This window comes from Xiphias gladius, unplaced genomic scaffold (genome assembly GCF_016859285.1).
Source record: "Xiphias gladius isolate SHS-SW01 ecotype Sanya breed wild unplaced genomic scaffold, ASM1685928v1 HiC_scaffold_1479, whole genome shotgun sequence".
Taxonomy (NCBI): domain Eukaryota; kingdom Metazoa; phylum Chordata; class Actinopteri; order Istiophoriformes; family Xiphiidae; genus Xiphias; species Xiphias gladius.
The window spans coordinates 126,063-270,241 of record NW_024401809.1 but is presented as its reverse complement, the minus strand read 5'-3'; the positions used below and the strand labels follow the sequence as shown (position 1 = coordinate 270,241).

At 38.6% G+C, this 144,179-nt stretch overlaps 1 protein-coding gene across 1 annotated transcript; it reads left to right on the top strand.

Moving 5' to 3' along the window:
- The first annotated feature begins 29,973 nt into the window (after positions 1–29,973).
- Positions 29,974–136,397, top strand: LOC120787484 (voltage-gated potassium channel subunit beta-2-like). Its single transcript, XM_040123158.1, has 14 exons — positions 29,974–30,314; positions 52,642–52,685; positions 58,045–58,082; positions 64,865–64,944; positions 84,079–84,123; positions 110,215–110,259; positions 125,596–125,639; positions 125,740–125,826; positions 128,649–128,734; positions 129,098–129,218; positions 131,310–131,404; positions 132,192–132,312; positions 132,801–132,889; positions 136,308–136,397. The coding sequence occupies exons 1-14, from the start codon at positions 29,974–29,976 to the stop codon at positions 136,395–136,397; spliced, it is 1,326 nt and encodes a 441-aa protein (XP_039979092.1).
- The last annotated feature ends 7,782 nt before the right edge of the window (positions 136,398–144,179 follow it).

Genomic DNA, 144,179 nt, shown 5'->3' with positions numbered 1-144,179 from the left:
ATTTAACATGTCACTTCTGGAACGATGAAGAAACTGAGATTTGTCTTTCCGTGATGAAATAGACTGAATACATACTGAATACGCTTAAGGCCGCTGTAAGCCAAAGTGGCTTAACTTAAGGTTAAAGTTACAGAAATGTCAGATTTCACAATTGCTGGTGTGTTGTAAACATTATAGGCGCAAAGAGCATGCAGTAATCAGTGGCTGGGATACTAGTATTTAGCAGGTATATATGGATATGAATAGCCAGATTTCTTTATCTTCGATGTAAAAACATTATCCCCAATATGATCTAAACCAGGATAAGCCTCATAAACGGGATACGCATGTCCATGCAAACACACTCATTGACAATTATTAGGCATGCCATGCCAGCCACTTACTGTAGGTAGGCCTATCGTTTCAGCAACCACCATAACTGGCTGCATGCTGTGCGAATTGATAACAGGACCAATCATTTCACCTTGACGATGAATCAGAATCAGTTCATTGAACAGAGGTGCGTTGGATCAAGTTACACTGACTTAAATAACATGCATGTAAACGTTATTTCCTGTCGGATTAGTTAGTTAGTCATTTAAAGGCGATGATCTATATTAATACTATGGCCCTTTTGTTTTTCAATTTTCCAATGGTTATAATTTTTTTTGTTTTTCTTTTTCAGACCCTTATCAGCAGCGCCACTAGCAGATCGAGGGCCACAACCTGCATCTGCGTCTTCAGGTACATTAACTGCAGAGTGCAAAATGACAGAGCGTGATAGTCCTTAGACCTTGCAGCTGTTATGAGGAGTATTTACAGTTAGAATTAAACCCAGACCCTGAGGACCTAGTAGCACTTGGCAGGTAAGTGGCACTTGCAGGCGAGTGGCACTAATTTGTCAGTTGAGAGATGCTTCCTTATAGGATGATACTTGCCTTGTGTTTACGATGACAGCAAGGACAGACTATGCCCCCATTTAACTGCAGGTAAAGAAATTAGTTGTCGTCAATGACTACAATCTTAATTTTACAATGACGACATTTTTAGACAAGCTGGGAACCCACATTCTGCATTTTTGGACTCCAACTATTTAATGTAATCCCTGTGGATCTGAAGACAGAAAAGTAATTTGAGGTTTTTAATCACTGGTTTAAACTCAAGAGATAAAAGACTTTCAATCTTGTTTATGTTATCATAATACATAATATTATATGACTCCCAATGGAGTAAGAGAACTCAGTACAAAATTTCAAAACATCATATCTTCTTTCATTGTTTGTGTGTGTGTGTGTTTGTACTTTGCGTTGTTTGGTGATGTATCACATTATGATTGTTCTGATATGACGCAAATCGTATGCACGAGTAATACATTTGTATAACATACTATGTGCCATCCTGTAAATATTACGATAGCACACATTATTGTAAGTTGTATTTACAGGTCCCACATTTAGTGGTGCTTGTTTTTCATTATGATTTTTTTATTTTAAGAAGAAATCTTTGTCTCTTACATACAAAGCATATTTGTAATTTATTTTATGGTATTTACCAACACAATTTTGGTAATATTTAATGTACAGAGGCAAAATTATGAAAGTTGCGTCCTTGTCCAAATACTTATCTACCTAACTATATCACAAACATCACTAATTTAATATATATTTCTCTCTCTCTCTCTCTCTCTCTCTCTCTCTCTTTCTATATATATATATATATATATATATATATATATATATACAAAATAAAGGTTTCAGTGGTTGCCAGATTCGTGTTTCCCTTGTCACTTTGGACAAGTGAATGCTCAACACCAATTGAAAATTTTGTGCATTGTTTTGTTTTGGTTCTAGGTTGACATTTTTTCACTTAATTTATCTATTGATATTTGACTGAACATGCCAATTAAAAGCGTGCAGAGGCAACAATTATGATAGGGTATGAAACTTTATGACACAAGTGGCATGAGGTGATGCCCATTTTAAAGGTTACATTTCAAAAGTTGCTATATTTTAGACTGTAAGGTTGTCATAAATATATATTATATGTACGAATATTCCTACATAAGACGATATGCTGAATTCTTGGAAACCTACTGCATATTTTGTTTTCATTTATGAAAAAGAGGCAACATGAGAGAAGGATAATCAAAGGCAAGGTAAGTAAGAAATTAATTACTGTCAGAAATGTAGCCTTTGCAAATGTTGTAAATTGTTATTAGGTCTACATAGTTCCCAGATACAATTATTATAAAATAAACCTTTGTGCTGGTACATTTTGGGTTGATTTGAAGCTGAAATATTTAAATCACTTTCCATACTTGCATGTCGTGAATGGATCATAAAAAGGGGCTCACTGCCCACCTTTTTGTCGCAGCAGCCCTTAGGACATTTAATAGCTCTCTCTGGCATTGCAGCCCAAGATATATCCTAACGACTGGAACGTTACCTAACGTCTGTTGGTAGCTAATCACATTTTGTCTGATGTGTGCCTTTATGATTTGAAAGCCTGTGTTAATTTTGTTAATTTGAATTGATGATAAGATTATTACGTTACCGATGTAGTACTTCTTATAGTGACTTAAGTCCAACTGAGCACTAAAATTTTTTTTTTGACAGTTATTATAGGCTTACTGAGCTGCTTTTAACAGCGAAAGTAAAATTAACAGCAAAACTTTTTTTCCCACACTTACAGAACCACCTCCTGTTGTCCGTTCCTGCCAACTCGCCTGTCTACTCGCCTGCCTGTTAATCCACCTCTCTGAGTGTAAGCCTGTTTACCTATAAAAAAGGTAACTTCACTGCATCAACTTGTCTTTGTGTCTGCATTTGGGTCCAGAACAAACCAAATTGTAACAATGCAAACTTACGAAGAACAAAGGAAGGGAACCAGTGTATATATAGTCCAAAGTCAATTACTGTATGAGGTGCAAGTGCGGAGAGCTCAAGAGACTGCAGGGCTGCAGGTTGTTCTGTAAGTGAGGGTATGGGATAGAATAGTGGGATAGTGGAAACAGGTTGGAGTGCTTGACAGTGCTTGAACACAACAGTATATACATCTTTTCCTGGACTCTCTCTCCTCTCTCTCCCCTCTCTCCCCTCTCTTTCTCCCTTCTCCATTTTTCTCCTCTAAGCCCAATCAATTGAGGCAGATGGCCGCATTCCCAGAGTCCGGTTCTGTCAGAGGTTTTTTTCCTGTTAAAGGGGAGTTTTTTTTTCCTCTCTACTGTTGCTAAGTGCTTCCTCATTGTGGGAACTCTGAGAACTGTGAGGATCCCCGTGGAAACTGATTTTAATTTTGTAAGGACTCGACCTTTTTGTTATCTATAACTCATCCATTCTAATTTTCTAGTATTGAAGATTCTGATAATGTGTGTCTGTATCAAGGATGTTCAGTGGGCAAAGATTAAATAATCAATAGCTATCTTCTGAATGTTGCTATTGAAAACTTTGCATATTTGTTGGAATTACATTTTTGTAGTTTGCAGTGATTCTATGCTTGTCTGTGAAATGTTGTGTGGTTGTCATGCTTTTTGTAATTGTGTTTTCAAAACTTCATTTGCACTTGGGAAATTTAAAAGGCCTGATATAGATACCCTATCTGACAAAGACCTACAAGTGGACATTGTAAAGAAAATTTTAGTAAAATTATTGATGCAACATTTTTTGTAGTTTTAATCTTTGGATCACTTTAATTTTATTTTTTGGCATTGGGAATCGACAAGCAGCAGCGCAATCATTGACCAGGTTGTGAAACGTATCCCTGTAGGTCCTTTTGTGACTCTTTTTTGCATAATAGACGATGTAGGAATTAACTTAACATATATGCTCTTAACATGCATTCTGTTTTCCTACCTAATGTTATTGGGGTGCTATAGGTCTCAGACAAGATATTCTTCCCTAGAACTGTGGGTCATTCCCCTCCAGAGACAGGGAATCATTCCATTGTTTGGGTGGGCCGCCATTAATTTTTAATTTCAACAGTTCCATAATTTAGTTTTTATAGAATTTCCTATTGAACTCCGGACCCCCTGAACTTGACTGATGTTCCCTAGATATTTAGGGGTGGCTGTATAAAAGCTTTTGGACATGTTTGGGTGCTTATCACTCTAATACTGAAATTATTCGGTTATAAGGAAATGACCTATGTACCTCGCTAGCGATTTTTTTCTATTGTTTGTGGATAGATTGAGTGCTTGAGTTCAGCATGCACCACATTACAGCCTTATTTCTTCCTGTGTCATCCAATTTGTGATAATCTTGAGTATTGAGTGCATGACTTAAAGTGTCTAATTGCTTTGTTGTTATGTTAAAGCTCATAAGTTTAAATGGTAAATGGATGTGCAGTCCATTTACCATATATCGTGCTTTTCTAGTCTTATCGACTAAAAGCGCTTTACACTACTTGCCACATTCACCCATGCACACACACATTCATACTTCGCATTCAAACACTCTCACATACTGATGGCACAGCCATCAGGGCAATTTGGGGCTCCATCTCCTGAGCCACAGTTACCCCTAACCACATATTTAAATGTGCCCAGAGTGACGACAGATACATCCAATACTGTCATAAATTCCCCCCTTCGCCCCATAATTTCATGATGCTCATACTGTAATTGACTGGAGGAAATATTAAGTTAGCTATTGCGATTCTTCATATGTTTAAGTTGAAATATTACCATTTATACTGCTGCGAAGAGTTAAGTTCATAATTTTTCCATGTGTGGAGGAAATGTACATTGTGTGGACGTCATTATATAGTACCCTTATTTGACCAAATGGCGTCACAATTGTCCTGCATGTAACCTGGTGAATGATACATACTGTATTTGAAGTTTCTCTGAAGAGTAATATTCTCATTTGTATGTAATAACTCTAGGTTACTGTTTCTGTTGAAAATCTGCATTGATATGCTTATAGATATTTTTGAATTAATTTTGGGGGTTTTATTTGGTACATATAGACATTTATTTATTCATGCTTCACAGCATATTATGTCCTGTTGCTGTCAATATTCATTTATTTCAGACTGATGACAATACTGAGTGTGCACCAACAAATATTGCTGTAAAGTAATACAGTTCTGAGAAGAAATTATATCTCCTCTTGTGTCCTGACCAATAACACCATCCTGTTTACTGCCACAACCTAGATGAGTTAGCCCTACCTAATTATGTCACAAACAGAGCTGGATAGGACTTCAAAGCCAGATGGATCTGAGTCTATGATCCACTGATGATTAACTCAGAAAACAGTGATAATGACAGGGACCTCCTCAAGTAAAGAGAGAGTCACATAACATGCAACTTTTATTGGTAAGGTGACAATATTTTCATACTAAAATATTACCAGCTTCTTCTTTTGTAGAAACGTCTTCAGATTTTCTGGTGGCCTTTAAGGTTGGACTGTGACGTATCCTCTATAGCGGAAGCAGCAGGACTATGTTAATTGTAGAGTCTTTGTGTGTTCTGTGAGTTGCCTGTTCTGTGAGCTGCTTGTCTTCCTGTTCAGTGCATGTGTGGTTCATCATGTGTTGGTTCATCAAAGTCAATTGTTTTGTTCCCAACTAGGCAACTGAAAATGAAGTGCTGAATCTTGAGGTCACTGCGGCGGCTTTGACTCTCAACCAGTGCAGGACTCTTTGTCTGCACCTCCTACCCAAATGATGAAAAATGTGAATGCTGAGCTTAGACTAATTGACATCTTGGTATGTCAACATGTATACTGGTAATAAGAGAAGTGAGTGGTTACAGTAAAGGTCTTTGTTACACAGGACTTCTCACCTACCACAGAATAAATGTTAAAGATGGAAACATAGGAAATTACAGTAAAGGAAGCTGAAGCATAAAATAAAAAAATTTAAAAACAGCTGTTTGTTCCAGTGAGCAACTGGGATTACCAAGTATGTACAACAGAAGTGACAGCTCAATTTTATTTACATAGTACTTTACACACAACACAGTTGACAATATAATAATGAAGTCACTTATGAATATATGGAAAAAAAACATTTTTTAAGTTTGAAATGGTCAAACTTGATAGTTCTTCCAAAGGATTTGTGGAATATTAGTAAAGTTGTCCGACTTACTGTATATTTTTCCCCAGTTCTGCAAAAACTGGTTGTATTTTTGAGAGTGCTGGTGAGGTGGGCGAATGGACATCGAAAGATTTCTTTTGTTGATGCAACATTATCCCAGATGAACAATTATCTCATACATGTCAGATAACTGCCATTGAAATCAAAGTGATAACTGTTGTGTTTGATAAAGAGGATTAGGGAGGAATTTCCCTTAATGTGTTCATTAATTTTCAGTGTCTTTACATTTCATATTAAAGAAAAATACTGTATCTTTTACATTTAGGGTGCACAGAAGTTGGCATTATTACTGATAACAAAATAAATTAAATTAATGAGCAACTAAATAAACATACAAAAACCAAAAACCTTATTAATAATGACAATGAATAAGAAATTGACACAAGAGATTCTTAGCCTTTAACTACAAATTAACAGGCAACAGACACAATAACAAATGTGTAATTTGATAAATTTGGTAAATACGTTGTCAGAGTAAAACATGTAAAGATTTGGTCCCATTTAAGAAATGCTTCTGTCCTAAACAGATAGGACATCCTGGAGTCTTTTAAAGCAGAGGACATTCTAACAGATGGAGAAATAAAGGTAATAAACTACATCCTAAATTTGTCATCTAAATGGCATTCGCTAATTATACATACAGTTCAGGACCGGGAAAACTTAATATAGATCTAAATATATATCTGATATTACAGGATTTAGAAAGAAATCTGCAGAGTGGGAATATTCTCTCTGACAGGATGTATCTGTCGAAAAACAAAGGACATGATCTAGCCCTTCAAAAAAAATTACAGTGAACATTGTACTTTATTCAATGACATGAAGGTACAGACGGGTGACAAATTAATGGAAAAATCAACATAAAGTGTCTTGGTAAAGTTTTGGGCCACCAGAAAAGCTTCACCGTGCCTTTGCATAGATTCTACAAGTCTCTAGAACTCTACTAGAGAGATGGAACACCATTCTTCCCAAAGATATTCCCTCATTAGGTATTTTGATGATGGTGGTAGAGAGCATTTTTTAAGATGTTGGGCCAAAATCTCCCATAGATGTTAACTGGATTGAGATCTGGTGACTGTGAATGCCATAGCCCATGATTCCCATTATTTTCATACTCATCAAACCATTCAGTGACCACTTATGCCCTATGGATGGGGGGGTCACTGAATGGTTTGATGAGTATGAAAATGTGATTTCTGTTTCTCCACTAATTTTTCAGGTTTTTCCTTTGTCACCTGTCTGTGTGTACAGTGTTCTGTTTTTGTCTTATTTGTACACACAACTCCTGGCCTTCAAACATTTGCAATCAATGGTTTGTGACTGAAAATATCTTGAAATCATGAATTTTTAAAAATCCTATTCCATATCCAAATTCACATGTTTAACATATTGAGTAATTGTCTTTATAGACCCAAGTTTAGCTGTAATTCAGCAAACGGAACAAGGATGACTTATGATATCACACCTCATTGAGCTGCTATACTCAAAGCTAAGGTTATGTAAGCCTGGGAAGAGGAAGAAATACCACTTGCTTCATAGACCTGTCTCCTCCCATGCATTATTTCCCTGAATATGTGTAGTGTGTACATTGGCAATTGGTAAAATACCGTATCCCAAAAGAAAATCATTTTTAAGTTAACGTTAATGGTTTCAGCTGCTAATATACTGAAAAAATCTCAATTTATTGGGCTACATGTAACCTCAGAATTATGAAATTGATTCATTTAATAACTGTTTGGGGTGTACAGATTTGGATAGTGAAATACTGTAAGTTTTTGGGAGCAAGCCTTTTTTGGCAGGGGGATGTTGGTGGACAGAGAAGAAATGATATGACTTAGATACATAACTTTCAGGCAGGGGAGGGGGAAAGAAAGGGAGGAATAGATAGAGAAAATGTTGCCTTGCCAGTTCACAATTTGCCAAATTCACACAGCTTTTAAGTCTTGCATTGTTAAACTCCTCTGTCAGCATGGAATATAAAACAGTATTTTCATGTTTCTTCTATTCTGTCTTGTTACCTCAGACAGAAATAGATTATCCAGCGACTGGAAAAAATTCTGTCAGTGCCCGGAACTTCAGCTGAGAAGCAGCTATTCATTACAGAGATAATTTTGCCAGAGGTGAGCTAGTGAGGATATGGTTTTGGTTGAATTTCTTCAGTTATCAGGCCACTGTGGAACGTTCTTCCAGTTTTGGTCCAGGAGACAGACACCCTCTCTACGTTTAAGAGTAGGCTTAAAACCTTCCTTTTTGATAAATCTTATAGTTAGGGATGGCTCAGGCTTGGCTTGAACCACCCGCTAGTTATGCGCTATAGTCCTAGAATGTCCGGGGACTTCCCATGATGCACTGAGCTCCTCTCTCCTCCTCTCCATCTGTACAAATTCATATCCCATCAATGCTCATTACTAACTTGGCTTCTTCCTGCTCCTTTAGTTTTGTGCTTTCTCGTCTCACTCCTTTCTTCTCCTGTCACTTTCTGTGGGTATTTCTGCTCCTGGTGCTGCAGAGTCTGGATCTGTGACTGGTAACCAGCTACTGCCCTCATGATCGTGCTCAACACCCACTGCTTCAATTATTATGATTATCATTATTATAATTATATTTATTATTATTATTATTATTATTATTAGCCCTGTTATTATAATTACTGGTTTTATTATTAGTCTCATTATTATTATACATTCTTATGTGGTACGAGTGCTGTGCCTTGTTCTCATTCCTCCCTCTTGCACCCCCAATCTCTGTCTTTCTCGCTGTCTCTCTCGCTCTCTCTCTGTCTTTCTCTCCCAACCCAGTCAGTCGAGGCAGATGGCCAACCCACTATGAGTGGGTTCTTTTCAAGATTTCTAGCTGTTAAAAGGAGTTTTTCCTTACCACTGTTACCAACTACTTCCTCATGGGGGAATGTTGGGTCTTTGTCAATATAACTATAAAGAGTACGGTCTAGATCTGCTCTATATGAAATGTGCCTCTGTAATGATTTGGCGCTATATAAATAAATTTGAATTGAATTTAAAATTGAATTGAATTTAGATTATCTTCAGAAATAAATGTAAATTAAAACTGCAAGTAGTGTTTACTGGCTCCATGCAATTTGAGCCCATGGTGGAAGTGGTATAAATGGTTAATGCAAGTCATATGACATGGCTCTTAATTTTGCATGATCGTAGGATACAAAACCAATGAGTTAAACGTAACTTACTGTGTCCACCAGTTGCATATTAGTATCATGCATTAAGGCAGGGACGTGCAAAAACAGACCCTTACAAGGGGCTTGACCCCCTGTCTTTTGACCTTAGACTTGATATGCTTCACAATACAGCATAATCAAGGTCTTAAAGCTTTTCTGCCGACATTTGGGGTGGATCTGGTCAACCCGCTTGGGAGGAGTACATCAGTATATAAAACATGTCATTTCCTGTTGCTAGTAGTTGGCGCCATGAGTATAGTTGAATATTGCCATGTAGATTTTTTATCAAACATGTGAAGGTTTGATGGATTGGACAGTGTATATTTGAGTTACAAGAACTTCCTCTTTCATGGCTTCCTCTTTCATATCGAAATTCGCCATGCCGCCAGGTACATGCTGTTCAAAGAAAGTCAAAGTCTTTGCAATTTAGAATCACATGTCTTTAGATTGCACTGACCAAATTTGAAGTTGATCTGATCAATTCTGTAAGAGGAGTTTGTTAAAGTACAACAGTAAATGGCAAAAACTGTGCCAAAATTGCACAGTAAATTCAAAATGGCTGACTTCCTGTTGAGATTAGGGCATGGCTCCAAGCGGCTTTTTTGTAAGTTTTAGGATTTTACATAAATCTACCGAATTTCGTACATGTAGGGTAGGTGAAACATACTACGAAGGCTACTTCGTTGAAATTTTGTAGGGGGTGCTGTCAAGTCATTTTTCCAAAGCCATGTGCAAGACACATAAAATATGTAAATTGTCATCAGGTTTGACATGTGTCCAAATTTTTGTGAGTTTTTGAGCACCTTTAGCCCCTCAAAAATGTGATTAATTTGCATGCATAATAATAATTATAGTAATACTAATAGAAATTCCAATAGGGTCCTAAAACTGGTTGATGCTTGGGCCCTAATAATAAACACAGCATTTTCAATATGGTCCTTGCAGCGGTCGGTGCTCGGGTCCTAATTGACCAATTTTTTACATTCAGAATATTTAATAAAATGTCCAAAGTTACTGAACAACAACAACAAAATATTTTCATATAGTGAAATAAAAAATACAGACATAAACTTGACACAATTATTTGCACCCTTTTGATGAATTTAAATTAGTTCGTCAAACAAAAAAAAACAAATAAGACTTACCTGTGCTTAATTTTCAGTGTGCACATAACCTGAATTAAGCAATGTTTAATGGCTGTACTGCATAAAAAGGGGCTTATTGTTTCTAGTTTTTATTCACAATGGTGAAGACAACAGAGCTAGTCTGAGAGCATCATAAACGCTATTATCAAAAAAACATTACAATTCCAAACGCTACAAGGTAATTGCCAGAGATCTTGAAATCCCTGTTTCAACAGTTCGTAATATGTATCAAGAAGTTTCACAGTCATAAAACTTAAAACACTTCCAGGATTTGGTGCTAAGAGAGGAGAGAGAAGTCTGCAAAGGTTTATGGAAAAAATACCACTCAAGACATCTGAAGAGCCTCAGGCTGACCTGGAGCAACCTGGAGTGGTGGTTTCAGCCTGTACCATATGCCACAAAACTAAGCTAAGGTGGGCTCTATGAAAGAAGGCCAAGGAGGACAGCAGGATTGAAAGAAAGGCACAAAAAGGTAAGACTAATGGTTGCAAAAACTTTCATAGATAAGGCACAGTTTTTCTTGGATACTTTTTTATGGACAGATGAATCCAAAATAGAGCTCTTTGGGAATGCCGTGCATCAATTTGTTTACAAACTGTGACAAAATGAAGTCCATAAGGAAAAGAACACTATACCCACAGTGAAACAGGGAGGAGGTTATATCATGCTGTGGGGCTGCTTTGCTGTCTCTGGTACTGGAGACACTGAATTTATCAAAGGATGAAATCAGAAGATTACCATGGCACTTTAGAGTGAAATGCATTTCCCAGTGTCAGAAAAATAGGTTTGAGGCAAATGTCTTGGGTCTTTCAGCAGGACAACAAACCAAAGCACACATCCAGCAGCACAAAAGAATGGTTGAAAAGGAAAAGATTGACTGCTTTAAACTGGTCAGCAATGAGCCCTCACCTAAATCCCACTGAAAAGCTTTGAAGGGAGCTGAAATCTGCCATTGCGAAAAGAGCTTGAACGCACAGTAATGGAAAAGTGGCAGAAACTACCAGCAGACAGGTGCAAGAAGCTTCTAGATGGCTACAAGAAATGTTTAGAGGTATTTATTGTTGCCAAAGGTTCTGCAACCCAATATTAGTTAAGGGTTGCAATGGTTGTGTTTTGTTTTCATTATTTCACTATTATGCCAATTTTGTTATCATTTTCTTTTATTCAGTAACCTTGGACAATTTATTAAAATATTTAAATTTTAATACAAAATTGGTTAATATGCATTTATTTCTGAAGATATTCTGTCAAGAGACTTCATTTGTGATGGTCCAGCATGGGCATTCGTTAAACAAACAAAGGGGCATGGATACTATAGTGGATGTGATCGTTGCATTCAGAAGGGAACCTATGTGAGGAAAAAGAAAGACTTTTCCTGTAACACATGCTACCTGGAGAACAGATTAGTCATTTGCAGAGCCGCGTGATGAAAATCATCACAGATGTCAATCAAAACTTAGCATATTAAGTTTGGGCATGGTCACACAATTTGAACAATATGTATGTTGTTTGCCATGGTGTCAGAAGGAAGATGCTCAAACTTTGGATCAAAGGCGACCTAAATCAGAGACTGACCTCCCTTAAGATCAATCCAATATCAGGAAAAACTTTTAGGGATATCACATACATACCTTGTGATTTTGCACGAAGGCGGAGATGCTTACAGAATTAGACTACCGAGTTTAGGCAGTTTCTTCTGTACACTGGCCCAGTTGTACTGAAAGGAGTCCTCCGAACTCCACTTTATGTTTACCTTCTTACATAGTCTATCAGCCTCTATTTGATCTGATATTTATATCAGATTCTTGGTGCCCTGGGAAACTTCCTGAGGTGGAACTGCCCTAAGAGTAAGGAAAAAACAAATGTACACTTTGCAATTGTACAGTCCTTGTTCTGTACAGGTACATTTCAGTTTTTGTTTTCTTTTTCAATTAGATGCTGTGACTAAAAGTAGCCGGGCCACAGCATCCGAAGTGGAAGCTTCAACTAAAATGTTGCCCTGCAATGCAAGGGGATGGATTTATAATGTTGTATTCTAATGTCATTGTTCTTTTCTATGAAAGATTGTTATTCAGTATTCAATCTGCATGCTGTTTTGTACTCTATTTTTAATATATTTTTCATTTTTTCTTTGAAAAATATGACTATTAGTTTTTTTACTGCTACTTTCAACTATGCAATTACTCAGCATTTGCATTAGTATTAATGTTGTACTGCAGGTACAAAGTAGAACCAAACTAATTTTGTTATTTGTTAAGGACCCATAGAGCATGCCCATGGAGCACTGTGCCCATGTTGCCCCACACATGCCCCACATTTCACGGCAGTAGTGGGGCCCACAGTTGACTTTCCACTGCTCAATTTTCTGCCAGCAGTGGCCCCACATAGGCCCGAAAGGGCCATGTTTGCTGGGGCAGAGATGATCACTCCGACAGACCTCGGCTCTTTTTGTGGCTTTGCTGAAATGCCACTCAATAGCTCAGGCCTATAGGGATGATTAATTATTCATTTGCAAACACCCATTATTCCTGCTCATGTTCTTCCAATCTCTTCATGGGTGTTACTGATGCCTGGAATGTAGTGTAAACAGCTCAATTTTAGCTTAAAATTCATTGATCACTGGATCAATATTGTGTCAACTCTAACTGTCTAACATGAAATACTGAGCGAAGTCTGCAGAATGGAAAACTGTTAGCATTTCAGCTAACAGCAACCATGCTAGTGCTAACTGTCTTGTTGCTCTGGTAAGGTAGCATGATGCTAACTGCCAGTCATCTGTAATTATCTGTTTTACAGTTTTGAAACTAATGTAACCTGCGATGTGATGCTGCACTGGAATGAAGCTACTGAGCTTGATATATTATATTTTGTGCTTTATTTTAATCAATAAAATTGAAAATAAAACGACGATTAGCCTGTTTGCCACAACTCTGGCCATCCCTCGTGGGTCCTGTGAGCAAGGACCCAAATTTAAACATGTGAGCAAGCACCCAAATTTAAACATGTGGCACTTTGTACACCAGTGGTAGTAGTAGTAGTCCCTTCAATAAATACACAGAGAGATTGTCTGAAAAAGACACATCGCTGTTGGAACAGGCAAAATGACTGGGTTGTAGCATACTTTCTGCTGTTACAATCACAAGCTTTTAGTGCAGATGCTAGTTTTAGTGCCAAGATAAATAATTTACTTGTGAGATTATTTTCTGTCCTCTGCAGTGCAGACAGAGTTGCTGATAGGGCTCTTGTGTGCCGTGTGACCAAGTAGGAGGGAGTGGAAAGCCATATTAACTCCTCCATCTACTTATTTTAAAGCAATCCAGAACCAGCTCAGATTGGCATTACACTGAGTACAATACATACTGCCTTATCTGGCCATCACCAAGCTCTGCCATGAGCAGTGTAGTCCAGAACCCCTATATCGGCCGAACGCCAACAACTCGGGTGAGTAGCTACTAGTGGTTAGGATGGATTGATTGATTATGGGACAAAAGCATTGATGTTGCATGGATATGCTACACATGTTTGGAGTACTATATGGAAACATACATCCCATAGTGAAACAGGTAAGATCATTGTGGCCCAAGATAATTTGACATCTGGTTCGCTAATGTCTTTTTCTCTTGTTTTTGTATTTCTTAAAACACCACTGTTATTCTGTTCAGTGTTAGTTAATGTAGCAAGATGGTGTGTTCCATCATCGTCATCAGGGTGCAGAAAGATGGTCTTAAATTATTGAGTGGCTGGGGATTTTCTGGTATAGGTGCTCAAGCAGGTTAGAAAAATGCAGAGAGCATCGATTGTACTCTTAATTTATTTGGTTGCATGAGACATCATAAAAGTTATTATACAGCTGTTTTAATAATGTGTGGGTTTATGAGCATTTATTGCATTGTATCTTTGCAATAAATACCACTTCTCTTGGGCTTCTTGACCTGTACTTAGTGGATCATAATATATATGGTAGGTAATATTGGCTGCATCTCTGACCACAGCACTCCATATGTTACTCCATGATTCAGTCATATAGTTTCCTACGCAAAACTTACAGGAAAAGTGAAGGCAATATTTTTCTTACCTGATCCAGCAGTGTGTTGCATCTTTAAAGGTATTTTTGCAGTTTCACATACAGGAACATTGGAAGTCTGTCAGTGTTCAGGGTGCTGAGAGAAACATTGAGTCTTTATAGTGATATGCTAAATACTGTGCAATTGATGGTTTTTCATGAATTTGAATGGCCAGGATCATTTATATGCAATAATTACAAACATTTATACAACTTTTTGATTGTTTTAGCTTACAACAGACAGACAGCTTGAACACCAACATACAGTATGTCCAAGCAGCCACAGCAACTAATAAGTAACACTTAAGTCCTAAAAATGGGCTGTAGATGCTGCCCATGACCAGTTCATCATAGTTTATAATAATGCAGGGCAGTGAGGTAACAAACATTTCATAGAGGAGACAAGTGTATATGCTGATCTAATGGTGTGCATTCAACCCAGTATACTGGACCTGTTCGAGCCTGGTATCACAAAATGGTTTGTGAAAAATATGCCAAATTACCTTAAGTCATTTTGCATAGTATCACAATGCATTTTTTAACTTTTCACGTGTCCTAACCAAAACAGCGTTAAATGACACACAAGACTAAACACCTTTAGATGATACGAGAAAAAGCTTAAAATGTGTAGACATGACACACAAAATGGCCCAAAAAGTAATGTACTATTTATACGCCATCCCATGATATCACATAGGTTCCTATGAGACAAATGTCAATGTGTCACTGTAAGCAGAGACGCCAGTCTGCAGTGTAGTTCATACATTTCAATGATACCCTTAGTAATATACAGAACTATATTAGGATAGATCAGAGAAACACTGGACGGTGGCTGTAATTTCCATTATAGTGCACATTATGTACTCCATAACTATAGCTGACTGAACTGAACTCTTTCTAGGGCAGTGGTTTTCAAACTTTTTGCTCCCAAGGCACACTAAAGGGCAAGCAGAAATCTCAAGGCACACCTGTATTCATAGCTCTGCAAAATATGGAACTGATGAAAGGGGGAGACAGAAAAGTGTGTGTGTGTGTGTGTGTGTGTGTGTGTGTGTGTGTGTGTGTGTGTGTGTGTGTGTGTGTGTGTGTATGTACCTGAGTGAGAGTGAGGTAGAGAGAGAGCGAGAGAAAGAGGAGGGGTAGATCTGGCCTGAGAGGGAAGCATCCCTGGATGCAATCACTCTTTACAGACCAAACTATGAAAAAAAAAAAGATGCACTAAGAATGAAAACTAACTGGCATGCAAAAAGTGAATACAACCATGGTATGAATGCAGTTGTCATTGAGTTGAAAAGAAAACGTGTGGTCAGAACATGTCAGAAAACGTAAATTTGAATTTGAATTTAAATTTAAATCACAATTAAAACCTTTGCTGTTGTTAATATTTTTTTGCCTACTTACAAGCTAGTGAGGCACATGTGCCTGTCAATGCTTGCAGATTTTTTTAAATCATTGGTGGTATTGACGAGAGGGCCACTTTGCAATTCCTGTTCAATAGAGGCGTGACCTCCTGTTGCTCTTCATGTAAATCACAATTAAGAATGCCAACTCATGCAGGTAAGTAGTGGGGAAAAGAGGAAGTTGCTCAATAGCATGATGGGATATCGTTGAGTACGCTAATGCAGAAGCCAACCAAAACCAATCTAGTGAGAGCTCAGTAAATTTGAGTTTCATTGTGTGGTCCATACAGAACTCTGCACATTCCTCTCTCTCCCTCAAAATGAGCTTTTCTGTTGAGGATTCCTGATTAAATGGGTCTCAAATCCAGTTCAGTTCAATCCTAGTCCTCGATGTCGGCCACATGTAGAAAAATAGTGCTCAAACCTCTCTTTTAATGTTTGAAGATGTTCTGCAAATACAGCACACTCCCTGGTTGCGTGTTGTGTGGCTGATGCTAATGGGAACATATCCATCCAAAGCCTTGCACCACAGGGTAAGCTTGCCCAAGAGTCTTATCTGTGGATGATAGAATGTTTTAATTCCTGGCCTGAAGCTTGGCATTTAACTCATTGAGATGCCCAAATATTCCTGGAGAGTAAGCCAGCTTGGCGAGGTGGTGTGCCAAGCTCTTCTCGAAGCTCTAAAGACGGGATAGGACTCTTCCCCTTGACTGCCAATGTATCTCTATGTGGAGGAGTAGTCTTTGGTAATCAGCTCCCACCTGGGCACACAGTTGGGAGAAGAGGCGAGATTTTAGGGGCCTTGATTTAATTCAATTCACCATATGCACAGCCTGATCCAGCACCTCAGCCAACTCAGGGGGCATAGTTTTGGCAACTAATGCCTCTAAATGCAAAATACTGTGGTTTTTCATAATATTTGAGTTTTGTGCTTTCACCTTGGTAATAAATGCCCTCATTTTTCCCATCATGCATGCTGCACCATCTATGCAAAGACTGAAGCAGGTCAGACTTTTCCTTTATTAAATAGTTATCAGTTACCCAGAATATTTCTTTTCCTGATGTATGGCTTTCCATTTCTTTGCAGAAGAGTAAAGTCTTTGATAGAGTAACCATCAATATATCTGCCATTTGCTGGAAGTTGGGGAGCCCCACTTATGTCATTGGATTCGTCTATTTGTAGAAAAAATTTGCCGCTAACCGTCAGTTTCTCCGTTAAATGATGCTCTATGTCATCTGACATGTTGTCAATTCTTCTTTTGATTGTATTGTGAGACAAAGGCATTTTTGATCTGGACCTAGCATGACACTTTTTTTGCAAGCAGGGAGGATGAGTGTCTCTGCTATTGTGTGAGGTTTCTTCTGCTTTGCAATAAGCTCTGCTAGCATATAACTTCCCTCCATTGCCTTATCAGATACTTTCACACAATCCAACAAACAATCTTGCTGCTTTGGTTCAGATCCCACGCTCTTTTGAAGCAGACCATGTTTCTCTCAATGCGGAAGTGATGTTTTGTTTCAAAGTGCATCTTCAGCTGGCTTGGTACCATGTTATCGTTAGCCAACTTTACCCGACAGATGACGCACTTTGGCTGAGCGCTGTTGAAATCCCCGGTCTAGCTGAAGCCACTAGACAGGCAGCTTTTGTGATACTGTTTCTTTAGGTGGTGGATTGTCTGCACTGGGGGTTAGTTGTGGTTTGCCCTGCACAAGAAAGTGATCCATTTTACCCCTCATGGATTTTGTTATCCTCCTGGGTGTCAATCAGGGCCTTCTGCAATCTGGTAACTGCGCAAACGGACCGGGGTTCCCTTGGACAGAAGGTTTTAAAAGGATTTTTTTTTAGGGATATAGAAGTTGCCTATATATTGGAAAATGAGACTGTAGTAAGTACTGATATAGAAAATAAAAAATTCATTCACCACTTTTTAGTTAGTTGTTTATTGCTATAAAATGTATGGTTGTCACAAAATCTCATGGCACACCATTAAGGAACCATTACTCTAGCAGATGGTCAGTACCCTGACAAGTGTGGTTGCTTTGATTCAGTGGGACAATTGAAAAACTCTAACCACTCTAAAACACCCCAGTGTGCTAGTGCATGATATTAATATCCATTAATATCATGCACGAGCAGTAAAAATAAGAGTAAAACTTCTTTGCGACCACAAATACTGGTGTACTACACATGTACAGTGGGGTCCGAAAGTCTGAGAACACTTTCCTATAAAATGGTCTCAGACGTTAGGTTAACAAAAATATTGCATTAATCATTTAGAAATTACAGCCATTTTTATACATAAGTAATTGTACAATTGACTGACTAACAGTGTCATGGCCAGGTGTGGCGGGTTCCATCATTATTGATGACAAATTAAGCAGATAAAATGTCTGGGGATGATTCTGTTTTGAATTGCATTTCGCAGCGGTTCACGGGAACTCTCAATATGCGGTCCAAAGAGGTGTCAGTGCAAATGAAGGAGGCCATCATTAGGCTGAAAAAAACAAAACAAACCTATCAGCTAGATGGCAGAAACTTTAGGAGTGGGCAAATCAACAATTTGGTTCATTCTTAAAAAGAAGGAATGCGTAGAATGCGAACTATATTACCTTGTGTGATTAGTGCAAATCTTAGGTACTGAATAAATATTATTTTAATCAATTATTTATATTTGGGGTAGGGTTTGCTGCTGAATCATATATTTCATTTTATAAAAAAGCATTGTACTTAAGGTTGAGTTTGTAATATGGGACTCAGCTATAGGACTGATAGTGCGCTTGCCGGTACAGTAGGTGACGGGATACACCCTGAGTTTGTAGTCTGGCAGTAAAACTGAAGAAGAAGAAGACGGTAGATATGCGCATTACTACTTAGCGTGCACCCATCGCTGGAACAACAAGGCAACCGCAAGGTTCTCAAATACCTCATCTCATTCCACTGCACTCAAGTAAATGGGTGGATGTCGGTAAGTGTCAAAAAAATTTTTTTTACGATTTTGTCAATAGAAACTTAGATTGTTATAATAAACCGTACAGGATCAGTGCGTCACAAACAAAATAACCTTAGCAAGCACGAAGACAAGCAAGTATGAGTTATTTCTTTTCCCACCTGAGTAAACTGAGGATCCACTCCTATCCTACCTCTGATTGTCTTACCCTGATACGCTTTCCCTAACCAATCATCACTCTTCATGCCTAAACCTAGCTAACTCAACAAACGAAGGCAACGAGTACTAGCCAATCAGGGCAGTAGAAGTTAGAAATTAGTAGTAGCAGCTATACACGAGCAAATATGAATAAAAGTGCTTTGGCTTGGTCTAAACAGCCCCAGTGTAGTTTGCCCGGCCCTTTGTGACACGTCGGCAAGGCCATCTGTCTTCAGCCCCAGCTGGCTCATCGAGGCCTGTCCCTGCACCAGCTCCACCATCATAGCTAGCTGTTAGCTGAATTAGCTCATGCTGCTAGCTGCGCTGAGGTTAAACAGTTAATCTTCAAACTTATGTTACCCAAAAACACATTTACCAGGAATGCTCTTACTAAAAACAACTGTTAGTCCTACAGTGCAAGATAGGAATGTCTTCATAACTTGCTTGTAAATTGTGTAAAAATTTATTTTTTATTTTAGTTCGTCCCAGCACCAAACTTGTGCAGGTACAGTCAGTTAAATGAGATGTAGATGGACATAAGCTAGTCCAGTCACTGCTATTGCAGCTCATTTCGAATGTATTGTATTTTTACATGACCTCAAAATTTAGCTTTTGGAGATCAATCACACTGAATAGATCTGAAGACTATATAATATAGGCTACTAGACTGATCAGCCACATCATTAAAATAGGTAACTGGTTTTAATGTTGTGGTTGATCAGTGTACATAGACTTAATATAGTACATGTTACACTTAGGTTGTTATTATTTTCTTTTTATCTCTATCATTGTATTTAAACTTTAAATGTCCTTTTATTTTTACTGTTTTTATTGTATGTGGACTATATTACTGGACTAAATATGATGGCAAATAATAACAAAGATAAATAATTTCTAACACCTCAAAGGGCAGGTGTTGCCTAGCCCAAATGTTGCAACATTAATTGTTACTAAAGGTAGTCACTGTCTGTTATAGTCTAATTGACTGTTCTCGTGTATTTTTTCAGGTGTCTACTGGAAGGGGGATGCAGTGGGCAAGTAGGTTTTGCACTTTTGTTTCTCCCAAACCAGGCCAGTTATCGAAGCATTGCAGATTAAAGGCGGCTTAACTGGAACCTCCCCAATACTATGTCTTCATCAGCAGTGTATTTGCACATTCAAATCATTTAATGCCCTGAAGAGTAATTTATCCACATTTCACTCTCATATCACCAGTGGAAAAGATGATGTGCAAAACATTTAATTGTCAAGTGTGTGAGTTTACTGAGCCCTGTGGTGAAAACAGATGTTTTACACATTTATGCAAACATCTGAAATTGAAGCAAAAGTGCAGTGCCCCTATCTGGATTATGACTTTGAGACAAATGTTTATTCTGCTTTGAACAAACACAAAGTAGGAATCATGACTGGAAGTATTCTATCTGTAGTCTGCATTTAAGATAGCTGTGCAGCTCAGTGGTACTAAAGAGAGCACCTCTGTTGCAGCTGAAGATGTCACTAGGTTTGGAGGAAGAGGAGCTGACAGGTGTTGCTGTTGATGTCAATGACCTTGACTCTCAGCTTGAGCATAATTTAGCCTCACTTTTCCTGAAAATGCAGACAATACTGAACATGAACGTGCTCTGTAAGAAATCATCCAGCAAATAGGACAGATATTTTAATTGCAGAACCACTGATGTTTCCTGTGATTGTGGAGATACTCAAACGCCATTATGATGATATTCATAATGGTGTTGTTAGGGAGGTATTCAGTGCAGTGACTGACACAAATGTATTTTGTGAAACACAAATATGCTGGAGGCTCACATTTAACTTACAATAGGAGAGCATCTTTAATACCAAAATAATTTCCTGTCCTGGAACCTGTGGAGTTTGTCACTCAACAGAAGAGCACAGAGGACATTTTAGACAAGGCTGACTCCCCCAGCAGCGCTGAAGAAAGTGAATGCAGTAGCTACAGGGATGTTACTCGCTTAAGTGAAATTGCCATTTTAGCAGAAGACGAATTCAGAATCGCCCTGGGCTTGTATATTGATGATTTTGAGGTTGCAAATCCACTAGGAACATCTAAGAAGAAGCACAAGTTGTGTGCCGTATATTTGGTTCTTGCCAATCTCAACCCCAAGTACCACTCACCCTTCATGCCATACAGTTAGCTGTTTTATGTAAGGTAAACACAGTTTAAGAGATGGAGTATCATGAAGTCCTGGGTCAACTAAGTAAAAACCTAGTATCACTTGAAGAGAGTGGAGTTAACGTTGAAAAGCTGGGAACAAGCGTAAAGGGGACTGTGCTGTATGTTGCAGCAGATAACTTTTCTGCCCATGCAATGGCAGGATTTCAAGAGAGCTTTAGTGTGGAGAAAATATGCAGGTTTTGTATTGCCTAACGAGAAGAAATTCAAACGAAAAATGTCAGCTAAGGTTTTTACACACTGAGAACCAAAGATGCCAATGAAGGACAGGTTTAGGGAAGTCAAGCAGTACCCATCTAAAGTAGCACATTATGAGGTCAAAGGCGGATGTGTGCTTGGTGAAATCTTGAAATATTTTCATATTTTAGATGGATTTCATCTGGATATTCACCATTCTTTGGAGGGAGTGGTTCCATTTGAATTGTGCCTGTGCATTCAAGATCTGATAAAGAAACACATCTCTCTTGAGACACTAAATCAGGTCATCAAAGAGGCGACAGCTGTGGCCGGAGGCATTATGTTTTCAGGTTGTCTGTACCTTTGTATGTCCGTCAATCAGTCCGTCAGTCCATCTGTTTTTCCTTTTGTCCATTCCTCCGTCTGTCCCATTCTTGTGATTGCAGTATCTCAAGAACACTTTGAGGGAATTTCATCAAATTTGGCTCAAACATTTACTTTGACTCAAGGATGAACTGTTTAGATTTTGATGATCTGGGATTTGATCAAAACTCAATCTTAACTTCTGGAGAAAATAGTGGTACAATATACGAGGCTCCCACACACTGTCATTCTCCATGTCCCAAGTTTATTGTCTTGGCATTTTTTGGCAATTTAGTCATTACTTTAAAAATTGACTATTGTTATTAAATGACTACCTTGATGGAGGAAACAATCATTTGGATGTTTTTTTTTTTGTTTCTTAAGGTGTTTGCCGAGTTCTACAGATTTGCCAGTAAGAATAAGTAATTCAGTAATTCAAAATGATCACATTTTGTCCATCGTAGAATGTATATTTTACAACATCATCAGACCTCAGCTTCACTTCTCAGTTTTCAGCAAAACAAAATTGTTCCTCAAACTAAAAGACTACAGGTCTTGGGAAAAACTTCGTCAAGTCTTACATCTAGTACAACTGAACCTCAAACAAAACAGCCACAGTCCAAATGGCATAACAGCATCAGGCCAAATAGAATCAGACCAAATGGCCTCAGGTCAAACAGTATTATGACAAGCACCATCACACAAAACAGTCTCACATAAAATAGTAAAACTCCCTAAAACTGCAGTCGTTAGATACTGTAGCCTATATTCAATTCACTTCATATTAGGCTATTCACTTTGGAAACAAATGTCTTTTAAGTGGGGATGTCACAACATTAAACTGTATTTGTAATCAGCTTGCAGTTACAAACAAATTTAATGCCTCACCTGTCATAATGCATGATGTTATCATAAAATAATTTTCCATCTTTGTTCATGGTGAAAAATTTTAATTTCCTTTTCTGCCTGATGAAACATTGTGTTTAGAGGGTTATATCTCTAAATTGCAAACACATATGTATATGTATTTTTATTTTATATGATTTTGCTGAATAAATAGTTCTGTATATGCATGCAAGTTTGAGCCAAATCTGAGCTTCCCAGATTAAGTTGTATAGATATGTGTCCTATTACTATTTAGGCAAGAATTGATTTTGTACTTTGTGGGTATTTTCGGTGCACTACTTTAACCATTCATCCTGTGCAGTAAAATAATATTTCAAGCTGTAATGCCATTTGGTCGGAAGCCGTTTTGTTTGAGGTCTATTTGTGCTAGCCATCTGACCTGACAAAGTTTTTCCTGAGCTCTAAAGCCTTTTAGTGTAAAGAATACTTTCATTTTGTATGATGCCTGAGAACCGAAGCTGGGATCTGACAACGTTGTTAAAATATTCACAGTACCATTGTATAGTAGCCTAGGAAAATTGTTTCCAAACTTTAGTCAACATCAAAAAGAATTTTTATGGAAGTTTTTTTTTTTAAAATTAATTTTTATAAGGTCTTAAGTTACACTTTCTAAAAGTCCACCAAAGTCAAGGGAAATATGAAAACAAGTGTCATTTCTAACGGAGGTGTCCTACTGGGCCTGCTGGTGGCACTAGAAGGAAGGTTATAGATTCACCAAATTGCTCAGTTTCATCCTCTAGCCAAATTTCATGGCAATGTTAAAATTGATTTTTGAGATATTAGCATGCAATATTAACCATTTGGCCTGCTGGTGATTGTGCTACTGGAAAGTTTTGTCCTCTAGGCAATCGGTTCTCAGCTGATGGGTCTGGAACCACAGGTGTGTGGGAAGAAAAAAAAACAGAAAAAAGAAGCTACAGAGCATTCATTTTGAACTATCCACTGCAGCATGTAAGCAACACTAACTTCACTGATGGCAAGAAAACTACAGTTCTACACAACATGGCCCAATGCCAGTAAGACAATTAATGTATTTAACCTGTTTTTATTTATGTTACATAAAGTAAACATTTCATATCTTTTAACTTTTTCGGAAAAGCAACTAAATGTTTTATCATCCTGTTGTTAGTATTAACACAAGCCTGTTGTAACTGGGTCAGATAGCTCTGTGAGTGGCAGTGACTTGTTCATTTCTAACTATTGCCCATATGTTTTCGAAAGAGACAGTATTCTAGAGAACTGGTTTCTTTGGTGTGACTTTTAATTGTGATTCCTGCAGTCACTTTTATTACAGAAGTGTACACACTATAACTGTGGGTTATAACATCCGACCTAAATTTATTTCCATTTATTCTTTTGTTTTTGAATGCAGGCTTTGGACACAGCAGCCGACCTCTCCCAGGTGCCTGCTGACATGCCCACACAGTCTGAAGCACTTTGACTTCTATTTGGCTTAATAAACAGTACATGAGTCTGGTGTGTGAATGAGTGAGTATATGACAGGGCTAAACAATTTAACAAAACATTATTGAATATTTTATGCATTTATTTAACTGAGTTTAAAATTTTTATATTTCTTTTTATATTTTCATCTTTTTTCATATGTTTTGATAAAGGTATACTGTGACAAAATACTGTTTATAAAATTAAGTTTTGTGGTGCTGGAGAGATGCCAATATTGTATTCTTCAGAAATAAGGAAAACATGTTTGTTTTAGTACACAACGCAGCAAGAATGATCCTTCCCACAAAAATTATGAATCATTGCAATAACTTGAAAAATAAGTATGATTTTCATTTATTTATTTATTGGTTCAGTCTTAGTATGAGTGAGTGTTGGAGAGGGAGTTGAATGTATGCGAGGTAATCTGTGCCCCAAAAGCATTTCATACTCAACTGGCTCAGTAGTTTGACTGTGCTGTTACTGCACACTGCTTTCCCACAACGCAGTGTATTGCAGAAGGGAAAGGGCTACTTGGGGGGCAACAGTAAAATGAGTAGTTAATGAAAACCAAAAATAAATCAAGTTACCTATTGAGATACATGTTTTTTTGTATTTGTTCACTAGCTGTATTCATATTTGAAGTTAGAAAGGAAAGAAAAAATTCATTGGACCTACATCCTGATGCAGCTCATATATATGGAAGTTATTGCAGATTTATTCTCAAATTTACTGCCATTACACTGTTGAGTCTCTTTGTCCAGAGGTCCAGCTTTTTCTTTTTTCTTTTTGTCATTTGTGATTAGTTGTCAGTCTCAAAACAGCGGATCTCACCAAATATGAGAACGCCTGATGGAGACATCTAGGGAGAGCGAGATTAGAGATATGGACATTGGAGAATTGTGTGCTGCAGATTCATGAATTAGTATTCACCCTCATTGTTTAAGTATTTCGGTTTTAGTTTCTGGCTGCGTCTATTTGTTAACCTAAATGAATTGACACCAACTCTGAGTTCAGTCCACGAGTGTCAATACAAGAAGGACAGGCAGATCCGACCTGGACCTGACAGGCCCAACAATGCATTCAGCGATGCTAAAACACAGGGTATTTTTCAGTTGGAAGACATACAGTATGTTGCTTAGAGGCAGCCCGCTTGGGATAGAGTTGCTTCTTCTCTGCCTAACTCAGGTGGGGGGAATGAGGGGGAGATGGTGTTGGCTGCTAAGGGTCTCCGCCAGCCTCTATCTCAACTCCCCACATACAGTACCTCAGTTCACTAGTAAAAAGCTACTTAAGCATGTACACTTACTGTAACTACCCTCAAAACAGGCTTTTTCAGATACATTTTAGATGTTGCTCAGAGGCACCCCTTCTGATTTTATTCCTCTGATTTTCTGAATCACGAGAAATAAGGAGACATGCGATTTATCTGCCCATGTTTTTGGACTGCTACATGAAATAGTCTTCAGCAAGCTGACATTAAAATGCCCTGATGCTACCACTATGTGACTGGATTATTTCCATAGATGTGACAGACTCAAGATTCAAAGGATTTATTTGTGACATGCTCATTTCATGTCGGTGTTGCTGTTGTCAGTCAGTTAAGGCTTAATTCTGGGCTGCTCAGCGAACTGTTGGCTAGCCAGATATCTGGAACACTGCTCATGATGGAAAAACCCCTAAGTCCACAGTTGTCATTGTCAAGTAGCACAAAACCCAAATCAGCCAAACTAAGGCAATGTAACGACAGTTATATTGAGTTTGACTTATTGAGAGCAGCAATGGAAGACTACAATGTGTAATCTGTCTTTGGTTGCTAGCAAACAAAGCCATGAAAACAGCTAAGTTCAAGTGCCATCTAACAACACAGCACTGACATCAGGCAAGTAAATCCAAAGACTTTTACTGACGGAAGAGTGAGGAATACACCTGTCAGAAAAAAGCAAATGGTTAACCTTGGAACAGTTTCAGAAAAACCATTTGGGAAGTTTTGCAGCAAAATCTTGGAGTTTATGTGAAACCAGACATTGCAAAACTGTGTTCTGACTTGAAGTGGCTGTTGAAATTGGTGTGTCTAAAAAACTGAGTTATGGAGAAGAAGAATGTCACGGACATGATTACCCACCTGACAGATTTTCGTCATGTACAACCTGTCTGTCGATGTAGTGGAAGAGGTGGCCACGTCTCACCTCACTGCACTGAATCAGCACTTCAGCTCATACTTCTTTGATTTGAACACTTATTCTTGTGATTGGGGGTGTGATCCTTTTGCCCCAGCTGCAACAGCTTCTAGTGGCACTTAATGGCCTTACTGGTAATGCAGAGTAGCAGCAGATGCCATTAAAGTTTTGCTTTTGAGTCATCATTCTCCACACTAACTGCAATGAAGTCTAAGCACAGGGCACGTTTGCATTTGGAAAATGACATTAGATTCTGCCTGTCAACCATAACTCTGAGCAACTTGTGTAGCGACAGACAGGCACACACGTCTTACTAATTTCAGGTTGTCATTGCAAATGGCAAGAGAAAGCTGTGAAAACTGCAGTACAAAATGTTATATAGATATTTTGAAAAAGGGTTTAACAAACTAACAGTTGCTATGTAATATTTATGATGTGCTTGGTATAAAAGTTAGAAGGGGGTCCGTTGAAAAATTTCTCCCCTCTAAGGGGTTCCTGGACTGTAAAACTTTGAAAAACCCTGTATTAGAGGGGTAAGAATGTACTCATAGAACTAGAAATATATCCAGATAACTACTGTTACAGTGCTTGCTACTGTGCCAGGGACGCATTAACCCTGGGGCTACGGATATGTTGGAGGTAGGTGGGTGGGCTGAGCTTCCCAGCATGCTCTGCGGCAATGTGTTTATGGACATAAGTTTAAGTTAAATTGTGTATTAAATCCTCACAGATATTACTTGGTACACAGTTATTAGCAGGGATGGAAAGAGTAGTGGAAAATTATACTCAAGTAAAAGTACTGTACTTAGGTACTAAGTACTTAAAAGAATTTTTACTCAAGTCAAACTAAAATTACTTGTGTAAAAATGTACTCAGATAAGACAAAGTAAGTCAGTTAAAATGTACTCTTGAGTAAATGTTACTGCATTACATTTTGAAAAGGGGGAAGGGGAGTAGTAAAATTTTATATGGTGATAATAATATAAGATAAAACTCTGCATAGATAGTGACAACAATCAGTCATTTGTTGCACTCACCTCACTGACTGTCATTCTGTGAGTCTTTTGAAGTTTGAATTCCTCCACAATCTGCTCTAAATCCTACTTTTCTGCTACTTCATTCTCAATAAATAATATCAGTCCACTCAGCCTCTCTGGTCTCACTGCACTACACAGTCACAACTGCAGCAACAACAGGGAGTGTCAAAAACAGCAGAAAGGTGGTACACACCTCACTGACAGTAGATATTAACATAGAAGTCACAGCTGAAGGATCCACTGTCAGTATTTTAGCATTTGACGTTGAGAGAGACAAAGCATGCACCTTTGTAAGACAAAATGGCAGGTATGTTTGATTTGAGACACTTGCTTTGTTTGCCGGGTGATGAATTAAATCAGCAGATTCTTCTCTGCTGCAACTGCTGATTTGGCTCTTTTCACTTGTTGCCTTCTCACACGGTTTCGACTTTAAATGTAGCAAAGTAAAATACTTGAGTTAAAAAAATGCTTGAGTAAGAGTGAAATTACTGATTTTTGAAAATATTGCAAAAAGTACAAGTACACAAAAGAATGACTGTTAAAGTAACTAGAGTAAATGTAAGTCCTTACTTCCACCCCTGGTTACTGTTCTGTTTCTACAATGTTTCTAGTACTTTACAGTTTGCTGTTGTGAAAAAATGCATTTTGCACCTTCTGTACCTTCTCTCCCGTATACAAATGGCAGAGCACTTTGTATGATAGTGACAAGCCTGTTGCGATCGGGCTTTAAGCCAACCAGGCGCTTCGAGACAAAAAAAAAAAAAAAATTAAGCTCAGGTGTCTCATGAGGACCCTGGTTGGCTGGAGGCTCAGGGCTCAAGCCCTGGTAAGCCTGTGCATTAAGGAACCACTGTCTGTGCAGAAGAGAGAGAGAAAACTTTGCAGCATGCTCATTTTATGATGCAGGTAAGCAGTGTGCAAAACATCATCTGACAAGCCGGAAGTCCTGTTTCCTGTGTGATGCCTCCTAAACAGAGTAAAAAAAAAAAAAAAGGTTTAACATAAGTTATTTTTAAATCTCTTGATCAGAATCCTGCATGGGCAGTTTGCAAACCCATATCCACCTTGTACCTGCAAACCTCAGTGCCAGTCCCAATCTCAATCAATTCCAGACCTGTCCTGTAATATATTGTTTAAATTATGAATTATATTTACTTATTTTTCCACCTGCTCAGATCAACTCATTGGCAGAGGTGCATGCTCTCTGACTTTCATACTTTAATTTATTTTTTAAATCATCAGATGTGTTATGTAACTGACTTTGAGGCTTTTCTAACTAGCAAATCTCCAAATACCTATTTTAATTTTTTTGTTTAATGATATACAGACTGCTTAAGTATTTTATTTTCAATGTTGATAAAGAAGGACTGATATTTTTTATATAGATTTGTTTATATGTATTTCTTTAGAAAGATATAAACAAGGCTTTTTAATCATTCAGAAGAGGAGCAGAACCACAAAATTTAAATGTATTATCTACCCTATATTTACAGGTTCCATAACTATAAACAGGAGTGCTAGTATGCCAGCAGATGTGAAACCAGTTTACCTCAGTTTTGTGTTTACTGTCAGTGGTATTCTCTGCTGCTATTCACCTGTCAGCAAGTCAACATGCATATAGTTTTCACAGAAGAGATAAATAAAAAAATAATGAGCTTCATTTAAAAGACCCCTCAAAAATTGATTTGACTGAGAAAAATAAAACTCTGGTTGTTCTTTCAGAATTGTCCTAAGCATATGGCCATAGTGTACCTTTATTATCAGTGCTGCACACAAAAGCCAACTGTTTGATGTAACTTTCATTTTTTTCCCAATAATTCTCAAAAGGGAAGAATGAAATCAAATATAAATGCAGGATGAGGGAAAGTTAAAAGACTGTTTCCTGGAAAAATGGGAAAGAACGACTACCCTCCCTTCAGCAGAAAGAAAAAAAACATAACCCTCCTTCTCTCCTGAGGCCCCTCCCCACTTAACATTTTTGGACAGTCCCTAATCATAAGATAAACACTTCCTGAGACAGATGGAGTATCTAATGAGCATTCACCATGTGTATATACATAATTTACGATGGAAAACATTTACAGAAGGCTAATCTATTTAAAAACCATGTAAGCTGGGCTGCCTATGGTGTTTCTAATTCCAAAGCATCAATGTTACATTGATTATCTAAACCTACACTCACTATGCTATCTTTTCTTCTTATCTGGCATTTAACTGTTAACAGTGAGATTTTCAATTCTCAAAAGATCATCTTGTCTTTCAATTCTTTAATTATCCTTATGCATGCCACAATTCCATAGATGTCCACCCAGGCACCTAGTATGTGAGTATGGATCTTGCACTGTTTAAGACAGCATTTTCCTATGCATGTTTGCATATTCATCTTTTCTTCTGCACAGACAAACACCCACAAATTACTAAGTGTTTGTATTTCTGTAATGCAGACAGCAGAGACAGAGCAAAGACCATGAAAAACCTGTGATTATGTTAAAAGCCATGATGCACATGGCAGTTGGAAGGGTATAGAATAGTTGGAAGAGTGTAAGGATTGTATGAATGACTGACCAACTCAGATTGGCAGTTATAGCCATGGCTCTATCACACTCCTGTTTGGTTGTGACATGAAATTTTGTTTTGTCATCAACTTCTAGATGCCCAGGCCTGGGGGCAGTGGAGGGGTGCCACCTGGGAGTCGAGACAGCAGTGGGATTTGTCGAAGCAGTAGCATCAGCAGTGGAAGTGGTGGGTCCGGAGGCAAGATACTGTCTCTGTCATCCATGAGTGATAGTGTGCACAGTGGCCTGAGCTGTTTCTTGTCAGAGCAAGCACTGGAGCAGGAAGAACGGCAGCAGCGCAGTCACCAGTTAGCAGAGTTTCAGCGCCTAAAAGAGGTTCGTGCAGCTGCTCAACTCAAAAACCTGGAGGATTTCCTTAGGATGAACCATGTATCACTCAGGGACAGCATGTCATATTCCACTGGCATGATTTACAGGTAAGCTGAGGCCATATATATGTGTATATATGTGTGTGTGTGTGTGTGTGTATATATATATATACATATATAGAGAGAGAGAGAGAGAGGGAGAGGGCACAAGCAGTCACTGAATGATTCAATGAGTATGAAATTGATGTGAATCATATGCTGTGGCCTTCGCAGTCACCAGAACTCAACACAATTGAACACCTATAGGAGATTTTGGAGTTATGTGTACACCAAATGAGGGACTATCTTTTAGAAAAATGGTGTTATATCTCTCTAGTAGAATCAGTGCCAAGGTGCATTGAAGCTGTTCTGGCAGCCACCAGAACAGCATGGTGGCCCAACACCTTACTAAGATACTTTATGTTGGTTTTTCATTTAATTTGTCACTCGTCTTTATATGTACAGTGTATCTCTATGTTAAATATTTACATTAAAAAAATGAGGGTGAGCTGATTTCTAATACTTCTGGAAACTCTGATCCAGATGTTAAATAAAAAATGAAATAAAAAGTATATCACCTATCTTCCTGGTCAAGATGGCAAGTGTTCAGTGCACACCTGTATAGCAATGAGCTTAGCAATGCCATTTTTTTGCAGTGAAACTTTGATCGGCACATTGTTGATCATCTTTGATTTTAGCAGACATCATCTGATGCAGGAGTTTTTCATTCAACTATAACATCGTATTAATTATACTTTTGATTATGATAGGCAATTTTAATTAAATGCTGATGAGCAGTAGGAAGTAGAAAGAGAAAGAAAGAAATTTATACCCGAAACATATTAAGCCTATGCTGCCTACTTTACTCACATAGAAATAACCAGTCAACAACACAAAACCCAGGCTGCCTATAAGGCAGATAAGCTACGAACACCATGACAGGTGCTGAGAGAGAGAAAGGATAGCAAAAGCAGAAGCCCAGGCTATAGTCTACACAGGAACAGGGAGTCATGGATCACCAAAGTCAATAGGATTCATCCTCTGGGGACCATGAATGGGCTTTTCAAAATCTAATGGAAATCAGTCCAGCCATTGACCAACTGACCATCACTACCATCCCTTATGATTTGCCATTGCCCTTCAAAGCTATCTCACTTTTTCTAAAAAGTTGTTTTAGGCATGTAATGATCCTCTTCATATATCTGTTCTTCATAGTGTGTTGGATATGGGAGTTCAATGGTAGCTGTATCAATCTATGCAGCAAAATTCACACTGCCAAGCAACCCTAGTATAATCACATTATTATGCATTCCACTGCTGCTATGTTTGGCCAGCCGAGATATGTTTCAAATCATTACAGCTCATCACAGTCTAGGTTGTGTCTCCACCAAGTAGCAGGCAAGTAGAGCAAAAGAGCACTTGTTGTTTATGTCACCTCCAGGGGTTAAGGGTTAGGAGCTTACATGTTACTGTTGCTTTATGGAAATAAAGCAGGATAATAACTGTTTTAATGGAGTGATGTGCTTTGTCTTAAAGATAAATATGAACACTACTTTGGCAAGAAGGATATAAAATGTTACAACATATTGTGCACTCCATGGAGTTTAATCTAACTTGGTATAGAAACGAAAAAAGAACAACAGAGTTTACACCTTAGCCACATTTTCTTTTCCAACTATTCTAGATTTAAACCACAGTTGTTGTCCAACTCCATATATGGAGTTGTTTTTCTAGTTCCATGCTGGCTACACTGCTTGCTACTAGTTACTGCTGAGTTTTTTTGATAGTTGTGTTTCCACAAGTGTGAGTTTCAGGAGACTGACTGACTTGTTTCTTACTCACTCATTGCGGTGCTAATGCGGTCTCAGCTGTACACTTACTATTTGAACAAAGGAAAATGCTAGTCTACCTGTGTGAGTACACAAAGCAAGGCCACCAATAGAATATCCTATCAAACCACACTCCCTGTTCTGCCTACTTACCTACATTTTCCCTCTTCTCTGCATCATATGTTTTCAGAACATTTCTGTCATTCAAAGCAAACATATTTTCGCATACTGCTGGGGGTGGGACAGACTGTCTAATTTCCAATAAATGGAAATTCACCAAAGTATCCCATATATAAAGCAATTCCTCATTCGAATACCATGTAATCACAGTGAAAGCTCTGGTCAAAATCTTGTTTATTGTTATGTACCGTCCCCCAAGGCAGCTGCACAATTTTGTTGATGAGCTGGACATGCTTTTGTCTTCCATCCCTGAACATGACTGACCATGGCTGATGATTGACAAGTACAGCTGACTTTCTCTCTCTCCTGAGCCAGTTCGACCTAAAGAAGGTCTTCACCCCTCCTACTCACAAAGCTGGTTAACAGTTGAACCACAACATGACAAGGTACTGCATTAGCCAACCTCTCAGTTACCCCATTATATTTCAAGTCTGTTTGACAGCTCATTCCAGTAGAAAGGAGCATGGTACCGGAAATCAGCCTTCCCTAGTTCAGAGTTGGTATGATGACCTTTTAAAGCCAGTCTCTCCTGTGATCTGGTGTTAGGGTTATTAGCTCTAAACTCAACTGTTGTTTGATGTTGACCATGTAAATGAAGACACATGCTCAAGCCTTCTAGAACCCAGTGATTAGAATCCAACATTTTCATAAAACTCACAACGGTGTGTGTGATTGCTGTTCTTGTGTGATGTATCCAATGGCACTTTAGTCGACAGTTTCCAGTGATTTAAGGTTAGTGTCCAATGTAGACAGTATGGTGGGCTGTATAATGTTTTTTTCTGTTTTCAAATGAGAAACAAGCTCTGTCTTTGTATGAGTCCAGTTTAAATTTTAAATTTTTCAGCATACTGTCTTAAACCAAATTCCTAAGTATTTACTGTGTAATGCTGGACTATATCAATTAGATTTCCATTTAGATCATGGATAAGATAAGGAACACCAGTGGTTCGTACTCTTGTGAAATGCACACATTTTGTCTTTTTCGAGTTTATATAGCAGCAGGTGAGGTCTGCACACAGTTTCAAAACATTTATTGCATCTCACCACATTTTGCAAAAAAAGTGATAAGACACTTGAAGACAAATGTCTCAAAATTACATCTTCATCAGTATCTCAGGAATACCCAATTCCCCACCCTTTAGATAAGTCAGAGCACGGTCCCCTGTACTCCATACCTAATCACATGACCAGAAGCCCCGTTTATGTCACACACACATAGAGTGTAATGACCACTTATTTAAATGAGGAATACTATCTAGTACAAGTATAAATTACAATTCCATGACATTAGATGACATCAACCTTATCGAATGTCAGCATTAGACATATTATGACAACAGTAAGATCAAATTTAATTCACAAATTCTTGGTCAAAAAGAGCATCAGAGAGATACAAGAAGATACCAAAAATGTCAATCAAGTGAAAAACTTGTCAACCTTACCGTCCATAACATATCAAATAGAACAAAAGATCCCAGAAAACGTTGGAACAATATCTCATAAACTAATTCGACTTCCCAGGTTTCATAGTCAAAGAACAAATACAGCAACATTCTGTCCTCAGCAACACATCTAAACCCCTCCCCGGACAGGTTGATGTTGTATGTTTCATCTCCATGAAATATAGACTTTTCATCGACTGTTCTGAAGGCACTAAGATGGTCAATAATTAGAAGTTTACAGGTCTTGAGGTTAACCTATATTAACCTATATACTATAATCCTAAGGTACACATTAATGGTATACATTACAGATGCCAAAATAGAGAATTTTGTATTCTCTATGAGTGACTGATCTTGTAAATGTGTCTGTCTGTTTGGCATGGGGGCAGACTGCACATTTACGATAAGGGAAGAAACCTTTCCGGTCCGGGCAGCCCTTTGGCCTTTTCCTGAGGAATATGACAGTCAACTCTGACAATCAAGTCTTTTATGTGAGAAAAGGGAGAACTCTTTAAAAAACTCTTTAAAAAGCCGCTCTCGAACTGGATGTGTGCTGAGAACATGCCAATGTTTTTCAATTATCCTTCTCAGTTGTTTCATTAAAAGGGGAGTAGATTAGGTGGTTGCACATTTACCAATGTTTCTTGTCTTTTATGTTTCTATTTGGCTCTCTGAGACACCTTATATGAGGCCTTTTCAAACCAACGTCTTGGATACCCTCTGTCACAAAACTTTTGATAAATGATTTTAACCTCTAGTCTCCATCTTAAATTTTATAGTTGGAGTCATATTATTAAGATCCCCTGCTGCTTGCCACAGCAGAAAAAACACCATCAATATATCTCTTCCACAAGATTATGTGCTAGAGAAAGGGGTTATTGTGCTAGAAATGCATATGATCCAGCTATCCCATGATAATCTCTGCATAATCAGGGCTAAATACTGAACCCATGAAAGTCAGTTGAAGTTGTGGGTACAAATCATCACCAAGGAGAAAGAATTATGCATTAACGATCTTAGATACGAGCTCAACCAAAAGGTTTGAGGGCAGTTTAAACTCATCTCTGTGATCCAGAAAGAATTTGACTGCCCTGAAATCTAGATCATGTGGACTTCTTTTGTAAAGAAAAACTATATCCAAAGTTACCAGATGTACTGCCCTTGAGGATTCCGAAATAGGAATTTTGTTTAGATTTTTAATGAAGTCGTTTGTATCGTTTTAATAGGTGGGTAGGGCCATTACAGTTGTTCTCAAATGTATGTCCACATATTGAGAGAGTGGTTCAGTAAATCACAATAGGTCTTTCCAGAGGTTTAGTGACGGATTTGTGGACCTTAGCAAAGGTGTATATTACTGCAGTAATAGGATGATCTTTCATCATTAATTTCTGATCATCTGGCGTTATGATCTCCTTTCACACTGCATCACAAAGAAACATATCAATCTCATCTTTAAACATCCTTGTGGGATCTACACTTATTTTTCTGTACCATGCAGTCTTTGACAATTGACCATTCATTTCCTCCACATAATCATAGCGTTTCAGCATACATAGGCCCCCATACTCTTAAAAATCACTATTTATTCAACATTGTTTTCAAAATTTCCCATTCTCTTTTCCCATTATCCTGTTTGTTCCCATTTTCCACTTCTATATCTATGTCCTTGTCCACCAATTCGATGAAAGCCTCAATAGATGGCTTGTTTACTGTGGAACAGAATTTGACTTTTATTCCTAAAACAGGCCCAGATGGAGGGTTGTAAACTGAAACCATATAATTTCAGAACAAATACATATGTTTTATGGACCAAATTCAATTTAAACATCTCTACCCTGAGTCTGAAGGGCTCGATGGTGTGAGGAGGGACATATGATAAGCCCTTTGTGGAAGTGCTCTTTCTCTTCACAGGTAGTCATTAGTACATTATTACATGGGTACTCAGTACTCACGGGTCAGACCATGCACATCCTCGAACTCAGCTTTCATTTTGATCTCACCTACACACCTGTAAAGTTTCATGAGTGTATCTTGCACAGTTGTGACGCTATCATGTTGAGAAAAAAATGTCCACAGACAGACATATAAACACCTGCCAAAGATTATAATAATGATTATGTCACTATTACATCGTTATCTGTTCAATAATTTGTATCCCCTTGAAAACTGAATATTAAGCAAAAAAAAAAGGATTCAAATGTCATCCAAATAAAACCTAAGACTACGGCACTTCTGTTGAGCTTAAACATGTTTGATCATTCTCCTTTGTAAATTGGTACCTGCTAGATGATTTTGGTTTCAGTTCATCTTTGTCTACTGTGTTACACTCCACTGCTTTCAAAAATATAAATACAATAAAAAGACAAGTTATGTTCCACCCACTATGTTGTAAATGTTGATGGTTTGGGCCTGTCATTATTTGTTCAATAAATTCGCTAATTTTGCCAAGCTAGTTAGCTAACTACCTAATACTACCCTGCTAAGCTGTTGAAGCAGGTGTCCTCTTCGACATTGTTTCACTTGCCGGCCATGCTTCTGCTGCTGGAGGCTTTTCGGTCATCTCAGCCTCAGAGCTAGCAGCTTTGAATGATCCTGTCAGCTTGGGGATTTTTTTTAATAGCTGTGACTCCTACTGCACTTTCTCTCTTTGATTTTTGTTTTATTTTTCATTTATATAAGCATTATCAGCTGTTTACTTACCAGTCTAGAAGAAATGTTGCAAGTTCAACATCAAACTTTATTAATTTCTATTTCTATCACTTCTTTTCCTCTACTTAAGTTAGCATGGCAACCAGTTAGCTCCAGCCAGTCCTGTCTCCTTACACTACTTTTTGATAGTGAGTCACAGTAATGTCCAGTCTGCTCTCAGTTCAACACGAGGGGAAGAAGAAGAAGTGCTGCCTGGAGGTTGTATTTTAATCTCTTGTCTTGTAAATGCAACGAGGATCTGGCAAGCAACCACTACCACCAACCCCAACCACTCCCACGCCTCCCTCATGACAAGAAACCATTTTGGTGGCAGAGAGAACTTACATATAGCCCAAGGCTAGCTAAAGTTTTATTTGCCAGTCTGCCTAGCTCCTCACCCTTTCCCACTTTCAGTTTCATCTGTCATACTTGATGCATCATCACATTTTTTTGGTCAGAAACTTGGCTATTGCCTTTCTGTTCCATTGATTTTCTCATTCTCTCTTTAGGTCTCTTTAGGTCAGGTGGTAGCACGTGTGTTCTGCACATCTGTTTATCAAGTGTTTCGACAGCACCCTTTTCACCATTACAGCCGGGGCCAGGGTATCACATGAGAAGTTGAAATGTGTTTTCAATAAGTATTTATATGTAAATACCTATAAATTGTATTGTCAGTGATCTAAGTCATAAAGTAAATTCTCATACTTGATTCCATTTAAGGGTCAACCACAGACCTTTGCCTGACCTTTGCCTGACCTCCGGCCCCCCCGACTAGTGATTTTAGGATTTTGGACGGTAAGGACAGCTTGGATATATGTCAATAGTTGTATAGGTCAGAAGTCTCAACCCCTTTATGCAATTGAAGAACCTTAGAAGTCTTCCACACCGAAAACATTTTCCTGAAATAAAAGTAATATGCAGCAATAACAGGAGCACTGAGGTATCTATATGATCTGTAGTTCACAAGATCTCACAAGGTTTTCTTATGTGTAAGTGTTTAATTATCAATTCATTATAGAATACCTGACAATAGGTATGGATATGGTATCATGCAAAAGGTATAGATACCTTATCATGCAATGAAATGATTATTAAAAGCTTGGTTCATGTCACTTTTATTAATAATGGGCCTGTTTTCAACATTAATTACTGAAGGAAGCAGTGTGGATATGATGTTTGAAGTTCTGCCAGTTAGTGTATGTGCCAGAATCTCTTGCAATGGACCAAAATTTATTTCTGTTATGCATCTAGAGCAAGTTAAGGAGAAAAGCAGAGATTTGATTTATTTTTTATTCTAAAATGATTTATAATGTGTCTGACCATTTGTACATACTGTTCACTGTGTCCCTCCCTGAACTTCCTAAAGTTCACGTGCTGATGGTCTATGCAATATCAGACAGTCTCTGTGACCTTGTACCTGCTCAGTTCTCCAAACTAGTCACTTTCACTCTACCACCCCCTAGCACAATCTCTGCCCACTGTCTATTAGACTTTATTAGGACTTCAAGCAAATCCGGTCTGTTTCTCAAATCAGATGTTTAGGAGAGACTGTCCGCACTGTTATTTGCAAATGATCAGATCACACTTGTTTGTCAAAACATCACCAGGCTATCTGGATGGCTTGCTGTAGTAACCACGCAGGCGTCATTAATCACGTAGCAGAAACGTAGAAACATAGAAACATGGTGTACAAAGAAAATCAACCTTAAAGCGTCTGTGGTCAAGCCATTGAAGGTTTGATTACATCAAGGACACACTTCAATGGTAATATGAGTCATCAATGTTTCACAGATTACTTATGCATGAGGAAAGCTGGCAATCAGTAACAGTATCCATCATTAGCAACATTTACACATATTCATCAAGGTCATCATCATCATAGCTGTGTTGATCAAACGGGGGAATCCAATCTGGTGTTGGGAACAAATCGGTTGTGTGCTCTACTTTCATTGGTGAATGGATTTCAGAATCAATTCCCTCAGAATAGGAAATACACAACAACCTAGGATGGCAAAAGCAGTAATACGATAAGGATGACAACTCAAACTTTAGGGAGATAAGCTCTCCCTTTGCCAAACAATTTCTCAAGCCAATCATCAGCAAATTGGCTGTGGCCAGCATTTTCTGTTAGTTCATTAGCCAATGTTTCTAACCCTAGTCATAATCCTTGTGAAAAAGCCATCAGGGGCTATGTTGTTTGGAATAAAAGTAAGGCATGAATCACCAAACATAGCACAAACACCAGCTTTTTCCCTGGGAGCATGTCTAGGGCCATCCTACTTTGCCAAGCCATCTGTAAGGTTGCCTGAACTTGCGCAGTGCGTGCGTCTCAAGTATAATTTCAAAATCACTGTTGATTGTAATAGATGTAGTTGATCCAATCTGTGTTTGGACCAGCTATACAATGTGGACAAAAGAATGCAACAAATCCACCCAACTGATTATGCTGCGCCTTGATTCATTAGGGATGCCTCTAGGAACGTCAATAGAATCTATCCATACTCTGGGATCTTCCTCAAATTCTCACCTGACTCTATGTTCAGTGCCGTCTGACCGATGTCATTGGCAGCAAGGGGTAAAATAAAGTGGGGCATTACCAGCCTTACTTGGGTACACAACCCCTTCCACTGCCGCGGGATGGTAGCTCTCAGTTTCTGCCCTCCACACATTCACCATCTGTCAGTCATTGGTGAATCAAGATTATCAAAAGGTGCGGTAGGAGGTCTGACAACAAATCAGGTATGTCTGATTACAGATACTGGGCCTGTGACGAATGTGGTTGCACGGTGATTGTTCCCTACATTGAGTGATATTCCATGTGAGGGTACAATTTCCCTCAAACATTCCTACATCCCACACTACCTTTCCCTGAATAATAGCAATCTGTAAATGCCATATAAGCTGATAATTCAACATTTGTTGGAGGTAGAGTGTTTTCCCAAGGTCGGATTTAAGTGCATGACTACATAAACCGGTTTTGTTAAAGAAAGAGGTGTATTTTGAGTTTGAGTAGTACAGATAACACAAATAAGGACATTCCTTTTGGTTTTTTACGTAATCTTTACGCCTAATAATTGCTGCACAAGTTTTGGATGTTTCGTCTACCGGGTGAATGAAGAACAGATCTCAACCAACAACCTCCTTAGGTCCTTCACCACAATCCAACCGCCAGGTTTCAGGTTGTACAATTGTGCTATGGTTGTACAATTGTGCAATGGTGTTTCAGCTGGGGTTGGTAGGGCTGCTTTCACCTGCTTGTGACATTCACAAAGCACAGAGGACAGGTTTGCACAATAATGCAACATTTCATCTTCACATTGGCTGGTGCTCAGGAGTTGCTTTTTAACAGGTCAGATTCCTGTGTTGAGTGACTGTGTTTGGTCTGCCAAACAGGATCTCAAAAGGACTTAAACCATTATGTGATCGTATTCTTGCTTTCATTTGCATCAAAACAATTGGTAATGCTTTTGTCCTCGGCAGTCCTCTGTCATCACAACACTTTGCAAGTTAGTTTTTGAGGGGACCATTTTCTCTCTCAACAGCATCACCGCTGGGTGGATGATAAGCACAGTGTTGTCAATGCACAAATACTTGCAAAAGCTTCAGAGCATCACTGACAAATGGGGTACCATTATCAATCCTGATTTTACTTGGAATTCCCCATCTCGGAATAATCTCAGTAAGTAAAGCCTTAGCTACTGCTGCTGCATCCTGTTTGGCTGTTGGGAAAGCTTCAAAACATTTAGAAAACATGTCAACAATGACAAGACAATACTTTTCCCCCTTCACTAGGTGTTAACTCAGAGAAATCCATTTGTAGATGGTTCATCCGGTGGTGGGTGAGCTGCTTGGTCTGTCTGGATACCTCTACCTATATTGTTAGTAGCACAAAATTTTTTGGGAGAACTTAGAGAATCCTTTTGTGAATCAATATTTTCGAACCTCATTTAACATCCCCCCTTTTGACACATGGTCTTTCCCATGTGTCTTAGCATAGTGATGAAAAGATATTTAGATAAACAGTTTTTCATGTTTGGTCCAAACCATACACCATCAGTATACAATGATGGTGCAGCCACTTCTCTTCCGGAATGTCTTTTCATCAGCATAAGCTCTCTGCTGTATGTCCTGCAAGTCAGCTGTGGGAGTCAAGGGCGTGTTATCAGGTATAGAGACACACTGAGCAGTCATTGTTTGTTTTGCAGCCTTCTTGGCAGCTGCATCTGCTTTTGCATTCCCCTGCAAAACAAGGTCAATGTTGTTAATGTGAGCTTCGCATTTACACACAGCAAGCTTTGTTGGGGGCTGGATGGCATCAAGCAATGCAGAGACAAGTTGGTGATGTGCAATGGGTTTGCCAGATGAGGTTAAAAAGTTTCTCTGTTTCTCTGTGCCAAAATCATGAATACCAAATGCATATCTGCTGCCAGTGTAAATTGTTGCTGTTTTACCTGTTGCCAGTTTGCATGCCTCAGTCAATGCTTTAAGTTCTGCTGCTTGCACAGAATAGTTGGCAAGTAATGGTTCTGAAATGAGAGGGTGAAACAGAGTCACAACAGCATAACCTTCTTGATTTTGGCCGGTCATTGGATTGCAAGAAGCTGATCCATCCACAAACATTTCCAGGTCAGGGGTGTTTCCTGCAAATCAGGTCACGGTGAACACACTTCAGTTATGGCAGCAACACAGTCATGTGGCTGACCATCTTCTGGAGTGGGAAGAAGAGTAGCAGTGTTAAGAAAAGTACATCTTTTCAAAGTGATGTTAGGCATTTCTAACAAAACAGTATTGTATTTTAACCATTTGGCTGCTGACCGATGTGATGTTTTTGGTTCCAATAGGATGAGTGAGACAGCATGTGGACCCAGTAGGAGTCAAATCAGAGTAACCCACAATGTCGCGTGAGGCTAAAACAGCCTTCTCAGCATCTGCTACAGCTCTGAGACATCTTGGTAAGCCTGCAGCTACAGAGTCAAGTTTGGATGAAAAATAAGCTACCGGTCTTGGTCACCCCCCATGTTCTTGTAAGAGTACTGATGTCAAATAACCTTTCTTGTCGTCCACGGTCTGGGTATGTTGTGTCAGGCAAACACAATGTTGATGTGATTTGCAGCACTGTTTTTAAGCCTTCAAATGCATCAGATGCCTCTGTTGTCCATTCAACTGCTGTGAGGCCTTGTCCATGAGCAATAGCTGCTAATGGTGACTCAATATCTGCATAATTTGGAATCCACCGTCTACAGTAGGATGTCATACCCAAAAAAATAATTTCTTGTTTCTTTGTTTCAGGTTTTGGGATGTCACGGATGGTTTCAACTCTTTTGGATGAGAGGGATTTGCCCTCTGGTGTGATCACATGACCCAGAAAATTGACATTTTGAGAAACCCACTGGAGTTTTGACAAGCTTGTTTTATGGCCATTTTCAGCCCAATGTTTCAATAAAGCCAATGTGTCTCACATGCACGCTTCTTTTGTTGGTGAGCAAATCTTCAGATCATCAACATACTGCAGTAGGGCGCTACCCATAGGCAAAATGAGAGTTTCAAGATTTTTCCTTTAATGCTGCCATTAAAGATGGTTGGACATTCCCAGTAACCTTGACATAAATTTGTGAACGTAAACAATTTGCTTTCAAACTGAAACGCGAACCAGAATTGACCGTTTTTCTGTCTTGGAATGTTGAAAAATGCGATTGCCAAATCAACAACAGAAAACCACTTACTCTCTGGTGGAACCAATCCTGGAGACAAGATTGTATGGGGATTTGGAACATTTGGAGCAGAGGCTAAAACTGCAGCATTCACAGCTTGTAAGTCCTTGACTAAGCAGTATTCCTCTGGCTGGCCAGAATCTCTAATCTTTTTGACAGGAAAAATCAGCGCACATTAGAGGTTGGCACAATAACTCCAGCTTTGAGGAGGGAGTAAAAGACGAGTGTAATGCCCACTATGGCTTCCTGTTTCAATGGATATTGGTTTTGACAAGGCCTGTATGAGGATTTTGGTGTGATCATAATGGGTGACCCTTCATTAGTCTAACGTCATATTTGTTCTGTGCCCATAGGCAATTTGGAACCTTACTTAATTCAGGATTTTCAGATGTGTCTGACACAAAAAATGGATTTGAGTCAAATGTGTATTTTCTTTTGCGTCTCATGAAGTCAGGAAGTGTGTAATCTTCCTCTGGTAGCAGCTCTACTGTGCGTTGTACATTTACCACTTATGAGAATCTTTTGTGGTGCACCCTTAGGCCTGTGTGATAGTCGACTTCTGGATCTGATGTCTTTTCCCAGCCTGTGGCATTATGGCACTTCCTAGTCTAAGGTCCCAGGTCCTTAGGTTGTTTGTCTTTGGGTTTCACCAGTGACACATGTGGGTCAGAACCCATGATCTGAAACAATCTTTGAAAAGTTATTTCAAGCAAAACAACAGAGGCAGCACAGCGATCACTCCTCCAATAGAGCCAGCTAATTCTCAGTATGTTATTTCCTCTCTGTCCTGTCTCTGTCCTGTCCAAATGACACATGCGACATAAAGTGTAAGTCTTTTGGCTTCATGTGATCTGAGGATGTCGTGAGTTTTGCTGCTTCTAGTGTTAATGTGTCATTCACAGAAATAAATGCTGTCTGAGGAAGCTTCCACTCTGGTGAGTGCTTCACAAAGGAGTATTCAGATGTCACTCTGGTGACTATGATGCCCACTGCTGTTGACATAAGCACAATGCCCAACTTGCACATCAAATCTCTGCCAATCGGATTTACAGGACAGTAGGGAGACAGTAAAAATGCATGCTTATAAAAAGTCTTATTGTTCATCTTGGCATTGCAGTGGGGTTGGTTGAATTTTTCTATCATGGGCTGTCCTGGTGCTCCCACAGGTTTAACATATCTTGCACTCATTTTGGGTGTTGTGTCAAATTCAGAAAACCGGACAACAGATTCAGTGGCACCAGAGTCGACAAGAAATGAGATCACTTTGCCATTAACAAGCAGTGTTTGTCTCGGCATTTTTTTTTTAAAGCATTTACTTGAGTATTTAGCATACAATTCAACAATTCTGTCTTTGCCTGTCTTATATTCAGCTGTAACAAAGTTTATTGCATCAGCGAACAACTGATTTGTGTCATGTATATTCATATGTCTGTGTTGGGGTTCTCATGTGTTTGATGTGTAGGTTGTACCCTTGTCGCCTCGGGTGTGCAAGGATCTGTCACCATCCTCGACTCTGCCTCCAGTCAATCAGCATGATCCTGGTCCTTTGTTGTTTGGACAATCTTTGGCCCAATGTCCAGTCTTGCCACACACGTAGCAAGTATCGTCCCCTTCCTTGACCGCCACGGCCACGCCCAAAGGGTTTCAGCATGAATGGCGTGCATATGAATTTACAGGATGGGGTCAGACCGTCCCAGAGTGTGGTTAGTTTGTTTGGTCTGGCGGAGCTGAGTCCAGATCAGGATCTAGGTTAACACACTGAGACACACACATTAGCAGAGCTGTCCCTGCCTTAGTGCTTCTGTCCTTACATGTCGCTTCCTCCATCCAATATACATAAGCTTTCCAATCAGCCTGAAACACTTTTTTATTCCTGCGTTTTTTTATTTTTCTCCTGACTCTCTTTCTCCTTCGCTTCTAATTTGGCTCTTAACAGTTTGAGTTGTTTGATGCTGAGGCATTCTGTTGCTGGGAAACCACATTTGTCAACCCAGAATTTCAGTTGGTCGCATGTATGTTGACCTTAATTAGTAATCATATATTGAATGTCTGGTGAAGTCATTTGGCACGGATTATCTTTGTGTCTCTTACTTCTACTGATTAAGGAACCCATTTTGGAATCTAATTGAAATTTTGAAAACCTTTTGGGACCGTGGAGTTAGACTGAGAGAAAACAATCAGATATATAAAATTATTTATTTATTTATTTATTTGTCTATTTATTTATCAGCAGTGTCTGCATCTCTTCAAAATATAAATTAACACTTTGATTTACGTGAATCTGATTATGTATTATATTTTAAGATATGAGATTCATTTAAATTTATTTGACACAATAAATAGTATACTCACATAACTGTTTTTTTTGTAAATAAATCTGAAAACACTCTAGACCCTTTTTGTTTTGTGAAAATAAAGGAGGTTGAGGTTTTTAGAGTCTTCAGACTCTCGCTGTACAGTATTCCACCTTCAGCACTGAGCGTCCCAGAAGTCCTCTCACACGAGTAATCCTGCCAACAATACCATATTAGTGGTGGCAATTCTTTCTGTTCCATATAGTACTAGGAGTCAAGGCTTGTCTTTCTCGAAGTTTAATTCATCATCTGCAGATGGTCCCAAGCATACAGAGAGCAAAGGTCACACAGCGATGAACAGTGCATGGCAATGAGCAATGTATCACAATGAGCAAAGGGGAGGGGTTGCTGTGTAACTGTTTAAAGAGATAAGACACACACATAGCAATTGTTCCATCGCAGCTGCAGGAAGGAAGGCCATCGCTTGGCGTCGTTTTATCACTGAAGGCCAGTGGAACAGTGAGCAATCAGTGCATTCCGTAGATTGATATAACTATAACATATAAGATGAACAGTAAAATGTGAACAGTATTAAAATTTTCCATTACACAAGAGAATAAGTGACTCTTGGCAAAAGCATGCAAAAAATGAATGAATTGTGAAAGTAAACATGAAAAATTTTGAAAAGACACTAAAGTAACTAAAATATAATCCTTTGTTACCAAAGGAGAAAGTCCCCAGATTCATCTCAAATACTGCTTTTTTTTTTTCTGTTGATTTGTTTGGTTAGAGTAAACCGATATATTTTTTGAAACACTGTCTACAACAAATTCAATATTATTAATGGCTTCTTGTAAATTTGCCACAAAATATAATACATCGAGTTCTTATGGAAGCCCATTCCCACCAATGTGATGAAACAGACAAAAAGATCCTATAAGTCATTATAATGAGAAACTTTCTTGAAATAATCACTTAGTATCTCAAAATTATGACTTAGTATCTCAAAATAATGAGAAACATTCTTATAATAATGATTTATTATCTCAAACTAATTACTTAGTTTTTAAAAATAATGAGAAACTATCTCAAAATAATGACTTACTTATCTCGAAATAATGACTTAGTATTTCAAAATAATGAGAAACGCTCTCAATATTTTGACTTAGGCCTACCATCATGAAGTTGCGTGCACTAGCTAGCTTTCTGTCATTGCTAACAGAAAAGAGGTAGGCAAGCAGTAAAAAAACCAAAACATGATTAACATTAATTCCGGATCTCCTGTTTCATAACATCATAGTTTGCCTGTTTCTTTTCTCCTGCTGGACATTACTCCATGTTTTTTAGCATTCAGTGTCAGTTTGTTCTGGTGGGTTGCTGTTCCTCATCTTTACAGTCAAAATTCTGCAGTGAAGTACATTGTACTGTAGGAGTATTATTGAGCAATTGCGTGGGGATCCCAGAATCATTTTCATGTGCTCCACCTCATTCAAAGATGCCACCTGGTGGTCACTGGTGAACACAACAATCTCTGGATGTTAAAAGAAAAATGCAAACGAGTTTAAGTGCCCCTGCTGGTACGCCAATAACGATGCTGGTTCTGGGGCAGAATGGCATAAGAAAATGAGAGACCACTGCACTACTTTTCCTATCCAAGGCTCTAGGGCAATTTCTGCAGTTTTCACTCAAGTCTCAGACTTTCTCTCTCAAAATAATCTACTTGATTCAAACCAATGTGGTTTCAAGAGTGGTCATTCCACTGAAACTGCACAACTGACAGTGATAGAAATCCTGAAGTCAGTAAAAACAGATAACCAGTCCTCATTTCTTATCTTGTAAGACCTTTTGGCCACCTTTGATATGGTAAACCACCAAATTCTCCTGTCCAGCCTATCCAGACTAGGTGTTTCTGGTTCAACACTATAGTTTGAATCCCACCTCACAGAAGACCCAAAGTATCACTTTCTTTCCGCTGGCGTACCTCAAGGATTGGTGCTTGGTCAACTTCTTCTCTTAACATACACCACCTCCCTTGATTCAATTATCTGATTGCATGGTTTTTCTTACATTGCTTTGCTAATGATATCCAGTCCTTCCTGCCAGATGACTCTACTGTCTCAGCATGGATCTCAGCCTGCCCCAATGATATCTTAAAATTGATGACGGAAAGCCACTTTGATTCAGTCTCTCAAAGACTGAAATTCTGGTGATCCCAATCAGTCCCTTTATTCAGCATAACATTAATATCCAGCTTAGCACTGCCTCGCTCTCTCTAACAAAGTCCGCTTGAAATCTGGTTATTTATCACCTCTACTCCTGTTACATCCCTCCTGGCAGGGCTTCCAGCATGCACAGTAAAACCTCTGCAAACTGTCCAAAATGTGGTAGCATACCTCATCTTCAACCATCCAACAACAAATCATCATGGCGCTTTTCATTGTTCCACTGGTTCCCTGTTAAGGAGGAATGAAACTACCAAAATCAAAACTAAATAAAGAAATAAATAATTGACACAATAAATATATTAATATGACATAAAATGGATATGCATAAAATGTTCTCAAATGATGGGGGAGGCTTCAATTTGATGACTGGGGGTTTATTACAGAATTGATATTTTTGCAAAAGAAACTCAGGGTTATGACAGTTTCTAATAGTTATTCTGGAGAAATATGAGAACCCAGCATCCTTGACAGCTTTTTGATATGAGTAGTTCTTTCAGAATTTCACATTACACCAGCAGTCTACTCTTTTTCCATTTTTGTTCTGCTTGTCTAAGTTTTCTGGTGTTGCCATTTCAAAGCACAGCAACAAACTGCTTTACAAGACAAAATGAAAATTGAAGACAACAATAGAAAACATTTAAAAACAGTGCCACAAATGAGGTAGCGTAGAATGAAATAGAACATGGCTTAATAAAATAAGAATCAGGAGAATGACTTTGTATAAGAAGAGGTTTTAAGAAGTGACTTAAAAAGTTGAAAGCAAAATCAAACCCCAAGCCCTGCACAAGCACACTTATAAAAATATGTCTTTAAGAGGGATTTTAAAAGAGGATAGTAGCTTTCCAGTCTGATCTGATCAGGAAGGTTGTTCCAAGAGTGGGGGCCTAACAAAAAAGCCCTTGGTCCTCGATTGTGGAATGCCTAGCAGGGCTCAGGCTGAAACCAGGCATGTATGGTGTCAGACTATCTTAGATATACTTAGGTTGCAAGTCCAAAACGGGCCTTAATAGTCATCAGTAGAATCTTAAAATTCTAAAAATTACTGGACGCCTATGTATCTTGGTTTGTTTTTGGTTTTGGACAAGCTTTAATTTATGCAGACCCTGTTGGTTATGATATGTATAGAGAGAGTTAAAGTAGTCCAAATAAGAGGAAATAAAAGCATGTATGACTGTCTCTAGATTTCTACTGGATAAAACTGAACTGATCTTGGAGAGACCCCTGAGCTGCAAAAACAAGACTGGAGAACTATGTTAACATGCTTGTTCAAGCTGAGGTGGTTATCAAAGGTGCCATATTTTGGGGCAGAGAGCCCAGGTGAGTTGAGGTATAAGCATTAAGTATGTTAGGGACAATAGTAATGACCAAAGTATTATCAAAATTTAGCTGCATGACATTCTGGGTCATTCAGCATTTGAGGTGAAGAATGCAGTAGTAATGCAGTATTAAGTACATTAATTTGAGAAGAATCATTGAGGTTAAAAGGGAGATACAATTAAGTGTCATCTGCATAGGAATCAAAGCTAACATTATGCCTGCGGATGACATGCCCCAGGGGTAACATGTATAGAGAAAACAAGAGAGGTCCAGGGAGAGACCCTTGAGGTACCCCGCAGGTCATCTTCACAGGGGGTGGCTGTGATTTGCCAATAGCTACACCAAGAAATCTATCTTGTAAATAAGAATAAAAACCACTTTAAAAATTAACCAGAGATGCCAACCCAGTGCTGATGTTCCAATAAAATAGAATGATCAGCAATGTTGAATGCAGCTTAGATCTAATAGAACCAAAACTTAAGATTTTCCAGCATCAGCTGCAACCAGCAGATCATTCATCACTTTAAGGTGTGCAGTCTCTGTACTGTGGTTTGCCCTAAATTATGACTGAAATGTTTCAAAAAGTCCACTCCTGTTTTTAAAAAAGCGTATATTTGTTCAGCATCAATTCTTTCTAAAACATTGCAGAGAAAGGGCAGTTTGGAAATTGGTCTAAAATTATCCAGGGACTTAGGGTCCAAAGATGTTTTTTTTCAGAAGGGGTTTAACAATTGCATTCTTAAAATAAGCAGGGACAGAAACACCCAATAGTGAGGTGGTAATTATGAAGATAATATATGGGCTAACAGATCCAAGATATTTCTTTCAGAAATCTCACAGGCAAGATGTCAGAACAAACAAGGGGGTTTAATTTTATTAATCACGTCAGTGAGTGTCCATAGATATTGTGTTAAAGGACCCAAAACTGCACAGTAGTTTTAGAGGAAATTGTGTCCTATGCAGGAGGGGGAATGTTCATTCTGATGCTGGAGGCTTTGTTGATAAAGAAGGTTAAAATTATTCACATTTCTCTGGAGAGAGCCCTTGTTTACATTTGATGAGCCTGTGTGACATGGTTAATAACATTAAACAAATTCCTGGTGTTGCACCTGTTCTTTTCAATAAGGTCAAAAGATATTGTGCTCTGGTGATTTTAACTTCTGTATTAAAAGTCTTTTAAAATGTCTAGGTGCACTGGCAGTTTAGAAGTTTTCTACTTCCGCTCTGCCCTATGGCAGTCCTTCGTTAGGGCACCTGTGCTCTCATGGCAGGAAACTGGAGGAATTTCTCTACTTAAATTTGGTCAAAGATTTGGACGCAAGTATTAATAAAAGTTTTTAAGAATATGTCAACATCTTGGCTTTAGTTAATGTCAACTGAGGAAGACAGGAAAGTATCTGTTAATTTAGCTGCAGAGGAAGTATTAAAAATGCAAGAGCATACAGGGTTAGGCTTGTTATTAGACAAATTATTTTGGACCGTTATGCATTTGTGTTGGGAGACTAACATCCTTGCATAGTATATTGTCTATTGAAATACCATGTGAAACAACTGGCAACCACAAAAAAACTCAAAAGCATGACTCAGGAGTCACAAACTGGGTTCCAGGTTCCAGGGACACAGGTCGGTACGCAGGTAGGCAAAACACGTAGGCAGACAAAACCAAAAGAGATTAGGCAAAGGCGAGGTCAAAAAACTAACAGAGGCAAAACAAACCAGGAAAACTTAACACTAGGAAAATGGCTGGTACACTTGTCACATAGGAACAAACTGGCCTAAGGGGAAGGGAGCACAGAGAACAAATACACTAGGAGAGGGAAGTCAATGAGACAGGTGCAACATATTAGGGTGGGGCAGACAATCTCAGCGACAGGAAACACACAAGGGCAGGAAGTGGGATCTGGAATGAGAGGGAAAGTTTCATTTCAAAATAAAATAGGAAATTCTGCAAGCAATGGAAGTAAACGAAAACATGACCTAGTACTCTCAGCTCTCATAATGTGAGAGGACAAGATCAAGGGTGTGGCCCTTGTTGTGAGTAGGCCCTGTGACAATCCTACTTAAATTGGCTAAAAGATGGCTAAAAGATTATCAGGGCAGCAGACATGTATGTTAAAATCTCCCACAATCAGAACTCTGTCATAATTTGGCATTACAATTAACATGAGTTCATAGAATTGTTCAAGAAAGCCAGATACAGACACTCTAAATTAAAAGAGTGTTATGTCCTATAATGTGGTCTTTGATTAATAATTGAAATTATGGGCACTGAGGGCATCTGGGCACAAGGGAGAGCTAGTGAGTCCATGCCTGAATGAGATGATACCAGCGGAGCAGTGAAAAAGTTGGATTGTCATTGGAGACCGAAGTGACTGGCATCAAACCTTTTTGACTACTTGGACATGTGGTAGGAGTGTTAAAAACTGTATACAATATAATGTGCATCAAAGTATTTGCACCCAGTCTACTAGGGTGAACACCATCCTTCAAATAATAGGGCAGACTATTCCAAAAGAGGTTAAAATTATCAATAAAAACTGTGCTGTACACTGTACAGACAGACCAGAGCCATGTATGAAGGCTAAGGATCTGGGTAAAACAACTGACACCTCAGCCAAGTGGGTGGATGGGTCTGGAGATAAAAACACACTTGCATTACATTAAGCGAGTGAATGAGCCTGCTTAAATCGCATTTTAAAATCTCAGAGGTCCGGTTGGAAAAATCATTACAGCCTGCACGATAATAACATTATGAGCACTGGGATGTTACCCACCTTAGCACCTGGGAAACAGTATGTCACAGGTGATCTTTTCCTAATGTGCCTCACTATTGAATCACCGATAACAAGGGTGGAGGGAGAAGCAGCTGGTGATGGTGCAGATTGAGTTTGCTGTGAGGGAGCAGCCAAAGGAGGAAGGTCAGAGGAGAGGGCACATGAAGAGCCACACAGAGCTGGAGTGAAGTTTTACTTTGAGTGGCAAGGTGGGGGGCAAGAGGATGGGGAGGCTGGGGGCGATGGAAATCTACTGTACTCATTTGATAGAGGCGGAGGAGGCCGCGGGTTCCCAGCCAGTGGAGGGAATTTGCGTAAATCCATCAGTATGAAAGGAGAGTGTTTATGCATATATATATATACACCATTCATCCACAACATAAACCAGTAACTGGTTTTAATGTTTTGGCTGATTGGCTTGTACCAAGATACACATTTTGTAAGACAATTAGAATTTGTTAACAATATTGCAATTAAAACTAAATTTAAAAAAGAGAATACAGTGTCAATGTCTTTGTCTGTGGTCTTGGCTCAGGTTCAGTTAAGGTCAAGGGCAGTCCAATTCTCAAGCTCAGTTCTTATGCAGCCTCTTGAATTCCACTGTGGTTGACTGTGCTGAATGTTCACTGTTGAATAAAACAAAAGACAAAAACTATTGACTCAAATGATGGTACAGTCTTACACCTCAGAAGACAGTTATCCTGACAGTGGAATAATTTGAAATAGGGTTTTTTGGGTGCTGTCAAAAAACAGCTGTTTGTGCTAATGACCTACCTGAAAATTAACGAATGCAAACATGGTATACGGTATTTTCACAGTGCTCATCTAAGAGACTCCTAATAGTGTGTGTAGATTATGAGCAGTATTAGATTATGAGCGTGTGTAGACCATGAACTTTATTATTGTTAAACTTTTATTTATACCATACCATATGACCAGTGATCTACAAAATAGTCACCTGTACACAGCCATGAACTCTTGATTCAGACTAATTTTTTATATTATTTATAAGCTCTAATGTTAGTTTTTCCTACCCATTAGTTTCTCCACTAACCAATTGTGAACACAAACCTATACAGTGATAGCATAAAAAGTGTCCCACCCTACTGTGTGAAAGTTATAACATAAAAAGTGTCCCACCCTACTGTGTGAAAGCCACAACTTTGCCACAGTTTCTAGTTGAACCTGGCTCAACTTTAGTGCCAGTGTGGTATCATCCAGCAAGGCGCTGCAGTGGCCAATCATAAACATGAAACCACCCATTCCTGTTGTATTTTTAACATGTAACAGTGTATTTCTATTGTTTGCCTGGTGATTGTTGGTATGAAAGATAAAACAGCTGCTGCCGTATTAACTTTCCAGAGTTGTAAAATCATATGTTGGAATATTATTAACTGCTGTGCAGTGTTTTGGCATCTGATAAGCATTTAAACGCTCTAAACTGTTATTCCAACTGAACGTCCTGATACTTTCTTGTATTTCGTTGTCTCACTGGTACCTTAAACAACACGCCCCCACCAATGAAGCCCCCTGCACTGGGCAGTTTTTCCTGCATAGACTAGTGAATAAAACTGAGCCATCATTAATATTATTTAGACATCTCCCACTATGAAAAAGTCAAAATGTCTGCTTTGAAAAAGGTATAATGTATACAGTATGGAAGAGGCAAATGTATTTAATTCATTTAATCTATGTAGCCTACAATTCATTGTGCTGCTCAGTGGGAGACAGTGGTAAGGGCTATAGAGCCATTTACGAGGCACAGACTAGGTAAAAACCAACAGGAGAAGATCAAATATGATTGCCCTCTTACTTCACTTTATTGATATTTAGAATAGAATATATTGATAATATGATATATACTGTACTTTATAATTAGCTGTCGTACAGTTCACTGGACTGTGATTTTTTATTTATATATTTTTTTTGTCTGCAGAAATCTGGGCAAATCTGGGTTAAGGGTCTCCTGTCTTGGATTAGGTGAGTGTGGTTTATACATACAAGCGCATCAACAGTGAACACCAAACAAATTCAAGTGCTATTCAGTCTGCAAGTCAACTTTTGAGCTGTGCACTTATTTCTACACCAGCTTTTTCTATTTTCTCCAGCTTTTTTGGCAGGTTCTGAGCAATTGAGATCACAAGAGGGCACTTGCCAACTATTTACATCAAACTTCAATGGGACATGTCCATATCCAGCCATTTAACAAACCCATATCCTGATGTGTGAAATGTATGCCTATATACACCCTTAAAAATCCCCACAATGGGGCAAAAAAGTAGTTTCTATACCATTTATACTACTTTCTGCTAACAATCCCCCATGTGCAAGTAGAACTGAAAATAAATTAAATAAATAAATTCTCTCTAAGAAATCAGAATATACTGTATATTCTTAGTGTTTGTTTTTACTTATGTACTTAGTCAAAACGATATTGTTTTTAATTATTTCCCTTACATGGTAGTGGCAAGGGTTATTCATTTTTGGTTCCAACCAAAAATGTTGGTACTGTTATTTAATTAATTGAATACAGTCAATCCAACCACAAAAAATGCTCTGCCTTTCCTGCAGCTGCACTACACTTGTGCTGCAGCACAGCATGTGTTAGTGTCAACCGCTTTGCACACGTAAACCCAATATTGTATTTTGGCTTGGGATGTGATTACATGTCATGCTGCACTGAGACTGTACAGTAGACTTGACTGTTGATTTTAAATGTTCAGTAAACAACTGAAAGAGCAGGTAAAACGTTAAGGAAAACTATATGTAGCTACACAATTCCAACATGTACAGCCATAGTAATACCATACCTTTATTTTTTATTTGGTCAGATGACTTCAAGATCATAAAATAGAGATTTTTATGGATGCCTCAGTCAGTAGTGCAGGAGTTTAGATCTTTACCACCTGAAAACTGTGGTATGACACATAAACGTGCTACATGTTTCTTGCGGTAGGCTCCCTGAACATGTGGTTGCCTGCAAATCTCCGCAGTTATCTAAATGCGTTCCTCTTGAAATTTGAAGCCCAGTATATGTGATGTACAGTGGCGACATACAGCCATCAACTTTGGGCTGATGATGAAAATTGAAATAATAAATTTTAATCATTTTGTTTATGACAAAGTAAAATGGATAACTAAGAAATGAATCCCATTGTGTAAAACAGTCTAACTCATTGCAGTATATAGCCTATGCTAGAGGTAAAGTTACGGACAATAGGCCTGTACAGAATATATCCCACATCTCAGAATCAGTCCTACACTTGAAAACCATTATTTTATAAATGCAATGTCATCTGACAAAATCAGCATAAACACAGGTTATTGACCACAGTTGCCTGATCAAGTGCATCGACAAATAGAATGATTGAGCACAGATAAAGTCAGAGACAACAGAAGGTTGTTATCATTAATTATTTAAATCTTTCAGATTTAATCAGATGGGGTCCAGCATGTTTGGCAGGGACCTGGTCAGGACTACCACAGTGACTGCATAGTGCTGAAATGGGACATTTATAGATGCCACTAAGTTTATTTACCGAAATACTGAATGGAATGTGTTCCAGTCTCAAGAAGCTTGACATGAGACAAAGTTTTCAACATGGCAAGTATCCCAAACACACTGCAAAAAAAAACCAAAAAAAAACATCACACAAGTTTGTAAAGACGAAGAAAATGAAAACTAGGACCTGGCCAATTTTGTCCTCTGAAAATAGAACAGCTTTGAAATATTTTAAAGGAGAATGTAGAGCAACAAAACCTCTCGAGAAAAGAGCAGCTGAAAAGATATGTGAAGAATGGCAGAACATCTCTCCCCATGTTTTGTGAAAGATTGGTATCATCCATACGCAGGGGGATTGAATCTGTCATCTAAAATAAAGCCAGACATACAAAATATAAAAAATACATAAAAGACTGACTGTGAAGGCCATAGCATATGATTAACATAATTTTCATTCTCACCAAACCATTCAGTGACTCCTCGTGCCCTATGGGGGCATTGTCAGCCTCGATCACTCAAAATAACTTTGTATTGATTTGCAGTAACCCTACCCTCTAGGGGGACGATTGGATCCAAACCATGCCAGCAGAATGCCCCACACAGCATAACCTTTTCCAGAATCCTTTCCTAGATTCCTGTTGAAACACTAGCCAGTTGAGCAGTCTTTGTACCTGAAGCTGCTGTCCTCAATGCCCCAAGCAATGAACCCTCTTTTAAAATCACTTAGATCTTTTCCTCTTGCCATCTTGATACAAAATCAGAATCAACTGGGAGTGCTCAGAATTGTTATACATGACACAGAGCATGATTGGATACTGCTTAACTGTGCCATTCAGTGCACGTGTGTGGAAATATCTGCATTCGTTATGTTTCTCCACTCATTTTTTCAGGTTTTTCCTTAAACTTGTCACATGTCTGTATTAAATGAACCTGATTTGCCACTACAGGTAAGTGAAACAATAAGATATTTTTAGTCATTTGGGTGAACTGACCTTTTAAATCCACTGGGAGGAGAGAGGATCTGTATTCAAAGGGAAAAAAGTCAACCTCCATTAAGCAATGTAGTTCCAAAACACAATAATACAACACCCAAATATTAATATACAACATGAAATATGTTGTCAATGGCAGACAATTAATACAGTACTTGTAGTTGCATTCATGATTTTCAAAACACTGAAATTCTTGTCGGAGTGTAACGATTGGTTTCTTTGTACATTAAAATGTATTTTCATTATTACTATGTGTTATATTTTTTGGTTTGTTTTTGTTTTATGTGTTTTTGTTTTTGTTTCCTTGACTGCTGCTGGTGGTGGTTGGGTATTGTAATCCCAGATATTTCTCAAAATACAATAGAGATGCAAAATTCACTCTGAACAATTTCATATGTTCTTTCAGTAGAAAATATTCCAATGAAAACTGTGGACAGTAAATTTTTTTGGGTTATCTCTGCAGCTCCTTTATACTGAGCACTGAGTCTGAAAAGAGAAGTTAAATTTTAAATCATATCATAAAAAAAAAAATCCATTGATATAAAACCTGCACAGAAAACTATGGAGAGATACTGCAAGAGGTTAATGAGAAAATAGTCATTTTAGAAGTAATTTTGACAAATTGACCAGGAGAAGAGAGGCTATGGTTTATTTGAGGGGAAAAAAGTTAATCTCCATGAGGCATTAAGTTCAACAACACAATAATACCCCAAATAATTAATACACATCAACCCAAATGTGCTGTCTGCATTGTTGACAAAATTTTTATATCAGTTGAACCACAGTAACTATTGGTCCTATAAAATGTGTTTTCACTGTTAAAATGTGTTGCCAAATTTTGTTGTTTACTGTAGTGATTAGAGGTTATGTCCTGTAAATGGGAACACACTCATGCGCATCATGCCACTACTACAAAGTCTGGTGTACTTTGGATTTAAGCAGAAAACCTGAAAAAAAGATTTCATGTCACACAAAAGCATGTGAGTTGGCAGCCCTGCAATCAGAGCGGTTGTATATGGATATGCCTCCATGAGTGCAGTGATTCCCCTTCTGCAAATATTGTGAGACATTGCAATTAAGCAGCTAACCTGAAAACTCCCTGTAATAATAAGCTTGACTGGACAGAAAAAATGTAAATATATTTTTACTCAAGTTTGGACCCACTGTGAAAAACACAATTACCATTAGCTCCTGACTCTGATCCTTTTGCCATGTTGGAATAATTAATAATAATTATTATTATATAGTTAAGTTACTGTTGCAGTGCCATGTGCGTAAAATTGCGCACAGAGCTTCTCTCTCAATTTGGAGATGCTCATGTCATTCCTGCTGCTGTGTGATGGCCAAAGGCATTTAACAAACACAGAGGAAGGAATCCTAGAAACAGACAGACAAACATAACATCAGTACTGACATTTCTGTGGACCACTAGATTACATTAAGTCACATGAAAATAATTGGCAAGACTCATTAATCAAACCGGTCACTTTGCCTTCAACACCATAAAAGTTGTATTCTTATGGGCAATCTTTAATCTTTCTAATCTCTTTGTGTGGAGGAACGAGAAAAGGGAAAAGTCAACATACTGTAGATGAAAGCTTGATTTTGGAGAGATCTGTGCATGTGCATGCTTTGGCAATTCTGCTATGTGTATCGTATTTTGTTGTAATTTCATTTCACTAGAGGTTACGTCCAGAAGACATATATGGATACGCTTCCACAATAATGCCTCTAAAATATTGTGAGACATATAAGCAGCAAAATGCCAATTCCTGTATTAATAAACTGTACATTACAGAAAACATGTATTCTGACTTTCCATGGGAAAGTTTGGAATTTTACTTACAGTAAAATAAGAAAGTCTCAACAGCTGTGGAGCTCAGGACTTATTCTGAGAATGGCTGCTTTATTCCAGACTATTTGACTGTAAAAATTTGGAATTTGTGATACAGTTTACCTGTCTGATGTGTAGAAAAACAGACTCACTGTTCATTATTGACCTATTTTCATCAAGAAGCATGAAACCCAGCCTGTAGTCTTGCAGTCTTGCACTCTTGCTGTTAGTCCCATCAGTCTAGTTATTTAATGTCAACACAACTAGACACACGAAAGAGAGACAACTAATGGTAAGCTCGACCCTCTCTTTTCTATATGCAGGACAAACTCAACACTGAGTGTGTGAGAGCTGCTGCTGACTCAGCAGGTGTTGAAATAACATGAACAAAAAGTAACGTTGAAAGGGATTCCGTGCTAATATCAATAAGCTAGGCTAACTTACTTCCACTTTCCAAGGAGATGCTAACACGTGTTTTTTTCTCTGAAATACAAACTTGGATTGGTTCTCCTGAATGTTTAATGTTGTAAAGGGACAGATGGTACATAACCTGCACTACGCGGTCTTTTTAAAAAAGGGGGAAAACCAGATTGTTATCAACATTCATAGGCTATACAGCTATACAACATTCATAGGCTATTCAAATTTGCTGAAAGAGATACTTACAAGAAAGAGACACCCTACTGCTTTCTCAGATTCAGTTATCCAATTCCTCTACCAAGGTCAAAACATGGTAACCTACAAATTCTGTCGTCACTCATGTCAGTATCTCATTCTGCTCATACAGATCTTGGCACACTCTCAAATGTTGGCTTGCAAACTGAACAATACTCAGCTTTGTTGCAGTTCAATTCAATGTAAATGTGTTTCATTCTTCTATTGTAATTTGCTTTTATAAGTATCATAATCATTTCCTGTAATCCCTGATCTTCTGCTGCAACGCACACACACACACACACACACACACACACACACACACACACACACTGTAATAATTTTGTTTTTGTACAGGAACGTGGGTTACCTTTGGAGGACAGATTACAAATGAGGTAGGAGAGAATACCTGTACAGTCTCATGTAATGCAGGCTCAGGTTTAACAGAATGTAACAATGAGAGAATAGTTTAACCAAGTAAAGTACATGGATTCAAGGTGTGTCTTTACTGACTAGGGAAGCGATTTGATTGTCAGGAGGAGGCTTCTGAAGCTTAAGCAGAGATGCAATAAACTGGAAATAAAAAAGAAAATGGGACTTATCTACTTGGATTTGGCTTTGCAGTGCAAATTTGAAACTTTAAACATGTTGGAATACTGTTTGATGATGTGTCATGTTTCAGCTCAATATATCTTTGATGGTAAATTTACATAGATAATTTTTAGCCATGCTTGTAGGGTCCACCACCTTACCCAGACTAAAATCCATCTACATATCTATCTATTATTGGATGAATTGCAGTGAAATTTGGATACAGACAATCATGCTTGCCACAGGATGAACTGTAAGAACTTTGATGATTCCCTGACTTTTTGTGTGGCGTATTATTCTGTCTATTTCTTTTTTACTTTGCTGTAAGAACACCTGAAAACAGAAGTAGGACAAAGTCATTGTATTTTGCAAGTCACAAGTAATTCTTAGAAGAGTTACTTGGCCACCAGGCCCCGAGTAAAGTCCCATGTCAAAAGACGTTGGTCCGAAGTCAAGGCACGGGTAAAGAACAAGTCCCTAGTCCTAAACTTCGTCTTTTAAGTCCTAAAAAAGTCATTAGGGAATTCTTCTTTTTATGGAAAAAGATGAAGCGTTGATTTGCTGCACATTTTTTCAACATAATGAGATGAGGACAAACTCTGTCTGTTTTATTCTCTCCCCAAGGGCTGTGCGAAATAAAATAACTTCAGTACAGCAGCTTCATACAGCCAGGGTTTGACATGCACACCTCTCCTCAGCAGGGCCTCCAGCAAACTGACTGAATATACTGTATGCCTGTGCTCCATTATGTTCATTACATAATTAAATTTTCAACTAGAATAGCACTCCGTACAGTGCATACCAAGGAACCAAGGAAAGTGATTTAAAAAATGTATATATGTATATATTTATGTATGTGTAAAATAATAACTATATGTGTACAGAAATACAGGATAGATTTTTGTGAAAGATAAATTTGGCATGTTAGAGTAGCATGTCTGTTAACATGTCTGTTAACATGCTGACATTAGCATTTAGCTCAAAGCAATGCTTAAATGCCTAGACCACCCGGGTGCTTTTCACAACATCCAACAAAGGCAGGTCTTAGTGGCTGGAATACAGAGATCAGATGTTATGTGATAACGTAACATCACTAGTCTCATAGGTCTGAAACGGCTGAACCAATCACAGTGAAGCATTTTTCTACAGCTTTTTTCTACTGCGGCCACTGTTCACAATGTTCTAAATCATAAAATAAAAAACAAAATAAATACACTAGACCTTATTTACACAAACACAAAGAATGCACACAAAACATTACCCCACCATTAAGCCAACTTGGTTATTCAGACCACATCTCGGTCATGCATACAAATCTGATGCCAGATAAGAGAAAGCCGCAAAGTGACTCCTTGATGAAAAATATATAGTAGCTGCATAGGTTAAGAGGCTTCCTCCACACATAGGACAATATCTGAGGGTCAAGCTCCAAACACTGGTCCATAAACATCACAGAGAGTATAAAAGCTATAATTTGAATTGCTATAGGTGTAAGTGGCTCAGACACAGACGTCTCTACAAAATCATTCAATTTGTTTCATGTATGTTACATTTAGCATCTCTCACTTTGCTCTACATTTTTATAGTCTGTAGTGTGTTAGATTAATAAATCTTACTGATGATGTTGACGTATCATGAATAATCCATTGATGTATATTAATTATTAAATACCTGTAACCATCACACAGTAGCAGGAATTATATGAGTGTCGCCAAATTAAGTATTGGGCTTTGTGTATTTTTACGCACATCACACAGCAATGGTAATGTCATTATTTATAGTTAACAATTATCCCATCACAGCAACAATACTGGTCAGGATATAATGTAAATGACATTCCGTATTTCACACGAATAAACTGTAACACAATTCCAAGTTTATTCAGTCAAATTATCTGGAATGAAGCACCCATCCTCCTGAGCTTCATCGGAGCTGTTGGAACATTTTTGTTCACTGTAAGTATCAAGTCCAAACTCTGTTTTGTCTGTAGTGACAGAATAGTTTTTCTCCTTTAAATTTATTATTATTGTCAGTTTTCAATTTTGCTGCTTAAATTCTTCTCTAATCAAAACTATCTCTCTAATCAATAAAATAAATTACAACAAAATATGGCAGAGATAGGAGACCGAGACTGAGAACACGTGTATCACATGTATCATGGCACTTCCTGGGCTCTGCAGGGTTTGGACTTTTACTTACAGTAAAATGAAAACAGATTTGATGAGAATATATTGGCCAAACTTCCCTGGGAGAGCAGGGCAGGGTCTTTCATTTTTTTGTCATGTTTCTTTTGTTTCATATATGTGTGAGATTTATTATATAAAAAGAGATGGAAACAGTATTTCAAAAAGACGGTTTTTATATTTGCCATGGAGTTACTTTCTGTCATATGCACAGGACAACAATACTTTTTCAGGGCTTTATTTTCCTCATCACAATTAAGCAAGTAGTCCAATAGTAGAGTAATAGGTCCATTTTACTTGCATATGCAAGTACTAGGAATCAAGCTAGTGCTAGCATGAGACTCATAAGCAAACCACTGCTCTCCTCCCAGCACTCCCTCTCCCTGCTCCATTACGCTCCATTATGCACCCTCACCTACACCCTCGTCGTGTTCTCTGTCTCAGCCAATGATGGAAGAAGGAGCTTGCCAGCCTGTGAATCAGCCATAATGACGCCTTCCACAAGCCTCGCTCAAAAACTGGCTGTTCACTGAGTCTGGATACAGAAGCCTCACATAAGATATGTTTTGGAATATATTTCAACTAAATAATACTAAAAAAAAGTTACATAATGTAGCTTTAGGAGACATTTCAGTTACCATTTTTCATCAGATTGGAGACAAAAAATCCAATCAGAATTGACCTTCTCCAATTCTCCGATAGGCTGACTTAGGAACTCATGATACTGAGTTACAGACTAGCACTGTAATAAGGAATCAACAGGTAAGGTTAGTCATCAAGTTATACATTACACAATATTGCTTTTTTTGAGGGCGAATTCCTTTTGTCTGGTGTGGATATGTAAAGTATTGACATTTAGTCACATATTTACTAGCTCACAGTATTTGCTTATTCCCAAAAAACTTCCTTCCTAAAATGATGCCCATACAGACACAACTTATTACCTTGTGTAACTTACATAGTCCCTTCTAGTGTGGATCTGTATGGGACCATGATGCTGCATATTTGACTCCCTCAATTCTTGATGAAGGTGAGGATGAGGATGAGCTGGGGTTCTGGTGATGTGATGAAGGACTCTGGGTGTCATAAAAATAATTGTCTCACCATAAGTCGATGAGTTTTGGAGAGGCGTCCAGGGTTCATCATGTAGTTATGATCTTACCTGTGGTAAATTACTAATGAAGCTACTATGACGACTGTGGCCACTACATGTCACTGAACACTGTGAATTCAAAGAGTCAATTAGACAAACACAAGCATTTTACAGTATTCATAAAATGACAAATTGAACAAAAATGCATCAGGGTTAGGGTTAGGGTTATGGGGTTAGAGGGTTAGGGTTACATCACATGATAACTGTCTAAAAGCCCATGCTTAAGAGCACATCAGCGAGGACAACAAAATATTTTCTATGTAGGGTTTCATTCAGGAAACCTTGGAAATTTCAATTTGTAGGAAATGCATTATGTTCATAAAAGGTGACAATATGCCTATCATTAGTAATGAACCTTACAGAGAAGATTATTGTCTGATAAACAGTACTTTTTTCAAATTCCTGAAAATTTAACTTGATTTTCAATTTAAAAAATGCTGTAAAAACCTTTCCTTGATTCCTGCGATTTGCGTGTATGCCGCAGGTCAGGGTGTGCGTGTGCACAGTTTAGAAACACAGTACAAAACAAAATAACAGACAAATAGAACTTGTTTTTGGTTTTAGATTACCCATTTTCAGATGAAAACAGGAAAACACAAAGTCATTTTCCTTTTTAAAAGCTTATAAGAAATTAAAAAAAATCTGAATATTCTGTTTTTTAGTTTTCGAAATTGAATGAAATACTTGAACAACGGACATGGACCGAGGAAGCGTGCAAGCGAAGTTATAGCACACACAGAGTGGAGATGTTGAGAGAGTGAGATTTATTTTTTCATTTGACCTTAATTTGTTAGTGAACAGACAAGAAATTTGCTTTGAAGTATGGTGAGTTGAGAAAAAAAGCCACTGTGTAGCCGTTGCACACCCCTTTTGACAATAAGTTTGTTGAAGTCACTCTTAACACTTCAGTCATAATTCAAAATTTACTATCTCTCCTATGGTAATTGATATAATACAACAGGTGCATTTTCAAAAAATTTATTATTTTATTATTAGTTTATAATCATTGAAAAGCTACTTGTGACAGAAAAGTTGGAAATTATGCCATGAGAGGACTAAAGATCCCCGTAATCTGGCGTCTCTTGCCCAAACAGGCAGAATACCGAGTTATAACTGACAAGTCTGATGTGCAGAGGTGTGCTTGGTAATTTTGTTACTGCTTGGTGTAATTCAATTTAATCATTTAAGTGGATGGTCATGTATGATGGCACTTCTCAAATCAGACCCTTTCATATCTGTTATACATTAAAAAGCAGCTGTAGCTGGTTCCAGAGATATTATATCAAAAATACTCAGACATTTCGTCTGAGTATTTTTGATATAATATCTCTGAGTATCATAAAGAATCACCAAATATCGAACTGAGTGACATATTCAACATGAATGTTATCTTACCACTAGCAGTCATCCTATATTGGTAACAATTTCCCAGCTAATTCTTTCTTCTTCAGACCTTTTCAGAAAATTTTCGCCCAGTAAATCCTGTGTACCTACAACTTACATTACCAACAACCATCTAGCAATTCATGGAAGGGGCCCATTGGTTTCAGTTCATTATAGTACGCTATAACTTGAAACTTGCACAACATAGCTAATGTATCACAAAAAAATGCATTTCTGCACTGTTTTCATTAAGGTTAGTTAATTTGAGATTTTTAATTTTGTTGCAAAGTGATCTGTAAATCCTTCCTAATGGTACATTCAGGTGCTAATGCAAATAATTGTCAGACATCATTGTCATACAAACTTCATACAGTCATACATTTGACAGTTGTATCGAATGGTCTATGAAAAATATTTTAATAATGTTGCTGAGGCAAACAGAGTGAGACAGAGAAAGGAAAAGAAGAAGAGAAAACTGATGCTACATCATCTGATCAACCAGAACATCAGCCTCTGCAACAAACAGCTGGCAGCTGCTGGTGGAGCTGTAACACATGATAAACTGTGTAATCACAGCAGTGTTTTTGCTTCCATGAGCGGGGCATGATGTCCACGGTCAGATGAGTCAGAGCAAGGCAATGATGCAGTGGATGAACCGATGGCTTGTTTGACAAGCCATCCTGATTTCAGCGCTCTCTGGCAGGTTCACAGTAAACTTACAAAGTTGTTCATCCCTCCTCACTACGATGTTTTGGTCAGAAACAAAGCAGTCTGTCCAATCAGAACTACTCGTAGGAAGGACATCTGTCCTGTTAACTGAACTGACATGTAACTACACAGAAGGAAAGCATATCTCCACCATGGAAATTAGTCCAAACATAAAACATTGTTTTATGAGTGAAATCATAGGTACTTTGACATGTGTTTTGCCAAGTGAAGCACTGAATTTTAGGGTACATGTGTTTTGACGAGTGAAGCGCTGAATTTTAAGGTGCATGTGTCACCTGAACATTTTATTAAACCACTGGTAGTTTCTTTAACAAGTTTTTACTGACCACTGTTGATTGATGCACAACGCACATAGTACACAGCTGATGCTGAGAAGATTCATACAGAGACATGTCGCCCAACAAGTAAGGTTTCTGAGGGTGCTGAAGGTGCCACAGCAACCATCCCCTGGTGGCAGAGGTGTATTTGTTAACCCTGGTCCCTGTAACTCATAGTATATATTGTTTTAATAAGTGCGAGCGGAGTCTGTATTGAGCTATTGTGGCAGGAAGGTTTGGACTGTGTTTTATTGGCTGAAAAACAAATGATTTGCATGCATAAACTGGCTCAGAAAGAAAATTGCATTGAAAAAAATATTGTGAATCTTGCAAAATCTTGTATCCCTATTGCAGGTTGAATAGCTATCAATTAGCGCAACAATTGTAAAACAAATCATAGAAATTCATTTGAATTCCATGGCATTCCAGCCAATAGTTGTTGTGAAATCTCACTCAAAACCAAAAATTTCAACCTCATATGAGGAAAAATCAGGGATCGCCAAAGTCATTAGGACTCATCCTCTGGGGGACCTTGAATATCTTTACAAAATGGTACCGATAGGGCAATCCTTTTACTATTTGATCTGATGTAGTGGCCACACTAACTGATACTGCCATTCCTATAGCCATGCCACCACTATGGCTCAAAAGTCTTTCTTAAATAGGATATACTGTATAATGAAACACTCTTGATATAACTGTTTACATTTTGTTGAACCTTCCAACTTGTTAGCAGAAAGGGTTTCTCGAGTTCAGAGAGAGAAAAAATACAATAGTTTCACAAACTGCTCGTCTTTATCATCTCAAATTTGCTGTTGAAGGTGGCAGAGCAGCTGATGACTTTGGCGTATGAGAATGGAATCAATCTGTTTGACACAGCTGAAGTGTATAATGCTGGAAAGTAAGTATGCCTACACTTAAACTCAAAACACTTGTGTTTATGCGTACCCATATAAATGCATCTGGCCAAATCACAAATCTGATTGCACCTGTCTTGGTTTTGGCTACATGCAAATCAGCATATGCAACACTCTAGTCAAAGGGATGGTAGTAGTGTACCTGAAGCTGTTTCCTAACATGCCAAAAGAATAATAATTTGAGTAGTTCCACTTTTTATTTACAATGATAAACAACAACTATCTATCAACAAACACAGATGTACTTACACCTGGCCAGAAGAGAGAGTAATACCAACACCCTTTCGTCAGATTTTGACAGGTCCCAATCAGATCGTGCCACGTCATCACCAGAAGTCCCGGCCCTATCCCGACATTTTTTCAATCAATGAAATTGTGCCACGTCATCACCGGAAGTTCTGCCTTCGAAAGCAACATCACCCTCCAGTTGATGGTTCTTTCGTGCCATCCACCAGACGTCCAGGAAAACGGAAGCGGCGGAAGACTTTGTCTTGGAGGCTTTTAATTCTGATTGTGGTGTATTCCAGACATTGTTAGCCCTACCATTCGCTGCTTGGTCAGAAAAAATTGAAGAAATAGCTGAGTGATTCACCACTCTCTTCCACAGCTGTCGCAACTGAAGGGACAGTTTAGTGGTGAAAAAAGCGTCTTCCTTTTGGGGCCGCAAACCCTGACACACCCCTCTACATGTTAACCACACCTCCTCCTCCCTCTACATGTTATAAGGAGAAACCGTGGGGACAGTCGACCGGCAGAGACATCCTGACTAAGCCAATCATTGAAGGAGGAAACTAGCGAGCTGCAAAGACGTCTAACAACCCTCTGGAGGACTGGCTCCAGGAATCTCCTTTAGCTGGATGTATTGGAGCCCCAAACAGACTTACTCCGACTCGACCAGCAATTCCTCCGCCTCGGACCCAGATCCCTTGTCAGGCACATGTCCAGATCAGCTCTACTCACCCAGCGGTTCGGACCCTTGTGTCAGAGATGTGGAAATCAAAACACTGGAAAACATTCTGGATAAAGTATGATATCATTCTGTACATACACACTGGGAACTGATTGTACACTGTACCGTGTGTATAAGCAAATCTGGTTTGTCAGATACCTTTGGAGAAATTGTGAAAGAATGGGCTAAAAACTCCTCTGATATAAAATCCAGCCATTTGTTCATCCTCTATGCCTTTTATCAATGTTGTGAGTTATCAACTGCGAAAACCGGCTGTAAATATCTTGACATAATTGAGATGATTACACTACATTACTTACAATACAATCCCCTGACATGATAAGCCAAACGGTGGGGAACATGGTCAATAACCGGAATCAAGAGGGATTTGGGGGTGTTATAGTTTTGTCGCATAGATTGAGGAAGCGATTGCCTGAGGAATGTGTTTCGATAAAAAAGGAGAAGTGTAAAGGGAGGAAGTCTGCCCGGAGCACCGATATAACCATGGCTGAAAAAGAAAACCATGGCTCTTTTACATTAGAAATCACCCAAGTGCACCCTGGTGGAGCTTGATTTATTTTCAGCCCCCATGACGCAACTGTCTATCGAAGATATGGTTTATGCAGAAGTTTTACCTCTATTTGCTATCACTGATGGGGGCCCTATTGAGTTCTTTATCCCCGGAGACGGCGAAAAATATTTTGAGCTGAACAATACCTTGTTGCATCTCTGTGTAAAAATTACACAGAGATGCAACAATCTATCGCTAGACCTGGCAGATGCCTGGACCTGCCAGACGCTAGGCGGGGCCTCATCAGTTATCCTCTGAATACAATTTTCAGCCTATGCAATTCTAGGCGATAGGCTGATTTCACAGTAGTGCCACGCACCCCTACAGAACTATGATCGAAACTCTGCTCAACTTTTCTGAAGATACCTTGAAAAGTCGATTTGGCGTTGGTCTTTTTTCGAAGATACAAGCCGGTACTTTGTAGAGGTTAACAGGCTTAATCGAGGGTTAAATCAGAACCAATTCCCTTGAAGGGCACCTGCTGGGTCCTCTCCACAAGGACATATTTTTTTGCGAGAGACTTCTTGTAAAGTTGGTAGATATGAGAATTAAACTGACCTGCGGCAGCAACACCTTCTGCCTAATGGGAACCCACAACTCTGCTTTCTGTTTGAAAATATTAGGGCCCAATGTTTTTCAAAATGGTTTCTGTTTCCCCCGCTGTCCGCTTAGGTCTCACGGCGGCCCCACCGAAGGGTAACGCGCTTTACCTCCTGACGTGTCAATATGCAAACATACCCCATCCCGGAGAATTCCAGGATATATCTCTCTATGGCTCTATGCCGAAATACGTGGTTTTGTTTTACACTTTCTCATCTGTCGTTTGAGACCTTTAGAGCCCTCTTCTTCTTTTACTTCCTATTCCTCCTTGGGTCTAATCCATTGCGGTGATAGAGTTATTTTCCGCTTGACGGTCTGCATGTTTCGAGAGACTCATTGTACGTCATTCCGTATCAGTCTGGCCTGCGTTACATCCATTTTGAGACAATTGTATTGTTTGCAATCTTGAGGGTTATTCATGGAGGGTAAGGGGATGTTGAGTTCCATCAAAGTATTGAAGAAACTCGTCCAGCCTGTAAGTGTCGGGGTTCAGGATTTTTTATAAGAGAGCAAAAGGTTTTTAATTAAATCAATCAAATGAGACCCTTTCACAATCATTCCCTATAAACAACAACTCATGCGCAGTTTCATCTAAGTCAGCCTGATCTGTTTCAGGGACCTGATCGGCCTCACATGAGACAGGCTCAGCCGTTGATTTAGCGGTCAACGGATCGAGCCAAAGTAACTTGACACTCGTTCATTTGGCCCTTATTAATCAGGGCGAGATATCTATGCAGTGGGGCATTGTATTTTATAATTTTTTTGTGCGGTTTAAACTCGTTTAATATCGTTCAAATTCTCGTGTCCAAATCGTCTTCGGCCGTTTGTCTGATAGAAGACTCCATTGAGTTGAGTTTAACTAAGAGGCTGCTGTGACTCAGGAGGTAGAGTTGGTCATCCTCTACCTGGAAGGTTTGTGTTTTGATCCCCGGCTCCTCCATTCCGCATGTCAAAGTGTCCTAGGCTAATATTCTGAACCCCAGATTTTCCCTGATATATCATCGGTGTGTGAGTGTTTGTGTATAGGAAGCGAAGCATGTACAGAAAAGAGTGCTGTTTGAATGTGCGTGAATGGGTGAACGTGGCAGTAGTGTTTAACGTTTTGACTGGTCGATAAGACTAGAAAAGCACTATATAAGTGCAGTCCATTTACCATAACTAATGTGTTATGGTAAATGGAGATGGAATGTAGACAAGAAACACTTTTGGCGTCTTCCTCTGAAACATTTTTTTATCTTCTTCTAGTTATTCCTCCTAGAAGCTGGCACGGCAGCTGAAAGCAGGGGTAAAAATAAAACCTCCCGACTGTTTCATCTGAGTCTGGTGTTTGCGTTTTATGCTCTTTTTTTTATCGTCCAGCAGTCTGATCAAGTTTTTTGTATTGAGAAGGAGACACCGGAATGTTTCCTTTCAAAAGACCGGCAACTGGTGAGGAAGTATACCACCCGAAGTATACCACACATTCATGCCCCGAGGTGGGCATGAATGTGTGTGCATGTGTCTGTGTGTGTGTGTGTGTGCATAAATATATCTTTAGCTTTTACTTTAACTTATGATGATTTAAAAGATAAATATATTTTTATGTGATGTAAAGAAAGTATAGATGTTAAAAAGGTTACTAGACCATTAAAATACATACTTCTGACCAGTCTCCTTACGACGGGTGCCCATCCAGAGGATCTATTTACATGCATCTGTTTTACAGGTCTTACTGACAGTTGGGGATCTATATAGGTGAAAAAGTTGAGAAAAATAAAGGTGGAACAGTAAAGAATAAAGAAGAATATTCTCATTATTGGGTAACCTGATGATGACTTTTTGATGATGACTGCGTGTATTGAAAATGTAGAGTGATTGTACCCAATGAGTACCCCCCTGCCTCGGATGGCGCTGCCCTCCTAACTTCTATGAGAAACATCACTGGGAAAGAGTCTGCCTCACCCTCTCTCATACCCTGTAGATAACAGGAAGTAGAGTTATTAAAATCTTGTAAGCGGCAAGCAGGCTACACACAAGTTAAACCCATATTTTAAAATGAATCTATTAAAAGTTTTAACGGCTTACCTGATTCCAGTAGGCTGCTAACAGGCTCTCTCCCCTGACCCTCCGACCCAATTTTAAAGGAGGATGTGTCTGCTTCCTTACCTGAATCCGGTGTTTTACCACAGAGGGAACTGCTGGAAGGCTCTGTGACTGTGCTGCGTTCTCATCTCGAATGGCTCCTACAGGATTTACACCCTGGAATCGACGTTCCGTGGTGTCTAATAAATCTATACGTAGTATTTATAATGTGAATTAATTTCATAAACGTTGTTGACATTGTCATTCAAAAAAACGGAGAGGAACACGTACGCTGTATCGCTTCTCATCTTGCGCATTCGGTCTCCCCTCGTCTTTATCGAATCCCATGAGGGATTATCATGGTTTATACCTCACTCTTTTACACACAAAAAAATACCGCTGTTGTAAATTGAATCTTGTCAAGACCGCGAATATTTGATACTTTACACCATGTATTATTTTTTCTGTTTTATTCATCATCTCTACTCCACCAATTTAAGGGCTTTTAGTTTACATTAGAGGTCTTTTGCTGAAGCTCTCACTGATGAAAAGAGGTGTCAAACAGTTTTGGGTACTTAGTGATGTGTAAGTTTAGAGCAGAAATGACTTTTGTGAGGATTTTCCGCAGCAGGGGTTAGGGCACGAGAGGATCCCATTCTGTGACGATGTAAGTCACATAGAAAAAATACCGGGAGAGGGGGGCAGGGACTTTCGAGAGCGGGACTTTCAGTGATGACATGGCACGATATGATTGGGACCTGTCCAAATTTGACGAAAAGGGTGTTGGTATTACTCTCTCAGAAGGTCAAGCAGGTCATAGAAGGGAGACTCAAGATACTTTGTGAAATGCTTAAGAAAAATTATTTATTGATACAGTGCAACCATATCATATGTGCAGCAAGTGAAAACACGCACAAAAATCAGTTTTTGATTTTTTAAATTTGCAAAAAACATTTTCACTTTGTCAAAATGGGTCACTGACTCTAGGTTGATTGGCAAAAATTGAAATTTTATCAATTAACATTAAATCTACAAAACAGTAAATGTGAAAAAAGTGAAGGGGGTCTGGATACTTTCTGAAGCAACTGTAGGTAAAAAAAGGGAGTCTTTTTGTTTTAATCATATAACATTGTTCCATTGTTTCTCAAATTAAGATAAAATTGGTTAAAACGTCTATGGAATTTAACTGTGCATTCCAACAGAGATATGACACTTCATAGGGTCAAGGTTCAATACCCTAAATTAGAGTTTAATTCAAAAATATTTATACCGAAGTCTATTTCAGCTTATTATACTTTGTTTGGCTAGGAAGGATATTCCAGGTCATTGTCAAATACTACCAATTTTCTGATTCATTATTATGTGATCCATTAATTCAAATCATAGTATTGCTGTCTCCAAGCCTCTTGACTGAAAACAGGGCCCAAACTAGAAGACAACCCAACACTCATGAATGAGATGAAACAAGACAGTCTACAGCCATTCCAGCAGCTCTGTGATGCTGCACTTAAGGATGAAGGTGTTTTGAGCTACATGCTACATAAGCATGCTAATACACTCACAATGACAATGCTAATGTGCTGATATTTAAATAGTAATTGGTTAATGGTTCACCATTTATTATGTCAATCTATCAAATAATTACTGAGATAATTCAGGACCAATATGTTGAACCAGCTGGACTCCATGGCCCTTGTGTTCCAAGGTTGAATCAGATCCTGGCAGCACTCCAGTACAGTGTCTCAGCTTACCAAGGAGTATAAACAAATGTATTCATTTTAATTAAGTCCCCTCCTTTTAATAATCAATTAATAAGCAAAGTCTGCCTATTATCTGCAATAAGGGAGAATCATTGTTAGTATAATTATTAATTTAATATAATAAGCTTTTGAAATCTAACTCTTATTTTGTGCTTATGTAATTATTAATTAGTGAATTAATTAGTGATTTTACTAACATTCTAGTAAACAAGTAAACATGTAATGCACAAAAAAAAACGAATCAGCAGACCCTGTTAAAACATTTGGGTGTTTAGTTTTGCCTCAATAGATAGATTGATGAAGAACAAAGCTACTTATTTCTGTTTGCTAATCCGATTCTCTCATTTTAGGACATGAATCCGAGTGAAGTAATCTAAACTATCTTGAACCAGATACTGGTACTGCTTCCTTTGCTGCTGTCCAATGTGATCAGCACTGCTCAGCGGGCTCTACTACTTTTTCTGTTTTTGTTCATTTGTTTAGTCTTCAGGTCCTTTTTCCAATTTCAGTCACCAGGAGGAACTGTTTTACTATCTAACAGTGCACTTCACAAACTTCTTCACCAATATTCACACAACCGTAAAGTTTTGCAGAGACCTTAGCTGAAGGAGCAGTGGCTCTCTACACGACAAGGAGGAGATGTGGACATGGGAAGTGCACCAGAGCGCTGGTTACTGCGACATCTGAGCTTGAACACTGCCCTCATCAATACGTCGGGTGAATGTCCTTTTTCTGACCACCAAAATGAATGAACTGCTGCCGCCCAACAGAGCAAACACAGACTTTTCAAGATCAGCTGCACCAAAACCTGGTTTTGTGAGTGCATTCCAGCGAGTACACTACATCAGCTAATCTGTTTCTACATCAATGAAGGTTGGTGTATAGATGTCAATGTTAAGGAAACATGTAGTCCTCACTTAGAATCCACACTTTTCATTAACTGAAAGAGGCCTGCAGAAGTGGGGACAATATCCTGTACAACCAGACCAGAAAGACATTGAAAGGACGTCAAAGTAGCAAAGAGAAGCTGCAGTGAAAAGCTGAAAAGATTTTAAACCAAGGACCCTGCATCAGTGTGGAAAGCAGCCTGCAGCATCAGCAACATCACCAGATACAGGAAACCATCCCCCCACACTGTGGAGAACAGTCAATTGGCTGTTGTGTTTTACTGTGGGTCTGATAAACCAAGTATAATATCATTAACAAAAATTTTGACTAAATATACTCATCAACAACCACGACAAAAGCGAGACGTTGATGAGACAAAACTGATGTCATTAAACAATAACTGTGACTAAATATCCATACAATCTCGTTGACAACGAAAGAGCTTACTAAAATAGAGTTTAAAAATAAAAATTTTAATGATATTTTTCTAAATTTTTTGTTGACGAAGAGAGAAGATGAAATTCCATCGTTTTTTCAATCGTTTTACATGGTTTTTTTACTCTCCTTTTCAAACAATGACATGATTCAAATGTCCTTTCAATGGATGGCTGCGCTGCAAATTTCTGTTTGTCTGCCAGAATCATCTTCCCATTGAATCTGCACACTAGCAGTGCACCATGAATGCACCACCAGCAGTGCTAGCCTGTTTTGGACCCTCTTTGAATATAATGCCACCAAGAGAAAACATGAGTGGTGGCACTGTCAAGAGAGAAGCCGCCTGGTTACAAAATCACTCTGAAGAATACCAAAGAATACGGAATACACAAGAATACCTTAAGAGACACCTCAAGGCGCACAGTCAGAAACTGAGGTAATAACAACACTTTTAAGGCATGTTACGCCAACCACTAAAAGCAGTAGTGTAACCTTATGTATCTCACACCAACAGCAAATTGCTACATTGCTTGCAGATGGGGGCCAGCCAAGCTGGCTAACCTTTTGCTTAAGACAATGTTGTTTATTTGGGAGTGAAAATGCCATCCATGCTAAAGCAAATTCGATAGTCAGGTCTTTTCAGTTTTTAATGGGTCCGTGCAGCTAAATGTTGTCTATTTGCAACATCTATAGGCTATCGAAATGCAATGCATATCATGTAGAAGATTGGTTTTGGGCCTTTTGAATCAAGTCTGTAGGGCAGTAGCCAGCTGTCCAGTACTGTATGCAAAGAGGTTCATAATATTTTCTTCACAAATTTTAAATGGTAGTGTACAACCTATTATACGTACTGATTGTAATAATGAGTCTAATACAACAGTGCAACTTGTTAACTGGTCCTGATGGACTCCAGAATGTAACGCAAGTGTCAATCTGGACACTGTTTAGGAGCCTAGGCCAAGGTCTACTACTGCTTTCACAGTTCACAAGTACTGCTGTAGGGCTCAAGGTACTAGGACTAATACGCTACCTCCTGCCTATCAGCTAGGCTGTCAGGCTTGTCATTTATGGATTTATGCATTGTAGTGGCACACCAGGGTGAGTGAGAATGAATGCCTTCCTGCAGTGTCTCTAATCACTGAGGCAAAAATAATAAGAACATAATTTATTATTATCAGTGAAATCAGTATGTGTCAAAGAGGTCTCTTTTCCTCATAGAATTTTGTCAGTGTCTTACAGGGAACCACTATATGGAGGCAGGTATACCCCTCGTTCCAGGCTTAACAATGGCTATAGTGGCTCCTGCCCTGACAATTCTTATGCTATTCCCTCTTTTGGAGGACATAGATTAGCATATCTAACATATTAGAAAATAGTTACAAAACAAGGGGCCTTACTGAAAGTAGTTGAAGAAGCCCAGGATCAAGGAGGTGACAGGACCAAAAAGATGAAAAGGATTCAGCCTTTTCAGTAGATCAAGACTATCTACTTTGATTCAGCACAGCAAACAGACTACGAAGTCTTATAATATAAAAAAAGATTAAATGTAAAAGGCAAATGTAAATGAAAAAGAAAAGAAACTAAAGACAGTAAATTCCCATTAGAGGCAGTAAATTCCTTATTGAACAAGGGACTAGTGTTTCTAAAAAAGCTCTAAGCTACTTCAGCCTAAGATATTTCTCCCTGATATTTCTCCCTAAGGTCCTTTGGTCCTCTTCAGTCTCGGTCTGAAGTCTAATTAAATGCTATCATAGCATCTATAAAAAATACCAAAAACCCTCAGAGTTGCACCTTTGTTTATATGGCAGGTGCTGAAGGGAGGGATTCACTACTTCTATTCTAACAGCAATCATTAACACAAATGCAGTTATTCTGAGAATAGGGGCCCCCAGTGAGATGGTTGGACAATATGCCTCAACCATATCTTTTAAGCAGTAGCTGCTGGCTGCAGGTGTCATCTTTAACCACAAACTCGTTCCAGGGGTCCCTGCCTCATCCGCGGCGGTGGAGGGGGGCACTGATGAGGATTTAATGTTTGGGGGACAGAGAGTATCTGTCAAGGGACAGACCTGGGGAGTGCAGGGAAAGGTCGAGGAGGGACTGGCATAGGGGGAGCAGCAAGTGCGGAGATCTGTGTCCTATTCAGGGATTGGATTTCACACCAAGGTCCTTCAGGGTGGGTGTAGTAAATCACCCCACAGGCCACCCACGAGCGGCCATTGATGTTGCATTGAGAGACAGCAAAGGTGTTTACCAAGGTGATGGTAAGGCTGGTGATTTCGTATCCCGCCTAGTCAGCTTCTCAACCATGAGGTTAAGAAGATGTGTGGAACTGAATTTTTGAACATGGTGATCATAGATCTGCAAGTGTACCTTTTACCTGATGAGGAGCAGGCCAAGCAGGTGGTAAGTCAAAGTTGTAAAGGGAGTCCAGCAGTTCCATCAGTTCTGAGTAGTAGGCAGGGTATTCAGCGGAGGCCAGTTTTGTCACATCTCTCAGATCTATGTAGTCTTGTGTCTGGGGCCTTGAGTCTTGAGTAGTTTTGTAGTCTTGAGTCAGCGGAGCTACTGCCTTATTCCAGGGGTCCTTAATATAAATGTAGTGATCTTCTTGCACATCTTCAACCCAGGTATTATGCATATAGAGGGTCATCACTGTGGAGAGGTTATTAGAACATACGATGCACAATTTGGATCATTCCTTCTGTTGTGGGAGTTGCTCCAATTTATGTTGCAGCTTGGATGATATACTGTCCCACACAATCTCCCCAGCTATCTTAATTTTGATGACATGAAACTTTTTCAAAACAATAGTTACCACATGAGGGTCTATAAAATGCTCAGGATCTGCACATTTGGGGTCTGGAAAGCCCAAATATTGAAAAGTTATCTGTTTCTTTAGCACATAATTATTAATCATTATTGCGACTTCAAGCACAGTGAGTTAGCAGGTGTACAAACAAACTTATTTTCATCAACAATCCATGTTTGAGCACCCATTGCTTCCCTATGCATTTATTAGATAATGCGTTGTTAGAGTCTTCCTCGCTTTGCCCAAAATCATCAACCAATAGGTCTTGCTCTGATATGTCTGCTACTGAGTAATAGTCAGGCCAATTTTTATCTTTATCCAATAGTATATTCTTTTTCATAAGTGTAGAGGCTTTAAGTTTAAGATTTGTCAACTAATTGTCTCACCTGATTCAATTGTGCAAATCTCACTATCAGTGTCGTCCTTATCTTTGTGGTCACCAAACACTTTCACCTGTGGAAATAACACATATGACCAGCTATTGTTGTCACCATTCTTTTTATGACTGACTGGACCAAGGGAATTACACAGCATGACAAAATCATCAGTATCATCAGTACCACTCCTATAATCATCCCTATCCTAATTAGATCTGACTCCAAGATGTGTTCCACAACAAATCCCATCATATCCTCTTCTCAGGTTCTCCCAGCGTGTTTCTGACGTGTTCATCTCTCAGGCTTTTCTCAGATTTTCTGATGCCTGTGTTATATTACCATCCTTTCTTGTGTGCATTGGTATGACTGTGCAACACTCTTCCCCAAATGTGCATGCATACTCCCTATTCTTATGACAACATGGTGTCTAGGATGAATCTATTCAGAAGTGCCATAGTGCTTGTGGCATGCAGCTGTTATTTTACCCCTCTAGCCCTTGCACTGTGTAAATGATTAATCTTTGCTGATTGTATCACAAGTAAATCCAATGAGCATTGCAATAAGCATTGCAACCATGGAAAGATGGCACCATATTCTTCCTTTAAAAGATCTTATAGTTCCCTTTTTAAACCTAGTTGTTTGATTGGTAAGATCAATTACATGTTTTGCACACATATACCAGTCCATTTTGGTTCAAATGCAGCATAAATCTGCATATGTCCTCCCCAGTACCAAAACACATCTTGCAATGGGAGTGTTCCATTGAAATAATCTGGCAATTCAAAACTATGTTGAATTATTGTATACGAAGTTTCATCCTTTGCATGTATTCTGAACATGCTTACATACACACCATTTCCACACACCCCATTGCATTTTATATTTGCCTTATTTTTTACATCACACCTATGTTGCTTCACTCCATAATTACTGCTTTGTAAGTCCGAATGGTTTCTATCTCTCACAATGCATAATGGAAACTTTACTGTCTTAAGGAACTACAACTATTGGTGGTGCAAGCACACTTTCCTCCTCTTTCATCTGAAAGATGCTTTTGCATGTGGACTTTGCTAAGTGCCTTTCTCTAACGTCCTTTGCCAGGAAGTACAGTATGCAAGCAAAATAGCACTTTCCCCTTGCCATGGTGTCCATGGCAAGGGTTTCATTTGTGGTGTTTGGATAGCTGAAAATATCATCCACTCATAAAACAGATTCTTCTGCCCTCATAACACACATTTAATTCATGACATCAGTGTTTTCAAGTGTCTTCAAACGCTTAACCATTGTAGCTACTTGCGCTTTCCTTGAGCACCTTACATGCATGGGAAGCCTCTGAATAAGTTCCTGTCCTGATATGGTGACTAACATGAGCATAGGTCATGGGCTGAATATAAATTACGTTTGCATCTTGTCCTAAGGTAGTTTACTTTGTGAGGCAGCTAACACTGCTGTTACTACTGCACAATTAACTAATTGTTTGTTGGAGCCAAGTACTTTCAACAACGACACACCAAACTGTGGCTACAGTTGCTACTGCAACCAGCGCCACCCAGCACACCAGCTGCAGACAGCAATGCTCACATACTCATCTGTTACTATGGCTAACTATATTATGACACACTAGAAAGTAAACCGAATATCCACGGGCAAGTAATTTATCGTTACCAGATACATGAATGTGACATAGGTACCTTCTTGCTAACCATATAACCAGTTGGGATTACCTATCACAAACAATAGCAAACATGACAAAACAATACTGACCTAATGGCTCTTTGAAACATAACAAAGCTAATGTTACCAAGCTGTCAAGCAGAAACAGACTAACCTCCTCCTCCATCTTCATGCCTTTCAATTCTCGGTTGGAGGCCTTGTCGATTTTAACGCAGCTCTTCACGCTTGCCTGATCATAGCACTTCTTTTTTCAATTTTTGTTCTTCTGACCTTCTCCTCTTCAGCTGTTCCTCGGCCATCTCTCCTTCTTGACAATGCAATTATGTTGTGGAGTATATGTCGCTGTCACAACGCCACCAGTAGACATTCCTTCTGTGCACTCGCCTTAATGTTGCTGCCGGTCTCTCCTCTGTAGTCCCAATAATCCAATTCCTCACAGTCTGGCAGCAATGGAAAGGTAGATTTCTCCTTCTCTTTCCCCTGGTAATCCTTAAATTGGCATTATTTGATAGCACGTGCCATATTTACTGTCTCTTGCTCCTGCTGTTCCCTTCTTCTCTTCTTTTTTCCCTTGTCCTGTACACAAACACTCCCTGCTGATGATTGGCTGATATAGTCAGATTTTTTTTTTCAGCACACACACAGAATTGACAAGTAGCTGACTGTGAGGAGATTTTCACAAAAATTGAAAAAAAGTGTATTGGATTACAATTGCTTACTCCTTCTTTAAACAATAAAGTAGATAATTAAATAATAAGTAATTAAAAACATTTTTTTTTATGAAATGGAACAGTATCAATCTAATATTCAGTTTTCGAGCATAAAAACTTAAACAATGTTGCAAAAAGTCAAACTATAAGAACTCAAAACATGTAACAACTTAAACTATGCTGAAAAAAATAATACTTCATAACCACCTTAAAGATGGGGGTCTTAATAGAATCCGCAATCCTATGGCCAACATAAGTCTGAGCAAGCTAAAAAGTAAAAATGATAAAAATTATATATTTTTTCATCATTGTTTTTTTCTTAATCCCATTCTTTTGTCAAGTAGAGGTGGGAAATGGTACAGAATCGTGAACAGTGGCAGAGAATAATTTTTCTACTTGTATATCCGCAGTTTTGTAATAGCGGTTTATATTACTTGCATTTCCATTACGTTTTGGTTCATTTTTCTGCGATCATGTACTTCTATAGTTGGAAGAGTATCCATCTGATGGATTTAAAAATAAACTTAAACACCCACCATATACCAAATAGGAGGAACTTTACAGATTTCCAACCAAGCTTCATGAATTATTTTATCAGTCCGAATTTGTGGAGAATACCTAACAATATTAGGAAACATATTACAAAGCAAACAGCCAATAGGCCCTACTTAATTTTCTCATAAACTGATCTGACTTGGTCCTAAACAGAAGTAAAAGCACCACCAATGGTAGTTGCAAACTGTTTCGTGCCTTTTACTACCTTTAATCCTAAATTTTGAAATGTCTCCACCTATTAAGGAGACAGGGTAGGGTCATAATAGCTGGCCCTCCCATTTGAATTAGGAATTTCACCACAAAGTGGTGAAATCAGTCTTCCCTAGAATGTATGCATCTAGAGAAAAAAGTATAGGGGGCTCTATTATAGTAACTAAGTCTATACTTATTTATCACCTGTACCTTTGACTGGCCACTGGAAGTTCTTATGGATCCCTTCCTATAAATGTCTAGTCCACCTTTCCCCTGTAGTAGGGGAAATGTGGCATCATAGACTATGTGGCATCATAGACTATATATAAAAATGGACGCAGACTCCGGGTCTGAAAAGTGAAGCCAATGCAGAAGTGCCTTTAAGAGCAATAACACTGAGGGATACTAGGGACTGGCTCCAAAAAAATCTCTGGCTCCAATAGACTCCCTTTCAGAAAGCGTTAACTTCTCTCATGAAATACTAAGTCAATACATTTTTTCCACAAGTCAATATGGTGTCATTCACTAAATTCAGTCCTTCTGATCTTGGTTCTGTTGGTTGTTCTGAAAATAATTCTATTGTCGTATATCACGACCTTGCACATCTTGAGTGGAGAAGAATGATTCACAGCATGTGGATGCTCCTTTTGAGTTTTCTTTATTTATAAAAATCAAGTATACATAGTTTGGAGACAGAGAATCATTGAGGTCAAATTAAAAAGCCTTCAAGGGTCCAGTCGATTCCGATTCTCCAATTCTGATTCTCCAATTCTGATTCTCCATTTTGATTCTCCAATTCTGATTCTCTAATTCTGATTCTCCAACAATATCAGGGTGTTGTCCCAAATATATAGGCTTATGCAAATTAAGCCTTTAATATTCAGGTTATCACACTCCCAACTTTGGTTCGTTACCAATTAGGGTAAGTTTCAGTGTTCTCACTCCCCAATTGCTCATCCCACATATATCACTTTATCTCTGTTCTGACATTAGGCCTTAATGAGGCGAGATGGAGCTTAGGCTACACGTTGACGTGAACCTCCTGTGTGTCCTTGAACCAGGCGACACAGAATTTGACAGAGGCTGGAATTCGTCAAAGCACTCCCTCTGTCAATTCACACAGAGCTACAGTCTAGGAATTTGGGAAAAACCCTCTTAACCGATTATGAAATACACAATACTATAATTGATTAGATATTAGGCCTCAAAAAGAGGTATGTTTGGGGACGTACATGATTTAACATGCCTGGTGTGGGTCTGGTCTTGAGTGACTGACGGACAACCAGTTTGGACAAGGCCAGGAGAGTCATTCACCAGTGAATTCGAGTCGTGTACGTTGTTTTGATTCAGTTATGTTGTAATTACTGTTATTTCTCTTTTCTTGTCACTGGAGTAGGCATTTTAGACTGACTGTTTTGTCGTTCATTAGCTTGTAATAAGTTTTCGGTTCATCACAGTTATCCGTAATTATGGAGTTTTCTTCAGTTAGTTGTACTAACACCCTCCAAGGATTCTGGTGTCCAGTTTTTTCGGTAAGTAAATGTTTATTTTCTCAATGGTTTCTAATTTTAATGCAGTTATATATGCAATTTTATATGCAATTTTGAGTTAAGTATAATGGATACAATGCCCCCCAAAAGTTGGTATGTTTTTTCCTAGGTGTTTTGACCATATTAGGGGAGACAATTAGCATTCCAATTAATATCACAGTTAATGTATAATATGGATGCACCTTGCTAACCCGACAAGCTGGTATATGTATGTGATTCATCATGATCCACCATGTCTTAGCTAAAGTGTTTGTCTTTTACTGCAATTCAAAAGATAACAACACTGTAAAAATTGAATGACCATGCCAACAGAAGGAAGACCTTATGTATGGAGCAGTGTATTTGGTGTCATTCATCTGGTTGTGGAGAAGGGAGACTGCATGGACAACACCCTTAGTTCTCAAATGGGTTGTGTTGATGATGCCTTAAAACCACATCCAGTACAGCTTCCTCTGATGAAAGGAAAGACTGACTTTATTCTCTGTCCTTAGTATTCACAGGTTCAATTTCTTGCCTTTGACTTAATTTCTGCTGTTGTTAGATAGGTGTTGGAAGTAACATTTTTAAAAACAGAATTTTAAAAATATTGAACTGTAATTAAGTGATGGATCAACTCATGCACAGAATGTAAAAAACGGATGGGGAATTATACAGCAGTGGCTTGTCGAGTTGATTAGTTGATGAGCTGCAGGTGCTCACGTTGAACTGCGGGAGAGGGAAACCAGGAGGCCACGCCAAGCATACACACACACACACTAACACAGAGAGAGACAGACTCCCGTCTGAAACACTAGGAAGGGGAAACAATGGGAAAACCCAGGGCAGAGGGAGAGGCAAAGCTGATACCCTAATAGGTGCTGAGAGGAGGGATTCATTACTTCTATTCTAATAGCAATCCTTAGATGGTCCACATTTTTCAGTTCAAACATTTCCTTGGTTCAAAATCAAAAGTATTTCAAAGTATTGCTATTTGTTAAATAAAACATGCATTCAGCATATACTTAAGCGGATGATACAAATAAGGCCATCACATATGCCATGCACGTGCTCTGCACCAGTAAAATCCTGTTTTCTGAGACTTAACACAAATGCAGTTATCCTGAGCGTAGAGCCCCGTGAGATGCTTAGAAAGTACGCCTCACCCATTTGCCAATGGTAGCTGCTAGCTGCAGGTGTCGTCTTAAACAGAGTTCAACAGACAACAGGTGTTATTTTTAACCAAAAACTTCACAAGTACATAGCAACAAGCTTCAATAGTACACTTGATCATATGTCACCTTTAGCAATAGGCTTCAACAGTACAGTATATCACATATACAACAATTTAAATAACAGCTCTCAAATGTTTCTTCATGAATTAAATTAGTAATCTTTCTTCTCTTCTTTGCTTTTCCTCTCGTTGTATGTTCAGGGGGGAATGAGTTCGAGTTAAATGCACCCTTGACATTTGCTCCTCCCTAACACACTAAGGCCTACAAAATTACAGAATAAAATCAATATCTTTCTGTTGGGTTGTTGTACAGGGTTCTTGTGTAGGGTTTTCTTTTATCTTAATACTCAGGGATGGTGTTATCAAACAGAAAGTCAAGCTCAAACCAATGATTGACTCATACTGCATGCGAATGCTAATGTTGTTGCATTTTCCCATATTCATTGCTTTATTGTTTTTCATGTTTGGATGTTCTTTCACAATGTATTACTTAAATTTGTAACATCAGTCCAGACACTTATGTGCAAACCTGCATTCGTAATAAATCATTTTGTGAATTATTTTCATTTTAATTTTTTTTTTAGCCTAAAATCAGTTTGATGAAATCTTATTTGAAAGCTGTTTGCTTAATTTTGACTGACATGCGCATTCTTGGTTTTGACTAAAACTAGACTAAAATGTTCGCAAAATTTTTGTCTGCTAATCTTCTGATGACTAATAAAAGACTGAAGACTAAATGTCAAGTGTTTTGGTCTTCTAAAACTAGAGTTTTAGTCAACTAAAAATTGACTAAAAGTAGCTGACAAAATTAACAAAACTAGATAATGCCACCTTCACACCCCTCACCCACTCCAGCTCAGACAACACACAATCAGCTACATCCCCTGCAATTCCCTCCCCACTAACTCATGATGCAAACAGGATGTGTGAAGACGATGTATGGCGACTTTTTAAGAGGTTAAAGATCAGGAAGGCACCAGGCATAGATGACCTGCCCACTCCTGGCTGAAAGCCCGTGCTGACCAGCTTTCTGGAGCTTTGTGAAGTCTCCTTCTGCTTCAGATGCTCCACTATCATCCCAGGCCCCAGGAAACCTTCCATCATGGGACTAAATGACTACAGGCTTATTGACCTGACATCTGTGATCATGTAGTCCTTTGAGAGACCACTATTGGCCCACCTGATGGACATTACACACCACCTGCTGGACCCCCTGCAGTTTCCCTACTAAACAAGCAAACAGGTCAATGGATGATGGCAGTCAATTTGGGACTACACTACGTTCTGCAACACCTACACGCCCCAAAGGACATATGCAAAGATTATGATGAACTTCAGCTCGGCATTAATCCGGCATTCAATCCTCCATTGATTACAGCACTTGTGCTCCCCACAGATTTGTGCTCTCTGAACTGCTCTTCTCCCTTGACACCATGAACGCACCAAAGCAACTCCACAACAGCTTGCTTCTCACTGTCATGTACATGTGCTTTCTATTTCTCTCTTTCTCCCCTCCTTCTCTCTTTCTGTTCTGTTCTCTCTCTATCTCTCTCGCTCTTATTTTTGGTGAGTTAGTTAAATGATGTTTAAAAGTTAGCACAATTCAATTAATTTCTGTTATGGAAACACATACAGCCTTTGTTTCTGACTTACCTGAGACCCCTGAGGTCTGGCTAATGCACATTGAGCCGTTCTGATAGACCCGAACCTATATCACACATTCACTGCTCAGCAGGAGTGGATCTTAAAAGGCCATTGGTGTTTGTTAGCACCACAGACAGATTAGTATGGAATATGGATCCATGGAAGTATATATCAGTTCATTGTAAATTTGCAAATGTTCTGATTTAAAATTCAAAAACTCACATTGCACTTAACTATGTGTAACAGTAACTCATTAATATTTCCTTTTCACAAACAAAATGTCATCAACATACTCAATGTATGACAATATGCTGGTAAAAAATCATGGGATAGTTGCAAATCCGTTTGCTCCTTACAACCAACATAAAAACCAAAATTCATTTTAGAAACCATGGTGACACATATTTTTGCTGTAATAGTAATCAGTTACTTTATCTAGACATTTTTAAGTGCTTATCAGGTGGCCTATGTCTTTGACTGAAAAGGGATATGTTTATTGAATAATCAACAAAGGAAAGAAGTAGTCCTATCAGTTGTCTATTCATTTTAGATGATTACAATAAATTAGAACAGCCTTAAACTGCCGCCTTAAACTGGAAAATAGGGTCTCCCAACAAAGGTGTTTAGAAAAACCATCCCTCCCCTATATGATATATTAATATTCCTTCACTAATCTAACCTAATATTTATATCCCCAGTTGTCATTCACCAGGGCAAATGACAGATAAGGAGCCATATTGAAGAACCAAAGCATGCTTTTCATGGCAACTTTCCTTTGCTAGTGCATAATCTGGAGCAAAGGGACCAATAAATATGAAACCACTCTCTAGTTCACAAAGGATTTAAGCAACATAAAATAAACTGTTAAATTGCTATAATTCTCCTCTTTTAAATGCTACTTTTTCATATAATGCTGTTTTGTTTACAGTTTACATTGCTAATTAACTGTTCTGTTAATTATCAAAGTACAGTATAAAAATATATTTAAAAAATTGCATGGGAGTTAGTAAATCAGTACAGGTTATTTCATCTGGTACCATAATCTGTATGTTTTATTAACATTTTTTTTTAATTTATTAAAGAAATCTCTCTCCCTCTCTCTCTCCCTCTCTGCTAATCTGCTTTCCCAGGGCTGAAGTTGTCTTGGGAAGTATCATAAAGAAGAAAGGATGGAGGTAGACTTTTCAGATTGTGTGTCTTGTTTGTGCAGACTTGTAATCTTAAAACTAGTAGTATCATATTATAAGGTTCATTTTAAAACTGATGTGCATGACTTTTTTTATTAACTGAAATAATATTTACTGCATTGTCACTTGCATGTTCAGATGTTGTCAGACTAGCACTTTTATTATGACTGAACAGTTAATCAGTCTAATTGTTCTGCGTAGTGGCTCACTAACTTCTTGACTGGTAATGCAAATATAGGCTGCTCACATTTGAGCACTGCATAGGAGGTGACATTTTTGCCACTATTTTAAAATTTTTTATATATTTAATTCAACAGCATAACCCCTGTTTTGCAAAATACATTTCAGTAGCTGATGCATAATTCATATTTCGCCGACTGTTTTGACACAAGTGTACTTATAGTAGAAAAGAAAAGCTTCATCTAAGGAAAGCAAAGGAGACAAACAAGAGATACATAGATAATTTAGATAAAGATCTACTGTTTATACGTTCAGAGGTAAACTGTGGAAATAGTTCAAATGAGATATAACAATTCAGATGTAATGCAGATATTTCAGTGTCTCTTTTGGGCAGGTAAGGTACTACCTTAATAATACAATTTGCAGTTGGTTTTTTAGATATTTTTTAGATAGCTTTATAATAAATCGACTAAAACACATTTACATCTCTGTTTGTGTATTTCCTAAATTGTCAAACTATTCCTTTAAGCAAAAGCTTGAGGTAGCAACAGACCCCACTTAAGCACCTGCCATACACCACTTCTGCAAGTGCAACTTTATCCAAACAGGTACTAGGTTAGAGTAATGTTTGAACACATCTGGCTGTGAGGTTGCAAGATTGGGTATCAAAATTTGTGGAGTAGGTCTGAGTTAGATCAGCAAATCTGGACATGGGCTACAGCCATGGGTCTCAGAGGCCTCAGGAGAGTTGGAAACATAGGCTGGATGTGTCTGCAAGCCAATGTCAGTGTTCTTAACAGTGAATCTAGCTCATCCAATGAGGTGCTTCCATTAATTCACAGTGTTGGACCAATTATCTAATCGCTGAGGCTTCTTAAGATCGCAAACAGGGACACAATTTAATTTTAACGTAAATCTCCTGTGGAGGCCAGCCAGCCCCATTCCCTCATGTTGGCAAGAAGTAGCACTCTGTAGGCGATTTGCAGAGTAACACCCTTGATTTTCTTACTGTACTGCTTGGCATGATGTTTTTGTTGTTGGACTCTGTCCTGCTGAACAATTCTGGGGGCTTCAGACAGGTCAGAGGAGACTTATTGAACAGGTACCCAAACTAGACATATAGGGATGACGCAGAAAAGACTGGAATACAAAGTACAAAGAAAGAAGCTGAGGAACAAAGCTGAACATCAGGTATAAAAGCCAGGTGTCTTATAAACAGATGCTCTGTCAGTGAATGGAGTTTCAGTGAGTCACTAGGAGTTCTGTTGAACCTTTTTTTACCAGAATATCCCACGGATTTCTATGCAGTGGTATTGGACCGTTTACAACTGCAAACATTCAGACACTTCAATTCATTTGCAGGCACAACTGTCTGGCAAATTGTTTGGAAGATTGATTTTGGCATGGAAGTGCATGGGCTGTCAGTTCATCAATGCAGATGAGTTCCATAGGAGTTGGAATCCCAATGCTGTCTAACCCAGAGCCCAGGACTAACAGCTTCTTCTGCAAGAGAATAATCTTTTATGGAGAAATTTATTTCCAGTAGTTTCGGGCCATGGCAGAATGCACAGTATATCATATAAAAAATAGTGGAGACCCTGTCCACCACCAAGAGTTAATGGTGAGCACCTTACAAAGTGTGGTTAATGTGCTGCTCACCAGCATCCCCGAAGGAGGAAGCAGTGAAAGTCATCAGACTGTGTTTGACACAGAACCTAAGATAGATAGATAACCAAACTTAACTTATATCATATCCGATTATTAATACACAAAGATAATTTTTTTAAGGCAACCGGGGACTGGAATTGAGTCAGCCATCTTCCTTATTGTAGCTAACCTATATATGGAAATCTATCATCGCATGTATGGCTTCTGTTGCATGTACATATCTTACAGCAAATGACTTTCCTTGTCATAACGAGCACAGTTACAGTTTGGGTATCAGAACCGGTATCACAAGTGAAAAAGTGGGAACAGTAGATCCCTACTTTATGTGTAATGGTTGCAAAGACTCTATGGTATTTAGAGAGAGCACTTGTGCATGTTGTTTTTCAACGCTCCTTGTAGATCTCTCCAGAATTCACTCAAAACTACTGTATTAGTCCTTTTTTTTAACTTTTTGCAGCGTTCCTACAGTGTGGTGATTGACCCAGGAAAGATGAGTGCCACAGAAAGCACTGGCTTGCGCTGCTCAGCCTCACCTAGCAAGGACATGATCAAGACTACCAGGGAACTGAACTACTAAGCAAGTTTACCATACTATTGGATCACAAGAAGAAATCTATGGAATCTCATTGATAGCCGAATTACAATGATACAGGCTAAATGTAAATAGTTACAAGTAGACAATATCCAAGAAGGCCAAGAAGGCCGAGGTGAATCACATTGAAAGCAGAAAACAGTTGCCCAACCTTGGGACTTTGGATGTCATCCACACCTGCTTGGCCACAGTAACTTTAAAAAGCTAGTCGAGACTGACAGATCTTGTTGAGGCCAGAACCAGCAACAGATGAGCTTTTGCTGGTCTTTATCACAATCATCACCACATTGGCCATACAGTCCTGGTTGAAATTATTGCATTTTATGTACAAAATTTAGAACATCTTCAGAAATAAATGCAAATTAACCAATTTGATATAATCCGTATATTTAATAAAATGTCCAAAGTTACTGAACAATGACAAGAAAATGCTTTAATATAGTGAAATAATTTATACAGACAAAATGTATGTTTGACACACCCTTTTGACAAATTTAAATTAGCTCCTCAAACCAAATTTAAAAAAAATAAAACAAATAAGACTCACCTGTGATTACTTTTCAATGTTCAGGTGACCTGAATTAACCAATGAATGATTGTTCTACTGCATAAAAGGGGCTGATCATTTCCAGTTTCTTTTTCACTTGCAATAGGTATTTGTCCACTACCACACCTAGTATTAGATATTTTATGTTAAATAGACCTGTGAGATGAGCAAATTTAGTTTGAATGTAATGTCCAACACATTAGGGATGTATATATTGCAGATTATGCTGTTTTTCCGGTCCATGTGGACTACATGGACCTAAGACAGAACAAGTTTTTATTCCAAATACTCTATTCTACTAAACATAAATTGTATCAAATAGGCAGTGTTACAAGGAATATCCAAAATATCCAATCAACCCCTTCATATCATGACTCCAGTCATAGTGTCTATCCAGATGCATACCTGACAGTCCAAACATTGACCATCCCCTGATGGTCCTAGTTATGCTGGCCAGCTGTCCAACCAGAATCACCAGATATTGTGTACTGAGTCTGTAAATCCTCTTCGGGGGTTGGGTCCACATTCTTTACGGCACCCATCACCTCAGCTTCTGTAGTACTCAAGCCTTTGTTTATAAACAGCCAACTCCTGTTGCGCTCTCTCAACTTCCTCCCTCAAGCACTGGATCTGATCCACCAATTGTTTCTTTTCCTCCTCCCAGGAGGCGGATGCCTCTGTTGGGCCCTTCTCTGTCAACTAGTTTTTGCATGCAATCGTTTCTTCATGTGCCGCCGTACTGCTCTTCAATAGCTTCATCAATAGCTTCATCTGGAGAGACCTTCTGCAGCAATGCATTGAACTCTTGGATTGACACGGATCCAAGCTGTTCCTGGATGAAATCCTGTTTCTCGGGGAGGCTGGCATTGGTGACTCCACACGGGGACCATTATCAGCCGTTTGTCGCCCCTGAACCAGCCCCTGTTTGACGTTCCTTGGAAATCTTAGCCAGTTAGAGAGACCAACAAGTTCCTGGGTAGACTTTTCCAGCTGGTCAGTCCATTCCCCTTAATGCTTTGGAGTCCCTACACACTAGAACTGGTTTCACTGGCCTTCCATTGCTATGCTGAGGATATGCAATTGTATTTGTCCATAGAGCCTGGTGAAACCAATCAGTTAGCTAAACTTCAAGCTTGCCTTAAGAACATAAAGACCTGGATGACCAGCAACTTCCTGCTGTTAAACTCAGACAAAACTGAAGTTATTCTGCTTGGCCCCCAACGTACTTTGTTTTCACGTTTTGTTTATCATCCATGGTTGATTATCTCTTTGTTTTATGTCATGAGTTGTCATTTGAGTCCTGCGTCCGCCCTAGCACAGATATCATAATCTATATTTTTTGTGCCTGGCTGGGTCATTTCTATATCTTTGCCTTCTACCCTATCAATATTTTTCTTTGTCTTCACTTGTCTTCATTGGAAATTGTCCTGTTGCTGTAGATAGTATCTTTTTGATTAGGAGTTGAACTAGAGGAGGCACACAGCAGGTAGCCGCTAGTATTATCAGTATGATTGCCCCAAGAGTTGCTGCTATTCTTGACAAAATCTGTTTCCAACTGGTGTTCTTTAACCATTCCCACCATTTATCTGTACCAGTGTTTCAATTAGAGCATTCCACATGTTCATCTCTCAGCTTTTTTAGTTTTTCTAATGCTACAGTCAAGGTCCCCCCCTTTGCCTGTGTGCATTGGGATGACAGATTCGTCACCTTTGAGGTCACGGACCCCTTTGGCCTTCAGTGGTATACAGAACAAACCTATTCTGTAACGCCATCAGTGCATTTGCATGTAGTTGTATTTTTACTCTTTCTAGCACATTCACTTTGTAATTGATGAATCTTTGTAGGTTATACCATAAGAAGTTTATCCATCTATTTCTTGCTGTATATTGTGCTGTGCTTATGGCCCCCCAGATTGGTATTGATCCCACAGTCTTACCCAAGATAATCCACCCTTCTGATATTGCCTGATGGTCCTCTGGTACCCCATGTGTCTCCATATTCCAGGCAATATACATTTTATCATCTGCTTTCCACTGCGTGTTTAAACTTCTTTTTACTTTACTTGTATTCTGATCTAGGGGACTGATTACTGTTAGGTGTCCTGTTGGCAGGATGGGAGTACAGATTCACAAAACCAAAATACATCTCCTAAGGGATGTGTTCCCTGGGAATAGTTAGGGAAAATGTCCTCATTCTGGGTTTGATTCAGTTTCCTTGGGCAGATCAGGTGGTGGCCATTCCATGCCGGCATTCCTCCTGCCATATGTATAGTGCAATGGGCAAAGCTCATATCTGGACAACTTCCTATTTTACTTCCTGGTATTGGTCTCATCTAAAGGAGACTGATAAAAAATATATTACTCCCATGGCAAGTTCTTAATTTGTTCATAGCTGCTTTCTGGTCTGGTCGTAAGTTTTGTTTTATTCTATTCCTATATTGTGTGTAGTTTTGTCCTATTTTTTGGGGGTTCCATTATATTAGCCTGTTTAGCCACTTCCTTTGGCCCAATTTTCCTGGTAAATCTGGATTTCCTTCTGTCCTGGTATTGCTTCAATTATGGATTGATAATTTTTTGATTGCTCATATGATCGCTCATACGTAAAAGTCAATATTTTAGTTCTTAATGTATCCCCTTGTCACCAGCACTGCTACTGCTGCTAGTACACAGTTTTCTGTCTGCCTTACAGCATGACTGTTTGATTGAACATTTTGTGAGTGTTTTAACTGTACTTTTAGCATGTTATTCCATTTCTTCCTTTGTGTCGTGTGGTCTGTCCTATCTCTGTCCCTGATAAGTTTATTGCAAGCATGCCTCCTATCATTAACAATACCATAAGCCACTCTATTAGTTTCTTCCTTCCCTTTTCCCATTCTCTCAGGGACTCTTTCAATTTCCATGTCTCTATGTTCCTCCAGGGCTGGCTGCTTGTTTGTCTGGCTACCAGTCTCTAAGATCTCCTATCTCCCTGCCCCATCCTGGAGTCGTCTTCCTCCCTGCAGGGCAGTATCACCTACCCCATCAGACTCCGGAGTTGTTGTCCTCTCTATCTCATTTCTGATTTCTGTTATTAAACGTCCTTGGTTCTTCTATCGGCTGCAGTGATTCAAATGAATCCAAACAGTTCTGCTTCAAGCTGTTCGAGTGGAAATCCTTTTTAAGTACCCCTAGTGTATGGGAGAGGCATAAATCTTCCTGTAAGCATCTCATGCGGTGTTAGGAGTGTCATATGGTTAGATTGACTTCTCATGTGCATCAGTGCAAATGATAGTGCATCCGGCCATTTAATCCTACCTTTACTGTCTCCACAGATTTTGGCTATCTCAGATTTCATGCTTCCATTTGCTCTTTCAACCATCACCTATAACTGAGGGTGGTATACACATCCCAGTCTATGCTTGATTCTCAAACATTTGGTTAGAATCTCTGTGGTTCTGCTCACAAAATGAACCCCATTATCCGTGCTGATCCTGTCAACTACCCCAAACCGTGGTATCACTTCTATGCCAAGAAACTTTGCTACTACTTGAGCATCATTTTTAGCACTTCCCACCGCCTCAATCCATCTGCTGAATCTCTCTATAACCACTAATGTGTACCTTTTGCTGTGCACAATCTCAGGACTCATATCCACAAAATCAAGCATTATGTGTCTGAGCGGTTCATCAGGTACTGGGATTGATGCAATTGGTGCTGAAAACATTTTTCTGTAAGTGTATTCTGCACGTTTCACACTCAGCTAGTATCCTGTCTATTGTGGCCGTCAGATATGGTGCGCAGTTCTTATCATGTCTGCAAGAGAGAGCAGTGTCCTCACCATAAGAGCGGATGGCCCATTTTCTTATAAGCACCTCTTCTCATCCATATACTTTTCTCATAGACACTAGCAGCTGCTTGTGCTTGCATGAGTGAGTCTAGATCTGTTTCAGGAGGTTTATGTGACTGGTCCATTACTAGTCTCATTATTTGGGCTGTTTCCCTCTCCCGTTGTTCTGGTGTGGGATCATCAATTGCTGCAAGTGCATCTGTCAGACTGTTACCCATTGCTGCCTGTTTTGCGAGCTCAACTGCAAAATTATTTCCTCTTGCTATTATTGTGTTCGATTTCTGATGTGGGGGACATTTAATTATAGCTACTTCCGTTGGTAGCCCCGTATGTTACGGGTGTGCCATCTACCCTCTGAAAGCCCCTTTGCTTCCATATATTGCCAAACACATGGCAAACACCATAAGCATAAACTGAATCTGTATATACATTGACTCTTTTCCCTGCAGCCAACCTGCAGCCATGGATAATGCCTTAATCTCAGCCAATTGTGCTGAACAGGGTTGATCAAGCCCCTTCAGTTGCACGTGTGAGAATGTTTCTCCATCATCGTTCAGTTTGGCTATGTCGTAAACCGCATGAGTGCCTGTTTAATCCCTAAAGCATGAACCATCCAAAAACAGTGATAATGGCGCTTCTGTAGACTTGTTATGCTTATCTGTTCTTGCTTTCAGGAATGAGTCCATGCGTCCTATGAAGTCATGTAGCTCCCCGTCACATGGCTGTGTCATTTTTTTGGCTGGATTGAACGTAGTACATATTTGGATATCAACCACAGGTGCGGACAGAATAGCCTCATAACCTGTCTTCCTAGCGTGATTCAGCACAAATCTAGTGCTTGTCAACAATACATGCAGTTGATGGCACCTAAACAGTCACTGGATGTCCCTGGTGAGTGTGCTGGCTTTCTGATATGCAAAAGCAGCCGCTGCCAACCCCTGATAATGGGGTGGCAGACCTTGCTCCACTGTGTCCAGTTTTGTGCTATAACAGGCAATGGGCTGTTTACCTGTGGGCATGTCTTGCATTAAGAACACACTGGCATATCCCTGCTTTTCCACCACATAGAGCAGAAAGGGTGTAGAATAATCAGATGTCCCCAGGGCAGGCATGTTTTGTAACCTTAATAGCATGGAATGCTCATTCTGCCTCCTTTGACCACAGTAATTTAGTGGATTTTGCTTGTTTTGTTCTGCTGTTTTAATCATTGCTCTGAGGAGCGCTGTTTTCAATGCATTGTCATATATCTATTTTCAACTATATCCCTCAAAGAGGAGAGCATCTGAGCCACTGTCTGTGGTTTGGGCGCCTTACCGATTTCCTCAATTTGTGAGGGAACAATGTACCTTGCGTGTGTATGTATACTGTTCTCCTTGGTATGTAAAGGCAAACAAGTACTAAGAGTCAGGATGCAATGGTACGATAAAGAAGGCAGAGCAGAGATCTATGACTGTCTATCGCTGTGTGCCAGGTGGAATGTTTGATAACAATGTGTGAGGATCTGATACAATGGGCATTTCTGCACTGACCACTGCAGTACCAATTCTCAGGTCATGTAGCAGCCTGGCGACACATGGCGATCTGCCGTAGGAGGCAAATTGTGCTCCACCTCTTCCTCCCCTTCCCAAGTGGGAACCTCCTCTCTAAGTGAACCTTCCACACCCATGTGATTATTAGGGTCTAGGTCGATAATTGTCTCCTTGCTGTCCTGGATTTCTCCCATCCACCACCACCTTGAAAGTTGCAAGAGGGAGAATCTGGTCAGTTGTTTGGGGACTGACACCTGTTTTTTGCTATTATTTTTCTCTTGGCATTTGGGTCGGACCTGCTGGACCATGATTTAGTTCCTTGCCCTGTAGAGGCACTGCTGCTGATACAACTGGGGCCTGAATGTCTGGGGGATGATTTTTCCCTCTCCCTTCTTTTTCTCTGTTTTCCCAACTGCAGTTGTGCCAACTTAGTGGATACTTGTTTGTCCTGTTCCTCCAGCTGTTATTTTTTTTCTCCTATACCGATCCACATAGGGACTGTGTGTTCTTCAAACAATTCCCATGAAATGGCAGTTCTACGCTGTTTTGGGGAACTTGAATTTAGGGTTGAATGTTATGGCTTCATCACTAAATCAAGTCCCTTGGAGTGATGTCAGCGAGAGAGTTGCAGTCCTTTCTGGGTCAAGGCAGAGCGATGTCAACACTGGTCAGCAAGTCGTCACTAACCAAATGTTTTGCAACAATGCCACTGAATTTCTGGAAATTCTGTCTGCATTTGTGTCAAATTTAACGACTTCATTATCTGCCACAACCTTACGTTGATTAATTCATCACTCTGAAAAAGTTCTTTTCCACTTTCTTCTCTATATGTTTGGTCCAGCCAAAATTTTGTTCTAATGCCTTGCATTTCTAAGTCCTCCGTGTAATAACTGCCATTGACAGAGTGTGCCTTAACATCCGCACATTGGCCACAGACTCAGACTACTCAGAACTGTAATTCCTCGGCTCCTCAATGACAATACATTGGTATGTCAACAACACATTAGGCTCTACCTGCATTCAGCTCTACAGTGTCAATACATCTGTATGTCACTGTACTATCTCAAATTGCCATCCCCTGTGGGCCCTCTAGCAACTGTCTCCTTACAATTTTTTAGCACGTGCCAATCAGTTTCACATCCCCTTTGGGCCCCCTAACAGCTTCCACCACTTAGTTTTAGCACTGTCAGACACTGTCTTTCCAAAACAATACACTTTAGAACTGCCCAAACTTTTTCTTAGAGCCACTCACCTTATATCATTAATTCAACACAATACAATTTAAAATTGCCCAAATTCAACTTTACAGTGTAGGCCTTTACTCACATAACAAGACAGTTGACAAACATATAGCGATCAAGCGCAGTCGGGTAGTACATTACAAAGCATGCAGAGCAAGAATCACCCCAGACTCCTTTATGCCGTGATATTGGTTTTCAGCATCTTTGCATGTTCTAGGTTCTTTTGAGAGGATAGGCTGGATATTACCCGTGGCCTTTGCAGGTGCAATCTGCAGCCAGACACAACGATTGTGCAGAATTTTTAAAAATAAGTTATTCTTACCTCTATATGTGACCACCTTGCTTTTGTTCTGCAGATGCCCTGCCCAGGTCCGCAGACGTGCCCTTGCCTATCCTGGCTGGCTCGCCAATTTATGTTGCGGAAAAAGTCTTCAGATGGGCCAGTAGATTTTCAGATCTTCCACAACACCTATTTTCTAATGAATAACTAAATAATTTCCAATCACGCCACTTATTACACAAACTTATTAGACAAATAAAACACAAAGACAAGCAGAGTGTGATTCAATAGATTTACTGTAAATTGCAGCATAGCACAGTAATGCGATGCTGGTTCATGAACACAGACACTGAATCTGAGTTCAGCCTTTCTCACCTTACATACCTAGCTAAACACTATCTTTTGTGTGCTGACCATGCCCTCCTGTATGGCTTATTTGAGGTATCATCCTACCTTCTCCCATACTAGGCGATTTTCCACCATTAGGTTGCATACTCTTGTTAATCTTGGCCTCTGGCCATCACTTGGCCACATTCCAACTTGTCTACATCCTAAGATTGTCAATCATAACAGTGTCTGAACATGGACTGATTCCAAAAATAAAATATGAACATGTCATATTTAGCATCCCACTTCTGCCACCTATTTGAACATAACAACATCATGAAGGTACTTTACTGACACAGAATATAGACCTGTGGTCTTTAGCTAGAAAATAAAATATACCGTGTGGTGGCAATTTCTGTTCAATAAAGTACTTAGAGTAGACTCATGTCTTTTTGTAAGTTTAATTAAGCATCTGCAGGGGGTAGCAAGCATACAGAGATCAAAGGTCACACAGCAATGAGCAGTGTATGGCAATGGGAAATGTATGACAATGAGCAAAAAGCAAAAAACTTAGAAGAGCATTTATACCCCGTTAGTGAGTACACAAGGGAGGGGTTGCTGTGTAACTGATCATAGAGATAAAACACACACCTATACATAGTTTCATAATTAATTGGTGAGATAGATTGCAGCTCAGGGATGAAGGACAACTCCCTGGTACCAACTGGTTGATTTTATCCCTGAGGGTCAGGGATAAACTGAACAGCGAGCAATCAGTGAATTCCATAGATAATATAAGTACAGCGTAACAGGTGAATAGTAAAATTTCAATAGTATTAAACTTTTCCATTACATTTCCCCCCTTTGAGCACTTTAATGCTCATTTAAATCAAGCAAAAATTTTAATCATCATGAGTTACTTCAAAATACATTTGTAAAACACACAAAATCCTGGTATAGTTAATATCAGAGAGCAAAAGAATAAGCTGAAGTATAATGTTTCATCTGTCTACAGATCAGTCATTTCATTTTCATCATCATGATAAGGAGGACTCCATCGTGGAATCGGGAAAAGATCAGGAGTCTGTATTTCATCATCATTAACTGGTAGACGAACATATTGCTGCACATCCTCTTACAGTGTCCCCAATCCATCTATTCATCAGGGCTTTTATGCATGTGAGTGTGCCGGTACAGAAACAAAACACAATGCCGAATACAAGTGACACGGGTATCAATATTTGAACCAACATAGCCCCTCACTGTCCTAGTTTATCAGATAACCACTGATTAAACGAGAATCCAGCTGTGTCGGAGGGGCCAAAAGCATCCCTTATCTATTTCAGTTCAGTAATAACACTAGTGATGTTGTCTGAATTTATCATGAATCAGAGTGATGCATATATCTCCTGTGAGGTTAAATTAGGCACACAAGTTTCCTGTGTGGGCTAGGACACAGTCAAGGGCCATCTCATGTGTCAGTAGTGTCAATCTTTGTGATTTATCATTACTTGATAACAACTCAAACCTTTTAATACTTTCATTAGCAAACGCTGACATTGTATATGTGATCTTATCATTGTGGTCTGCAACAAATGTCACTCCCTACCATTACAAAATTTCAATACCCCATTTTTCACCAAGAGAAACACACCAATGATATGATTGTAGATTGTGAAATTGAGCCATCTCACGCTTCTGACAGTGCAGATTAGGCTCTTCACCTCTCAACATTACAAAATTATGGCTATTCAACTTCACAAGAAAACAACATCCGCTCCAGTTACGTGTAAACATTTCCTATGTATAATTACCACATTGCCAATAATTGGAATACATGAATCCTATTCCAAGTCCAACATGATATCTTAGACTATTGTTAGCAATAACTTTATGTTACCAATGTTCATGGTCAGGTTCGGGTATGCAGTGTTGTCCACAGCCATCGACAGTCTTACCTTAGCATACAGCCGAAGTACCATCTGTGCAGTCAGATGCACCTGATGTGATTGTCCCATAAACCGTCCTTTGCTATCATTACACAGACATGTCAAATTATCCAACACTTGTATCTCTGTTGGATCACCCATTGACGTCTGCCTTCAGTCTGGGTATTAAGGTGTACTGTGAATTCTACTGCTTCTCTGGTTGTTTCTTCATGGTCTGCTGCCAGTGACCTAATTGTCAGTATATTACCACTATGGGTCCAGTTCCTGGAACCCTCTGGCTCAGGAAATTTCATGAACGACCACCAGTAGAAATGATTTTCCAGGTTTTCATCTCTGAAAGAATCTGGAAACCCCATGGTTTCCATAGAGAACCAATGTACAGGTTTCATTTTCGCCATAGGAAGTTGTAGACTCATGTTTTGATAGGAGGGTTGCCTTAATAGTATCAATTTGTGGTTTGAGGTTGTCTTTGTCAAGCAGAATAATGGGGATTGTGATGACAAGGGAAATGAGGAAGAGGATGCAAGTTCCCCCTCGCAGCCCACATCCCAGTTGTCTCAGTGCCATCGTACCGTCACCTATTCACCACTCTCGCACTCTATGCCTCAAGGGTACTTTGTTGAAGCTCGGGAGACAAGCGGACCCCAGAGGCTTACCGTCCCTCCCTCACTACACACAAGAGGCAGGTTTGAGTGTGGTGTTTTCACTGAGGCAGATGCGCACTTGGATCAGGAACTCTCTTGCACTGGCCAGCGTGTATCCACATGGCTCTCCCTGAAACCTTCACTGCGGTCTCAGTTGTCAGTAGCGCTTCGTATGGAACATTTCTCCTTTGAGCCTTTCAGTTCTTCCTCCACAGGTCCTTCACCACAATCCAATTGCCAGGTTTCAGGTCATGCAATGGTGTTTCCTCTGGCCTTGGTAGGGCTGCTTTCACCTGCTTGTGAACATCACAAAGCACAGAGGACAGGTTTGCACAATAACGCAACATTTCATCTTCACATTGGCTGTTGCTTGGACCTTTTAACAGGTCCAATTCCTGTGTTGAGTGGTCTGCCAAACAGGATCTCAAAAGGAGTTAAACCATTACGTGATCTTATTCTTGCTCTCATTTGCACCAAAACAATTGGTAATGCTCTTGTCCAAGGCAGTCCCGTGTCATCAGAACATTTTGCAGGTTTGTTTTTGAGGGGACCATTTTCTCTCTGAACAGCACCACCACTGGCTGGATGACAAGCACAGTGGTGTTTTATGTCCATGCCGAAATACTCACCAATGCTCTTCAGAGCAGCACTGACAAATGATCACTGCTGATTTTACCTGGAATTCCCCAACTCGGAAAGATCTTGGTAATTAAAGCCTTATCTACTGCTGCTGTATCCTGTTTAGCTGTTGGGAAAACTTCAACCCATTTAGAAAACATGTCAGTGATAACAAGACAATACTTCTTCCCTTCACTTGGTGTTTACTCAATGAAATCCATTAGTAGATGGTCAAATGGTTTATCCTGTGGGGGGTGAGCTGCTTGGTCTGTCTGGATACCGCTTGCCTATTTGGTTATTAGCAAAAATCACACAAGTTTGAAAACATTAGTGGGAGAAGATAGAGAATCCTTTTGTAAACCAATATCTTTGAATATCATTTAACATCCCCCTTTTCAATAAATGGTCCTTCCCATGTGTCAATTCAGCATAGTGAAGAAAAAGATATTTAGGTAAACAGGGTTTTTTGTTTGGTCCAAACCATACACCATCAGTGTATGTGCAGCCACTTCTCTTTGAAGCTTCCTGTCCAGTAAAAAGGCAGACCCATCAGTAATTCACAGGGTGCTTGGTTGGCCGAGCTGCTTCCCCTGGACTTCTGCTCTCAACTTTTCCTGGCAAATCAGGTTTACACCTTGGCACTGTTCATAGACTTTGGGGCTGATAAACTTTTTGGATGCCCATCTAGCTATGCTGTTAAACATTCTGACAGTTGCCCTGAATGTTTCTATACAGGGCAACACTTTGTATGGTCACCTGCTTGCTTAAGACACTCACTGTTCAGCTCCACTCCATCTGGGCATATCAGGTAGTCACCATGATACACTCTTGTTTCATGTCATTAACTCTCCTCAACTCTTGGTCATTCTGGGATATTCATGGTTGGTATGCCATAACCCACACATCGATTGATCTATGGGTGTTAAATCTGATTGGAGTGATTACTGCCTTAAGTGTACTATGTCCCCAGTGTTTCCTGGACTTGTCTAAAATCCCAACAGTGGGAATAGTGGGATCTGAGGGAGCTGTTTACCAGGTCAATAGCCACTTCTCTACCACCGTACCGGCATTATGACACTGACCTGCTACCGGACATCACCTCAGAAGGGATGCCTTTACTCTCTCTTGGTTCCTGAGACTCAGAACTTGGAAAAATAAATCAGTGAATCCATTGTGGTGGGCTTCATTTGACCATCCCTGTCCCCTCTCAATCCATGGTTTTTGTTCATGGACAAGAAGGACAAATCACTCCGGCCATGAATTGATTATTGAGGTCTCAACGACATCACCATCAAAAACAAGTACTCGATCCCACTCATTTCTTCAGTTTTCGAACTGTTACAAGGGGCAAATGTGTTTGCCAAGCTGGATCTCAGAAACGCTTACCATCTGGTGAGTGTAAGGCCAGGGGATGAGTGGCTGACTGTGTTTAAAATCCCCAATGGACATTGTGAGTATTTGGTGATGCCATTTGGTCTGACTAACGCTCTTGCTGTGTTTCAGGCCCTGGTGAATGGTGTGTTACACGACATATAGAATAAGTGTGTTTTTGTGTATTTGGAGAAGCTCAGGATATCATCCAGATACACAGCAGGTCACCTGGGAGACTGTTCGAGAATCTGCTCTGCAGAGAAATGTGAGTTCCATGTCTCCCAAGTGTTTTTTCTGGGGTTTGTTCTCAATGCAAGTCACAACCAGGTGGATCCAGACAAGGTGAAGGGGGTCTCTGATTGTTGGGTCTCTCACAAACAACTTCAACAGTTCCTGGGGTTTGCCAACTGGCAATTCATTAGGAGCTACAGGTCCATGGCTGCCCCACTCACTCCCCTCACCTCAGTTTACAAGGCATTCTCCTGCTCCATATATTCTCAACAGGCCTTAAACCAGCTCGAGTCTCTGTTATCTTCTGCCCCTATACTCTCTTTTCAAGACCCATCTAAACAGTTCCTGGTGGAGGTTGATGTATCAGATACGAGATTGTTGGCAATCAAGTTGGCATTGTAGGAGTGGAGACACTGGTTGGAGGGGGTGGAGGAGCCGTTTGTGGTCTGGACAGACCGTAAAAACCTTGAATACATCCACCTAGCCAAACGTCAGGCCCGCTGCGTATTGTTCTTTAAAAGCTTTCACTTAATCTGTCCTATCTCCCAGGTTCCAAGAATTTAAAATCTGACACCCTCTCCCAACAGTTCCAATGATAAGAGCATAGCACAGAACCAGAGGAGATCCTACCACAGAACTGTATCATTGGAGCTGTAGCGTACACTACACTCTAAATTTGCACTTGTTGAAAATTGGGGCACCACATTCAATTTAAGGAAAACAGATAAACCAAATTAATCAGTCTTATAATCAGGAGCAGTATGCTCTTCATTCAGGGATCTCTGTCTCTGCTTGAATGAATACACAAGAGCATGACTTGTCTATAATGGAGGTTATTTATTATAGCTAAATGTCTATAAGTAATTGAAAATATGAGGCATTAATAATGAACACATAATGAAGAGGTCAGAATCGAACAGATGAATAAAGTTGATCTTTGAATGACAAACTGAATGCATCACTTCGTTTAGCGAAAGTAAACTGAAGTATTAGTTTCAGGGTGATCAGAGAGCGGCGGAATGCTTGGGGAACAGTCAACTTCCCAAGGATTTAAAATTAAGAATTCAGAGCACTGTCCGACAGCAACAGAAGTAAAGTTTTGCCTACTGTTGCTGCGTTGTCTCCCAGTTGAACCCTTTTCAGTTGGACCTGAATTTGTTTTTTTGTGCCGACTTCCCTCACAGCTCTCCCAGCAAAGTGATGCTCCTTGGGATGCAGCAGTTGCCAAGCAACAGGTGTCAGATTACAGGGCTGCTCTACTTATCTGGCGATCTCATTCATGGGTTGATGGAATGGAGTTAAAGCTAAGACTGATTCTTGCAAGCAGGCAAGTAACTTTAGATGATGCAGCCTCTTCTGGATACCTGGTCCGTTTCACTCATTTTCTCTAACTAAACTCATTAAATAATTTTGAAAGTAATCTTGTTGGCTGGACAACAAGACTTACAGAATACTATCAAAACAAGACTTACTGAAGCACACACAGAAAAAAAAACTTAGGCTCATTCAGTTTGATATTGAGTTACAAACAGAGAATTGTTTCGGCTAAAAATAAAAATATACACAGATTAATAAAGACAAAAAAAAAATGTTGCAGGAAAACCAGTCTAGAAGAGGTAAAAAAAAAGGACTGTGGTGAGCAGTTACAAGAAAATCTCGAGGACAAAAGGCAAAAAGGAAAACCCAAACAAGAGCCAAAAGTAAAGTTAAAAGAACAGCAAAAAGGAAGAGAGTTAAAGTGCCAAAAGTGCACAAAAGAAAGAAGAGCCGATAAGGAAGTGCTTGGAACAAAGGGAAGTCAGCTCTTTTATCAACTCGCAGATTGATTTGGAATTTTTCTTACTCCAGAGAGATAAGGTTAGATCACACACTTCATATTATCCCTATGGCCAATCAACAGTGGTTCTAAACATAATCACATGCAATAGTGTATTAGATAGAACATTAAGGAAACCATATGATTTGAGCAAAGATCTTAATACAGCACATCAAGGCATTGTTCAGAATGATATACAGGACTAATTAGCTTTCAAGATGATTTTTAATACAGATAATAGATCAGCAGGAGTTAAACAACTAATTTGATTGACAGTGTAATAAAATACAATCCTATAACCTAGTCTAATAATATATAAATATACTAAAAATCGCCAAAATTACACAGACCTAACTATCCATGGTCACTAGATGGCAGTGTGGTTACACAGCAAACAATGCATTCAATTTTGCAATGTGTAACTTGGCCATTTCACCACGCAAGGTATGGGAGTTTAACCAATTTCCATAAAAACATTTGCTATATTCTAAAGTAGTTGGGTGCTACAATTTCCAACTGTCACCAAGACAAAAATCCTTTATGAACTATTTATTATACTATTTCTGTGGATTGCCTGGCACGGTCTTTGCATGAAATATTAGTTCTGTCTACTAATGGGTCAATAACTGTGTTGAAGTCACCTCCTTTCATGAATTTGGAAATGTTTGAAATAGAGGAAAAAAATTGTGAAAGAATGAACTGTGTGTAATATTTATGGCTCCACATTACCAATTTTTACTGAGGTATTGTTGATTGATATATTTATGATGATATAATGTCCTTCAGCATCTGTGATGTTGGCGTTATACACAAATGAAATATTTTTTTTATTAAATTACATACTCATCTTTGTTTTGTGTAGTGAATTGAAGAACATTGACTGAAATATACTTTTTGGCACTTTAACTCCCTTCCTTTATTTTTTTTTTAAGTGTAAAGAAGTAAATCCAACCCCTGCAGTAAACAAATTAAAATGAGCATTTCTTCAAATTTTAATGCATCATTACTATTTATTTCATGAACGTAAAAATAAATGAGCAGTAATTGTGGCATGTGCAAAAGTTTGGGCACCCAACTTAGTCAGTAACCCAGCTTGCAAACTTTTTTTAAGTAACTGCCGAAAAGTATTTTGATTGATGAATGAAATTTTCGGCCACTTTTCCTGCAGATCACTTCAAGTTCTGAGACATTTAGTTCTGTCTTACGGACAGATCATGTTTAAGATCTACCCAAAGATTTTCAATGATGGTCAGGGCTGTTCTAAAAGCCTCAGCTTGTGTGTCATGAAGTAGTTCAGGGTGGGTTTTGAGGTCTGCTTTGGAAAATTGTCCTGTTTCAGAAGTCAGCCTCTTTTCACTTTCTTGACTGACATTTTGGAATCCATTCTTCCCTCTTTCTGTGCAATGTTTCCTCTGCCACTGGCTGCCACACAACGCCAAAGCAGAATCTTTTCACCCCCATTTTTAACAGTTGGCAAGGTAGTCTTTTCATCAAATGCTAACCTTTGGTGATTGTACCCAAAGAGGTAAATTTTAACTTCATCTATCCACAGCACTTGTTTCCAAAAGGACTTTGGCCTAACCGGATGTTGCTTTCCAAACCTCAGACATTAACACTGTTTGTGCCTCAATACTGCACAGTGGAATGGTGCACAACCACTCCTTTGTCAGCTAAACCTTCTTGCAGCTCCTTTGCAGTCATAAAGGGTTTGCTTTCTCTTTCTGCCCAGCAGACATGCAGTTTTATCTGAAAGTTTTCTTGGTTGTCCACATCGTGTCTTGACTTCAACAGTTCCCCTTAACTGCCATTTCTTATAACATTTCAGACAGTGGAAAACTGGAAGGGCTTTTATCAGTTTCTTCTTCCCTGTTTTGAATGTTACAATTAGTTTTTTCATTTTCAGATCCTCACTGCTTAGAGGAGCCCGTGGTTGTGGAATGTTACTACAAGGTGTCTTCACACCTTAAGAGAATTTACCATCAGCTGACAATGCTTAATGACAGTTCTTGACCTGCCTTACAAGTCTTAATGAGTCAAACAATGCCCAAAAAGTTAATGAAGTTCTGAGACTTTAGACATAGAAGGGTGCCCAAAGTTTTGTACATGACACAATTATTGTTTTTTTTAAATTATTTTTTTAAGTTCATGAAATAGAAAGTAACTGTGCATTAACATTTGAAAAAAAAGCTTATTTTTAATGTCTGTTTTCTGCAGGGGATCTATGACTTCTTTTCTCTTCAAAAATCAAATAAAATAATAGTAAGATATATGGAATTTGCCCAGGTTGACCAAACTTTTGCATACAATTGTATCTGCTTGCAGTTTAGCCAAGTGATTTACTATTTTTATTTTTATTTATTTTTACTTTCCCCTGAGAACCAACCTGAGATGACTGCTTTCCTTCCTTCATCAGCCGTTTTTGGATTGGGAAGATTTCTTTCCATCATTGAGTCCCCAGTCTATTCCTCTTAATTGTTTCCATCATTTTTGAACTAGTTCTTTGTGTTTGTGTTATTTGTGCTGAAACATGGTGTACACACTGGAATGTGATGTTGTTGACTGTTCTTCTGGGTCATCTGGGATTGGTTCAGGAATGCAGGTGAAAACTAAGGGCCAGATGTACTAAGAAAGTGGTGTTTTGCAAATTTGTGCTGCGGTTTTCACTTAGTTTGCAACTGGTATTTGTTTGTATTTACCAGCTGATTACTACTACTAAGATGGGAGCTCATTACACAGTCAGCTCCTGGACTGATCCTGGTCCTCTGAAGGCCACATCATAGGTAGGATGTCTGTATGATCACTAAACTCAGAAAAGAAATTATAACATAATGATCTTGATTACAAAATATTGACTTTGGCTGAGATTCTGCTCCACCTGAGAAAACTGTTACTACTATTCAAAATATTACCCAGAAAATGATTATATTATAATCTGTAGCATATATGTAGTTCATAATACATTAGGAGGCAAACATGGTAAACAATGACAAGACAAATCAAAGATGCAGTGCCACCAGAGGAAAGAGAAAGATCAGCATAGATCAGCCATTGTCTTCACATTATTGGTGTTTAGCTATTGGAGACACCGTATTTAGATGTAGTAATCCTGCTCATGTGTGGTAGTCTCCTTCTCAGGTCTGCATATGTTGGCAGGGCTGAGAAGTCAATAATGTCAATAATGTTGCATCATGGATTTCATTCATAAACCAAGTTTGAAGTGATACAACTTGTGTTCTTTCTGGCAACATTCAATATGGTGTCAGAAGTAATTTTCCCTGGTTTTTTATGTTATGTTTTATGTTATACTGACATGGATTTTTTTGTTGAATGATGACTCGTCATCCTCGCAATATGGCCCAGCTAGACGGCAAACACAGTTGAGGGATTCTGGAGACCTGAAGGCTGAGCTGAGAAATGGCAGCTATTTAAACAAGAATATGACATTTCCATTGTGGCTGGCACATAAGCCAGCATGTACGCAAGTATATATTCTCCTCAACCTAACAGCATCTTAGCAGTATCAATTGAATGTGTACGCTCTTTTGTGTGTGTGGAAGAAGGTAGCGGCCCTGGCAAGGGAGGATGCATTCTTACGCCGGTGGAGTCCAAGAAGGAACCTCAAGAGAATATTCTGGCAGTGTCTGGCAGCAGACACAAAGTTTAACACAAAATCAAAAGGCTGCTGAGACTATTGGACTTAAAGATTAAGGCTTTTGCCTTTTGCTGGAATTTTTGAGATCTTTATGAGGAACATATCAGAGACAGACTGGTCAGTGGTATAAATAATGAAAAATTTGAGAGAAATCCTACTGCACCACAATGAATAAACATTAGCTAAGGCTAATCCCCTCTGTCAAATTGTAGGGGTGTAAGGTAAACTGTTTCCCGGAGAATTTGAACAGTTGGTTTGGACCAAAAATACTTTTATTCTTTACTCAGATCATACTTTTACATACATCTGATCTATTCTGCTCTTCTTACGACCTTAAGGGCTGTTGGTGGTTGTCAGCAGCACCTGAAATAGTCCTTTTCACCTAGGAGACAGAGACACATTCCTCAGAGTGTGAAGGAAATTTTTGCTTTTTCATTTTTTGCTAAATTGTACACAAATTTACTTTTAATCTCAGCTGTGGACTGGTTATTAACCATATTTTCAACATTCACATTAAAACATTAAAAATACAAACATACAGATCAATAAACAATGCTGCAGCATCAAAGGGTCTCCATTCTCTTCTATTCCATTTTAGCACCACATCAGTGGTGGCAATGTTGAGACTTTTTAAGATAAAAACTCGGAAAGTATTTTGCCTGAGTGTACATTGTACCAAATGGCACCTGGGCTTCTAAGGCCATCAAGGCACAACAGAACCTCTTTTCCCAGCAGACACGATCTCAGCACCAGTCTTGAGAACACTCAGATAAGCATTTTTCAGCCACCTCAAAACGTCTTCCCTAGGGTGTAACTTCACTGTTGGTATTAACTTTGTCAGGTGCAATTCAAAGTTGCCCTGGAAACAACCCCTTTTGGTAGTGCTGTAGGGTTTAAAAATACCACAGTCATTTCTTTCAAACTGATTAATCAACTACTGACTTCAAATTTAACTTAACACATTTAAGTTATGTATAACCTGTTTAAGATTAAAAACACATTGAGTCAAACCACACCTTAACTCACTTGACTCCTCTCTTTTTTTGCCTCAGATCAAACGTATCCATTTTGATTGAACAACTACTGGGAAGCCTGTATTGCAATTTTACCCGCAGCAACACTCCCAAAGAAATCAGCCAGGAGGTCCACTGCATGTACAGTGCAGATGACACTCCCCTAACAAAGATCTCTGACTTTTTTCAAGCCTAAGATGTTCACAGCCAATTTACAGCAAATAAACACAGTTTCTTTATGATCCCATCAAAAACAGACATGGCAAGGCAAAAGCAAAGAAAAAAAAAAAAAATGCACTTACCAGTCTTCTTCTGTTGGGATCCTGTTCATGATGCTAATTTGTGATGGAAATCTTTTGAAGGAAGGAGTTCTCAGGAGACTTAAGATGTCTTAAGCAAAAGCATTTCTTGAAAGCTTGATGCATAAAGGAGAAAAGAGATGAGAAGTACAATATTGGCAATTTAACTAGTGTAGTGTCACCCCTAATCTGCTGGCTGTCCTTGGAAGGGTATATTTAAACCCATGCATCCTCACATGGCACAGATTTACATGTAGCAAAGTATATGTCCATAAAAAGTTATTATGTCCTCTAATTACATCACTTACATACATGTGTAAAGATTTTATTGGATTCCTAAATGTAATCATTAAGTTATGCTTACCCTGTAACCTTGGTTGGTATGGCCACTGCTGATGGAACGGAGCAGCTGTTAGCTATAGTGACCTGTGAATAACCTTATGTGTAGACACTTACTGAACAAGAGACTACAAACTTAATGAAAGAAAATAGACTAACTTATTAGATATTAGATAATTTATTATTATCTGATGACTGCTACACCAGAACCTACCCAATGAATTCAGTTGAGTCCTTGCAGTATATAGGTATTGCTAAATACATTGCGAAAATAATCAGTGAAGAATACCTCCCACAGAGCTGAACTTCACAACACTGTTGTGTATTACTTATTTGCAGATTTATGTGAAATCAGACTTTGACTACGAAGTACAACAAGTACAACATCGGCCGAAATCAATTGTTCCAATCCTTTGGGAAACAGTGTTTTTCTTTAACCCTACACCCCTACTGTACTAGCCAAAACTATGGTATATACTCAGCCATGGTTTGGTGATATGTCCATAGGATCAGATAAAGTGAAAGTACAACGTGTTCAGTGCCCTTTGACAGTATACACACACACCTTTGCAAGACTGTTCAGTCAATCTACCCCAAGTTGCAGTATATGACTTGCGAGATGTTTTCTTGTGTTTCTGAGGAGTAGGGACAATACAGGACAAAGACTTAGGACAAAGTAAGTGCAACACAGTAGTGGACGTCTCCCTAAAACAATCCTCCCTATCTGAAAATTCTATCTATTTCGCAGTGATAAAACCTATTGTTGTGTGTCTTATGATGGTCGACATGGTACGTGCTTTTCAACATATGTAATTCCTTTGATCAGGAAGGTAGACTCTACAGAAATAGTTGCATTGTATTCTCCATTTCACAGACACTGGAGGGAAATTTCACCAAATCAAGTTTCCAGTATCTTTCAATCATGGTACCCAATAGGAATTCCAATCCTTGTCTAAAGTTGTAGAGAAACACCTTAATGCTACCAGGAGAGCTATGTTAGCTGAGCAGAAAGAGCTGCAAGAAGTTAAAAATGTAGCCTTATAGAACCACTTGATCTAACCACTTGGCACTTGATCTAATGTTAGAGTTTCAGGGAGGAACATGTAAAGTTAATGATACTAAATGTTGTTCCTACATCTCAGACACAACAGCAGAAGTTATGGATATTGTTCATCACACAGCAACGGATATCAAGGAGCTACATAATACTCACGGACTCATCATAGCCATCCTGATCATGTAAATGCAGATGAAACAGCTGATGATAATCCAGCAGACCCAGGGCTGGAGCTGTGGGGAACATGTACATCACTCATGAAAGGCTTTGTACATATCCTCTGTCCATTGCACAGCGGGAGTAGCCCAATGCACTACGACTGCAGGCAGAAAAGCAAAGCACCATATTGAGCCATCCCCAGAAACAAAAGCATCTCTTTCTTAGCCTAAGTTTGCAGCACGTTGTTCAAGATTTTAACTGTTTGCGGTGACAGGAAACGCTGTCCATTCTTCAGATCATTTCTCAAGAATGTCACTTTAGGCAGACAAAACTGCAACTTAAACAAAGAAGTTCTGTGACTACACTCAGCCAGTTTTTTCAGGAGCAAGATAAGAGTCAGAATGACAAGCTTCTTTTGTTGGAATAGCTATCAACAAGTCATCAGCATATTATAGCAGGGTGCTATAATAATACAACTTGTCTTATCTCTGCCAACATCGAACAATTAGGTTTACCATCAACTGGGTAAAAAGTTTCCTAATACCTCTCTCTGATTATTTGAATTCTATTTATCTCAGCTCTTCTCCTCCATTTAAATTCAGTTCAATTTAATTCAAATTTATGTATATAGCATTAAATCATAACAGACATTATGTCAGGGCACTTTTCATATGGAGCAGGTCTAGACCGTACTCTTTATAGTTATATTTACAGAGACCCAACATTCCCCCATAAGCAACCATTTGGCAAGAGTGGCAAAGAAAGACTGCCTTTTAACAGGTAGAAAGCTTGAACAGAACCCGGGTCATGGTGGGCGGCCATCTGTCTCAACCAATTAGGTTGAAAGAGAAGGGAGGGAAGAGAGCCGGGGGGGAGCAGGAGGAAAGAACATGGTACAATGCAGGTTCCACATAAAGATGTATAATAATAATAATAATCAGACTAATAATACAAGTAATAATTATAATAATCTGCAGCTCCAGAAGCAGAAAATACCTGCAGAAAGCGACAGGAGGAGAGAAGAGAGATACGAGAAAGCGCAAAACTACGAAGAGAGAAGAAGCCAAGCTAGTAACAGGCATTGATAGGATAAGAATATATATGGATGGTGAGGGAGAGGAGGAGAGGAGAGCTTGGTGCATCATGGGAAGTCCCCCAGCAGGCCAATAGTAGTGTAACTAGGGGATAGCTCAGAACAACCCTGAGCCAACCCCAACTATAAGCTTTATCAAAAAGGAAGGTTTTAAGCCTACTCTTAAACATGGAGAAGGTATCTTCCTCAAACCATGAAAGGCTATGTAGGTGAGGAGGAGGATTTTGAATTCTATTCTGGATTACAGGAAGCCAATGCAGTGATGCTTACACAGGAGAAATATGATCTCTTTTTCTCCTAGTTCCTGTTAGTACTCACAATGCAGCATTTTGGGTCAGGTGGAGAGTATTTACAGACTTGTTGGGACAGCCTGATAATAAGGAATTACAATAATCCAGCCTAGAAGTAACAAAAGCATGGACTAGTTTTTCTGCATCTTTCTGAGAAAGGATGTGCCTGATTTTTGCAAAGTTACGTAGGTGGAAAAAGGACGTCCTTGAAGTTTGTTTTATTTGGGAGTTAAAGGACATATCCTGATCAAAGAGAATTCCGAGATTCCAAACACTGGTGCTGGAGGCCAGGGCAGTGCCATTTAAACTAACTATCTAGTATCATGTGTTCCTGAGGTGTAGGGGCCTAGTACAATAACTTCAGTTTTATCTGAATTAAACTGCAGAAAGTTGCTGGTCATCCAGGTCTTTATGTCCCTAAGGCATGCTTGAAGTGCATGAAGTTTAGCTAAGTGATTGGTATCATCAGGCTACATTGACAAGTACAATTGGGTATCATCTGTTTAACAATATAAGTTTATGGAGTGTTTCCTAATAATATTGCCTAAAGGAAGCATATGTAGGGTGAATAGAACTGGTCAAGCACAGAACCTTGTGGAACTCCTTGACTACCTTTTGAGTATATGGAGGATTTATCGTTAGCATGCACTAAATGAAATTGATCTAATAAATAGGATTTAATTTCCAGAAAGCCCAAGTGCCCTCCCAAAAAGATGATGATATTTCCAAAATTTCTTCATCTATTTCAAAATGTAACTTTCTTAAGTCCTCTTATTTTAGAGCATTTAATCATGCCAAACACAAAGGGCAAACTGGGATGTTTGTGTGGGGTTTGTAAAGTTCAAGGAGTTAACAGTTTGAATATCTAAAAACTGGGAGTAAGGAAATTGGTTCTTTGAATCTGATGAGTTTTGTGATGAGGGGATGAAGAGGATCAAAGACTGTTCCATTATTGCAAGACTTCAGCTAGTACACTAAGGTCACACATCATTTTAATTTTTCAAAGACCAAACTTGACGGCAAATGGATCTTCCCATTGGTTTCAGCTATTTGTGACAAATATAAATTAGGTGAGGGGACCCTGATCCTTTCTGGACTTACTCCAAAGTTAAAAACAATTGGAAAGGAAATATTTCATTTACTTATTATAAATGAAATACTAGTATAAATATTGGGAGACAAATCGACCTTGACTTTGACCCTCCTACTAGATTTTAGTTTTTGTGTCGAATTAGGCAATGTGCTTGTTAATAAATTATAATTTTTTTAATCACTGAAATATATTGTTTCCAGGTGTCATTTGAGAGAATGAAACTCCCACAGTCTGATTTCTATGTTTATATATGTTCTCACATGCAGGCGTTCCAGTTTAGTCATCACCACCAAAATCTTCTGGGGCGGAAAGTATGTATTATCTTTTTCTTCCCTTCTCTCTCTCTCTGTCTCTCTTTCCTTGTTTCTCTCTTTCTATGATTCCAGTGAATTAGACAGACTCCCTACTAGCCATAAGCTAAGGTATTAGCAGGAGGCACTTAGAAGGAGGAACCGTTATTGCAAGGATTATTGCATTCTAGGCCATTTTATTACTCTTTAATAGAAATCCAAAGGGAAACTTTTATCAGAACTGCAGACTGATGAATTAATATCATGTTTCTGCAACACAGAAACTATTGTGACCCAGGTAAAGGGACATATACATTATTATGCTAGCAGAGCTCAAAGAGAGTTGGAGACAAATAAAGAGGCTTAAAACAACACCAAATAGTAACCGTATGGCCCTTTCCAATAAGTGGAAGTTTGTTTAGGAATGCCAGAACTTGCATTCCAGAACCAGTTTCCAGTTTTGGTTTCAAGCCATTGTTTGTGATCCTCCAAAAGTCCTTGCTCTGAACCTGCTACTTTCTGTTGGGCCAGAAATAATTTGGGTGAGTCCTGTTGTATTAAATGTTGATGATGAGTCAAACACAAGCCTTTCGACTGTTTCAATATGTGTATATCATTCATACAGACTACAACCAAGCAGTGGGTTTTGCTCGTCTTAATAACATGATTTGGTATGGGTTTTTTAAATTTATTTTGCCATTCATCTGGGGACAGAGAGTACACCGTATAGTAAACAGAAAAAAACCATTACATTTTTCAACCAGTCAGAAATAATAACAAAAATGTTTACAAGACCTAGCACCAACACACTGAGGAAGATACAAAGGAGGGATGGATCTTTGTGTCATACACTGTGGCAGTGCAGAATACATAAAATAACCTCTTCGTATTACTTTGTAATTATTATTACAAAGTAATATTACATTACTTTGTTTGTTTGGGTGACGTTAAACTATTTACAGCTAATTACATCAACTGCCTACCAGGGTTGAAATTTTCTGTAATGCAGCTAAGTGAGGCAAAGGTGAATGACCAATACTGCACAAAGGGCATTACAATACCTGCACTTGTTCTTCCCTTGTAGGGAAAGGTAGTGAACACTTCACACGTCATGCCCTTAGTCCCTATGTTCCTACAATCTGAAGCACATAAACCATTGGCACAGAAAGGAACACATCCATTAGGCCTTGTCCTCATTATCCTTCACCTGTGGCTTTCAACAACACTGCTGTGGACCTGCTGCCTCTTTCCTTAATCTCACTGCCATTTTCTTCACAACCTTTCTAAAGTATTCTAGGTCAGAGGTTTTTTCTGCTTTTTCTGTGAAAACTCCTTGTGAATAATATAACCATTTATAACAACAATGTCAACAAAATGCAGATACGGCTTCTTCTAATTGATAATCTGTATTTTTGCAAACACCAGATTGGACAGCTGTTATGCAGAGATGTTGACAACTGAAATTATTTTGAGTAATACAGCTGTCCTTAGAATGAGGCCTGAGCTTTATCAAGTCTGTCAGGACACATTTTGAACATAACTATTGGTCAGCCAATTATTTAATAATACCAATACAGGTGTGTATTACAAACCCTGCATTCTTGGCCACTGAACAAAATATCCTGGTAAACTCCCTCCCCGCATTATTATTTGCAGAGAAGGTTCCCCTCTCACTCTAATAAAAGATAACTTCATGAGTAGAAATTCCCTAAAAAATTGGTAACAAATAAGAAAAGCACGTGCCTTCCCAGGGACCAGTATTTTTTTTTTCTCCCATAATATGCTTTCTCCCTGTCAAACTCAGATAATGCTTCCTTAATATGGAAACAAGGACAAGGAATTGTCACTATGGGGGATTTATACACTCACCTAGCACTTTATTAGAATACCTGTAAACTTGCATTTTCATACATTTATCCAATCAGCCAATAATGTGGCAGAAGTGCGATGTATAAAGATACAGATACAGGTCAGGAGCTTCAATTAATTCACAACAAACATCAGAATGGGGAAAAAATTGTGAACTCAGTGACTTTGACCGTGGCATGATTGTTGGTGCCAAACGGGTGATTTGAGTATTTCTGCAACTGCTGATCTCCCAGGATTTTCACATAAACTCAGAGTTTACTCAAAATTGTGAAAACAAAAACAAAAACATCCAATGAGCAGTTTCTGTTCTGCGAACAGAAATGCCTTGTTGATGAGAGAGGTCAGAGGAGAAACGCCAGACTGGTTGACAGAAAGGCTGCAGTAACTCAGATAACCATTCTTTACAACTGTAGTGAGCAGAATAGCATCTCAGAATGAACAACACATCAGACCTTGAGGTGGATGGGCCAAGAACAGAAATTTGAGGCTGCAGTGGGAACAGACTTCCCAAAAATGTACAGGTGAAGGTTGGAAAACTGTAGCCTGGTCTGTTGAATCTCAAGTTCTGCTGAAGCACGCAGATGGCAGGGGTTGGAATTAGGTGTGAACAGCATGAATTCATGGACCCAACCTACCTTGTATCAACAGTCCAGGCTGGTGGTGGTGGTGTAATGGTGTGGGGAATGTTTTCTTGGCACAATTTACACATCTTCTAATGGCTACTTCCAGCATGATAATGCAACATGTCATAAAGCAAACTGGTTTCATGAACATAACAATGAGTTAGGTGTACTTCAGTGGCTTCCCCAGTCACTAGATCTGAATCCAATAGAACACTTTTGGAATGTGGTAGAATGGGTGATTGGCAGCATGAATGTGCAGCTGACAAATCTGCAGAAAATGATGTGATGCATTTGTGTCAACATGGAATCTTTCCAACATCTTGTTGAATCGATTCCACGAAGAGCTGAGGCTGTTTTTAAAGAACAGGGAGGCCTTACCCAGTATTAGTATGGTGTAGTGTATATGAATATTATATTTGCCTCATTCACTCAGTTCAGACTTGAATTTAGTTTATCACCCACCCACTTTTTTTTTTGCTATCTACAAATTAGAAATTATATGTTACAATGAATTCCAAATTTTTATATAAACCTAATCAGTTTCATTTTTGTATTGCTGATCGTATCCACTTTTCTCCCTTGAATTATATTATACAAGATATTCTGTCAGGACGTCCCACTACAGACATGACAATGGGTCCATGTCTGAAATAGAACAATGAGATGTAGGGGATAACTTGCATGTGGATAACTTACCATCAGTGTTTATATATACCTTTGTTTGGTTTGTGTATTTTATACATTTTTTTTTGCATGGATATGGGTGGTTTTGGGTATGGCTTTCGAGGTGTAGGACTTTATTATGCTATGATTTTTTTCTTTTTCCGTGATGACTGACAAGCTATAAATAAAATAAAGGAAAAAAAGAAAAAAAGGAATGCTTTACTTTAAGCTTTACTTCACAAAACTGTAATGTAGTTGTAAGATGATGTAGTTATTATTATTTATGTATCTACAAAGAACTATAACCCATTATACCCATAACTGGAGACCCACTTGCATGAATTACAAAAAGCAATGAATGACAATTTAGTGAAACACTGTTGTAATCATATAAAATATGTCTTCATAGGAGAAGTTAGAACTGTTGGCAAATTTTGTACATTAACGGACACTTAAAATGTCTTATAGCTCCATATACCGTATTACAAAACCATATATTAATTGTTTGTATACTGCTTATTAATACTAGACTAGTAGATTAAAAAGTATATACGTACATCCTGTAAAGTAAATTCCTGTAAAGTATATATGCTTGAGAAAACTGTAAAGTCAAGGAAATACTAAACATGACTATTTAGTCATGGGGAAACTGCATGTGTGCATCGGGACCACATGCATTCATACATCTTTTGTGTTTTGTCTTGTAGCTACTACTATAGTGAGTTTCATTTGTGCTGTAAGATCACAAACGTGATCCAAAGCATATTTTATGTGTCGTCTATTTTCTTCCGATTTATCCGCGTAAATAAAATGTATAATTTAGCCTGTGTACACCATCACAATGGATTTTAAATGAAGCCATCACCAGATTATACTTTGACAGAAAACATTAAAACTAGTACATACTTTGGACAGATGAAACCAAGAGTAACTTGTACCAGAATGATGGGAAATAGAAGAGTATGGAGAAGGAAAAGAACGGCGTATGATCCAAAGCATACCACATCATCTGTCAAACATGTTGGAGGCAGTGTTATGGCATGGGCATGTATGGTTGGCAATGGAACTGGGTCACTGGTGTTTATTGATGGTGTAACTGCTGATAGAAGTAGCAGGATAAATTCTGAAAGGGCTATACTATCTGCTCAGATTCCGCCAAATGCTGCAAAAGCGACAGGACGTGCTTCACAACACAGATGGATAATGACCCAAAACATGGAATATTATAATTGGTTGTAATTTTTTTGTCCAATTCATTTCGAGCATCTGAAAATTAGGAACTATTTATAAAAATGGCTGTAATTCCTAAGCAGTAATGCGATATTTTTGTTAAACCCCTTGAATTACAGCTGAAAGTGTACACTTCAGTCACATCATGATGGCTTTGTTTCAAACCCATTGTTGTGGTGTACAGAGGCACAAAATTACAAACACTGTTCCACTGTCCAAATATTTATGGACCTAACTGTGGACTTAACTGAAAATCTATCATTTATAAAAGTATCCAGATACATCCTGTTTGCTTGAATTATCCTTGAGAAGTGTCTAGAACTTGAGTGGAGTCCACCTGTGGCAAATTCAATTGATTGGAGATAGTTTACACAGACACACACCTGTGTATATAAGGTCCGACAACTCACACTGCATTTCAGGACAAAAACCACGAAAGCCATGAAATCCAAGAAAGTCACCGTAGACTGCCACAGTAAAATTGTGGCAAGGCATAGATTAGGGAAAGGGTATAAAACCATTTCTAAAGCTCTGAGTGTTCCAAGGAGCAAAGTGTCCTCAATAATTCTGAAATGAGAGAAGTTTGGGAAAACTAAGATTTTTCCTAGAGTTGTCCATCTGGCCAAACTGAGTAACTGGCCAATAAGGGTCTCAGTCAGGGAACTGACCAAGAACCCAACGGTCACTTTAAGAGAGCCAGACTTAAACCCCAAAGAAAATCTGTGGAGAGACCTGAAGATGGCAGTTTACAGATGCTTTCCATCCAATCTGACAGGACTTGAGAGGATCTGCCAGGAAGAATGAGATAAACTGCCCAAATGGAGGTGTGCAAGGCTTGTAAAGATTTCCCCAAGAAGACTTGAAACTGTAATTGCTACCAAAGGGGATTCTACAAAGTATTAAATTAAGAGTCTGAATGAGTGCTTTATTTGTAAATCAGGAAGTCCCAGAACACAGAGTGGGTGCTGATCCAGCGGGTCAAGGGAGAGAAAAAGTCACGGAACGCAACAAAAAATCCACAGTGCCTGGAGCACATTGGACAACACCTAGGTGGTAGCTGTCAAAAAAAGACAAAACTAAACAAAACTGTCATAACAAACAAAACATTATTTATTAAAATGTAATAATCAGAGAAGTCACAATAATCACTCAAAATCAGCAGGAGGAGGTGAGTAAAAACAGCTGTTTACGGCTTGCAGCTCTATCTCTCTCTCTGTCTCTCTTTCGTTGACTGTCCCTTCACTTCCTCGCCGTTTCCCTTCTGTCTTCGGATTGATACAATAGGGGTAGAATGGAATTCTATTCACGACCACGAAAAGCAAGCAGACTAAGAAACAGCACAGTCCATGGTTGTGAAGCAACAGCTAAGCAATAGTCACATGTATCTCAGCCAATAATTTTGTTTTTTTTGCTATTTTTCAATAGATACATAAAGCTTAAGCAAAGGGGGCAAAAACTACAAGAAAATAAAAAATTTATTTATATAAATATTTACAGATTTTTAGTGACAAAAGAGGTGCCTGATCCAATCAAACAGGTGCCACTCCCAATTTCGGAAATTAAGCCCCGGTCTGAATACTTCTGTAAATGATCGATTTCAATTTTTGATTTTTAATAAATTTGTAAAAATTACTAAAAACATGTTTTCACTTTGTCATAATGGGTAATTGAATGTAGATTGATGGAAAAAATGTAAATTTTATAAGTTTAAAATTAAATATACAAAACAATAAAGTGTGCAAAAAGTGCAGGGAGCAGAAGTGCAGTTAACTAACTCTTGAACCTGAATATACTTGGCCATTGTTAACAGACTGACTCAGTCCATGCAGTGTGACCACGCACATGTTCTCAAAGAAGACTTTGAAGAACTTTTCTAATCACAGATATTCGACAGCCAGCCTTATACTGTATCTACATTGTTTCTGCTTAGGCTGAGCTACTGGTGTTTCTGATCTACTAGTGACTATGTTGACTGGTGTTGGCCAAATTAGTCTGTGTCTGTGGTTGCAACAGGTGTTGAAAACAGGAAGAGAACAAGTAGCTATCTTTGTGAATGCCACTTTTTTTATTTTTCATCATAGTGCCAAAATATACATACTGTATTTCCTCAAATAGTGACCGGGGCCTTTGTTTACCTCAACTGCAGAAGGTAACAGGCCTTTATTTGAAGCAGGCCTGTATTGAAGGCAGGCCTTTACTTCTGTTTCCCTCTGTTACACTGTTACTTAAGATGAGTAATTCAACAACAAACTTTGAAAATAGCGTGATTATATTGTTGAATTTATCAAATTAAAGTGATAGAAATGCATGCACATTATATGACACTCCGCAGAAGTTTATTTTAAAAAGTTTTAAAAAGTTTATTATAAAACTATTTGCACTTGTTGACCACGTGCCCAGCCATTATCGGACACCTAGCTTCGGTTTTTATTTTACTATGTATGTATTTATCTTTAGAGTCTTGGTAGAGTAAAAAACTTATGTAACTATGGAAGTTGTTGAAAACTTTCAAACCTATCTGATTCGTCTTTGGATTCTTGTTTGAGTAAACATCTTTACAATAACAAAATATTCTGTTCCATTTTAAACGTGATCATCTGAAAATAAATGCAAGTCATGATACTAACCCAGTGCGCCAAATTTTGGGCTCTAAACATACAGTACAAGTCATTGAGCATATTAGCCTGGCATCTTTCTTACAGAAGGGAAGCTCCCAGATCAACTTGTGACCATGTATATGCATCAAGATAATTTGGTCATCTCCATTGCTTAAAAACTAATAAGCAGGCATTTAGATTAGTTTCTGAGATAAATTATCAATTATATTACTGTTGTGTTTGCTAACACACCCAAACATTACAACCATATGATTGTTGACAATCTCATTGCAAAACCATGGACAATGACATGGAGTTGATGTGTCCAGATAATTGGCCATATAGGTACGTTAAAGACAACTTTCTCAAGTGTTTACATCAATAGTAATATAATAATAATATAATTATAAAATAATAAATAACTATTATATTAATATTAATATTTATTCTATCAATATAAATTTGCGTATTTTTAAACAGCCGCTTATTTGGGTTGGAAACCACTTAAATGCCCAGTGTCTCGTCTTAAGTGCATGGACAGTCATCACAAAGTGATGTGCATCATCCCTATTTGTGTTGCTCCACTAATCTTACTAGTAGTTACTAGTTACAGAAAGTTCTCTGACAAAGTGCACCTTTATAGCATTCTTGAATACTATCCCCCCCAAGCCAAGAGCTGATTGGATTAACACTGTACTAAGCTAACCAGTTTACTGCCTGAGCCAACTACTAGACCAAACAGCAAACAGCATGTTTAAGGCAACTAACATGCTAGGCTAACAGCATGCTACAGCCATCCCTTCTTGGCAATCCACCAAACAAACCGTCCAAGCCTCTTTAGCTACCTAATCTTAGCAGGCAAAACACCATACACTAGTGATGTTACATATTACACTGAGGCCCCGCAGAGGGTGTCAACTACAAACAGTTTCCACCAAAGCTTCATTTCGAGAGTTGTGTTGTTTTTCAAACAATCACTTGATCAATGACAATGAGGCCTCGGTGTCAGCACAATCCCATGATCATTTTTCTGCTTCCTCCAGGCTATCCTTACAAGCCTCCACAAAAACCTCAACAAATCTTGAGCATATTCACACAGCCATTAGGCCCAGCGCCTGATGCCTGATGCCATTTTCACCTCTTTCAAAGCTGGGGCTTTAACATCCATTGGGTGGTCAATTGTCCCAATGGGGGCATATCTAGAGGTAAAGCTAACTCCCCAGTGTCACAGTTCATTCAGTTATTCATTCATTCTCTGCCTGCCTTTGCCAAGTATCAATGACTCTCTTGGCCTGAAAAACCTTCGACTGCCACCTGCTCTGCAGTTACCCCAGCCCTTTCTGCCTTCCAGCAACCTGTGTCCTCCCCGCACCTCCACTCACCGGTGCCTCATTCCCCATTTACTTCCTAATATATATAGTATATATACCGATCCATTAGTAGCAAACCACTCCAGTTAGTTCCAGACAGTAGCAGTGGAAAGTAAATGGAACCAGCGTGCATTTTGTTTATCTTGATGACATCCTCATTTTCACTAAGACCAGGCACTAACACACCCAGCATGTCTGGGCCATTTTCCAGAGGCTTTTGGGCAATAAAGTCTTTGTGAAAGCAGAAAAATGTGTTTCATGTGCCCAATGTGTCCTTTTCAGAGTCTGTGGTCTCTTCAGGCAACATACAAATGGACGCGTCCTAGGTTAAAGTGGTGGTGGAAAGGCCTGCTCCAGGGTTTCGCAACAGCTTCAGCATTTTCTTGACTTTGCTAACCTTTAAAGGCAGTTCATCTGCGGCTACAGTACAGTAGTGGCACCCCTGAACACTCCCACCTTCTCCAACGTCCGTTTTGAGTGGACTAAGCAGGCAGACCAGGCTTTTCAGGACCTAAAATGTTGGTTTGCCTCAGGTCCCATCCTCACCATCCTGGACCACAGCTGCCAGTTTGTGGTTGAGGTGGACAACTTTGATATGGGGGTGGGGCTGTCCTCTCCCAATACCCTGCTCAGGACCAGAAACTCTACCCCTGTGCTTTCTTTTCCTGCAAGCGTGGTGTGGATGGCTCACAAGAATCTTGAATACATCCGCACTGAACTAAACTCCACAACTCCCACCAGGCTAGATGGGCCCTATTCTTCAACCGGTTTAACTTTGTCTTCTTCTACCATCTGTGGTCCAACAACATCAAGCCCAGACCAACAGCCAGATGTAGCGGATCATGAGGATCCTTATATATAGATCCTAGCATATACTGTATACCCATACATTTTTACCTACCCTCTGCCAGATTGTCTACTGTGCCATCCCAGCTGTAGCTTTCCAGCCTTACCTGTTTTGCCTGTTTTTGTATGCCTGTTTTGACTTTCTGCCCATTTTTGAACTTTACTTTTTGCCTGCTCCTTATCTCTTTTTGCCTGGTTTTCCTGCGTGCCTGTGGCCAATAACTGCCCACTCCCTGACTTAGCCTCCTGTTTATCCTTGCATGCTTTTTGGCTGCTTAGCTTAAATAAGGGTGAACTGTTTTGAACTTTTTTTTTCGGTGTCTTTTAGTTTTGTAGTTGGGTCCTTCCAATTCAAGTCACACTTTCTCAAACTTTAGCTTTACCTTTCCCAAGTAAGCGTCTCACTACGTATTGTCTTGATGAACTTCCTTTGGCTTGTTCCTCTAGCTCATTCCTTTTACCATCTGTTTTTCCCAAGACCTACTTTTCTTAAAGTTGCTGGCCTAGATTTTAGGTAATTTTGCAGCACATTAATTCCCTGTTTTTCACTATCTGTAGTCTTCCCCCACTGCTTTCAGAGTTGTCTTCACTCTTGGACAAGTATGTCTATCTCCCTACCTACTTTTGCTTCTTCCTCAAGAAGATGGTAGAGATTCTAATATCCTGCAAACTTTGGTTACTAGCCTGTCACTGGACTTCACCTAACTGATATGACTGAGTTCTTAAGAAGTACTGATCAATGCAAACGGAATATTTCCTTTTACATAACAAGAAATGACAGTACAAAAATGCAAAAAATATGTTTGATCTAGTTTAGATACAGTGTCTCCATAATCTAGTTTGTCTACCTAAGAGCACTGAGAGATTTATTTTTCATCTATTAAATATCCCTCTCAGTACATATCGTTACCATTATTGTACAACAACCAAATATGAGGAACTCTTATAAAAATAAATGTTTATTGGCCAATATATTATAGTCAGATTTCAGATTCCTCTCTCAAAATAATCTACTTGATCCAAAGCAGCCTAGTTTTAAGAGCGGCAATTCCACTGAAACTGTCCTGCTGTCAGTGATAAAAATCCTTAAATCAGCGAGACGTAATACCCAGTCATCAGTTCTCATCTTGCTGGGCCTGTCAGTATCCTCTGACACAGTGATTCAGCAAATCCTCATGTCCACCCTATCCGAACTAGGTATCTCTGGTACAGCACTAATCTAGTTTACCTACAGATTGAGGATGATTCAAAGCGGCACAACAAGAAGAGTTTACGTATCACTTTCTTTACCAGAAGGATTTGTGGTCAGTCCCCTTATTGTCTCAATAAACACCAACTCTTTTTTTTCTGATTATTCACTCACACACACACTCCACTTTCCATTATTCTCCACTGACTCCTTTATGCTGCTCGCATTACATTCACAGCCCTAATGCTCAACTACTGAGGGGCCATTAGCACAGCACTGGTACATGGGTACGTGAATTAACTCATTCAGGTTAATTACCCTTCTCGTCCACTATGACCAACAAATGAACAATGACTAATCCTACCATCACGGCAAGATAGGAAATCTCAATCCAAACTCTTCTCCTGTGTAGCCCCTCAATGGTGCCATGAGTTACCAGACTACTTACTCAGAATATTTACTTACCTAATATGCCCTAATTTATCTCTTTTTCTCTCTTTCTCTTTTTCTTGATCCTTCTAGCTAGTTCTTTCTCAGAAACTCCAGTATCACAGTATTAGTTGGGCTGTAGTTTGTTCTAAGGAAAAGCACTCATTCTCAGCAGAATTAGCCTGTGCTACAGTGGCAGCAATTGAAAGTGTTCGACTTTTCTACAATGGTTTGGCTGTAGCTCTGCGGCAATCACACACTATTCTCCAGCCTCATAAAGTCCTACATGCGATTCTTTGCAACCAGGATTCACAAATCGGCACCTTCATCACTACATCACTATCTCTTAGCAATATCAATTCTTGTGAATTGTCTTAATGTATTTCATATTATACAGTTGCACATATCCCATTGAATATATTTTTAAGCTATCCATTAAAATGTTTTCAATCACTGTTGCCTAAGGGTAGATTTATTTTACATGACAGCATGTGGATTAAAACATGCTTATTGCAAATAAAAATCAGCATCTTATAAAATATATAGGCTGCCTGCAAAAATCCAATATTTATTTTACTAAAACCTTGTCTGTGGTTGTGTGTGTCACTGTGCTAACACCCACCACTATGTACGTGAACCATGTGAGTGGAACCACTTTGGGTTTACAAAACTGTCATTTTGCTCCTAATTGTGGGACATTTTACAGATTAACCGCATCTCTATACTGTTGTGTTTACTTAAAAAATGTATTTGAACTTCAATACTTTGTTCTTGCTGAGGTTGAAAAGGCTGTCTAAATCCTATTACTAACCTTCCTGCAACAGCAGATTTGGCATCCTTTCTGTGAACATCACACAAGATATTTTTGGAAATTATAAAAAATATTGTAAGAAACCATCTAAGGAAAGCTGTGAGTGGAATCACTTGTAGCTACTACTATAGGAGTAATTTTGAGATTTTCAATAAATACTGTATAAGCCTGCTTATTCAAGGTCAGCAAGGTCAGTGAGGAAATATGTGCCAAGCTGCAGAACAGGGCCAGACAGGGATAATAATTCAGGCAGGCCAGCCCATACCAATCTTCACACATTCACAACAAACCATGTATATTGTAACTGTTTTGTTGAAATATTTTTTCTCTGTGTACTGTTTATGCCAGAAATATATCTTTTACTTTTATTAATAGACAAAAATTTGGTTCAGAAAACATCCAAAACAGTTAATATAACCCACTAAAGTAGACAACAAAAGCTGACAAAAGTTGAAACCAAAGACAATTAGTTTAAAAACTGATACCACCTTAAAACTACCTTAGAACAACATCAGCGCACTACTTTCCCAACCCCCTGGTAATTGAGAGAGCTCATCACAGCTGCACACAGAGAGCTGACAACAGGAGTTCAATTAATCAAAGGCCGATTCTGGTCAAATTCCTGAGTTTCCAAGATACAGTTAAAACGCTTCGCCTGGGCAGACAAAAGGGAGAACTCCTGACAAGTACAAGGATTCACTTCTACACTGACTATAGTGCAGATATAGTGGATATTAACATTGCCTACTTGCTTCTCTATCCTTCTGTTCTTCGCAACAAGCGGGGAGAAGAAAAGCTGAGTCCCATGTCTCAAAAACTCAGATGGAAAACATTGTTTACTTCTGAGGAGATTAATGCCATATTTACCAATTATTATAAATTATTATATACATCAGAAATATGTGAAAGAGACCCTCAAATAAATGCAAACTTACCACAAATATATGAGCAACAATGACAGACTTTGAATAGATCAACTACATTTGCAGAGATAAAGGAAGCTATTGATGACATCCCCTCTGGGAAAGCTGCTGGCCCTGATGGCTTTCCCCCATGATTATACAAGGTATCTAAAGACACTTTACTCTTAAGTACAATGTATGAGCATTCCTTCCTGAATCAAAACTGCCTAAATCAATGCTGTGTTAGAAACAATGAATGAAATCAATGAATTTAGTAGTCTCTCTGACTATAGGATCCATGTAGGTAAATCTAGTTCTCTACCACTGGAAGGTAGCAGAAATCGAAATAACAGCATAACTTCCCCATTCAATTTGGTCTACAATGGCTTTAAATATCCGGGAATCCTACCAACTGGAGGCACTGGTTAAGATGAATTTATCGCCTATCCTTAAACAAATTGGATTTACTTAGATGGTTGTCACTTCCAACTTCCTGGCTCGGGTGGATAGATGTTAACAAAATTAATAAACTCCTTAGAATTTTGTGTCCTATGCAAATGATACCAAATACCATCCCAGGCAGCTTTCTTAAAGATCACCACAGGATCATGTCCAAGTTTATTTGGAAAAATGGACATCCAAAAATGACTTTGGAAAAACTCCAAATGCCACTGGTAAATGGAGTTCTTGCAGTATCAAACTTTTAATGTTATCAATGATCAATCCACATGGCTAGACCTTGAATCTCAAGGATGTAGCCCACTCTCATTATCAAGTGTACGATTCTTAAATAATGACAAACAATTACCAGGTATTAGGGATAACCTTGTAACCTTGTGAGCAACATCCTTAGTACATGGAATAGTGTAAAGAAGACATTTTCTATCACCAGAAGATACTCTTTTTATGCACTGATTTTTGATAACCCTATCTTTATTCCTTTTCGTGTTGACCCTGATTAAAGAGTGGAAAACATTTGGAATCCAGGTGATAAATGATCTCTATTAAGGTGATACTTTGGAATCATTTAACCACCTTCAAGGAGAGTATGGCTTCACTTTTTCACCACTTTTTCAGATTTTCACCACATTTGCCTGTTGAAGAGGAAATGAATTAGCTAATTTTACCAGAACCTGTTCTCGTTAAGTAATACTCTCAGCAGCAGGCAATCACATAAATGAGACCTTAAAACCGCAATAACTGATCACCAATGGAAACAATAATGATAGTAAAAGAATATGTAGCAATTACAATCCTAGGAAACTCCTAATATTATACATAAATTACAAACTACCCCCTATTGCAGGAGCAAATATGACAATGACTGTTCTGGTGTATGTATAAGGTGCATGCAGCATGTAGGCACCTATGTGCATTTCATGTGGCTCTGTCCAGAAATTCATAAATTCTGGGTTGAGACTGGTAATCAAGTATTGTCCATAATGTGCTCTGCTATTGAGCTTAATCTTCTGCAATGTATTTTAGGCCTACATGCTACCTCACCTAAATTAAACAGATTTAAGAGAATCCTTAGTCTTCTGTGGCACTGTGCATGTTTATCAATCATAGTGTTGGTTAGATTTTTTCAAACCCTCTGTTTTAAGTTGGCTTTATATTGTTCTACAACTATTCCCCTGGAAAGGCTCACACATGTTCTCCAAGAAGCATGAATGGGTTTTTCTCTGTTTGGAGCTCTGTTATAGATTTTATTGGAGAGGACTATCCTGAAATCATACTAAAAGGTTTTGCAACTCTGGGATCCAAGTGATCCCCAAAGGGTAAAGCCCATATGTTAATTAACATTTCATTGTTATTGTATATCTATGTATGTTTTTGTGTTGTTTTTGTCTATTAGTCTGATTGTCTGATTTGTATTTTGTATTGTATTTGTAATTTTTATTTTATAATTTTTATTTGGGGTATGCGCCATTCTTTTTGAGGGTAACATTGAGTGTGTTACCTGTATAAACTGAATTGAATGATTGAAGGAATTAAAAAAAAAGTTCTGAGGGGCTGTATTGTTTGTGAAAGTCCACTTGCATGCCAGGGTCCTCCATTGGTGAATCTGAGGTCACTGCTTATCATCCTCTTGGGGTCAGGGTTGTCTGCTCCTGAATTGAGTCAATTAACCTGGAATCAGAGCCTCTGTTGCTCAATTATTCGTTCCTTCAAAGTTTCCAAAAAATACATTTTCTTCTTCATTTTGGTCTCAGTGATTTAAAAAAAAATGGAAAAAATTCAAACTGCTTGCTCAAAGATGCTACCACACTCTACTGTGGCTGTCCTTAAATATTTTCTGTGCTAGCTTAAAGCAAGTTTGGTTTATACACACAAAAAGCTGTGAAAAAACATCCTATCAGACATGTTTTACAATTTTTTTTTATTTTTTTTTTTTATAATTTCTCCCCAAATTGCAACAGCTCAGCTACTGTACCAAGGTACAGTAGACAAGTCAGCTCTGTATGTCTGTATGGTGCATTCAGTGCGTGCTGTGGCCAAAGATTCAATTGACTCAACCAATTTGTGTTGCACCACTGCATGAGTATACTGTAATGCACAGTGTCAAGTGATAGATTTACCCTGTACCCTGTAGTGATAAATATGGGAACTACATCCCACATGAAATTATTTTTCTGCTTGACTGAAACTTTACACATATTTATAACCAAGGTTCTTAGTTAAACAACAGAATTTGGTTCTGTGCTATGTGCTCATGTGTATTAAATATAGCAATTAACAATATAAAATACATATTACAATTCTACACACAGATTGAAATGTTCTAGTTTTAAAACCTTGAGTTCTGAAATTAAATGTTTGTTTTTCAGAGCAGAAATGGAAAGAGGATTATCTAGAAAACATATAATCGAAGGTAAGATTTTTAGAATTCTAAAATCATATATAATTATAATAAGGATCAGAATGCTTGTATATGATAATGCAATGAATATGAAATTATCTTTATGAAATAGGTCTAAGAGCATCACTAGAGAGACTTCAATTGGAGTACATAGACGTGATTTTTGCAAATCGACCAGATCCTAACACACCTATAGAAGGTGGGTGTGCTTATTCTTCAAGAGACCAGAGTCTTGTTTCTTTCTTTCCATTGTGGTGAAATTATACTGGGCCTTATTAACTCAAATTTGGCCTGGCCCAACAAGACTTGGGAAGGCTAATTATCCAGATTACATTATAAAATTTAAAGACATTAATAACTATTTTGATTAAAAAATACACTAACATATAAACAAGTTTAGATATTAGCACAGCCAGTTAAACTGGCTTAAGGTTTACAGAGGTTTCTGTATGATCTGCCAGAGAATCTAACTGGCATCCCATCGGAAACACTGGGGGCTCTGTTTTGATGAGTGAAGGTGTGAAGCATGATGCACACTCAAGTGTGTATGTTTGGTCATTCAGAGAGTTTTACTGACTGGAGATGCTCACAACGTGCAGAGTTGCAAGTGTGAATGTATAGCAGCATGACAATCTACACAATCACCACATTTAAAATTATAAGAAAGATAAAAGTGAAACTAACAGTGTGATTTAGTGTGATTTTCTCTTCTTACATTTTCTGAATTAAGCTTTTAAGTTTCAGCTTGATGTAAGCTTGCATGTAACAGTAACCTCTGATAAAGTGGGAACTAAACAATTACCTGTTACACGTTTGCCTCATAATCTGGCATTTACCATGAATGTTATTTACTGTCCTCATAAATGTGGATTTTTTTCATTGAGAAATCTTTTTGATGGCTGAGTGCTCAGTTTAGACTTATGATTCATTGGTGTCATCAGTTCTAAAATCTACAGGTCATCTGGTCATACAATCAGTGCTGTACCAAGTCATTGTGCCACACACTTTGCAAGACATTGTTTTACAGCTTTGCTTCTGGCTGTTCATGTGTTCATGTGTAAAATCTGGCCGTGTTGCAAGAAATGCACTATGTGATGGAGTCTCATTCCCCCACTGAGAGCCTTAACTGAGTACATGTATAGGCTAATGAGCCATTCCAGAGCATTGCAGCTGACATACTTGAACCTCCAATTTATAGACGGCGTCAGAGCTGGGTTTATGGGGCTTAAACGCTGAATGTTTACAGCAAAATCTAAGATCTGATGATAAAGCACTGACGGAATGGAAAACAGAGCCCTTTCCCCTCTCCCTTGAAGACTTTTTGTTCAGCCCCTGTCAAACTTTTATTCTATCTGTGAATATACAAGAAAGGGTGATTTCATCAGTTTTTTGCCCATCATCACAATCTTGTAATGTTATTTATGATGTCAGACAAGGTAAGCCCATAAACACTGAACAGAGATTTGAAACAACATCATGTAGACTGTTTTATCGTATAACTAATATACAACTTTAAGATGCCTATAATTTAATTTAATATCTCAATAACTTTTAAAACATAGTTTATTATAGTGATTTAACTAGGTTTCTTGGCATTTAATTATATTGATTTCGCTTATTGAACTTATTAGTTACGCCACCTTAAACGAGAGAAGTGAAATAAAACAGCAACTCAGTCAGATTATAGGCTAAAATGAGTTTGATATATTTATGTTAAAGGAGGAAAAATCAGTTTTTTCACTTTCTTATTTTATTTTGAACAACAAAACAAAACATATCAGGGAGCAAAGTACACAATGAAAGTAAATACACAAATTTCTTATACTGCCATCCCATCGTGAACACATGAAAGTCTGAAAGGCATGTGGCATACAGTTTGTTACTTTTTTACTTTTTAACCAGACAAAGAACTTACACAAAAAATACATAGTTTTGGAGAAATTTCTCTGTCTCTATTCTTGCACACAGCAGGACATGAATTATCATATTTACTACATATTTCAAGAGTCACATGCAGATTATTATTTATCTTCTATTGTATTTCATGGATTGCACAAATATTATACACACTTGGTATTTTGTGCCAAGTCTTGTCGTCTAGGTGAACACCAAAATCCTGTTCCCAGATATGTTTAACATTCATGGTAGTCTTATCATTCATAAGCATCTGGTCGTATATATAGGTCATTACTTTTTTATTAAGTGTTGGTGCCTTCCCTAATAATATTATCAAGAATATTCACCTTTCTGCCACTTTTATGATATGGAGTTAAGCTGAAGTAACTCCTGATTTGTAGATAACAAATTGAGTCTTTTTGAGGAATATGGAACTCTTCCTGTAATTGCTGAAAAGATTTTAATGCTTCACCTAATCTGTATTGTTAGTAATAAATGCTAAGAATATTGGCTAATCCCTAAGTATTTACGTACGCAATTTAAAGACATGCAGAGGTTTCTAACAAAAAAATTATCTTTCATCTTAGCTTGCAACTATCTAGAGCTGTGTGGTAGCTGTGCGTTTAGAGTAATGATAGTAAGAAGAAGAAGAAGAAGAAGACGAAGAAGAAGAAGAATTGAACCTACACATAACATCCCTAACATCAGTCAACCAACTTATTTATCCAACAGCCGGGTTAATGGGAATCTCTAAAGTTGGTTGCCAATACTGCATGGTATGCCATGCAGTATTGTATTTTTTTTTTTTTTAACTTGGTTAGTTCAACCAGATGTCAGAGAAAATCCAAGAAGTGATGTTGTTAAGGGGCTGTTGAAAGTGTAGGGAATATTTAAAAACCTCTCAGAAAGATGTGTTTCAATCCAGCTTCTTCCAGTAAATTCAATATATGCTGAACACAGAATTTACATAAACAACATTCTAGACAGTGCAGTTTTTATGCTTTTTCTTTACGATCTTATTTAATCTGATCTCTGTTTTCTCCTTATAGCGCTTTCTGTCTTTCTGTAGTGTGTCTGAGGATTGCTGAATCTCTGTGATATTGCTAATTTGGGCTGTTTTGGTAGAGACGGTGAGGGCAATGACCCATGTGATCAACCACGGGATGGCCATGTATTGGGGAACATCACGATGGACCTCCATGGAAATCATGGTGAATTCACACACAAGTCCCAAAACAGCCTGTAAATCAGCATATCAGCATCATATGTCCATTTGGTTCTTTGTAACTGAGATTCAACCCACTATCTCAGTTCTTGTCATGTCCCAATTATATTCACTCTAAAAAAAAGCCAAGTGATGCTAGTGCTGGTGTTCTCCATCTGTTTGTGTCTGTTTGGGTCCACCACATTTTGATTTTCAGATTATCCTTCGGTCTATATAAGATTCGAGATGGTGCACATTGGGTTGGCTTAGGTTATCAATTGGTCAATTTTTGATCGGGTCGAAGATTTTGGACATATGAACAACTGAAGGGTGCACAACTGTTCACTAAATGGTCCTCTGCTTGCTGTAGGAGGCTTACTCTGTGGCACGACAGTTCAACCAGATTCCACCCATCTGTGAACAGGCAGAGTACCACATGTTCCAGAGGGAGAAGGTTGAGGTGCAACTCCCTGAACTCTTCCACAATATAGGTAAGCAGCTGCCATAGTCTGTGAGGAACTCTGTCAAATGTAGGGAAAATTAGCGTAATTTTGGGAAATATGGCATTAATTAGAATTATTACGCAGAGCCACTTTAATTATTCATCCTGCGATATAATCTCAGAGTCAGTATAATAAAACTAATAAACTGTTTCTCTTAGTGATCAGTCAAGAATGTATGTAATGCAAAAACTAACTTTAGGAAAGAATTAACTTGAACTCACAAGCAACAATGAATTTGCTACGTAAAGTGACTGAAAGAAAGTTAAGGAAAACAAAAGCAATGTCTTTATACGGGAAAACATTTATATCTATCAGTACTAACAGAGAATAACAACAACGACACAACAAAACAATAACTACACATACAAGTACACTACATTGAATAACTATATTACTGCAGAACCGGAGTTGGCAGGGAAGGCCTGCAAAAGGTGAATAAACCAAAATGATGTGACCATCAGTGCAAGTGGCGGGTAAAAGCGATGATAAATTTAGAGTCATGTTTGGACAGAGAAGCCAATTGTAATTTCTCAGTTCACCCAGTTAGCGGAAGAGAAGTGTAGGCTACTTGTGTGTCTGCGGAATGGTAGCAGCTGAGTCGGTCTGGCAGCATCCGGAGTGGGAGAGAAGGTGCTGCAGCCGCTAGGTGTGAAGGTGAAGATTGTTCTATTGAAATTGTTAGAACAATGCATAGAGAGAATGGGCAGAATTGGACACTTATAGCACCAGTAAGAAAGGAAATCCAAAGTTGAATTCCAGTGGTGATCTTTTATAGTGAAAGTTTGGGAAAGAGATTCAGAGAGGCAACTGACCAATCAACAGACATGCACACCCTCCTGCTGCAGTATTAACATTCACACCCCATTTGGGCACATTGTCCAGTATAGGTCAGATGCCAAATGTCTAATTGTCTTACTTTTAAGGCAATTTCCTAAATACTGTATCTTGTTTCTAAACTACTACAATGACTAAAGATCTGGTGTCCTGATGCCCAGGTAAGAAATATTAATACATACATTTAACAAACAAACTACTTGCAGAATTAAATTATAAATGATAGCAAGTCTCTAACATAAGAAGGCATACATTCAAACAGTAAGAGAGGTAATAAAGTAATGGAATTGTGACATTTTAAGATCAGAGATGTTTTGTTGACAAGAGTTTCATTGTTTGGAGAAGAGTAGAGGAAATAAACAATCAGAACGAGGGGGCTTTGGCATATCCAGCCTGTGACTGGGAAGTTCTGTTTTCAGACACACATGCCAGTTCCCTCCTTGGTTCTGTCAGTCTAACAGTGATGTTGGATTCCTTTTACTTTAAATTTCATCTTGAAGAATATAATTCTCCTCTCGTCTGTATAAAGTTCCATGTGCATTGAAGGAATAGTTTTAGGGGTTAAATATCACTTATAGCATGGCAACGGCCCCCCTGCTGTTAGAACGGCCTGTGTAATCTTCAATATGGTCTTCTAGGGCCATTAGCAGTTACTTATTAATCCAGTTTTATCTTGTGTCTCCTCCACGAGGTCTTTGATTGTCTTTAAATGTAAACACCAGTCGTTGTTTGGTATCTGGTCAGTGAAGCAAATGGCCTGAACTAATTTACAGCTGTGGGAAAAGAACTAGTGCTGAAGGGGGGTGAATCTTTTGGGGGTAGCTTGGAATGCATTACACCTCAGGAACATCTGTCTCTTGTGTTCTGCTCAAAGTAACATACACCCAGTAATTACAATAATGAAGAACTTGTACACCTCATCAGTAATATGTATTATTATGTATTTTGTTTGTAAGATATTGAATCAGCTATGCTAATAGGTGTTCTTTGTTGGGAAATTGTAGTGGTGGGCTTCCATTTAATACTAATTTTGTTTAAGTCATTGAATTTTTTTGTTACGTTATACTTTAACTGCATTAGTTTGAATTGTATTTGTTTGTTTTTAATGTTGGCCTTTTCCATCCTAATGTTAATCCTAGTCTTATATTCTCCCATATTGTACAATTGTAAATAAACAAGACATTTAACATTAGAAATGTATTGTGTGTGATTTGGTCCTTTACAAGGCCTGTTTTGTGCATGCAGGCATTGGAGCTATGACATGGTCTCCACTGGCCTGTGGGGTCATCTCAGGGAAGTATAGCAATGGGATCCCCCCTTATTCCCGTGCCTCACTTAAGGTAACACTCTTACTTCATCCACTACTTATCGCATTCTATTGTCTCACATGCCTCATGTACCCTGTTTTATCTGAACCTACTTCCCTTATACCAATAATCCTACCAGCATTCACAATGAAGACAAAGCATCCAATCCCAAATGCATGTCAAAGCAAGCAAGCAAATACATTTGAGCACAGAATAGATTTTTCTTTCCTCAAATTAAATTACATTCAAATTCCCAGATAGCCACTAATGAAGCTACAAGCTACTGTACTCTTCATTACAAGAATTTGAGCAACAACAACACTACACTTTTACAGAAAGTAGCGAGCTATACTACAAGCTGTTCAGAAAACAAGGCAGAGGCTATTTCGCATCAAGAAAAATCTGTTGTTAAGTGAAATAAAGAGGTCGACAGAACGGAACAGAAACTGAGTGAGACGTGCACTTTACCAGTTCCCACCCCACAGACCAGTTCTCCAGGGCTGCCTGTGTCCTTGTGGACAGGTCAGCTCCTGGTTCCGCACTCTCTCTGATCCATAATGTCAAACCAACCCACTGCTTTATTCTCCCTTGAATCAGAAGACAGGGTGGAGAATCTATGGTGGACCAGCAGACTGTAGGATGTAAGCGTAGTCATTTTAAGAGAAAATATCTATTCTATTTTATATTTAATGGTATACTGTTCTATAGTATAGAATATATTAAATAATAATTGATGACTATATTGAAGGGCCATTCAAAAGAGCAAATTGGTTTAAACTAATTTTCAGTTTCAAACTCTGTACTGTGCTTTCTGCAACAGGGTTATCAGTGGATGAAAGACAAGATCCTGAGTGAGGAGGGACACCGTCAGCGATTGAAACTAAAAGAGTTGCAGGCAGTTGCTGAGCAACTAGGCTGCACTCTGCCCCAATTGGCTATTGGTAAAACAAAACTGTAATGTGTTGCTCTTTTTTTATGTTCATCATACCCTACTACATAGTACCTGTCTTTTTTCCAAAAGCAATACCTACATTTCTGTCTCTATCATTACAGCAAATTCTATCCATGGTTAATTTTACACTCATTTCTAGAACGCCATCTTTGATTCCCCATCTTTTGTGGTAACTTGTAGTTAAGTTTAATAGATGTTCACCATCGTCGTATTCTCAAAAAGTCTTACAATATTTTTTCCGTAAAACATGAATAAAAACCATGTGAGAAAACCTCCATGGGCCATTCATGAAGCATGCAACATTTAGAAATATTTAGGGAATCATAAAAAATACATGACTACACTTGCACAGATATATCCATTAAATGTATACAGCTTGTTGTAATTCCTTACCCTGTATTGTAATTCAGAGGACTTCAAATCAATGGCTGCTGATGGATTGCTTTCCCCGTTTCTTCCTGTAAAAAATTCCCATAGCCTGGTGCCTGAGGAGTGAAGGGGTAAATTCTGTTCTGCTGGGAGCTTCCAGAACTGACCAGCTGATGGAGAATATCAGAGCAATACAGGTTAGAAAGCTTACAAGCAGCAAATAAAACCAATTTGTTATAAGTTCCATAACCGTAGCTAACATTAAATGATACTAAGCAATCTTGGGTCAGTGTTTGGAACACTTAAGGTCATTTTCACACCCGTTTACTTGGTCCTGAGCAAATAAATATATGATCCATTGTTGCCTTTAAGTTTTGGTCTGTTTTTGTTCTCAAACTTACTTTTTACAGGCAAACCTAGAGGCATAAAAATGAAGTCATATGGGCCCACAATTAACTCATTCACCCACAGCCTCAATTCCCATACTTGAAAAACAATACCAGCAAAAAAAATATTTTAAGAAAAAAATTTAAGGGGTTATTACAGTGACCTCAGGCAGAAATAAATATGAGCATTATTACTCAAGACTGCAACTGGACCTACAAGTCCTCTTGTACTGTAATATTTTATTTTAATGAGGAACTGTAAAAATACACGGAGTAGATCGCAGTAGTTTTTTAAATTAAAATGTGTTGTGAAGGTTTCCTGTCCATATTCTAAGACAAATTGGCAAGCACTGCAACACACAACATTATTTTTTCATTTTGTGATTTTAACAAACTAAAACATTGAGCAGTTTTTGAGCATTAAAAAAAACCAACTGTCATTAAAATTTGCAGTGCAGCAGCACCGATACTTATATTATCATGACTTGTTTTTTTTTCCAAATCCATAAGATTCACCAACACTCTTTTTAAAGTCTAAAGTCATTTTCCCAACTTAATCTCTGGTGTCTAAAATGTCTACAGTGTTCCACCCTCTCTATCCTGCTGTTATTAAAGAGATGTGTGAAATACCTGTGGCCCTTAGACTCGAAGGACTTGCATCCATCGTCAAGCCTGCATTTAACCTGCAAAGGCCATGGCTTATGGTAAATTGTACTCATTAAAAGGCCAATAAAAACTTTTTTGTTGTTTTTCTTTTAAATTATCATCATTATCGGGACATGTTGCACAAACCACATGACATACTGCTAAGATTCAATATTCAAGATTCATAATTCAGGAACAATGCTGTATTTTTAATTATTAGCATAATTACAAATGTCGGTTGGCTTTTTAATTAAGTTTCTTACTTCTAGACAGAACCCGGAAATTCTGGTTTCAGCTAAGCTCTTCATGCCAGCAATGTGTGTGCTTTCCTCTGACAAACCCTGTCACACTTTCAGGTGTGCAGAGAGTTATTCAGTTTCTTGGTGAGTGATCAATGCGAGTCCCTACAACTTCTTACATGTTATTATAAATGCATACATTTTTCAAAAAGTCTGGCCACAGTTTGAAAATTACTTTTGCACTTTTGTAAGATGTATTTGCGGGTGGGGTTTATAGATGTATCAAAATGACATGCCTTGTATAGTGTATGCAAGCACTTAGTGGATAGTTATCAATTCACAGTAATATGCACCAAAATCTGATAACTAGCCACTCAGTGGTTTCATAAAGTATACAAAGTGTTTCATTGTATACTGTATGAATACCACTCAGTGGTTTCATACAATATACAAAGTGTGTCATTGTATACAGTATGACTAAAACAACAATACAATATAGGGTACTGCTGGACGACACAAGATATTTATAGAAATGGACAGAAGTTTTGTACGTTGTTAAAGCTTTGCTTTGACATATTCTGGTGGTCATCTCAAAGTATGATTTCCCTGTTGGTGCTCACCATTGCCAAGCCCCTAAGTAAGTGAACAGCATTATCACTTACAGGAAGAGTGAGAAATTCTGGAGAAAGACTGTTGATATTTGAACTCAACAGTACAACAAATATCCTCTTCAGTGCTCTTTCAAAGGTGCCAGCCCCCGAATTCATGGAAGTGCATTGCCAAGGAAAAAGCTCAATGGCATCCATAGTGTCTTATACGGCGTGGAAGTGGATACTCTCTCTCATAACATAAGCAAAACAAACCTTATATTATTAAACATTGTCAAACAAACAACATGCACACAAACACAGCTCCAAAAACCCAACAAAGTAAAAACTAGCAAGAGTTAGATGTCTAGACAGTTTTTACAAATGTAGAGTGTCAAAGAGGACCATAGGTTTGTAGGTAAGCTAAAAAGGAGGTAATGTTACCTGACACAGCATTTTGAATTATGCATCAATTCAAATAAATCCACTTATGTTTTTAGGTCATCGTACATATAAAACTATGTGCACGTTGTATGAACAAATACCATGATACAGAGCAAACAACAAGACAGCAAACTATGACTACAGTTGCTGCTGCAAAACTAACATGCAAGAGAGGACGACATGGTTTTCCATGCCAGCACACCAGCAGCATACAGTCATATTCACAACTTTCCTGCTACTATAGCTAAAATCGCACCAAAAAAATAACTGGGCAAACTAGAAAGCAAGCCGAATGTCCGTGGGCAAATAATTTAACGTTACCGGACACACAAATGTGACACCTGACCTACTTGCTAACTAACCAGCTGGGATTAGCCATCACTAACATGAGCAAATGTGACAAAACAATACTGACCTACTGCCTCTGTGAAACATAGAAAAATTACCCACCTCTCAAACAGAAACAGGGCAACCTCCCAACCTCTCACTGATGTTAACGCGGTTCTTTGCCATTGCCTGATAGAAACACTTCTTTTTCAACTTTTTTTCTTATGACCCTCTCCTCTTTGGCTGCTCCTCAGCCATCTCTCCTTATTGACAATGCAATTATGTTGTGGAGTATACTTAACGATGACGCCAGTCTCTTGTCTGCAGTCCTGATCAATCCCATTCAAAACTCTGCATGGTCTGGTAGCATTAGGAGAGTAGATTGCTCCTTCTCCTTCCCCTGGTAATCCTTAAATTGGCACCATCCATTAGCATGGGCCAAATTAACCGTTTCTCGTTATCACTGCCCCCTTTTCCCCCCTTCTCTTCTACTTTCCCTTGTCCTGTGCACAAGCACAAATACCCCCTGTTGCTGATTGGCTGGAATAGTGTTGTGTGACTTGCTCTGAGCCACTTTGTTTATTTCCCATTTACAGAGCCAGGGCTGTGTACAAACACTGGATAATACTTCAGCACACACGCAGAATGGACAGCTAGCAGACCATAAGGACATATTCACTGAATCTGACAAAAAAATGAATTGGAAAAAAAAATCGCTTATAATACCTTTAAGCCTATGATCAGCAGATGGATTGTCTAAATACCTCTTGGTCTGTTCTACATCAGAGTTCAAGTGACTGCTTTCACAGCAGCCAAAATGACCCCAACCAAACATGCAAACGCACCAGAGATCTTTGTGACACTCAGAAATAAAGGCCTGCCTTTAATATAAGGCTGTTTAAAGTAAAAGCCTGGTTCTCTCTGTGGCTGAAGTAAGTAAATTGTTTGAGAAATTACAGCAATCCTTTCTTTCTTCTCATTCCACAGGTTCTTCCAAAGTTATCACTCTCCATTGTATCTGAGATGGATGGCATCTTGGGAAATAAGCCCTATAATAAAAAGGACTTCAGATCCTAGAGGCACCAATGAAGAACTCGCACCCTGTCCTCTGCATTCGAAAAAGCAGCAACACACGGGCAATAATTAGCAATTATCTTATAATCTGGAATCTGTTTCCAAAAGACACAAAAAGCAAAAAATGCACCATTACTGATTTCACCAAGTCAATGCACTGTCACTCTACTTTCTTGATCACATTTGCACTTATTGCCAATTAATAATATCCATTTCTACAATATGCAATACTTATTCTAGTAATTGGAACCTCGCCTTGAAGGGGAAAAAAAACACTTTTTTTCTAATCAACTGAGCAAGTGAATCATTGAGTTAGATGCAGCTTGGTGTAACCAACCAGTCTTCTTCTCTGTCTACAGATTAGTGCCTCAGCATGTTGCAGAGTGTGGAACTTGTTGCATTTATGTGCAATTAAACATATGTTGGACAAGACCTGTAAACTTAATGAGCACAAAACATTATGGTGTGATATATTAGCCTTTTCACTGTAATAACAGATCTGTTTAAACAATGTTAATTTTGGTATTTAGATTTATTTTTAATCATAGTGTTTTTCCAAAGACTTGTAATGGTTTCAGTCACAGTTTAGGTATTTAATTATTGTTACATTAATATAGTCTTGTGTTACTATGTTCAAAGTCATATTCATTGTAACTTTAGTAATGCATGTTTGATTTTTTATCAAGCTGTACTTAAAATTTTAAAAGTAACCTTTTGTCAAACACCTACATAGTTGCAGTGGTGTCTGAGGAAATTAAAACAATACTTCAACAATAGTAATGAGCCAACATTTTATAGAGAGCTTTATCAGATTTAAAAGCTCTTTTTTATTTTTATGCATGTATTATCCTGTTTAACTGTTTTGTCTTTGATAAAGTGTCAAGTGATATGCTAAGTAGTTATCTGTCTTAACCCAAACCACTTTCCTGGTTTTTTCCTGAACCTAACAAAGTAGTTCTTGTGCCAAAGCCTACCCAAATAGTGATCATTCCAAAACTTTAACTGCATGTTTATTATTGTTACCATCATGATGGAGGTCCGGTACATTGGCCGCTGGTGTACTCCTATGGGTCGTATCCGAGGTTAGGGGTAAGTGACTTAAATGGCTGTTAAGTTGGAGGACTTGTTCAATTCTACGTTAAAGTTTGATCCAAAAAGTGCTGTTTGATAAATTTAATACTGTAATTCTGATCAGAAAGTAGCAGGAGGTAGTCAGTTAAGTACAATTACATCTAAATTGAACTTCAGTATAGTGCTACTAGAATACATGTATGTATATATTTCCACCATTGATAAACACTATGGTGGTGAGCTGGCAAAGGCAGATCAGTCTTATTTAATAAAATTAAATTAAATAACACATTTGAAAAAGGCTTGCTTTTTACAGAGGCCACCAACATAATGGATTTTGGCACTTGAAAATTCATTATAATGAATGTTGAATGTTTTTCATTTCACTGACTTGACTGCCGGTTTTCTTCTTGGATAGCCATGACCTGAATCTTCATAGACATCGCCTTAATTGCTACAACATATCCACAGTTACCCTTTGTAAAAATAAATAAACTTTTAAAAATGCTGCATTAATATCTTTACATTTTGAGTCTGCCAGAGAGTGAAGGAAACATTACCTGAATTTGATAGGACCATTCAGAAAGCATTGCTACAAATTTGGTCCAGTAGGCCTATGTGTCAAGAACCATATACATACATGTGTTCCATCACCGGTTTTGCTCAAATTACGTTGTGTACAAGTGTAAACAGGGCCTTTAAAATTGCCAACTCACATCAGTGTAGGGAAGGTAGGAAAACTAATATTATTCATTATTTATTATGTTATGTGGGCTAAAGCTGTAGAAATGACTATGTTTTTGAATAAATCAGGAACAACAGTATTTGGGGCCTGTACTGTTTAAGTAAAATACTCTAGGTCCAAGCTCAGAACACCTTGAACATGTGCTGTTGCTAATGATGCAATGTTTTAGGTGCTCCAATTGAGAGAGGTTGTTGTTAGTTACTGCTACTTACTGTCACTGCGAAAAGTGATGTTAATGGAGGGAGAGAAGCTTTATTGCTCCAAAAACCAACATGCCACAGACTCAGACAGGTTGTGGGCATTGAGTTCACGGGCACGGAAGATGGAATCGATAATGGATAAGAAAGTAGATGAGTGGGTAGGAGAATAAATAAGGTGCTGAGCAGATGTACTGGATAGCTGTGCAATGCTCTGCTTACAATATGAAAAGAAAAAACTAATTAATAGAGATGTATTTTTTTTGTTCAGACAGGTAACTTCACAAGTTTATCCATCAGTTTAGCTCTCCGCTTTCTGATGTTTTCCATTGTCTTTTGGAATGCTTTCTGTCTTCATTTGCATTAAACTTTTACATTTCAAACTCACCAAAAGGTGAAAGAAAGTCTTTTCACTGTTGTCTTACATCACAAATTAAGCTTGGCAAAAGTTCAACCGGGAAGCCTATCTTCATGCTTACTTTAACTACCGTCTCTCTCTCTTTCTCTCTTTTTCATTCTCCCTCTCTTCCCTTTCCCTGCCTCCAACTCAATCAGCTGACTTAGGGTAGTCACGCTTTCATTTAAACCAATCAGATTTTGCTCAGCTTCTGTGAGCCAACAATCTTGTTACTGTAAAAATTTAAAACTGTTCCTTTTCACCATTCATAAGTCCTGCTCTGCATCACATCCATCCAGATCTTCAGCCATTGCTCTTTCCCCCATCACGACCACCACAAGTGTCTAGACTACATTGGGGGATTTTCATGTGCAGCTCATGGAATGATGACATCAGGATGGAGTCTAAGTGCCAAAGACACCTCAAATATTCATCTTTTTTAATGTGCACTCTATATCAAACAACTAAATTTAATTACTAAGCCTCTCCATCTGTCAGTGTCTCCTGATTGAACTGCAATCGCCTACCAACACCTTCCAAACCAAGATGACGCTGGTCTAATTTCAATTATGTATAGACTAAGCAGGGTCACCTTTTCAATTACATATATCCTTAGCAGTAGTAGATGAGAATATGGACCAGTATGGTTTATGGAGAAGATCTAGGACCACCTATGGAGCTGAGAGGAAAGTCAATAAGGAACCTGCAAAGATCAGATTTTCATTCACCATGTGGATTGAAGGTGTCGTACATAACAATGAAATAAACAATTCACCACACACAACTGAGTTATTTGTATAACAAAACTGGGATCCCATTATATAAACAAAAAAGCCAATCCAAATCCAACAAAAAAGTCAACCCAAATAAAGGGAACTGAAATTAATACCATAATGCCAAAAAGTGTGATTATTAATAATCAATAGCTTGTACCCTGCAATTGCAAGTATTGGTTCACGAGGTTCTTTTTCTAATCAATACACCATAAATATCCCTTAAATTTCACACTCAAGGGTGGCAGTAGCGGGCAGGAAGAAAAAGTCACTTCAATTTGGTGATTCATTAGTATCATCGTTCTTGCAGGTTCTGTTAGATCTAGCTGTTTTTATTAATCGTGTGAATATAAAGAGCATACCAAAGATTTATGCTGTTTGCACACAGAGTTTATTGTATGTACGTAGAAAGGCATTAGCTTATGAAAACAAGCCATTTTGTAGGCGATGTCTTAAGGAGGACAGTTGATGGACACCATGCCACAAACATAAAAGCGATATCTGATTACTCATGTAAGAACTCTTTTATGTTATGCAAAGAGATAGATACGGAAAGAACATCATATACAACAATATTTTGCACTACACCCATACTGGGGTGGATAACACAAACACAAAACATTCAGAACGAGCTACACGTGAGGGAGTGCAGGGTTTCTTCTTGTTTAGGACACTGTCTCTCGTGACTGGTGGAAGCCTGTGGAAGAGAAGAGGGACCAATTTATCTACCAGCCAAGGGAGCGCTAAGCCTAAGCCACGGCGCCTCCCCAAAGTTCTTGACCAATCAGATAGGTGCACATTCCCTTTGAAAAATCTGTGTAGTGCTAAGTCAGACACCCTTTTTCTAGGAAGTTGACTACAGCTAACTGTTTGCAGACTGTGGTTTTCTGAAAAGAAAAGGTCCATGTCCTTGTTCAATTGGATTCTCTGGTTTGTAATAAATTGTTAAACTGAGAAATAACTCATCTCCTGGACTCTCTTCCCAAATCAACGAACGCGCTGGCAGTTCTGTTGGGGACTTGCCATCAAAGTGACTAATATCCTCCTTTGTCTTGCAGAAACTGGTTCGTTTCAGTAGTTGGATCAGGTTAAGAAACCTCAGTCTCCTTAATATAATCAGAGTTAATTCAGCTGGAATGGTTGTGATGACTAGAAGCTCTGTCTGTTCAGCCTCCTCTCTGGAGCATCCATTTCTGATTTTGACTCTTAAGGAATCCTCTTTAAAAGAGATACTGGTGTCATTGTTTGAGGTCCATTTCTGGGGTAGAGTCTCTTTCGATTATGTTTTCCAATATAGTCAGATTCGATACATTTTCAGGTTCAGCTCATTCAGAATCAATCACTTTGGGAATGTTTACAGGACTGTTTACAGTAGAACTTATTTTCTCCGAAACCTCCAAGTCATCTGTTTCAAACCTGGTCCCAACAAAACAAGGCAAGGAAACGGGTTCTTCAACATTTGGATGGCGAGGTTGTCCCAAATTGCTGTGGTTAGCATTGCATGAAAAGTGGGATTTCATCAGTAAGCAGCACTGTAAATTGCCATGGAAATTCACATTAACGTCTTTTCACAGGAATTTTTAGAAAGCAAAGAAACACTACCATGAACTGCCAGGAATTGTTGTGGATTTCTGGCAGTTTAACAAGCCTGAGAAGCTTGGCAGTTGACCCCCCAGCCCTTAGGTCTAGGAAAGGCTTTCACATTTAAATTAAAATGCTGTGAGCTATACAATTGCAAATTATGATAGTTGATTTTGATTCACTGCCGGTCCAGAGGTTACACCTTTTCTAAGAGGCACTAACTCAATTTAAGAAAATCTCTGGTACAAATAGGTAGGCTAGATCAGGCTTAGTATAAATATACAATCAAATTGTAGCTTGAATAGATTTGCCTTATGTAAGTGACTATGCTATGATGAATTACCTTGTATGTGACAAGCAATGGTGAATAATGTTATAAAAATACACAAAAAAGTACAACAGACTCTGAAAGCCTTTATAATCACATCTAAATTGTTAACTGTAAATGAAATTGTTAATAATAAAGTGTACAGAATTCATTTATACCCACAGCAATCAATGTATATTAATACTTTGTTTATTCTACCAGCTGCTCATATTAACTTTGTATGTTTGGTTCATGATTACTTAATGCTTTCTAATTTCCATAGTAAGAGATCAACATGGAGGACTTATCTAGTTATAAATGACAAGTGTACACAAGAACTTTCTTTTTTGAATCTTTTATGGTATCAAAGAACAGAGCCTTTTAATCACTTAGAAAGTTGATGTGTTTGCATATAACAGCAAGTACAGCAATATCTGTATCTGTTCAAACAACAAAAATTATCAAATGAACAAAATGAACAGATTATCCCCAAAAAAATTTTACATTAGAAAATATCTACATATTTACATTGTTTAGTAGTCATGGCAACTCATTCAGTTCTTTTACTTTCTCTGAATCTCCTAGATCTCAACAACTGTGCAGAATGGCATGACTACAACCACCTTTTCCATCCATGGAGCAAGTTACATTCAGATATGTTACCTCCTTGCATGTCATGGCAAAACAGTCAACCTTAGTAATAACATTTTCAGGGTATATCCAATGATTGTCAATATTGCATATCTATCAAGCTCATCCAAGATAATCTGGTGGAATGAAGACAGCAGCACCACTGTGTAGTTTTCTAAGAGAAATCTTTCTGCCAAAACCAAAGCCCTGTGCTTCACATAAAGCATCGGCCTTGTCATCACATGACAAAGTCTCAACCATTTGTCCTCCCTAACTACTGGCAAATTCAGCACCATATTCATGGAACACTAAGATGCTGAATCTGCTGAAATTGCCTCATAATCTGGACTTCAGTTGTCCTATTGTTGTTATTAAACTTTCTAGGTATTCCATTAAAATGCTCAAATGAAAAACACCAGAAAGAATAAACTGGTCCATAGTCCATAGTTTTTGATCAGTTTTTCCACTAATCTGCTGTAAATCCTGTAAAGCCAGATGTAATTCATAAGGGAATTCTTCGAACCTCATTAGGTACTTCGATGTTTTCCACTCAAGTTTGAAGTTCATCAAGGCTTTTTGTTGTTAAAATTCATAGTTCTGTTCACAGTTTGAATATGTCTTGCCGTGCCAAGGAGAGGATTGTGCATTGGATCTATGACAACAAATCTGATGACATCATAGTAACTTAAGCGAAAAAGTTCTGACCTTATAGTGCCATACTTGTTTTCAATTCTTTTCTGTTCTGCCTTCAACCTTGCCTGTTTGTATAATAATGTATGTGATCCTCTGACCTGCATTACTTCCATGAAGACCGCTCATTTTGGCACCAAATTCTTTCTTGATGAACGTCTTCAAACATTTGTGACATCCTGCAGGAGTAAGTTAAATGCAATGTGTTACACACACAAATTTATAATTGAGCATTCAGTGAAACAGACCAACTGCTATCTTAAAGATCAAGAAAGGTCAAGAAACATCTACATACTGATTTTACTGATTCAACTATCAATATCAATGTTTATTAATTATATATTATAAGGGATATGTATGAAAATTTTTATTACCTCTGTATGCTGCATGTCCAACAAAGTCTCCACATTTTTGAGTTGCACGGTTATCTGATGCCAAACAAAGCAGAGCTGCTTTAAAAACCTGTTGTCAACGGAGAAAGTTGTCTTCAACAATTATGCCACACCAAAGTTTGTGGAGCTGATTAACCAGTCCAACAAGAATCATATCTGCCTCTTTAAAATGGTCTTCACGAGGTATTAAAAATGACCAAGTAGATGGCTCCAACTGAATAAGGTGCATTATTGAAATGTTGGAACCAGTTCACATTCAACATTAAGGCTAAATTATTTGGCTCTGCACAAAAAGGCTTCCCATTCGCATACTGGTAATCCTGCCATACATCATATACATCACCTAACACCTCTTCAGGTTTTTTCAGCTTTTGCCATTCTTCAAATTTCTCTTCAAATTCAGATATTTTAACAAGTGCTTCCAGAGACTGACTCTTGTAACAATAAGGCCATATCGGATGGACATATTCTTTACTGCTGGAACATTTTGACTTTTTAGAAAGGCAAAGCTACATTTCTTCCTCTGTGCAGACTCTTCTGTGGGTGTTGTGGGTGTAGAATAAGATGTAAGGACAAGTCTTGCACACCTTTGTACCATCCCGTCAGAGCTCATAGCTTTCAGTTAGCAGAAATTGCCACGGAGGATGCCTGTCCATTTCCTCAAGGAGAATAAAGTCTTTGGAATATTGCTTGGGAAGGCAGTGAGGGAATCAGCACAGAGAACATTTTAAATAATACTGCCACCAAATACATATGACTCAAAAAGACATTTCAAATTACATTTCAAACCACATCTGATGCTGCAGGTCTGGCTGTAGGTCAACTTTTATTTGTTCCAGGCAGTGGCTGGACACCTGACACTGGCTAGGCCAGTAGTTGTTTGCAGTTGTGTTTGTGCATTTGCTATTTTTCCTATGTATCAATAAAGTTTTTACTTTTAATCAACACGTTCCTCGTAAATGTTTTTTGTCTTTCCCCAACATTTGAATGTTCATGTCACTG

Coding starts and splice junctions, on each gene's coding strand:
- LOC120787484 (XM_040123158.1), top strand. CDS start 29,974: ATGCCCAGGCCTGGGGGCAGTGGAGGGGTGCCACCTGGGAGTCGAGAC. Junction 64,945..84,078: donor GAAGTGTATAATGCTGGAAA/GTAAGTATGCCT, acceptor CTGCTTTCCCAG/GGCTGAAGTTGTCTTGGGAA. Junction 125,640..125,739: donor TAGAAAACATATAATCGAAG/GTAAGATTTTTA, acceptor TTTATGAAATAG/GTCTAAGAGCATCACTAGAG.